The sequence below is a fragment of the Microtus pennsylvanicus genome, chromosome 1, assembly GCF_037038515.1.
Source record: "Microtus pennsylvanicus isolate mMicPen1 chromosome 1, mMicPen1.hap1, whole genome shotgun sequence".
NCBI classification, from domain to species: Eukaryota; Metazoa; Chordata; class Mammalia; order Rodentia; family Cricetidae; genus Microtus; species Microtus pennsylvanicus.
The window spans coordinates 209,049,777-209,193,955 of NC_134579.1; the positions used below are offsets into that span (position 1 = coordinate 209,049,777).

The 144,179-nt window shown below is 41.8% G+C and overlaps 2 protein-coding genes across 2 annotated transcripts; one reads left to right on the forward strand and one right to left on the reverse strand.

Annotated features, from left to right (window-relative positions):
* The first annotated feature begins 1,395 nt into the window (after positions 1-1,395).
* LOC142836187 (actin, cytoplasmic 2-like) lies at positions 1,396-3,271 on the forward strand. Its single transcript, XM_075950297.1, is given in 2 exon segments — positions 1,396-1,553; positions 1,556-3,271. Coding segments are annotated over 2 exon segments (1,122 nt in total). The 5' UTR covers positions 1,396-1,444; the 3' UTR covers positions 2,569-3,271.
* A 5,274-nt stretch (positions 3,272-8,545) lies between these two features.
* Nox3 (NADPH oxidase 3) lies at positions 8,546-74,963 on the reverse strand. The gene is made up of 13 exons (XM_075959293.1): positions 74,916-74,963; positions 74,227-74,322; positions 74,008-74,118; positions 72,686-72,770; positions 63,855-64,000; positions 54,813-54,994; positions 51,687-51,816; positions 46,051-46,143; positions 43,767-44,020; positions 36,999-37,161; positions 23,844-23,990; positions 19,887-20,011; positions 8,546-9,144 (listed from the first exon to the last, which is right to left on the reverse strand). Exons 1-13 carry the CDS (start codon positions 74,961-74,963, stop codon positions 9,018-9,020), a joined length of 1,707 nt encoding a protein of 568 aa, XP_075815408.1. The 3' UTR covers positions 8,546-9,017.
* Positions 74,964-144,179: the final 69,216 nt, after the last annotated feature.

A 144,179-nucleotide genomic window follows, 5' to 3' on the forward strand; every position in this document is an offset into this window, starting at 1 on the left:
ATTTTACATACCAACTGTAGTTCTCCTTTTCTCCTCCCACTCCCACCCTCAACCTTCCCCCCAACCTGCATCCACTCCTCAGGAAGGGTAAGTCAACAAAGTCTGGAATATCAAGTTGAGGCAGGACCAAGCCCCTCCCCCCTGTTTCTAGGCTGAGCAAGGTATCCCTCCAAAGGAAATGGGCTCCAAAAAGCCAGTTCATGCAGTAGGATAAATCCTGGTCCCACTGCCAGTGGACTCACAGACTGCCCAAGCCACACAACTGTCCCCCACATTCAGAAGGCTTAGTTTGGTCCTGTGCAGGTTCCCCAGCTGTCAGTTCAGAGTCAGTGAGCTCCCACTAGCTCAGGTCAGCTGTCTCTGTGGGTTTCCCCATCATGGTCTTGACCCCGTTTTGTACACATCTTTTAAGTGTAGGACAGAAGTTGTTGGCAGGGTGGAGGCGGAGTTTGGGACAATAACTGAGTGACACCTCCATTCAAAGTAGATTGCACAGACAAGGTGGAGGAACAGTTTCATCCTTTTGGTTGTAAAAGTTTGATTTATTCTGCTACGTGTATTGATTGTAAGAATTGCTCTTACACGTCTAAGCATTTTTTAAAAAGTAAATTTGACTTCTGAGGAAATTTGATTGGCGATTTGGAGAGGATGGCAGAAAATACTTATAAAATATGCAATGACCGACATCTCCATAGTTGGAGGTTGAGGCATTTTAATAACTAGACTGATCCTGTATCATTAATACACTGCTGCCTTTGAGAATAATGGGGAGATGTTTAACAGCTTTTTTTGAAAGTGTTTGAAACTTAATGAAAAAAAAAAGAGACCAACAAAACTAAACCAAATAAAGAACAACAAAAAAATACCCTCTTATAGCAACCTCTCTTCTGTCTGTTTGTGAAGAAAACGGGAAGGAAAAAACTTGGAGGGCTGTGGATTTTCTCATAAAAATTATTAGGAAAACAACAGAATTGGCAGGAAAGAATGGGAAGGAAAGGAGATACAATAGTAATGTATTACGTGGCTGAAGAGAGGGTTCAGCAGTTAAGAACCTGCTCTTCCAGAGGTCGTGAGTTCAATTCCCAGCAACTACGGGTGGGGTGGCTCACAGGCATCTGTAATGCGATCTGATGCCCTCTTCTGGTGAGCAGGTATACATGCTACTGGAGCACCATAGACAAAATAAATGACTCTTAAAAGAATTAAAAAATAGCAATGGGTTAATGGCGTTGCTTATGGTCGGATGAGACAGATTAATAGTATTAATGTAGAAGTTTTGATCCTACTTATTGCAAGCCAAGAACACACAACCTATGCTTTTCTGAAATAGTTATCAGAAATCAGAAATAAATAACACGTTAAGATGATGATCTTGGGGTCTCACACGAAGGTTTGCGCTGCGTGTCTTCCCGCTGCTCCGTCTCCCCGGTATTCGCTGATCGCCATGGAAGAAACTGTCTCGCTCGTCATTGACAATGGCTCCGGCATGTGCAAAGCTGGCTTTGCTGGCCACGACGCCCCCAGGGCCGTGTTCCCGTCCATCGTTGGCGCCCCTGACACCAGGGCGTCATGGTGGGCATGGGCCAGAAGGACTCGTACGTGGGTGACGAGGCCCAGAGCAAGAGAGGAATCCTGACCCTGAAGTACCCCATCGAGCACGGCATTGTCACCAACTGGGACAACATGGAGAAGATCTGGCATCACACCTTCTACAATGAGCTGTGTGTGGCCCGTGAGGAGCACCCGGTGCTTCTGACCGAGGTGCCCCTGAACCCCAAAGTGAAAAGAGAGAAGATGACGCAGATAATGTTTGAAACCTTCAACACCCCAGCCATGTACGTGGCCATTCAGGCGGTGCTGTCCCTGTATGCATCTGGGCGCACCACTGGCATTGTCATGGACTCTGGTGAAGGGGTCACACACACAGTGCCCATCTACGAGGGCTACGCCCTTCCCCATGCCATCTTGCGTCTGGACCTGGCTGGCCGGGACCTGACAGACTACCTCATGAAGATCCTGACTGAGCGGGGCTACAGCTTCACCACCACGGCTGAGCGGGAAATCGTGCGTGACATTAAGGAGAAGCTGTGCTACATTGCCCTGGATTTTGAGCAGGAAATGGCCACTGCTGCGTCATGCTCTTCCTTGGAGAAGAGCTATGAGCTGCCTGATGGGCAGGTGATCACCATTGGCAACGAGCGGTTCCGGTGTCCAGAGGCTCTCTTCCAGCCTTCCTTCCTGGGCATGGAGTCCCGTGGCATCCACGAGACCACCTTCAACTCCATCATGAAGTGCGACGTGGACATCCGCAAGGACCTGTATGCCAACACAGTGCTGTCGGGTGGTACCACCATGTACCCAGGCATTGCGGACAGGATGCAGAAGGAGATCCCAGCCTTAGCGCCCAGCACGATGAAGATCAAGATCATCGCTCCCCCTGAGCGCAAGTACTCTGTCTGGATCGGTGGCTTCATCCTGGCCTCACTGTTCACCTTCCAGCAGATGTGGATCAGCAAGCAGGAGTACGACAAGTTGGGCCCCTCCATCGTCCACCGCAAATGCTTCTAGATGGACTGAGCAGGTGCCAGGCATCTGCTGCATGAGCTGATTCTGAAGTATCAATTTGCCCTGGCAAATGTACACACCTCATGCTAGCCTCATGAAACTGGAATAAGCCTTTGAAAAGAAATTTGTCCTTGAAGCTTGTATCCAATATCAGCACTGGATTGTAGAACTTGTTGCTGATTTTTGACCTTGTATTCAAGTTAACTGTTTCCTTGGTATATGTTTAATGCCCTGTGCATATCTTGATTTAGTTCTTAGTCATGTGGTTCTGTCACTAGGTGGCTGGGGAGAGCGAGGGCATGCTGTAGACGAGAAATCCCCAGCCTGGTGGATGTGTGAGCACCGTGCATTGATCTGTGCAGGGTATTAGCTGACTGCTAACTTCCAGGATTTCTCGAGGTTGGCAAGGGTTCCTGAACCAGTTACCACTTCCGTCTTGCCGGTCTAACAGGGTGGGAAAGTCCGAGCCTTAGGACCCAGTTCTGGTGTTTTCCCTCCTGACCGCGTGGGTTGTTATTACTTGCCTTGAGTTGGGAACGTTTGCATTGACACCTGTAAATGTATTCATTCTTTTAATTTATGTAAGGTTTTTGTACTCAATTTAAGAGATGACAAATTTTGGTTTTCTACTGTTCAGTGAGAACATTAGGCCCCAGCAACATGTCATTGTGTAAAGAAAAATAAAAGTGCTGCAGAAAAAAAAAAAGATGATGACCTTGAACAAGGCTCAGAGTCACCATTGAGGGATCTAGGGGAGACAAAGAGGGCTTAGCAGTTCTTAATGTGTTTAGTTTATGCTTGTTGGCAGATGATGGTGGCCATAACTGAAATAATAGAGACTGGAGGAAGAACAGAATTGTAAGTTGAAAAAGAAAAGGGGTTTACTTCTTCTTGTAAGAACAAAAGATACTTATTCCTCTCAGTGCTGAAACCATAGCTGGGATGTCATGGAGAGTCGAGGGGGATGTCAACGTTGGAGCTTTATTTTTGGGCTTCATTCCCAGACAGATGGTGTCCGAGATCTTCAAGTTAAGAGATTAGACAGAGAAGGAGGAGAGGACCAAGTCTGGAGACACAGTGACACTTTGAACCTGGGCAGAGGTATGAGAGATGGTAGCGGAGAGATGACTATGTCACAGACGTCCATGAATTACGCCTGAAAGTAAACTGGCCACGATTTCAGCAGCTGGTTTTACTTCTGGGACGGAGCTGATTTCAGCAGCTGCATTTTACGTCTTGGATGAAGGCCATCGTGGGGCTTGAGAATAGCCACAGTTGTGGAGATACTAATCCACTTAGTGTGCGATAAAGAGAAGGCTGTGGGCATTCCCCCTCAGAGAGCTGCACGCGGTGGCCCATAAGGAAGATGAAGGACAATGTAATCTAATACAGCCCGACAACTTGAGCCAGGGAGAAGCGTGATGGTTTGACTCTGAAGTGTCACCTGTAGGCTCATGCTGTGAACCCTTGTTTCCCAGCCCGTGGGGCTATTTTGAGCGTGGTGGGGCATTCAGAAGGAAGGGCCTGGCTAGTGAAAGTAGCCCATGGTGGGGAGGGGAGCTTGAAGGTTCTGTCGGCTTCTGGGGTCATTATGCTCGCTCTGTCTTCTGCACTGCAATGTGGGAAGACTTGCTGCCAGAAGCTCCCACTGCCATGGAGAAGCAGGCTCTACCACCACGTAGCCAACACTCTGATGGATGGAGTCTCAGGATCCATGTGCCAAAGTAAGCCTTCACCCCTTGGGTTGGTTCTGTCAGGGATTTGGGGCAGGGTGTTGAGAAAAACTACTAATACAAGAAAGGCAAAGGGCCAAGGAGATGGCAAAGGACAATAAAAGATTAGTCATAAATAATTGTGTGGGGGTAGGGCAGGGGGAGAGGTATGTGGGATTCCCCTCTGTATGCTACGAATATGTTTTATTACCATTGGTTATTAAAGAAGCTGTTTTGGCTAATGGATTAGTAAAGTTAGGCAGAAAATCTGAACAGAGATATATAGAGAGTAGGTGGAATCAAATTGACGCCACATAGCTGCTGAAGGAGAAAGACGTGAGCAGACAGCCAGAACCTTACCAGGTAGGCCATAACCTCGTGGTCATTCACAGATTAATAGAAATGGGTTAATTTAAGATGTAAGAGTTTGCTAGAAATATGCATAAGCTATTGGCAAACAGTGTTGTAATTAATATAGTCTCTAAGTTATTATCTGAATCTGGGCATCTGAGAAACCAACGAGCAGTCTCCACCAAGGACCAAGTTATGAAAGAAGCAAAGTGAACAGACCAGGTTGAAAGCCAAAGGGACACTGAGGCCCAAGGTAACAAATCAAGGCTGAAGGTAACGTCTTTATGCAGCTGATTTTAACATTTGCAAACTGCAGAGACAATAGACAGCATTGCACATTGCAAGATTAATTACAAGCCCAAATTTGAACACCCAAAATGTAAAAAACGATGAAAACAGAAACTGTGTTTGTCATCTATTTTCTTTTCATGGCATAATGTGTCCTGAACAGAGAAGAGATTGTTTATAATTTTTGTTTATTCAACTGAATTTGAATACTAAGATTTATAGTTTTCATTGGGAAAAAAAAACACCTTTGAATAGTGCCCAGATTCTACTGGCAATATTATATACCACACCATCTATTTATTCGCTGTCTTCTAAAACAGGAACCAGTTTGAGATCCAACAGTAATAATTTGGGCCTGTTAAAGTTTGGGGGAAATTATGTAAATAAAAGATACAAAGAGATTATAATCATTAGAACAATTAACAGAATGGAAAAGAATCCATTATTAAAATAATTGACCATTCTAAAAGGAAGAAACAAAGGACATACAAACGTATTCACAGATCTAATATAAGAAAATTGCTTCAGGTGAAGGAAACCCCTCACACAACATAGTATAACAAAATAACTATATGAAATGTTCATCAAATGTTCTGAGTCTCTAAGATAAAAGAATCACTTAGCCACCCAGGCCAAAAATAAAAATGTAAGTTATAAAGTGGAGAGAAAGAGGGGCTGGAGAGATGGATCAGCGGGAGAAAGAGATAGCTCCATACTTCACCGCAGACATACAGATGAAAGAAAATGCCAGCGGTGTATGCAGAAGCCTGAGGGGGACTGAACGTGGTCCAAGAACAGCAGAGCCGGCGAAGATCAGTTGAGTGGAAATGGAACCTACCGGTAGTCTCAAGCGCAAGCTGAAGTAGAGACACTCACTCGAGAACAGTCTTCACACTTTCCTTGGTCACCCCAGAAATTATCGAAAAGCTTAGTCTCAACCAAAACTCATGGATCGCGTCGCTGTGGTGCGCGCAGTGGGCCATTTCAGGTCCCCTCATCATTTCCTTACAGAATATAGCAGAGGCTACACACAGTAGTTCTGCCTTCGCAAACAACGAAAGGACCACAGGATGCTGGATTCCAGTGTCCTCCTACCTTACAAGCGGAGGATATCCAGTATTTCACTTTTATATTTTAAAAGTATTCTTTCAGGGGCCAGGGAGATGGCTCAGCTAATAAAGAGCTTGCTGTGAGTTGGATTCTGGCACCCATGGGAAAAAGCTAAGTACTGGGGTGTGTGATTTTAACTTCTGTCTCAAAAGACATGGCGGGGAGCCCCCACATACCTCTACCCCTTCCCTACCTCCACACAATTATTTATGACTGATCTTTTATTGTTCTTTGCAGTCGCTATTTTGAGATTCTGAGGAAACATATTTTTCGTTTTTTACCTTGGCTTATCTTTGCACACTCAACTTTGTCCCTCCTGAAGTGAGTATCTCCTTTAGCAGTTGCTCTGGAGAGGGAGGGTTCTGTCCGGAAAGTCTGTCTTTTGCCTTCATTTTGGGAAGTGAATTTCCCAGGGCCCAAAGGTACGTTAGTACTTTTAAGACAGAATATTCTTTCTTTCTTTTCTCTCTTTCTTTTTTTTCGAGACAGGGTTTCTCTGTAGCTTTGGTTCCTGTCCTGGAACTAGCTCTTGTAGACCAGGCTGGCCTCGAACTCCCAGAGATCCGCCTGCCTCTGCCTCCCGAGTGCTGGGATTAAAGGCGTGCACCACCACTGCCCGGCAAGACAGAATATTCTTAACATGGGAAGCTGTTGAGGAGGCTGTGGCCACACTGATTGTTGTTCACAGGCAGGTAATAATACAGTTTTCCTCTTTGGTGGCTCTAGGGGATTCCCCCTTTGGGATGGTTTGCTCCATACACAGGAAGTTTCCTCCTTGCCCACCTTCCTTGTCTGTTCTTTCTCTCGCCGTCTTTCTCACCCCTCCTGTCTCTCCCACTCCTCTCCTCTCACTCCCTTCTCTTTCATCTTGTCCAGTTTTGTTTTCCTTTTCCTTCCCAGTTTCCAGCTTTCTTCCCCACGTAAGCTTTTTGCTTTTCTTTTTTTCCTATATACTGTCTCAAATAAACTTTAGAGTATATATCACTTAAAATCAAAATCAAGAAAATTTTAATTTAATTGGCCTTTCATTTGGCATAGAAATTAATTTGGAATAAATTGATGTTTTCAGAATGTTTAATATTCAAATTTAGTTAATACTACCTGTGCCCATTTGCACGTCTTTCCATTTATGTTTATTGATGTATCTAATTACCTTGAATAATTTTTGTGGAATGTTTTTATTTTGAATAAATTATTTCCCTTTTAATTTGGTTATTGCAACATTACAGAAATCAGATTTTTATATTTTTATGTTTGAATAGGCAAGAATCTCATTATATATATATATATGCACATATATATTTAAAAAGTTGAACAGTATTTCCAGAAATAACAAACAATTGGATTTTTTATATTCTGCCAGAAAGTTTTATTTTATTAGACAAAATTGGATGACCAAATAGTACAATTTATTTTTTAATAGGCAAAGAAAGAAAAGTACTGACTATGTTTAAGAGGAAAAAATAATAACGTACTTGATTTTCTGGCAAAAGGTTAGATTTGACTCTAGAAATTTCTAACAGTAATGGCTGAATCAAGCTTAAATGGGAAAACAATTGCATAGCATGCCTGAATGTGTTCAATTAGTGTTTAAGTAATTATCTATCTATCTATCATCTATCTATCTATCTATCTATCTATCTATCTATCATCTATCTATCTATCTATCTATCTATCATCTATCTATCTATCATCTATCTATATGATACTTCCAGATACTGAGAAATTACCAGAGGAAGTAGAAATTATATGTGAGATATTACTGAATATACCCAACTGTATAAGTACACCCTACTCAATATGACTGAATTTATAGTCAAAATTTTAAAACATTTGATTATAGAAAGTAAATAATCAATTTGTATTTTAGAAATACATGAAAAAACTTAAGTAGCTAAATGGTTTTGTAAAATCAAAGCATGTCAGGCCAATTCACTTCTTTTATGATGCCCCACGATGATAAGAAACATTCAAAAGCATAATCTGGTCTTAGTTGTAGCAAATGCTTTTGTTCCATTGCCTATGATGTATTACCTAGAAGCTAAGGGTGTGGTGTACAGTCCCCAATGCTGGCGGTTAAGCAGTTTTAGCTGGACACTGATATTAACAGGTGTAGGGATGTCAAAGGCATCTTCTGAAGTCAATAATTTCTATATAAAGCCAGAATAAAAGGCTTTATATGCCACTAATGCATCTACTTGTTGCTGTCTGGGGCTCAGTAATTTTCAGATCAGTAGATATATTTGATGAGATGATTATAAAACATTAACACTGGTGTGGAGAAACTCTAAGATGTGAGCTTTGCAACCAGCACCATGGCGTGGAAAGGCTAAATCGGTGAAAATAAAAAAAGTCTCAGCTGTTTTATGGGATGGAAGTTGAGTTGAGCTATAACTGTTTGTTAAAAGAGAGGGAGAAGGAAATCAGGAAGGAAGGAAGGAAGGAAGGAAGGAAGGAAGGAAGGAAGGAAGGAAGGAAAAAGAGAAAAGCAAACACGAAATTTAGTTTTAATGTGTCTGTCATACAAGGTAGAAAAACGTCAGAGGTTCTACCCAGTTATAACCATGGTTTTATTAACATTATGTCTACATTTCACAGGTCCAATCTGGCCCACGTTTTACATTTAAACACCCACGATGTCCACATTTTAGTTCAGTGCTTGGCCACTCACCTATATGCCCAACCCCAACTTTTACATTTTTAAATGATCAAAAGTACAAATTCCATGGGAGAAAATATTATATGACATTCACCTTCAGTGGCCTTAAGTAAATTCTGATGATAAATGAACTCAGCTAGCCTGTTGTGATGTGTTCTTATTTGTGGCTACGTTAGCATCTTGGAACCACAGTGTTGAGTAGATTAGGCTAAACCCATGCTATTCATAAAGCTAAAATGATTGCTGTCTGGCCCCTTGGGAATAAAATCTCCCGACTGGTGACCTCTTTGATTGCAGCCGCTTGGGCAGCACATTCAGTTTACCTCCAGCATCTAGAAGCTTTCCTTGTTGTAGTAGAAATGAACACCCCGAGGGTCCGCTGAGGAATACAAATGGCACATCTTTTGAAGAGTCTTCGACATGGCCTTGGGTCCACAGAAGAACACGCCAATGCTGCTGCTGCAGGTACAGTAAGAAAAGAAGAGTGTTACCCAGGCAATACCAGCAGGAAGCCACGACAGGCCTAGCAATTAGGAAGCAGACATGGTGGCAAGGTTATTTATTTATCTTCTTGTCTGTGTCCACTTCCTCTTTTCTTAGCATCCTTCCTGCTTCCAACACATTGCTCCCGCCAAGATTCCCAGAGCCTCATGATTCCCAGAATCACAGGAGCCAGGGACCCAAGAGGAGAGAGGCCGGAGGGAACTGTGCAAATAGCACAGGGGTTTATGATACAGTGGGTTTTGGTCAGATGAACTTAATCAGCATCTTCTTGGATCTGTGGATAGAGTGTAAATTCCCTCACAGAAGGATCAGGACTGTTGACTCCGTTTTCTCATCCTCAGTCCTGGTGTAAGTAGAAAAAGATTATACGTTTGCTGAAGGAATGAATAAATGGTCATGTTGATTATTGCCTACATGGTCTTGGACAGGGTGGAGGTCTGGCATATGTAAAAAAAGGCAACAATTACATTGTGTGTTTTAATGAAAGAAAAATAAGACAGTATATTCAAAGAAGTCTTTCAAAAGGGTCATTTATGACTAATGTCTTGTCCAACCTTGCCATTTTTATAGATAATAAAATTTATATTAAAGTCATAACAGCTTGATTTATTTCTCCTACTAGAATTCAATTTGCAAAGAAGGTTTAAATGAAGACAGGGAAGGGACAAAGCACTGTTGAAGACGAAGTTTCCCAAACATTGCAATCTCTGACCCTTGCCTTTCAGAAACTAGTGCGGAAGACACAGCAGTGCTTTGCATCACAAGAGTGCTCCTGTCCCTTGTGACCCTGCCCCTGTATAAACAGGCACTGGTTCAGGGGTTCATATTGTTTCTTGAATTCAGGACATGCCAACCCCTATTGGAAAGTACAAAGGCCACAGTTTTCCTCCCTTGTCTTCCAGATTCTTCTGCTCTGTAGCATCTTCTTTCCTTAGTCTCTAGCATACGCTGAAGTAGTTACTCAAGTTTAGATCGAAAGTACCCATATTACTGTGTATAAAATCATTAGGCAGATTGTTAAATTGCAGATTCTTTGGCTGGGATCCATGAAGAGTATGTTTGGTAAGAAGCCAGGTAATATTGAGGCAGATGGTTCTATGAGCCATACTGCCTCAGAGAAATTCTTCAGATTCAGGGCCAGCCCATTTCTTCTGCCTCTGTTCCTCCCACCTGGCTTTTGTTGGTGTCTGTATAGCTCTACTCCTCCTCGCTTATACAGTAGCACAATTCTCGGCCATGTATCAGAACCCTGTTTGAACAGCACGCTCCCGGACCATGCCGCCCATGTTAGAAAGTGATGGTTTAATCACCTTTCCAGCTAGCTTCAAAGAAATTTACCAAATGCTTTCATTTACAAAAGAAAATATATTTAAAATGTCCAAGTGCCACTTTCAAAGGTATCCTTCCCATGACTTAATTTGTGAAAATATTTTTTTCAAAAAATGTTTTGTACTGAATAATTTGACTTGAGACGATTTTCAGGTGTTTATGGAACTAGAAAGGGGATCATTTAAGGAGGTTGATGTTTTCATCATTTGACTGTCGCAAGTGTTGGATATTTTAATTATCTCCCCAAAGCCCTATTGCTTCATGTATGTAATCTGGAGCATTTGAGACCTTTTCCTCTCAGGGTCTCCTCTGCACTCCCAGATTCTCTCTGAGGATGAAATGACGCACGGCAGGCCCTGCCTTGGCCCTGTGCTTGGTCCAGGGTGGTCTCTGTAGCTGTTAGTCCTCAGATATCAGTAGTATGCATGTCTGCAGAGTTTCCCTCATTCCACAGAGATGAACAGAAGATGGGAAGTGGGGTGTGAACGCGGAGGCTCATAGAGAATGAAGTGGGTTGGTCTTTAGAACTGTGGACATAAACAGCTGAGTGAAAAAGGTCAGGCACGGTCCTTCCCAATGAGGAGTCCCAGCTCTGCTTTGGGCACGATGCCCAGAGGAACCCTTGCATTCCTTTTCAAAGGTGCTGTCATGGGTGGTGATATTTCTCCCGTTAACACGAATGTACCAGAGGTTGCCACTGGCTTATTCCCAACAGGTTGTGACTGCCCTTTCGTTTGTAGCCACAGCCGCTATTCAAGAAGCCTGTGGTGTTCTTTGACGCTCTGGCTTTAGGACCCCATTTCAAAGCGTTCTGATTGTGGCCTGCCAGGTGTACCACTGGTCTTCCCAGTGACTCCCAGCCCTCGCGCCTCTTTGAAGCGGTGGCAATTGCACAGCAGAGTCCAGAAGTTCCTGTACTCGGGGTCCATAGCTGTGGTGGTTATGCAAACACCAGAAAGTCTGACAAAGGCCATTCATTATCTACCCTGTGGCTGTGACCTAGAGGTCAGTCCTTCACCATCTCTTTTTTCTCATTGCTGTCCCCAAGCAAGGCATAGTCTTCACCTTGATTTTACCAACCTTGGCATTTATGACACCAAGTATGGGGTTTCCTGGTCATGAATGCATCCCATAAACCATGGAGCTGAGAAAATATGCACAGAATGGTTAAGGCACAGATGTGGCAGGGTTTTTTCCCCCCTTTTATGAGGCAATGGACAAATTCAGCAAAGCCCTAATGGGATTGCTAAAGAAAAAATTCTTCAATAAAAATTTAATTATCCACAATTGCTTAGCGTTAAAAAAGAAGAATCTGTGCAAAAGAAACATAAAAACACTAGACGCCGTTCTCCTCCAGTTTACAGCCTGCAAGCTGCAAAGCTTGCACACACGTGTGGGGCTGGATCAAGGATAACATTAGCAGCATCGACCAGGCTGAGTGGCTGTTTTTGATGGGAAAAGCACAGATTTCACAGAGGCTGAGAAAAATGGTTCACATTCCCATAATTATTCTGAGCTCTGGCAAATGGCAGAGAAGGCTCTTTCCCCTCTGCCCACCCCGTGTACTTGTTAAACAACCACCATGTTCTTCTCTGTGGGATTTATGTGTTTTTTTCCCTCTCTCAAAACAGTTGAGCAACGCCATGCATGAGAGGCATCCAAAATATCACCCACCAGGAGATTTCAGCCCAGCAGTGAGATGGGAGTGTGGGTGTGCCTGGGAGCTTTCCCACCACCTCTCCAGATTCGCAGATTCGGCTGGCACGAGCCCCTTTCTCTTTAAATTGTATGTTTGTTTTTATGCGTTGGCTTTTATGCTTAGTAAGTTATAACCCTGTTGGGGCAGACCCTAAACCCTGTTTTAAAAAAAAATCAAATTACTTTATACCCTGAGTGTGTTCTGCAAATAAAATCGATAAACAGAAGCTCCCTTCAAATTTATGAGGGCTTAGGACCAAGAGCTACAAACTGCTTCAGACGGTGGACACACAAGTTCTGGGTAATCTTTTCCAGTGAATGTTTTTCATTAGAAATGCCTCCAAATGATTTATCACATAATTATACTTTATACAACACCATCTTTCTCATAACTACAGATGATAGTTGTGCCGGCCAGCTCTCTCCCTTTGCGACCCAGGCAATGCCCTGTAGCCATCTGCACTGAATCTCTCAGAGTGTACAGTGGTCAATCTTGACTGTCAACTTGATTTAGAATCACCTAGAAGATACACCTCCGGGGGAGGTCTGAGAGAATTTTCAGAGAAAGTTAACTGAGCAGGAGGGATGACTCCCTGAATGGGCTGGGGTTTCAGTCTGAATGCAAAGGAGAAAGCTAGCGGAGACATTTATCATCTTCCGCTTCCTGACCGTGGGTGCAATGTGAGCAAGCACCTCCTGTTCCTACCGCCATGACGGACCGCATCCGCAAACTAGCAACGTGATTAAGCCCTTCCTCTCTGAGTTGCTTCTTGTTAGGTATTTGGTCATGGGATAACAAAAGCGATGAACGCAGCGTTCTCATTAATGAGTTGTTCATCTGGAGCTGTAGAAATCACTAACAAAACACCGTGTGCCCACTTTCCAGCAGCTGTCTCTTTTGACACGTAGGGCGTGTGCCTAGGAGAGTCTCGTCTCTGTTTCCTCTACCTCATCATCCTTTTGCTTGTTCATGCTTACCAGTAGATATGAGAGATTAAAGCTTAGTGGGGAGGAGGTAGGAAGGAGGTGGAAGAGAAGGAGGAAGAGGAGGAGGATAATTGACTCATAGTATTGGATTCCAGAGAACAATTTTTCTTCATCCTGTCTTTTTCTTTATACCTCTTCCACTAAGGCTTGTAAAGATAGAAATAACCAAAAAATGTTCCCATAACTGTTAGTTTGCTGGAATAAAGTCATCAAAGTAAGTTTGCAGAGTAATAAACCTAGACTATTTACTTATATACTTAGTCCTCCTACAACAAACAAGTCTAGTAATTTTCATTGAATTTTTACTAGGCTATAACCAGTGAGCTAGATGCCCTCTGGTGGAAAAGGAAACATTTAGGTATGGGGGTGATTTTCTATCATCCATGATGGTGGCTTTACTGTTCTTATAAAGCTATAATTTATTGTGTGCTAGATTTATATTTGAATTTATTTCTTTGAGTGTTCCGAGCATTTTCGCCATATAATGAATGTTTAGGATACCCTGTTAGATAAAGGACCTTGTATGCTATAATCAGAATGCTAATTTCCTAAAAATACCACGGAACAACATTTTTGCACATATGCATGTACAAATGAGAATTGAAGGGTGTGCATACAAGCAAATGTGATTCCAGATGGACACATTTACTCAATTTAGTAAAAAGGTATTTTTTACATTTCTGAAAAGAATGGGGGTCTAAAATATATTCATGTTATATGGCTTAGAAGTCCCCATCATTGATACCTTTGTCATGTCTGGGTTGGTTCCTCTGTTCTAACACAAGATGACAATCTTCTTTGTTCTTCTCCCGTCATTATTAAGGAATCATTCCTATTGAACTTTTGAAAACTGGGAAAAACTTGGAAGCTTGTGTGGTAATTAATTACATAAAGTTCACACCTATAAGGTATGGTGAAGATATTAGCAGATAAGTCAACAGCAACAAACTATAAATATATTCTGAAGCATAAGATCAAAGACTGAAGCCCCGTGGAAAAACCTCTTAAGTCAATTAACCAGCAACAGCTGAGCCACAGACCCACAAGGGTGAGTAGATGTACAATGTGTGTTTGTCAAAAAATAGCGAAATATGACAAAGCTATATTTATTTTCACTCTGCCTGTCTTCTGGAAAATGACTTCCTGATTTCTGAACACTTGTCTGGAGGTTGGCAGCTTATTGAGGTTGCTTACAGAAAATGAAACACAGCTTCCATTTCTGTACGAAACACATTTCTATAGGTGAATAAGTCCTAGATGTCAATGCAGGCATCATTAGCCCGCTGTACTTCAACGGGAGGGCGACTTGCTTTGTGTGCGTGGAATACTTTTCTGCACTTGTATAATTGAAGTAATTGGCAATTATCACATGCCGGAGAGTTTGGGCATAGCAAGAAATGACCTCTTTAAATACATACTCGTTTGCTATTTGTGATTGTCTTTTAGAACTATACTCATTTTTTTTTGTAAATCAACTGATATAATTACCAAAATTAATTACAGATAAAAACAGCAGAATATACTTTGCTGCTTTCTGCTTCTAGTCTTTGATCTATTTTAAAATGGCCTCTTCTGTTCCTCATTTGTATTCATTTTGATGCCATCAATTTGTTTCTCTATTACCGTTATTTTCACAATTTTCTGGCTCCTTTGGAACTCGCTCGATCCGCTTTGATCTGCTTCCCTTCGAGCTTTATTTTGGTGCTGTTTTTCATGTTCTGTAAAAATTTTTTTTTTGCCTCCTCTCCCCTCAGTTCTTTTGATTCAACTCTTTCTTAGGACAGGAGCAAACTCTAGCTTTGCGTGAACAGGTAAATGTGATTACAGAGGTTTGCGCTAAGAATGCCTACCTTTGTGCTGGTGAATAGCAATGGCTGAGAGCCTACTTCAAAGGCTCTTGAGAACAAAGAATCTTTTCTGAGGCCACTAACAAATCCAGCAATTCTTCCTGACCCATCTTGCCAAAAGATACCAGCTAATGGCAGGACAAGCCTGTCTTGTGAGGGTAGCCAAGTGGGCTTGGGAACAAACATCTCCATGACATAATCAGGGGAGAACATACTGTTTATCTCTCTAATAACCGTCTTGAAGAAAATTAATGCTACTTTGTCCTTTGTGCAGAGCAGTGATTGAATTGTGTATTCATTTCTATCTGGACAAAGGCCAGCGCATTGCAATACTCCTCAATATTAGATTTTCTTGTTTAAAAATTAGATTTTATTGGCATTCTCCTTCTGTGATTTCTTCATTAAAAGCTTCATTAAGCATAAATCTCCTTTTACAAAGAAGAAAAACAAAAAAATTATTTTCAGGAGGTCATTTTAAAAGTCTTCTAGAAGGGTGCTATTAAGCTTCACACTGGAGATTTGCCATGTCCCAGGGACCTGGTATTCCAGAGATGATACAATGATTGATTTTGCATGGATTTATCTAATATTAATTATATTGATGCTTGAAGCTATTTAATAAGCCAATGTGTTCCAGAGTCTCAAACTTTACAAATCTGATATTAAATCTTTTTTATTATTATTATTTTAAGGTAGGAGATAGGCAGTAATGTCTTGGTTCTGAAGTGACTTAACTCCTGGGGTCTTGTCTGCCCTGGAAGACACAACGTCATGCACCAGAGAAAGAGAGTTTGCACAGCTACCATGCTGAGAAATGCTGCTAGCCATTAAGGGGAACCGTGTGCTCTGATGGGGGGTAGGTGGGATCTGGCATAGGGGGAACATGTCCCTGACAACCGTGACAGGGACAATGAAAGTGGTCACAGTTTTCTCAGCTTAGATAGAACTGTCCTCAACTCCCCAGTCACTGCAAACATCGGACAAGGTCACTTCTTGGCTCTACAGAACAGCATTTTCTGAGCAGGGTTTGCGTAAGGCAGGTGTTGCCTTTGACTTCTTGACATTCTGTGTTTCTGGCTCACAGCTTCCAACTGAAGAGAGATAATTTAATGAACTGACTCGAAAGTCCTTCTCCATTGGGCTGCAAACTTTATAACGTAACAATGAGAAACACAATGCAATATTAATGCACGCCAATCATACTAAAGCCTGAGGTTACTATCTCCGTGAATTTAAAGGTATATGTTTCAAAAGCCTGCAATGTGAGGATAGTCCATGGAGATATCTCATACTTGCCAGAGTCCAAATGGAAAGAACCAGTGCTTGTTTATCCCAGCTGCTGAGAAGGTGAAGACAGATGAATCTTTGGGGCCCATTGGTCAGCCAGCCACCCTGATATACATGAAAAATGGGGCTCTAGGCTAGTAAGAAGAGACCCTGTCCAAAAAAAAAAAACGTAGGGGTGTGTGCCTAAGGCATGGCACCCATGGTTGTCCTCTGGGCTCTACACATCTGTGTGCAGGGCATTTCCCCTCATTTCTCTCACACACCTGGAGCCAGGGAGTGGAAAATTCATTTTGTGATCAATAAAAACTAAAGGGATGGATTTGTCCAAAATGTTATTTCCCCTCCCAAATGAAGAAATAGAAACAAAACCATCTAGGCTTTACATATGAGCATAGAACAAGATGGCTTCTACACATAAGCTTTTTAAGAGAATTGCAAATGAAATTATTCCATTTTCTCTGGACAAGAACTGGCTAGGTAGGTGTAAGGTAAGGTGCATTTCTCTCAGGGTTGAGAGAGGTTTGAGAGTTTGAGACCCAGCACCCATTGTTGGGTTGGGGCTGAGAGGACCTGAGTTCTGAGCCTCCTGAGCCAGAGTTGCTGGGATGCAGGCCCATGTTTGGAGACAGGTGGTGCTCCGGCACCAGATTTAAAGCTGGCTACCAACAAGAGCCAAGACAAGAAGCACAGTAAACAAGTGAGTGCCAGGATGAGATGACACGGAACAGTTCCCAGCGCCACTTGTCATGGGTTGGCAGCTCAAATGAGGCACCTGAAGCTGAGCCTGTGGAGGACAAGCTAGGTCGCCACATTGTGCAACGGATCCTCCTTCCCTTGACTTTGCTGTTAGAAGTGAAGCTGTCTCCTGACTTCCTTGTCAGAAATCTGCCCCTTTTAGACCGAGGCGGTTTTTCTGCTCATTTCTCCCCTCTGCCACATGCTCAGCAGTTTTGAGCCACTCACAGAACGTTCTTGTATTGGGTGTCTATAGCAGCATTTTGTTTGTATTTTAATAAATAAAGCTTGCCCTAATACTGAAGAGAAAAACAACCCTACTGGTCAATCTTACAGATTAGGCAGTGGTAACACACACCTTTAATGCCAGTACCACACTAGTTGCCATAGAAACCGGGCAGTGCAGGCCTTTAATCCCAGCCCTAGGAAAGATTATAAAACAGGAGGAGACAGCTCTCAGGCTCAGTATCATTCTGAGATTCCTTGAGGCAGGATCGCCATTTTTGGATTGAGGTTGAGGTAAGAGCCAGTGGCTGGCTGTTTTGCTTTTCGGGACTTCAGTTTGAATTCCGATTTCTAACCCTGAGTTTTTATTAATTGTGTCTCCCAAAGCTTCACTGGCAGACTGTCAGAGTACAAGCTGTACTCTCAGTTTGCAGGGGTCCATCTCACAGCAAATGGGGCAGCAGAAGCCAGAGTGACTTCACATGGACCAAAGCTACTGTGGTTGGATGCTCATGAGCCTTCAATGCGACCTGATCACTCCTTCCTCACTTCCTCTCCTCACCCAATGCCTGTCAAAATAGCAGGCTCGACAAAGTTAGGCAGACACAGAGGTGGCCAATAAAGATAGAATGGCGAGGTTCTGGTACAAAGAGAATATAAGAAAAAATATGAAAAGGAGATGAATTGACCAAAAGACAATTTGCATTTACCATAAAAGAATTCCACAGAGCAGAATAAGGCACTAGGAAACTACAGAGAGCTTAATGAAGCAGGGCTCCTATGAAGGAAGACCAGTGAGAAAATGATCAGGCAATCATGGAGGATAGAGAAGTGGTCAGAAACATGGTTTTAATGTACAGATAAAGGGAACAGATAAAAAGCCAGAAGCCCTAAGTGGCTTGATTGCTAAGGTAGATAAGAGCAATGTTCATCAACCTTTGTCATGCACACATAGAGATTATGGTTTCTCACCCCCTGGCTATAATGTATCTTGGGACACTCGCTATTCTCCTCTGGTCACCTCTTCTACTGTTGTGCCTCCACACACAGTTTACACGCTGATACCCTCAGCTAAAGTTCTTACCTGAAATCCTGCCTCATGCCCCGCCTTCTAGACATTTGCATGCTTAAGTATCTTAAGCAAGACATCAAAAATGAAACTTCCCATAGCCCTTGTCTGCTACACAGTAATTTTTGCAGTCATCTCCATGCTAATGAGCAGGGGTTCCTTCCACCTTGGGTCATGGCTCAGTCCATCAACAATTCACGCCTCCAGAAAATGTTCAGAATCAAACTGCTTTTCACGACTGCCTCCTGCGCTCTCTACCTCCATCCTAGGCTCACTACAGTCTGTTTTTTAAGCAACAAGGGTGATCCCATGTCAGTCTTGGGCTTATTCCTCTAAGTGGCTTTCCTCTGGGCATCATATTCAAAGTCTTATGCTGTCCCCTGACCTAAATGCCACCTTTTGGCATTCTTCCTCTTTTATCTTTTTGTCCCACTCACTGGCCCCTGACTCATGACAGGAACAATATCCCTTGACTCAGGGCCTTGACCCTTTCTTGTTTCTAGTTGCCCATATGGCACACTTCCTACTCCCCTGTAGTCTTTCCTCAAATAGGAAGACAGTATGAATGCATGGAGTAGGTGAGAAAGGTCAGGACAGAGAAAGACCTAGTGGCGAGGATAGATAACTCTCTGTCTCAGTGAATTGTACTTTACCAAGCTCTCCAACATTGCATGTGTTGACTTAAGAATACAATACTGAGCATGAATTTGTCTCCTGAGCTTAACATTTGCTCTAAAAACAAAGCTAAAATAAACTACCTTGTCCAAGGTCACAAAGATAGAAGCTTCTGTAATCAGGAGTCATAGGTTGTACTCCAGTCTTGGGGCCCCAATCCAAGGCCCTCCATGCATTAAAGTTTGCTATATAGCTATGATAATAGTAATAACAATTAAATAGCTGGAAACCATGCAATGGCAGCCATGAAAGGTTGCTGTTTCAGGCGCTTTAGATGCTCTGCTTGTTTTTCTGTTGCAGAAGCCTTGGGGGAAAGCACTGTCATTTCCATATTTTAGAGGAGACTGACCCAGTGCTGGGTATGTAGATGACCCAGGCACACCAGCGGGGATGGGAGAGCCAGGACAGCCACTCTAGACCTGGGTCCTTTAGCATCATGCCAAATCCCTGCTTTGTCTGAGAAAACCTTTTGCTTTTCTGTTAGACGTGCTAGACACTCTTTAGAGCTGGATAGAGTTGAATTCTCTAGTTGGGTAATTAGAGACTAACTGTGCTCAAAAGATTTTTTGAAGGCATATGCTGTTTAAGAAATACTATCTTTAAATTGAGGTTAAGTGTGAAGATCTTTCAGCATAATCGATAATTGTCTGAGTCTTTTCAGGCAGTTAAACAGAGGTTTGTGGTTCCTGAAATATGAGACAGCCATGGTCACATTTTCTAAGCTAGATATTTTAACTTGGACCAAGATTATCAGCTCTGATTGCAGATTAACTTTTCTTCCCAGGGACAACTTGTCTGAACTTTTGGGGGGATCCTGGCAGGCAAAGGAAAGGGGTTTTGCTCACCTGGGGTGATTGTAAGCAATCTTCTTGAACTCATCATTCCAGTTGGGTCTCCCATAAAAGGTCTTCTGCCTTAAGCCTGTAACCACATCCAGGCTTTCATCCCAGTGTAAAGCTATGTGAAAAGCCTAAATTTTTAAAAAAATAGTATCAGTTGACATTAAAAAACAACCATAAGAACCATCTATAAACAAATGATGAACTCACTATCATCATTTGTATGTTTAAAATATTTTAAACAGGGCTTGGAATGCTTTATTAGCAGATCCTCCAATGTTGTGCTTTAGGGCAAGCGTCATGTCTCGTCTGTCTTGTTGGGACAAGATGCTGCCCTGTGCAAAGACAGCCTGGGAAGGATGAGAGTCATACGGACAGTGTGGTTAAGGGAACAAACGCTGAACAAGTTAGCTGTATTTCTGCCAAATGCCTCAAGACTCAATATCCTCCCACTGTCCCCATTCATTTAATATTAAATCCAGGGGACTTGAGACAGGCATTTCCAGGCTAAAGTGCCATGAAATACCCAGAGGAGATTGGGTCTTATAATAGGATATGCCTACTGCGGTGATATGGTTGATAGCCATTCCAGATTTTTAAAACCGCCTCCCCCGTGCCCTAGATACCAAAGTCTGCAGAGGCTCAAACCTGCAGAGGTTATACTTGTGTAGAACCTACACACACCCTCTCATACATTTCAAATAATATTTTTGGCCTATAAAGTCATAACAACAACTTGGTAAATATTCTCTGTCCTGTATTGTTTAGGAAATAATGTAAAGAAATAAGGATATATATATATATATATATATATATATATATATATATATATTTTCAGTGCAGATATATTTATTTTCAAATATTTCCAGTCCTCAGTTGGTTGACTACATAGGTAGAGCTCAAAGATATGGAGAGCCAACTATATATTAGTAGGCCTCGAGTGCTGAGGTGATATACTTGATGATAGGATGCTTATGATGGAAGAGAAAGGGGTCCGGATGGAACTGTGTAAGTGACTGGCTTCAGATCCAGTGAATTCACCCAGTCATTGTATAGTTAGAGGCCTGTAAATAAGAGCCTGGGGCACACTAATCCTTATAGCCATGTACAAAAGTACGATCATGGGCTTCAGCCCTTGTGAATCCTAGACGTTACCTTGTTTTTCCCAATTCAGGTATGTGTGCTCTGCACCATTCCTGGGAACCATTGCCACCCCTGGAGCTCCATACCAATGCTTCTCTCACCTTCTAACTCTTGAGAGCCACGGCAGTTTGGATTACAGCCCTGCTGCACTCTAATCATGCCGCGGCTTCCCGCTTTGAAGATGACTTGCATGAAGGGTTCTTTTCCTAGTCTAAGAAGGCAGCCTGTGCCCCAGAGGTTCACATTCATGCCAGAGTGGCTGCCCTGACAGACCAGTGGACAGGGGCAGACTGGCCTTCGGAATGCCAGACTATAGGGATGTGCAGCCAGCAAGTCTGACCTTAGGGAACAGTGCTCATGTTGCAAAAGGGTTTGGGAATAGGACTTCATGCGGCGTGAAGATGGGGAAATGGAAGAGGGATCTGGACTGATGTGTCATAGAGGAACCACCAGGAGCAAAGGCCTTGAACACAGCAGGATGCATGAGCATCCATCAGTCAACAGCTCTGGGGCAATAGGAAAAGAATGAGGCTTGCCTAGAAACAGGTCAGGCTAAGGAGGTCCCTAAAGTACTTGTTAAGACATTACAGCTTTCTCTCATGGGGAGAGAAAGGCCTTCCTTCCTTACTTCTGTGGGAACGCCCAATCTCTGGTGTTCAAACATTTGGAATTATAACTGTTCCATATTTCTCAACCCACTGTTCAATTAATCTCAAACTCTTTGGAGTTGCCCTTCATAATACCGCTCCCATCTGTCCCTTCTGTTCTTGTCAATTTGCCACTTTGAGGTTGTTGGATTCAGTGTAAGAATTGGCTCTTCCTAAGACAGCCTCTGGGTGCCTGAGTCGCTGACAGAATACACCAACGGTTTCTTTTCCTATGTGGAGATCACTGATTTCCTGCTCGAAATCTGAAAGTGTGAAGGATTTCTGACATGCCATGGGAAAATTTAAGAAACTGTCAATTTTACTTTCATTTAGGACAAAAAAAGTATATTTTATATCTTAGTCCCGAAAGGGGTAAAGATATGGCAGGGCAGGGTTGGGCTGTCCCAAAATCCACTTAGGAGTTCTGTTTAGAGAACCCGAGTCTCATAAATCCCTAGAGACAGGGATTGGCTAAGTGGACACTTTGGATCAATTTGCCTTACAAGTGGAAGAGCAAGCAAGGGTCTGGGAAGTTAGAGACAAAAGCCATGTCTGTGCTTTACCAAATGGGTCATCAGTCAAGACTCCCACTTGAGTAGCAAAAATGTTTCTTTGGAAGACATAATTAACACTATTTAATCCATTAAGATCTGTCAAGCCTGGTTCCCAAGAAACGTACAATTCAAATTATCTCAGAGGGTTGAATATTTAAGGAAAACTGGAATTAAGACCATAAAAATTCATAACACTTTTTGAATTTAAACCAGAGTCTTGCTCACTTATAGAAGCATAGAGCCAAGTTACAGTGAAGTTGAGTGAGAGAAAGAAAAAGAGAGAGAGAGAGCATTCACAAAACACAGAACAACCATTTGTAAATTTGGGACTGGTACATAGCCCCTTCGTTTAAACATATTTTCCTTAAAGATATCTATATCTATATCTCTCTCTATATAGATCTATCTATCTATCTATCTATCTATCTATCTATCTATCTATCTATCTATCTATCTATCTAATCTACCATCTACATATCATCTAGAGAAAGCACCATTTAAAGTATGTATTTCATAACCTAGAATAACGGCTTTGTTAGCCCCAATGTTTGGGGAGTCTGTTGCTGGAGAGAGGGCCTGATTGTTCGTACCGGCCGCCCGGCTAGCTTAAGCCCCGAAATAACCACACAGGAACTGTATTAATTAAAGCGCTGCTTGGCCCATTATCTCTAGCCTCTTATTGGATAACTGTCACATCTTGATTTAACCCATTTCTATTAATCTGTATATCACCACGTAACAGTGGCTTACCGGGAAAGATGCGGCACGTCTGTCTCTGGTGGCTCCATGGTGTCTCTCTCCTACTCCGCCTTTCTTCCTTCCAGTGTTTAGTTCTGTCTTCCCTGCCTACCTAAGTTCTGCCCTATCAACTAGGCCAAGGCAATTTCTCTATTCATTAACCGATGAAAGCAACCACACAAACAGAAGGAGCTCCTACATCAGGAGTCCAACTGAATTCTGGTGCAGTCGTCATTTAAACACTGACTGTGATAGTTTTTTTTTTTTTAATCAGTATTGGAATTGTTAGGGGGTTGACACACCATCTTGGCCAAGCTCAATCTTTATACTATATTACCATAACGACTTTCAGAACTCTGCCCAAGCAGAAGGTCATTTCAACTTCAGGTACCTGCTTCCTGAGAATCCCTTAACAGAGAGAATTCTCTATGCAAATCATGAGTCCATAGTAATTTTCCGGCTCACATGCTTTTCAGTATGAAAGGCCAGATAGAAGCAACAGGGAATCTTTTCTGTTTTACTCTGAGCAGCATAGAATCAGAACCAATTAGGAATTCAACAGATGATATAGCCAATTAGTGACAGTCACCGATGCCACTCTTAAAATGATAAATTCGAACTTTAAGATTCCTAATATCTGGGTTGTTGTTTATTGCCCACAGTGTTTATCTTTTCTGTTCCACAGTAAGATAGCTAGAGGTCTTTTTATTGCTACATCTTAACTAGTTTTTTCCAGTCTCGTTTGATTCCGTTCTTCTCTCCCTTTTGAGGAACTTTAGAAGAGTTTTTTTGGTTCTGCCTGATAAGCCAGCAGTTCATTGTCGAAATGGGTTCTTTTTGAGAAGGGCGGCAGTATTGGAGAGCCTGGATTTTACTGATACCTGGTTTTCGTCCCAGCTAGTAAGGAATATATGGTAACTCAGCAAGTGAGCCTTCCCTCGCTCACTCATCCGTGTTTCCAGTGAAAGTAACAGATCTGCAAACCACTCAAATGCCCCGGCATCCCGGCAGATCCAATAGAAGTACACCTGTCGGGAGAGAAGGCGGGTGTGCTGAGAATCACAGGCTACTTTGTAGCTGTTAAATGACTTGAGCCCAAATGGGCCATTCTGCTAAATCACACATTTTTCTTTACCAGTGAACAAACCATCATACCATGATTTCTTTTGGGGGGAAAAAGAAAGAAAAGAACAAAAGAAAAAGGAAAGAAAACTCCCATTGTGTCTGAAAAGGCCCAGACTGAATTCAAGGAGTCAGGGTTTCCGTGGGCTGTGCCAGCCTCTTTGGATGAGGATCAACTTTCCACACTTCTGGCTGGGCTTCTTCTGAACAAGATTAATAATCATAACTCACAGTGCCTTTCATTGCTCCCCAAAGGGGATAAGCTGCTAGACCAGCCCCCTTCATCTTTACTTATGACCTAAGCTCAAGATTTCAACTCTCCTCTCTGGAGACCCCCCAAAGGCTCGGGCACTAATCCACTTCACCAGCCACAGCCTCTGGAGAATGGAGATTATGGTAATTGCAGAATGAAGTCTCATAAGACAGAAATTTTCTCTCAGTGAGACATATCAATGCCCTCGAAAGCTGGTGGGTAGAGGCTGTGCCTGCCCACGTGTCAACTGATGCAGTAACAATTGTTTCTGGGAAGGTTTTATTTTTGTTTACTTATTTTTAAAACATTCTCTCAGTGTTGAGCAAATGGCAGGTGACAAGAAGCAGTTTGGGTTTGCTAAAAGAAAGGCTTAGCTCTGTGCTTTGAGTCTCAGATAATTGTATCTAGAAGAAACCACATGAGACGAATCTCTTTGTCCTCTGGGTTCCACTCCAGCACTTCTACCCCTGCTGTCCACCCAAAGGTACATCTCTGGGCCTCAGCAGTGTCTGCAGGGCCTGCTCCCCACTCCAGGTACGGTCTGATGTGTTAGCACTTGAAACATGCCCTCCAATGGCCAGGGTTTGTTTCCCTCCCTCCTCTCTCAGTCAGCTTGCAAGCTCACCATCATATCATCAGATTTATAAATGAGATTTAACTAGTATCACAAGGAAAAGAAAATGGCAGAATGTATTTCATGGCTGAATATCTTGCCTATTCTCTTCAGATTTCTGCAGATATTTGTGGTTGGCAGTCAGGAAGAGTAGGAGGTGAGACTCTAAAGACCTTCCTCTCAGAAGCAGAGGTTGCATATTTTCTGGATGGCTCCTGCTCAAATGAAAATTTATAATATTAACCCAAGGAGAAATGATCCCTTAGGCCAGTAGTTTTCAACCTGTGGGTCACAATCTTTTTGTGTGTGCAGGTTGTATATCAGATATTCTGCATATGAAACATTTACATTATGATTCATAATAGTAGCACAATTACAGCTAAGAAGTACCAATGAATTTTTTTTTTTGAGACAGGGATTCTCTGTGTAGCTTTGGAGCCTGTCCTGGACAGAGATTCATCTGCCTCTGCCTCCTGAGTGCTGAGATTAAAAGTGTGTGCCACTATCACCCAGCTGCAATGACATAATTTTAGCCACTATGTGAGGAACTGTGTCAAAGGGTTGCAGCATTAGGAAGGTTGAGAACCACTGTCTTAGACCTTAGAGGCACAATTACTACCTCTAAAAGACTGTTCTCGTCTTCCTGGCTGTCATCCCTCCCTGGAGTGTGTAATCCATAGACCCACCAGGTAGCTTCAAAACATAACAAAACTGAGAGCTAGCTCTTCCTGTTGAATATCCCAAGAGTCCTCATGAGCAGAGGGTGGTGCCCATCTACTCATTCACTGGGTCACAAATGCTTACACAATGATTACCATAGGTAGAAACCAGTTTACACGCCGGAACAATGATAGTGAAGAAGCCAGGCAGACAGACATACAAAGAAAATGCCCATCTTCATGGAATTTGTATCTTGGAGAACGAGGGTGGTGTATAAATGCATGAAGTAGAGAATATGTCAGATGGTAATTAGGCAGTGCAGAAACAAGGCAGTCTGGGAAAGGTTACAATATTGACTCCAATGGCAAAGGGAGACCCTACAGAGGAGAGACTTGAACACAGCCGTGGAGGGAAGAAGGCATCAAATGATGTTCTAGTTTCATTCTGCTGCTGTGATAAAGCACTCGAATCAAAAGAAACTGGTCCCAGTCCATCACTGATGTAAGTCAAGGCAAGAAGCCAAGCCGGACCATGGAGAAGAAACCATGGAGGAATACTACTTGTTGGCTTGCTCTCTGACTCTCTCATGGACTCATGCTTACCTAGATTTTTCTTTCTTTTTTTCAATAAAGTCCAGGACCATCTGCCCATGGTGGGCTGGCCCATCTTGCATCAATCAACAATCAAGACAATTCTGTAGGGGAATATTATCTTTAGGTGTGTGACTTTTGTTTACACTGCCTTTGTTTAACTCTGTGAAGCTGTGTTACTGTGCCTGTCTAAAACACCTGATGGTCCTAATAAAGAGATAAATGGCCAATAGCAAGGCAGGAGCAAGGGCAGGTGGAGCTGGCAGGCAGAGAGAATAAATAGAAGGAGAAATCTGGGAGAAAAGAACTAGCAGCAAGAGAACAGGGAGGGGAGGATATCGAGCCAGCCACCCAATAAGTCACAGAGTAAGAAGGAAAGAAAGATATACAGAAATAGAGAAAGATGAGCATCCGGGAATGAGCAAGCAGCCTCCTACTACACAGAGGCAAAAGCTGGTCAGGTTAAGTTAAGAAAAGCTGGGAAGAAACAAGCCAAGCTAGGGTTGGGCATTCATAACTAATAATAAGCCTCTATGTGTGATTTATTTGGATGCTAGGTGGTGGACCCCTCAAAAAGTCAAAAGAGTAAAACATCACACAATACAATTTCTCACAGATATGGTCACAGCCTGATCTAGGCAGTTCCTCAATTGAGGCTTCTCCTTTCATATGATTTAGGCTGTGTCAAGTTGACAATTAAGCCTAACCAAACCAAGACACTTCATCCCTTGTCAACACCAACACATCACTGTTAAACCATAACCTTTTCTTTCTTATCCCTTATGTTAATATCATACTATAAACACAGTCTGCAGTTAAAAGTTCCATAGCATTTAAAAATTCCAATGCTTTAAAAGTTTAACGTCTCTTTAAAAGTCTAAAACCTTTTATAAAAATAAAAACAAGTTATATATCCTGCAATTGCAAAAAGGAAGACCTGGGCATAAAAATAACCAGACCAGGATATGGAATAAGGGGAATACTTACCCACTGCTGGTGGGAGTGCAAACTTGCACAGTCAGTGTGGAGGTTCCCAAGGAGGACGGGAACCATCTACCTCAAAATTCACTTATACCACTTTTGGGCATGTACCCAAAGGACATTTCATCCTACTACAAGACACTTGCTCATACGTATTCATTGCTATTTTATTCATAATATCCAGAAATTGTAAACAACCTAGATGTCCCTCAACAGAAGGATGGCTAAAGAAAATATGGTGTGTTTATACAGTGGAGTATAACTTAGCCATTTAAAAAAATAAAGTCATGGAATTTTCAGGCAAATAGGTGGAACTAGAAAAAAATCATCCTGAGTAAGATATCTCAGATCCAGAAAGACAAATATGGTATGTATTAACTTATATGTGCATATTAGCCTTTCGGTTACTGATAACAAAGCTAAAATCCACAGAACCTAAAAAGGCAGGCATAGAGTAAGGGACTGGAGAGTACAGACAGATCTCATTAGAAAAGAGAGATAGAATAGATAATTATGGATGGATGGGTGGGCGGGAGTTGGATGATCAAGTGGAAAAGGAGATGGGGTAGGAGATTGTTGAGGAGAATACAAGGAGACAGCTAAAATTAAGGGCCATTTGAGGGATACTATAGAAACACATATTACAGTAGAAACTTCCTAAAATATACACAAAGACTCACAGCCAGACATCACACACACACACACACACACACACACACACACACACACACACACACACACCTCCTCCATCGTGCAACTCTGACACCTTCCAAATCAGTGCTGGGTGGGTGACCTTTGTACACTGCCGTGTTCAGCTACCAGCTTGAGACGCAGCCCCGCCCCTCTGGACCACAGCTCTGTGGGCTGACCCTGAGGAAACACTTCCCAGAAGACTTCAGAAATGATGCTGACCTCCTATTAATTGTGACTGATTGTTTAGCCCCCGATGACCAGCATCCACTAGTGAAGCCCAGTGTTCCTCTCAGAGGAATTACACCTTTTTGACAATCACAGCTGCTTCTTCAACTCCACATCACCAGCGACCACAATTCTTAGCCAAAATATAACACAAATGGTCCATAGCCCAATTATTAATTACATCCTTGCTACTTTCTGAAACCTCATGAGTAACGCCTCCACAGTCCACATCTCCCTCAGCGTTATCTTCCCAGCTCCCATAAGAGTTCATTAAGCTCTAAGCACTCAATGGCTTTTCTAGCCCAGTGTTCCAAAAATAATAATTAAAAAAAAAACAACAAAGCGAACAATAAAAAACTGGTTTCTGAGCCCGTTCTGACCTTTCTTACCTGAAAAACGCCCACATCTTAGCATTCTCCCCACTGTAACCTTTGTCTTTTCAAATAGCAAGTGTTCCCGGCCTTGCTTTCTGGCATAGCAGCGTGTCAGTGTTCTTAGAGTTTGCGGGGCCTTTCATGCTTTTGCTTCCCTGTCTTTGCCTTGCGAGCTTTTCCCCCTCCATAATCGACTTATGGGACATCGGCCTCTTTGGTGAGAGAGACAATGGAGGGAAAGTGCACTGGCCCCTGTAGACGTGCTTCAGACGGACAAAGGGAAGGGGAGACTTTGAACAGAAGAGAGGGTATTTACTTTGACTTCTCTTTCATGTCTCTAATGGCGGGGACACTTACTGTGAAGGGACATCAGAGTCCCACCCCTGCGTTTGGCCCAGGAGAAAGGATGTGGTCAACAGGAGAACAAGTACCCCAAACAATGAGCTGTGGCTCTCTGATCTGTGCCTTCCCCACCTCAGTCTCCAAAAATAAAACAAACCCGAAATCAGCTCCCCGTGCAAAGTGCGGCTTTGAGAATTCCGCAGTGGATACAGGAGTCTAAAATACCCAAGGTTAAAAGATTGTATCAAACAGAAAGTCAGTAAAACAACATTCTGGGCTTCCAAGGTGACAGAAGCTACCCCACATTCTTGTGGAGACAGTGTAGGCTTAGGGGCTTTAGGAATCCATTCTGGGATCATAAGATTCTCTGTGTCCTTCGGGTGGACATAGCTCGGCTATGTCCATCATGGAAGTCTGATCTGAGCTAATTCCTCACAGTGCACTCCTCCTGTCTCAGCTCATTTCCATGTTCCAAGACCCGAGCCCTTCTATAAAGATCAGTAGCCCATGTGTAACAGGTCAGAATGATCTAGAGTCAGTAGGAGACAGATCTTTGCAAATTTTTTTTGTGCGAACAATTCCAGAAAATATAAAAGATAGAGCTGCTAATTAATTTTTCTACTTGGTCTCGTGGATTCTCCAAGGAGAGTGTCCTGTTTTCAGGCTAGACCATCTCAGAAGCCTATGCAGTGGCTCAGTTACATTATACAACACGCAGTTCCTGAAGCCCCAGATTGGTTTCCCAAGAATGATTTTCAAAAGTATTTATAATCCATGGCAAAGAAGGGAAGTGTCCAGGCAGGCACAGATGTAGAAATGAGGAGAACACAGCCACTAAATACCCGGGTTCTGTGACCCGTCCTGAATCCTGGCTTCACTATGGAGGCACTGTGGAACTTGGGTAGGTTGTTTAGTTCAAGCTTCTCTTACTATATGGATAAACCATCCATACACACAGCACCGCTCAGGAGCTTTCTGTGAGAATAAAGAACAAGGCCCGTGTCGGAAGGATACTGTAGTGCTAGGATGTTCGCTGCTATGGGTAAGTTGCTTCATGTCATTTGGAGACATGAACAGAATGGGTACCATGTATTTCTACCCTAGAGCAAACAGGAACACTGGCCTTCCTTGGTCTTTTTCTCATTGGCCACTAAAGAATTTTAGAGATGGCCATTGAGAGGAGGTGAAACCTTAATTTTGAAGACCAATCTTAGAATTGAAATGTCAGTACGAATCAAATGACCTAGTTTCTCAAGTGAATTTCTTCACTATGGAAAGTACACCCTAGACTCCATGTGTACTAAATTCGTGTGGCAGCATTTGATGGGTGTGTGTGTTTGTGTATGTCTGTGTATGCACGCACGCATGCGTGCATGTGTGTGTGTGTGTCTGTGTGTGTGTGTGTGTGTGTGTGGCTCGATCTTGCTACCGTGACACTGCCTCTTCCCAAGGAGCAGGAAAGTGGGTAGCAGTGGGCTCTGCTGCCTCCATCCAGGCAACACACCTCTGTCTCCACACTGTGCACAGGACAGAACAAAGAACAGCTCCATGCCACTTCGGGAGGGAGACCCTGCATAGTGGACAATTGCGAAAATAAGAACGTTTATCCCTGGAAAGATAGAGACTGCAAATGCCATTTAGAGAATGTACCATCTCCCCAATAAATAGCTGCTATTATTTTGCAGGTTCTATTTTGCCGTTGTTATTTTCAAAATAATCCTGAATGAATGTAACAGTGTAAAAGAGACCAAAAAAAATAGAAGAATGAATTTCTTCTTCTATATGAGACTCTCCAGTATGTAAAATGTGCAGCTTTAAAGCAATACAATCATACAATTATTTTTCTGGAACCCCATTAAGACTAGATCAGCTATTGTAAAACGCTTTTCATCCATACGATTCTTTTTCTTTAAGCCATTATTCTGCACGTTAACCATCTCAGAACTTTATTGCTATCCTGCCATCTGGCCCATGACTAGATGTCTTTGTGATTGCTCTAATTATAGTTAGTAATCCTTATTGAAACATTCGCCAGCGGTGGAACGATTCTCTAGATGGTATTCTATGGAATACTCTCAGGTACCAAAATAACCATAAAGCTGGCTATGCTGGCACTTGACAGGCAGAGGCAGGTTGATCTCTGTGAGCGTGAGGCCAGCCTGGTCTACATAGTGAGACCCTGTCTCAAAGCAAAAATAGAAACAAAAAATAAAATGAAATAGATTATTAGATAGTGACACAGAGCTTCAAACCATGTTACAACGGAGGCCCAAACCAAACCAAATGCTGATGGCATCAATAACGGGAAGTTTTTTTATTATATGTTTTATTTAGATCTTTTCTTGTATCAGAATTATTGCCAAAGCTAGTAGAGTTAATAAATCCAGGCGCTGTACATGCTAGGACTGTCCCCTTCCCATAGGACAAGGATAATTCCTAATGGGGTACCAGAGTTTTCTGAGGCCACCTAATGAAAGTGGGGAGCCTATGCGTGCTTGGGAGAGGCAAATGTGGTTTGAGCCACCCTGCTCAACTGATTGCTGATTTCTGTGACTTGCAGAGATGATCAATTCCAGGAGTGGCCAGAGCTCCATTGTGAGGGAAAGCGCAAGTAAATAATTTCTCAAAGTAAACGGATTAAATTAAATGCATTTTTCATTCATTAGGAAAGGGAGCAGGCCCCTCTTTGTTTTATTAATATCTTTAAGTAGAGTATGGATTTTTCTGTCTTTCTTGGCCTCTTCCCCTTGTTCCCACTGGCCTGTACTGTCTTTTTATTTGAATTATCTGTTTATTATATTAGGTTAGGAACCCAAAGGCCATTTTTCCGGGACACACTATAAATACCCATTATCACCGTTACCTATTATTGAATTGATGAAGAGAGACAATTATGAAGGAATTAGATTATCTCAGCTTTTCTATAATCTGTTTTATTGTATTCTGAAGATTACCTATGCAGTTAAGAAAATGAACCGAATCTCCCAGCTGGCACTTCCCTCGGCGTCGTCTACGCGGCTGTGATATTAAGGAGAGCTAAAATGTGTAAGCCAATACATTTATGTCAGCAGTCCTCCCCCCTTCCCCCGTTCACACACACCTATTTCATTCATCATGCTGACAGTTTGCACAAGCAAACTGTCCCAACTTTTTTCAAGAGCTCTTTCCACAAATTGAGTGTGATGCAGAATTAATCATAGCCGTTAGGCGGGGCGTGGAGGACTTTTATCACCACAGGGCGTTTACACGCTCAGCACACGGCTTCCTCCATGTTGCACCAGAGACTTCTCACCCACCTTCCTCTCCTCCCTCACCCACAGGGCCACCCCCACTCTTGTCTCCATCTTAGCAACGCTTATGCTACTTCTGTGCGGGAAATACCTCTTTAATGCAACGTGACTTGTATTTTCACTTCCTTCAATCGACTCATCCTTACGTTTGTGGTTAATTTTCCTCCCCGGGTAATTGGTTCCTTCCTCTTTGCCCTCCATCTATTTTATATTAAATTATTATTACTTGAATGATGTGCACGTGCACATGTGTATGTATGTGCTTGGGTGTTTGTGTACAGGAGCGCAGATGCATGGGTGTGTGTGGAGTTGAGAGAACGACCTTCAGTCTGTGTCTTCATCTTTCACTTTGTTTGACATGGGGGTCTCTTGTATGTCGCTACATATATCAGGCTAGCTGGCCCTTGAAGTTCCAAGGATTGTCCTGTCTCTGCCTCCCATCTCACAGTAGGAACAATGGGTTTACAGACACAACTTTCAGGCTTGGATTTCTGGAGCTTCTGGGGACTCAGACTCAAGTCCTCACGTTTGTGTGGCAAGTATTTTATCCAGAGAATCATCTCCCCAACCTGCTTTATATCTAAATATAGAGACAGAAACAAAGACACTCTAAAGTGTTTGCTTCAAACAGACAGTGCTACTTTATCCTCCCAAGAATAAACCTGTACCTTACTGGTTATGAGCCTGCCTTTACCTAAGAGGATTTTAGAATTACATGGCAAAGGAGAAGGGGGAAGAAGGTACCATGTAGTTAGACATAGCGACCTAACTCTGTCATCTTAGCATGTAAGAGGCAGAAGCAGGATGATTCTAAGTATTTGAGGGCAGCCTGAGTCATAGGGTTCCAGGCCAACTTGGGCTACAGTGAAAGTCCTTTCTCAAAAAGCCAAGGGAAGAAGGAAGAAAAGGAAGTGGAGGAAGAGAATGAGGAAGAAGAGGAAGAACAGGAGCAGCAGGAGGAGAGATTGTATACAATGGTCACAATGGAGAAAGGTTCAGCAATTTCTTTTTATGTGGAGTTACAACTTGAGGCTTAAACATTAAAATGCATACTTTTATGCCAAGGGGTAGTTTGCATTGAGACGAGAAAAAAAAATCCTATCCAATTGCAGTTAACAATGTACACCAAAAATTTCAGCTCTCCATTTCTATGCTCCTGTTCCTCTCCTCTTGTTACAAAAGAGAACGATTTGGAAGTTATAGCCTAGACCTAGAATTGTGAAGATGCTGTTAGCTAGACACACACCACTTTGCTCTGCTCCACTTTCGAAATTATAGAGACACTGACAGTTTAGTGGAGGAAGTCGTATTTATATCTCACAAGCGTGTAGGCGGCACTGACGAATATTAGTTACATAAGACTGGTGAGAGCTGTACACATGCGCGCGCGCGCGCGCGCGCGCACACACACACACACACACACACACACACACACTCACCTACCTGCTTCATGGGACAGAAACTTCCTAACCCTGTGACTAGGCATGCCAATTCCTAACTGTCAGGACTTAGGCACAGTTTTCAGCCTAAACTCGGAATATCCTGGAGATGCCACTTCTTCTAACAGGGAGCGTGGAGGTGAACATGAGAATATCACACTCTGGGTTGCTTGAGTCCGTATTGAGTACCAGAAGGACCTAAATTCAAGTTCTAGTTCGTTTGTTCATTTGTCCTCTCTGCTTTGTGTCCCTCATTGGTAAACTGAGGGTATTAAATTGTTTTAATGAAGGCAATCTAATATGATAATTGTATCATTCTTTTTAGCTTTGGGATTGGCATGTGTTTTCTTTTTTTGTAGAACAGAAATAAATAGCAATTATTTACAAGAGATTGTATAATATCAGATATGTAAAATGCGCAGTTCTATACTGGCTGGATAGAAAATTCTTGATAAATCTTTGTTGGTTCTGGCAGTACTAGCAATCTGTTTATATCTTTGTGGATGTGATTCATATTTATATTGTTTTATGAACATGTGCACTGTGGTTCTGTATTTCACATTATTTGCCTTTAAAAAGTACTCCCTGTTTGATATGGATTCTTACTTCTCCATTGGATGGACTAGGACCATACACGTTCAGAGACGTGTATGGAAGCTCAGAAGGTTATGCTTCTTCATGATAGCTGAATCAGGCAGAGCCTCCTGGAGAACAAGATTTGGATACAGAGATGCTTGGATCAGAAATGGTGGAGATGAGGAGGTGGCTTCATTAGTCAAGTGCTTGTCTTTCAGGTCTGAGGATCTGAGGTCAGATCCCCAGAACTCAAATAAAAAGTCAGTCATGATAGTGTGCACCTGTGATCCCAGTAAAGACAAACAGGCCCATAGAAGCTCACAGGACAGATAACCCTTTCAGAAGAAATCCTGTCCCTAACAAAAGGTAGAGGTGCTCGAGGGCTGATATTTGGGTCTTTACTTTGATCCTGATACACATGTTGTGTTCACAGGTATCTGTGCTTGGAACTTGAATCTATGGGTGCACTTACATGAGTGTGCACATGCACGCGCGCACACACACACACACACACACACAGAGACAGAGAGAGGAAGTGAGGGAGAGATCCTGTGCACTTGGTTGCAGGTACATGCTGTATCATGTCTACTACGTCTTGACTGTGTCATAGAAAGAACTGGGTGACCTGGATATGGAGTCTGTCTTTGATGGTCTATGCATCATTTAATCAGGTCACCTTACTCTTTCTAAGCATCAGTGTCCGTATCCAGGAAAAGGAATGTAAATTGTTATACTGTGTCGTGGTCTTGGGTGTGACATGTTACTCACAGGCTCATGTGTTCGAACACTTGAGCCCCAGCTGTAAGATCAGTTAGCTTCAAGAGCAAATGAAAAATGTATGCCAAGCACCTGTCACTCAAGCAGCTGATTCTACTCTTCTTGCTTAGTGGCAAAGATAGCAGGTTTTGAGCCCCTGGCTCACACTTTGTCACTGTGTCGTAGAACATAGTTCCCGAGCAGAAGAAAGAAGGAACAGCAAACGGTCCACAGAACACAAACTGTGCTTCAGCGTAGCTGTAAAATGCTCCCGCAGGCTTGTGTGCTTCAACACTTGGACCTTAGCTGTTGGAGGAGGTTGCAGCCTTGGGAGGTTGGCCCTACCTACAAGCATTGGCTTGGGGGAGGAGCTAAAGATTTATAGCTGTGTCCTGTTTCCTGTACAGCCTCTGCTTATTGGCCTGTTAAGATATGAGAAAACAGCTCTTGCATGCTCCTACTGCCACAGGGCCATCCTTACCAGGAGGGCTAAATCCTCAAATCATAATCCAAAATAAATCCCCTTTCCCTTGTTTCTTGCCAGGTATTTGGTTAGAGCAATAAGAAAATGTAATGGTTCTACACCAGGATCCATTTACTGATTATAGTGTCTTCCTTTGGTCCAGGAGGAAACTGTAACCAAAGGCCATGCTGATCAGACATGTGCAGGAAAGGATCAGAGATAACCTTGCCAAGTGTCCTCCTCCGTCATGGCCTTCAGTGCTCCATAGTCAACACGGTGTGCTGACTAGTTTCATGTCAACTTGATACAAAGCCAGGGTTAATTTGGAAGAAGACATCACAATTGAGAAAGTGTTCCCACTAGACTGGTCCATGGGCAAGATTGTTGTGTATTTTCTTAATTAGTGGTAGACCCGGGAGAGTCCAGTGCAGATGCTCCCGGGCGTACAAAAAAACAGGCTGAGCAAGCCAGTAAGCAGAACTAGGTGGCTTCTGCTTTGGTTCCCGACTCCGGGTTCCCTTGAGTTCCTGCCCTGACTTCCTCACCTTATGGATTATGATGTGGAAGTGTAAGATGAAACAAACCTTTTCCCCAGGTTGTTGTCAGGTGCCGTGTTTTATCACAGCTGTTGTGGTACCTGATGCTGATCCTAATTGGGGTTGGGCTTAGAGAAGGAAAGTCTAGAGCATGACACCTTAGGATGATGAGTTCTCTGAGCTGAGGAACCAAGTCCTTCCTGACCTTCATCAACTGCCCCGCTTTTTCCTTCAAAGGTTTGTTTCTGTAACTCCCCTGTTGACCTAGAGGCTGTGTTCTCCACAGTACAGTCTCATGAAGAACACTAAGATGACGCTACAGGCAGAGCACGGGTGTGTTTTGTTCCATGTATTTCTTGTTCAGGCTCATTCATTTCCCCTAAAAATAATTCAGTGTAAAATTGCCTGTATCTTGCAATGGAAGCTTCAACCATTTGGCCTCTGAGCTTTGTTCTCTGTGTGACTCCCATCACCAATAAATTTCAGTATCTCTTCTCCTGTTAATCTGTCTTCTGTTGTTTGGCTTATAGACTTAATGATGAAAGCTTCAGGGGGTATAAAGGAAGGCTCCTTTTGCCTTGACTGGGCCAAAGCTTGAGACAATGTCTTGTACCAGATAGTATAAGGGAATGGAGACACCTAGTCTAAGAACATACAAGGAATCAGAAAGGGGGATTTGGTGCTGGGTGGCAAGACCATTGCAAGAGAAATAGCAAGCCCTGTTAGTACAGGCCCTGGTAGGAAGATGGCACTGGGCATTTGCAAGCACAGAATGGATCTAAAGAGATGATGGGGAAGGCTGCCTGTTAATATGACTAACAGCCACCCAGTCACATAGCCATTTGCAGCCTGTCCACATTTTATTGAAATGAGCAATTACATGTCCTGTAATGGCAATGAAGCAATAAAATTTATGTCTTGTCATTTTTTAACAAGATTAGACATAACCCTGCTCATAAATGTAATCCTGAATGGAGATTTTTAAGAACATAAGTATGGTTAAGGATCCTTAAGTTTATCCCTCATAGTTAATTAAAATCCTCCCCAGGAATCGGCAGAAGATAGATAAAAGGGGGTTGAATCCTTCCCTCCATGGAAGGGTGAACTAATGATTTTTCCATACCTTGCTCAGCTCAGGCAGGCTCTGTGGCTCACAACACTGATACCACATGGACTTGAGAAGAGAGGCGAAGGGTGTAACTCCAATTCCTGTCGCAATGCACACACTTACAGGGTAGTGAAACACATCTGCCAGAGAGCCTCCAAAGGGCCCATCCACTGCCAGCCTGGAATCAGAGAAAGCCACATGTTAGAGTGTCTTACTCTTGAACACAAAGACATCTGAAGCCCATGGTTTTTATAGGATGGGTTGGCAAACACCAGCAGAAAGGTTGGTTGGGTATATAAAGATTCTCTGTCTGGGGAGGGGAGATGAACTAATTGGTTGGATCAGTGCTTACTACGTGAGCTTGAGAACCTCAGTTCATTCGATTCCTGGGACGTACATAAAAAGCTGAGGGTGGTAACAAGCTTGAAATCCCAGTGCTGGGAAAGCAGAGACAGACAGGTCTTTGGGGCTCTCTGGCCAGCCAGTCAATCCTAACCACAAGTTTCAGGCAAATGAAGGACTCAATCTCTCTTTTTCTCTCGCTCTCTCTCTCATAAGAAAAAAAGAAAGAAAAAGAAAAAAGAAAAATAATGTGGAGAAGCAAAAATCAGAGAAGCAGCCTATAACATCAACTCCTGGTCTTCTCATGAGCATGTGCACTTAAGCACACATGCATACTCACATGTGAGTGACACACTCATCCCCCCCACATGAGTACACACACAAGAGTATACATACAAGGACACATATATTTACACACATACTCACACGTGAGTATACATAAACACACACACACGAGTATACCCACAGACACACACACACACAAGCTCTATCTGTAGAGCTTGGAGTAAGCACTAGAACTCAAGGGTCCACCCACTGGAGAAACACTACCTGGACACCCTGCCTAGGTGTTGGTCAAGGAAGGCAAAGCCTGCCTTTTCCTGCTTGCGGCTTATCTCATCAACATGGCTTGCTCTTTTCAGAGCTCTGGGGTCTTCGCTAGCTGCCCGTCTGACTTTCTTCCCTCTGCTGTCAGCCAAAAGCAAAGGAGACACTCCACGGTGACTTAGAAGATTGGCATTTCCTTTTTAGGGTGAAATCCCCCATTTATATTTGTTTTCATACATAGCTCTCATTTTAGTCTAATAGAAGTGATTTATTTGGAATAAATATAATTTTGAAATAACTTGTCAGTTTTATACAACTTATAAAACTCACTATTTCAGATTATATTTTTTTTAAAAAAAATACTTTGTGATCAGCAGTCCAGGGGCAGGAAAAATGTTTTGTCTTTGCTCAGCAACTTTTCCTTATAATGGTAAAACACATTCTTTGAATAAATAAGCCGTTTGACATGAACTGGCCACTGAATTCTTCCCCATCTCTTCTCCCCAGTTCTCCAAGTTGGCTTTTCGTTTGTTTTCTAAATGCACCGCAGTGCTGTCTTCTGCCACACAGCACCCTTTCACGTGGACTGCTTCGATGCAATTTATCCTCTCCCTTTACTTGCTTAGATGATACCCTTCCTCTGGGGTCTGCCCAAGCCCCATTTCTCCAGGGAAATCCTCCTGGACCCCTTTGACCAGGTGAAATTCCCTCACCCATCCTTCCTCACTGTTGCTGTAATATTAGCATTTTTTTATTTATGTGAATTTTTTATTGATTTTTATTGAACTCTACAGTTTTCACTGCTCCCCTTCCTAGCTTTCCCCTCCCCTTCAACCCTCCCCAAAGGTCCCCATGCTCCCAATTTACTCAGGAGATCTTGTCTTTTTCTACTTCCCACGCAGATTAGATCTATGTATGTCTCTCTTACTGTCCTCATTGTTGTCTAAATTCTCTGGATTATGATTTGTAGGCTGGTTTTCTTTGCTTTATATTTAAAAACCACTTATAAGTGAGTACATGTGATAATTGCTTTTCTGTGTCTGGGTTACCTCACTCAAAATGATGTTTTCTAGCTCTGTCCATTTTCCTGAAAATTCAAGGTTGTTATTTTTCCCTGCTGTGTAGTACTCCATTGTGTAAATGTACCACATTTTCCTTATTCATTCTTCGGCAGAAGGGCATCTAGGTTGTTTCCAGGTTCTGGCTATGACAAACAATGCTGCTATGAACAAAGTTGAGCACATGTCCTTATGACATGATTGAGCATCCTTTGGATATATACCCCAAAGTGGTTTTACTGGGTCTTGAGGAAGGTTATTTCCTAATTTTCTGAGAAATCGCCACACTGACATCCAAAGGGGCTGTACCAGCTTGCACTCCCACCAGCAATGCAGAAGTGTTCCCTTTTCCCCACAACCTCTCCAGCATAAGTTGACATCAGTGTTTTTGATCTTGGCCATTTTTACAGGTGTAAGATAGACTCTCAGAGTTGTTTTGATTTGCATTTCTCTGACGACTAAGGATGTTGAACATTTCCTTAAGTGTCTTTCAGCCATTTTAGATTCCTCTGTTGAGAGTTCTCTGTTTAGGTCTGTGCTCCATTTTCTTTTATTGGATTATGTGTTCTTTTGATGACCAATTTATTGAGCTCTTTGTATATTTTGGAGATCAGACCTCTGTCTGATGTGGGGTTAGTGAAGATCTTTTCCCATTCTGTAGGCTGTCATTTTGTCTTGTTGGCCATGTCCTTTGCTTTACAAAAGCTTTTCAGTTTCAAAAGGTCCCATTTATTAATTGTTTCTCTTAGTGTCTGTGCTGCTGGGATTGTATTTAGGAAGTGGTCTCCTGTGCCAATGCGTTCAAGTGTACTTCCCACTTTCTCTTTTATAGGGTTCAGTGTGGCTGGCTCTATGTTGAGGTCTTTGATCCATTTGGACTTGAGTTTTGAGCATGGTGATAGTAATGCCACCACCATTTGTTAAATACTGTGTGTGTACTCTTGATTTAGTTATGTCCATCTTGACCTCTAAGTTTCTAAGTCTCTGGATGTGGGGAGCTGGTTTGTCTTTACTCATAGCTTATCTGGTACCTGACTGGCTACCCAGCCTGGAGCTGCTCAGTAACAATTTGTTGAATCAATTGTAAAGGGAATATTTAGAGCATTTCAGTAGGCAGAATATATTAAATAACTCCAACTATGCCAAAGTACACATTTACATATGAACAAAGATATGCTAATTAAAAGGTTTCTAAGTCATTCCTAACCACCACCCCTCAGGAGAGCCTGTCACCTGAATGGTGAGGGTGGGGGTTAGCCCATTTGGGCCTTAAATATGTGTTCATGAAAGTCCAAATGGATTTATTTAAATATATTCTATATCCCAGACTTCCTAATAATTCAAATGAACTCTCCTTGAGTTAATCTTAATTAATAAGGCTTAATTACATATTGATATATGGAAATAAAAGAATGAAGCTAAAAGGGATTAACCAGAAGGTGCTGGTTATCTTAGTCCACCGTAGATTATTTTTAAATAATTAGATAGATGATAGATAGAAAGGTAGATAGAAAGAGACCTTACCCATGAATTAAGATTGTTAGTTATTTTTATAATTAGTAATCAGTAATTTATTTGACACCAATTTAAAAAAAGATATCAATTAAATTCAGAGGACACTTGTGTCCCAGAGTCCACAGAAATATACATTACTTTCTAATTGTTTATAATTGAGAGCCCTTCCTTGCCCTGTGTGAGAACTGACCATTCTCTTCCATCAACCTGAAAGGCACTATGATGTCTAAGTTTGAGACAGTTCTTTTTCATGTCTTACTGAAATCTGTAAGGCTCTCACCTTTGACTCCTTTAGAGTATATATAAGCTTTCTCATTTCCTATATATCAAGTCTTGATGTTTTAAAATTTGCCTTTTGGGGGGTAGTAGGGTGGGTGGGCTACATTTCTCTATCCCTTACAGTTGGAATAGATAGCCTTTGGACACAGGACACATTTCTACCCTCTCTCCCTCCCTCCCTCCCTCCCTCCCTCCCTCCCTCCCTTCCTTCCTTCCTTCTTCCTTTTTTTCTGTGTGCTGTGACTGTGTGTGCTTCTGTAACTATGTGTGAATATGTGCTGATGTGTTGATATGTGTACCTGTGTCTGCTCACATATGTGTTTGTATATGCATGTAAAGGATACACTTGACATCAAGTGTCTTCCTTGATCACTCCATTTTATATATTGATGTAGGAAGGATCTTTTATTTGAACCAGAAGCTCACTGATTTGACTAGTCTGGTTAGCAAGCTGACTGCAGGATCACCTGTCTTTATCCCCCGAGCACTGGGATTACAAGCAGGCTGCCATGCTAACCCAGGGTTTCAGTGGATCCTGGAGAAGTAAACTTGGACATCACAGTGAATTCCCCATCTGCAGAGCCATCTCCTGAGCGCTGGATGAATTCTGCTTTTGTGTTTATTCACCTCTCATCCCTTTGGTCTGGATTCAAGGTTTAATGTAAAGCAGGAAGTTACTGTCTCACAGCAGCTGAGTCTTCCTGGCTCCTTGATGCTCACGCCATCAGCCTCCTGCCTCATTTTTCTGAGCTCAGAGCCATTAGGAGCTAACACTACTATTGGTATATCAAGGGTACTTGGCTTTTCTTACTTTGCAGCCAAATGTAGTAAGTCTTTCTGGGCACTAATACATTATACCAATATATATGGAATATGATAGCTAACCCTACATCAAATATTAAGCATTACTGTGATCTCACACTAAGTGTAATCTAAAAATGTAGTTCTCACAGAATTAGACAGTAGAGTGATGGTTAGCTGGGTAGCGCTGGGAGTGGGGACAGGGGGGAGGGAGGTGTCAGTGAAAGGAGAGCTAAGCACAGTGTACAGGAAGGACACTGCAGGGACCACAGTGTATAGCAAGGTGATTGTATTCAGTGACAATCTAAGAATCGTCAAAAATGCAAAGAGAGCACACATTAATGTTCTCATTGTGGAAGTGCTAACTAGGAACTGTCCACTAGATAAAATAATGTACACATATAAACATAATGTGTATAAACAGGGCAGATATACAAATGCGATGCACATGTACTTCAAAGCGAGTATATATTAATGTTCTCATTGTGGAAGTGCTAACTGTGCTAACTAGAACTGTTCACTAGACAACATAATGTACACATATAACCACAATGTGCATATGTAAACATAATGCAGATACCTAAATGCAAGGCACATGTACTTCCAAATACATGCTCTACATAGTAAGCACATGTAATTTTATCTATCAGTTACCAAAGACTAAGAAGGCTGGGAGGGTTCTATCCACGAAGGACAAAGGGTGGAGCAGATGTACCCAGAGCAGCCCCGGAGATCAGATCACATGAGACCTCAGAGTGTCACTCCGTGGACAAGAAGCTGCCCGCAGCGCTTCTGTTGGGTTGATGGAAAGCTTGTTGGTTGGCGAAGGGAAGGATGTTTGACAGACTGAGTAGCTGGATCCACACAGAGCAGGAGCAAGGATGGAAAAAAAGTAAAGGTTTGAAACTTAGCAGTGGAGAGGATGGGCAGGCATGAGGGAAGCTTGCGGACACCGTAACTGTGTTGCACTGTGTGTTGTGTGTGTGGGTGTCACTTCCTTCTACACTTGCCCCTGATTTTCACTTCATTTTAACATTAGAATTCTGTTTCATTCTCATCCTATATGACTCATCTTTCACAGGAAGGCCTGCATCCCTTCCATCCACTAGACACAACCAGTGTGGCGTGCTAACGGTTCCACCACCTTACGGGGAGAGTGGGGAGGAGGGTGACAAGCTCATTTCATTTTGTGCCTTAGCCTTGTAAGGGTGCCTACCTAGTCATCAATAAATAGTTGTCAAATTAAATGAGCTAAAGGATATATGCTGGACTGAAGGTGTTAGGTTATGTTATCTTTAGGAGTCTGACATCGTTCTTGGTCCTGGAGATACTGGAGAAGGGTGACATCACCCCTGCAGGGACTTCAACATAAGTATGCGCCACTGTGTTTTTAAACTAAAGCCAACATGCAGTGGCCGCTGTCCCCCAAGAATGGTACCAGTAGACTTATTTTTTTTAATGCTTCATTGAAATATTTAGTTTTGGGATTGTTTTGTCTCATATTTTTCTGTTTCCTTGATTTTCTGGGGCCCTATCCATGGACTTCATGTATTGTTTGTTGGATGATCCTATAGGGATGGGAATCGACCTTCTTGTTCACTCACAGGAGCCAAGGTAAGATCATGCACACAGGGTTTTGGGTCAAACACTTGGGCTTTTCTGAATAGGGTGTGTTGGGGGTAGAATCATGACCGACATGAGAAGAAGCCCCAGCTCCAGTGCCTTGTGCTGTGTTTTTGAAAACAGGGCTGCAGAGATGAGTAGTCTCTATGTCAATCTCCTATATGTTACCGTGTAGTTGCGTAGGAACAGTACAGGTTAAGTCCCATGGACCAGAATAGAGCATCCTTCTTCAGGAGACCAAGCTTTGCAAAGACAGCCCGAAAGCCCCGTCTGTGATGGGAGAGCGCTCACAGGGTTGTCTGACTCATGGCAAGCCGTGCATAATTAGACAAGAGCTACTTTTGGGTCTGGAAAGGAAACCGTTCTTTCTTCCTGGATCATCGCCTACTTTTGTTGAACATTTATTTATTTTTACAGAAATGTACTTGCTTCTCTTAAATTATACATTTTATGGAGGCTTTCTGTTTTTTCTTTTTTCGTTTTTCTTTTTTTTTAACAAACTCAAGCTTGCAGCCTGGTCTAAAGCCATCTCCAAGTCTGACAATTTGTTGCTACATTTAGATATTTTCCTGTCTGAAGTACTGAGACTCGAATAAAACAGTGACTCACGGGGTCTCACCTTGGCATGCTGCAGAGCTCACTGGGGGCCTGCCCCTCTGCCCCAAAGGCTTTCAATAATGCCTCTGTCCAGTCTCCAGACGCGCGGATGTGCACACTGAAGATGTCCTCCTGGGGAGCAGAGGTCAGAGTGAAGGGGTGCCATTCCAGCGGGGAAATGGATGGGCATTGGATGAAGATGTACTGTCCAGGCGCCATCTTGAAATCACGCTTCTTCATGTGAAGTTCCAGGACTGCAGACGGGTGATTCACCACCTACGACAGAGCAGAGAGCTGTGGGGATTCTCACTCAGGTCAAACAAGGGCACAGTCGTCATTCCGCCAAAGGCTTGAAAATCGTTAGGTGGTTTCTATTTCCTTAGAGCATTTATATTTGTCACTGCTTTCATGCCTGGACTTGCAACTTAAGCGATAATAGAGTTCCTTGGGCAGGGCTCTGTGCTTGACTCTTAGTAACGGCACAAGGAGGCAACAGAGCAGGCATGTGACTCCATGCCCCCACGTGACCAAACTTCCCTGAGCCCAGTAAATCATTTCTAACTGAGAATAAGTGGGGATGAATGGATAGCCCATAATTTTACTGGAGCGTATTAAAAATAGTTACCACATCATCTTCAACTCAAAAACAAAACAAACAAACAAACAACAAAAAACCTAGCAGTAATGTGTTACCTTTGGAAATTACTTGTGTGTTTTCTCAATCTCTTGAGAATTAACCCTGCAATTTTCTTCATGATAAAGGGAAAAATACCAATCTTCCACTTCTTTCTAAAATGTTTTATTTGTTGAGTTTTTTTTTTAAACTAAGCATTGTCTTGTTTCTGAGTTTTTGATATCGGGAATCCCTGTGAAGCTTGTACGAGGACTTTACACTAATGGCTTGTCCGAGGACAGAAGGAGTTGCCCTCCCTAGACAGCCATTCTTTCATGAAAAAAATCTCTGCACACTTCCACGTCCTGTATAGCAAACAGACACAAGAACACAAGCCAGCATGGGAATACTGGGATGGCACGTTTCCATGTAAGGAGCTCCTGACAGCGTTTCATCTTTAGTTCCAGGATTCTGCTCTCCCTTCTGACACTGCCTCAGATGAAGCATTCTCCTGTTCATCTTCTTTCAGTGAGACAGCAGAAGGACTGTGGAGCTCTCTTCAAATTGTACTAATACTGGGGAGTGGGTAGATGTGTTGGCTGATTTTGTGTCAACTTGACGGGAGCTAGTGTCAACTTGACGGGAGCTAGCGTCATCAGAGAGGAAGGAGCCTCAGTTGAGGAAATGCCCCCATGAGATCCAGCGGTAATGATTTTCTCAATTAGTGACCAATGAGGAAGGGCCCAACCCATGGCAGGTGGTGCCACCCCTGGGCCGATGGCCCTGGTTTCTATAAAAAAGCAGGCTGAGCAAGCCATGGAGAGCAAGCCAGTAAATAGCACCCCTCTTTGACCTCTGCATCAACTCCTGCTTCCAGGTTCCTTCCAGCCCTGCTTGAGTTCCTGTGTTGATTTCCTGCAATGAAGCACTATGACCCGGAAGTGTAAGCCAAAAGAACCCTTTTCTCCCCCAACTTGCTTTTTGGTCATGGTGTTTCGTCACAGCGATAGAAACCCCAACTAGAACAGTAGAGTAATTTTTACTTCTGTCAACCCACGGGTAATTCTTTTTCTGCCTATCCGTTCCTATCTTCCTCCAGCATGATGTAAAACTTAATGAGCCATGAAGACCAATAGCAAGACGGGGAAGCCCCACCAGAAGCACACCACTACACAGAGTAGAGTACAGAGTAGAGTATGATGTCTGCCCTCTCCATCATAAACCTCCAGCACCTTTTCATATCCTGAAGCCGTGGCTTCATTCTAAGCCTGTGCTCAGTACCCCCAGGTAAGCATGTGCCTGCCTGAAGCTGTGTGGATGATTCTGGCATGTTTGCAAAATTCCACCTTGATACGGTACCTGAAGTTACTATGGTCAGTGTAAAGCATTCTTTGTGGTTCCCCGTCTCTTCCTCACTAGAGAAAAGCCATAATAAAGAGAAATATAGCTAACTCCAGTGCTACGCCATAAGCCTTTATCAGAATTCTATGTGCCAGCATGGAGCCTTGATCCCTGGCTCCAGTAAAAATGGTCACACTGAAAGATGCTCCGATACAAGCAATTATTAGAACAGAAGATGAGCCTCTAAATTACAGGCAGTTCTGTAATAAAAATGGCAAATTAAAAACTTGGGCTAATAAAAAATTTTCATCTACACTCAGGCTTTTATTCAGACATAAAGCTACACGCATACCTTGGTAATGACAACTTCTTGTTGGAATCTCCAGAACCTAATTATTCTTTCCCATGCGTACAAGACCACGGGGCCCAAAGCCCATTTCCAGGCCTGGGGGGAGGGAGGAAGGGAGGAAGAGAGAGAGAGATGAAAATCCAAAAATTTCTGATTTGAGCCATATCCATTTATAGTACAATGAGACTAAGATATTTCCCTTAATATTGGCCCAGCTATCAACAACAAGATGTCTCTGTGTACTAAATATGATAACATTTAATTATTTCTTAAAGTCTACAATCTTATTTAAGAGATTAAATTCTCCTCTATGGGTTTTTATGCTTGCTTGATCAATGGTGCCTTTATGTAATTAGAAATAATTGAATTTTCAAAGAAATAAGAAAGGCAGATTGGTGTTTACATTATGTATGATAGGGTCGTAAATGCTCCCAAACCCACTCAAAGTCAAAGGCTACAAAAAGCATTTTTCAGCTGATGTAAGAAGTTTCAAATAGTAATTTTGGGAGCAAATAGAGCCTCACAACTAGGGGATTTGTCTGAATACAGACACCCACAGCCTCACGTACACACACACGCGTGTGTGAACACACACATAGTGTTATCTAGAATGAAAAAAAATCAAGCTAGATTCTTTAACACCTCGAGTCTCAGAGGATCAGAACAAAGGCATCCACAATTGTCTGGAGACCTATGATAAGGAAAATTTCCATATTGAAAAAATTACTATTACTAAATAGTTGCTTATGATGTATACTTTTTTGAGTATAATCTTCATTATAGATGACCCATTTTTTGGCAGCCTATTGTCACAGGTATTGTGTATAGCATAAGAGATCTTTCTCTAGTAGATGGAAAGGAATGGAAACATAATTTTTTTTGTGGTTCAATGTTAAACATTCCTGATATCGTATATTTAAGGTATCGATATATGATAACCACTTTATTTCATGGAAGAAACCAAGGCTCAGTCTCATCAAGCCACTCCTTCAGTATGATATCTGGTGAAGATACAGGCTTGGGTGGAGCCGGCACCCAGTCTGTTCTTGTAGGATCTCAGCTGCCTCGCTCAAGTACTAACTAGACAGCAGGAACAGAGTTCCATTACTTCCTGTCTGACACCAGAATAGATCCCGAGGCTTGCTTTATAAAACAGCAAGAGATTCCTGAGCTTATTGAATTTTTAGCATGTCAAGGGTTTTTGTTTTTGTTTTGTTTTTGAAATCTTGCCTTAATTTTATAGAGAAAAAGAAAACATAAACAAACTCCGATTTTCTAGGAATGTGTTTGAGTTGCCTAGGAATGTTTGGCTGGATCTCAGAGAGCCTCATTGGACCTCAAGGTTGGAAAATGTTCTTAAATCTCATTATTCTAAGTCTACAATGACCTAAGCTCTCCAATAACCTTGGGAGCAGGGAAGGACCATCCTTCTTTTGAGTCTGTGTGTTCTTTTTACACTCACTACTCATTTCCTTACTGGCTGTCCGGCTCCACCTCCAAGACCACAAGCTTTTTGATATGATTTTTATTTCTTTTAATTACCTTTCTTATTTTTAATTTCTCCCCCCTTCCTTCCTTCCTTCCTTCCTTCCTTCCTTCCTTCCTTCCTTCTTTCTTTCTTTCTTTCTTTCTTTCTTTCTTTCTTTCTTTCTTTCTTTCTTTTCCTCCCTTTCTCTTTTTCCCTCTCCCCTCCCTCCCTCCCTTCCTCCCTCCCTCCTTCCCTTCCTTCTTTCCTTCCTTCCTTCCTTCCTTCCTTCCTTCCTTCCTTCCTTCCTTCCTCCCTCCCTCCCTCCCTCCCTCCCTTCCTTATTTGTTAGTCCTGTATTCTTTTTTTTTTTTTTTTGGCATGGTACTTGTCTTCATCTATCAGCCCCCTCTGCTTCTTTCCTGGGGGCCTCTTGCTTGCTTGACAAACGCCTGAATTTATTCAGGCAACACAAAGCAATTTGACCCATTTACTCTTTTCTGCCTCAGTGGGATTCAGCAACGTGTTCAGAATAGCAGGGAGGATAAAACCTTTTGTCCACTCGTGCTAGGGTGAGGCAGTGAAGTTGATTAGAGAAAGAGTAAGGGAAATGGCAGGAGGATGGAGCTGGACCAAGTAAACGAAGCCACGCTTTCTTATGCTTGAATAGACCAGAAAGTATTTTAAGAAGTTGTTTAGATATTTAGAGAAATGACAGCAACAATTTCTACATGAGAGAAAGATTTGCAAAGACATTCACATAGTCTTTGTGTATTTTCACAAATAATCTTCCATATCCATTCGAAACCCACGTTTTAGACATCACACAGTTCATTTTAGTGGTGTCAAATCAGCCATGGCCTCTGATTTTTCCACATTGATGAAATGGAATGGGTTATTTTTCTTTTCGTGGTTAGTCGGGAAGGAGAATGTAAGCCATTAATCCTTGGCTCTATCTCTTTTCTACTATATAAATTGCTCCAGGAGGAGATAGGGAGGCTTATTTATACTGTGATACTCCCAGAATTCCTTTGGGAGTTCAGGAGTGAGGGTGAGATACAGCTAGTAAGTGATGTTAGGAAAGTGGCCCGACTGTGGGTATCAGCATAGACAGGAGTCAAAAGATGGAGAGATCACGCTCCCATCTCTTAGCCTGTATTTTCAGATATACCATGAAGTGTATGTGTGTGTGTGTGCGTGTCCACGCATATGTGCATGTATGCTTTCGTGCCTGTCTGCCTGCCTGCCTCCAAGGTCAACTTTGGGTATGGTTCCTCAGGAGTCTTCCACATTGGTTTTTGAAATAGGATCCCTGACTGAGAACTGAAGCTCACTGATTAGGCTGAGGTGGTTGGCCAGTGAGCCCAACAGAGCTGCCTGTCTCCACCTGCCAGGGTTCAGATTAGAAGCCCACTCTAATGTGCCAGGCTTTATGTAGGTGCCAGGGATTGAACCTAAGTTCTCACACCTTCATGCAAAGCTCTTGACTGACTGAGTTCTCTCCTCAACTCATATCTTTGGCTTTTGTATATTTTAATTTTGCATTTTTCAAACTGCAAAATGATTGGAGAAAATTCTTAAGTTCCTGCCAAGCTTTTGAATGTTTTGGGTTTATTCACAGAGATAAAAATGATTCTGGGAACACATAAAGGAAGTCTTGAAAGAAGGTCAGAGATTTGGAAGGAATATCATAGGCTGCAGGGAAGAAATGGCACAGCCAGGCGCAAGGTCAACAGGTTTTTTTTTTTTTGTTGTTGTTGTTTTTGTTTTTTTTCAAGGGGTGGCTTTGCTTGGATTGCAAGCCCTTTGTAGCAGAGGCAACACTTTGAAATACTTTCAACCTCACTTTCTCAATTTCTTAAAAGGCCAGAACTGTTTAGTATGTTAGCTTCTCTAGTACTGAAAACCAATAGGGACGCTTAGCTTTCCTGTTTCCTACCCCAAAAATGTTCAGAAAATCACAGTATAACGAATGCATTACAACAGAAGCGAGAACGTCGATTTGACAGCAGCAACAACAAAACCTGATACCTCCACTTTTATTCCGGCCAGAAAATAGGGGCAGATTGGCTTCGATTTTATTTTATGTGTGTGGCTATGAATACACTATTTTTATAGGCAATAATCTCTCCTTGTGTAAGTTTCCCTTGAGTAAGTCCTGTGCAAGCGTGGTGACATACGACTTGATGGTTGTTTACTGATTGGCTCTTCCCTGGTCCAAATGTTCCCTCTTACCCTTAACCTTGTTCCTAGAAAGTGGGAAAAATCAGAGCCGTATGATTCTGATGCACGGGAAAATGAGCTAATTCCTTGGTGAAGGAGGACCAAGGTAGACTTATTGCATGAACAGCTCTCAAATCTGCAGGCTTGGGTGCCTGTGAGATTGGGAGAGAAAAGAGGAAAAGGGATTTCTCTGGACAGTTTCTACAAGGTGATGGAGAAAAGGTTCTCTGATTCCACATTGTGTCACTGATGGCTATTTCTACAGACAAAAATCTTCATTAAAAATGCCCCAGGAAAGAGAGGCAAAGAGGACTAAATTGAGTCTTGTTAAGCAGTGTTAGGTCTGGGGCAGTGAAGCAGGGGACCCCTCAGTGTCCTTGGAATGCCTTTCTGGTTCAGTGTCTATAAAACATCAGAGGGGATATTGTCCAGCCCAGCCAAGTGGTAATTGCACAGCGTACAGACGCTTTGGATCAGGATCCATTAAAAATAATGGGAAAGGGTGACGCTGTGCGTTTGGGTGCACAGAGGTGTAGCTGGGGAGTTAGCAGGAGATGGGGAAGTTTCCCCTCTTCATCATAACTAATGCCAGAATTCACGGTTGGGAGCAGCCCCTGGTCTGTATTCATGAAGTGTGGGAGAGTATTGATTTTTTAATGGAGATGCTGGGGCTGAAGATTTTAGAGAGGTACTCACGCTCTTCATTAATATGCAGGCCAGATAGTGGCTGCCAAGAGCCGAGTTTAAGACAGAGACAATCTATCCACGGAGAGTTGAATCTAAGACAGAGACAATCTATAGCAGCCATTAAAAGAACCACAGTCCAATGGGCACGTATCTCCCATCTCTGGGTTTTAAACATTTCTCCCAGCAGTTTCATCCCAAAAATATGGCACTGGATTTAGTGTATTTGAGAATTTTTTAAAAAGCAATTATTTGTACTTTTCTGATGTCATTGTTTAACTAAATCCTAAATATGTTATATGCGATTATATTCTATTAGCTCATTTTAAATGATACATATTTTGCGCACTCATTGCCTGCTAGTTTTCATTTTCCATCTTTGTTTTGAGACAAGGTTTTATGTCTTCCAGGATGGTTAGTTTTTTGAGCACCTCCTATGATGACTCTCTTGCTCCCATGGTCTGAGTGCTGCAGTTACAGACTATACTACTATGCCGGGTTTATGTGGTTCTGAACTTCAAACTCAGTGCTTTGTGCGTGCTAGGCAAGTACTTTACCAACTTGCTGCAGTCTCGGCCTCCTCTCCTTTTTAATGTAGTCTTTTCATTTATTTTCTGCCACATGTCAATCGCCCAGTTAAACCAACAGTGTGTGCTTTCCGAATACACTGGTGATCAAACGGGAGGATTATTCCTGTTTGCTGATGTCTCCAACTGCAGTGGCTGCCGCATACCCAGAAAACACCACTCTCAAAAATCTGTGGACACTATCATTAAATTAATACTCAAATGAATTAAATCTATTCTTGGCTAGCATTGAGTTTAAGTAGAACAAAAGTAATTGGACACTCCTAATTCTTTGGACCACAAAAAGTTGTAGAAAGGAAGAAGAGTAGGCTTGTGAAGAGGCTGGGTCCTCTCAGATCCTCAGGAGGCAGGCAGAGGGAGAGTGGGGGTGGAGAGGATGGTGGGCAAGCCACCAGGCTAACTCCCTCAGAGCCATTACTCCGCTGTTATGAAGTCCTGCAATATCAGACATCCATATTTAAGCCGGAGTAGAACACATTTCAAAGCTGAATAAAGTGCCTTTGGCAGTAAATCGCTTTTAAAATTATCCATAACTCGATTTCTCCATTAGCCCTCTTAATAAAGAGTTGGCTTCATCTAGTGGTGACATGGGCGGTTCTTTTTTCAAGCCTATAAAAGCTCTCGTTATTTTAACTGTGGGGACAGTTATTTTTAAAATCAGCTCCTGGGTTCGCTCTTACCGAAGGTTCTTTGCCAGAAAACTGAGGCACAGGGCACAAGGCAGCTGCCTGCCATTCGGCGTAGCGGTCTCTGCAGAAGGTGACATTGTGCAGCCGGAGACTTTCTGGAGTTTGGCCTCGAACAATCCGACTTAGACACACACACACACACACACACACACACACACACACACCACCAAAACAAAACAAAAAAAGCATGAAAATGTCAGGCTGATTTTGTGCGGTGTCTTTACACAGATTTATACTCTGCAGTGGCTTCCAGAAAAACACTCCCAGCTCTTGAAACTTGGGCTGTCATTCACTTCCCTCGGCGTCTTTAAAAATAGGCATTTAAAAAGCTTTGGGTAACTTTGAAGATCCCAGAAAAGAAGTACCCTCTCTGTGGTACCCTGTGTCACATTGAAAGTGTCTATATTAGAGAATTCATAATGAAGGAAATTGTTTGAACACATCCTTTTGTAGACTGTTGAATTTAATTAGGTTTCATCTCGCTCTGATTGCTGATTTGGGCTAATTGGCTAACTTCGTACGATTGGTTCCTTTTGCAGATTGATTTAACTTCTACCCTTCTTAGCTTGTATCTGAGCGCTTAGAAGTTTCAAGAGAATAAGTCCAAAGAAGTGCCCGGAATAATGGTATTTGTTTCCCCCAGTGACCTCTAGTGGGCTTAGCATTTGACAAGGTCAAAACGGGTCACTTTGAAATGTGTCTTTGAGGCTGTATTGATAAATTTAAAAGTAGAGAGAGAACCCTGAATGAATGGAGCGCTGGATAAAGAGTCCTGTAATCCTACTATATTGCACTTGTTACAGATGCATGACTAACTGACCTTTGCAAATTGCTTTGGCATCAACTCTCAGGATGACTTTCCTGACTTGTAAAGGGCCAGACATTGAGGTAATAGAATCTGGGAGCTGCCCAATTAATAGGTGCTTATGAAGAAGATGCATTGGTTTATTTTTGAGAAACTAGTTTCTCATAGACCAATAAACATCAGCATCCCAGAGATACATGTCCTGGTTTGGCTGTGGCGTGGTCGTCTCCTTTGGCATTGTAGGGCATGGGGGAAAGCAACTATAATGCTCCTGAAACTAGTCGGGTGTCAGTTAGAAACAACACGCTAGCCTCTGACTTTGCTTCTTGTATACTGCTTCTTGAAGCTTGATAGCACTTGTTTGAGTCAGGTGAATCTCCAGGGCACAAATAATGATCACCTGAGGTGGGTGTATGGTAAGTGGGGACCAGATTGTGGACATTATGCATTTTGGTACATTCATTCTTAGATGTTAGGCAATTTCCCCCATGGTATCTATAGGAGGTTCTAGATCATTCCATATGTATGTTAATCAAAAAAGTAAAAAGTTTAAAATTTCTCCATTTATACCATTGCATAACAGGTGGACAGACTAAGGAGCTTTAACACCTTCAGCAATCCTCCATTTACTCAGCATTTTGTATAGAATTTGCAAATCACTTTTGATGTAAACAGTAGCTGCAGACTATGTCAAGAGGAGATTAAATAAGATCCTTATCCCCAAATAAGCCTTTCAGCAAGATTGCAATAACTCCAGCATTCTCCTTATGAAATATTATTTATGTACAGAAACATCTTCAGCAAGTGACTGACCATTGGGATCCACTCGTATTTCAATACAGGGGATGTAGGTTTCAAGGGTTGCAGGAAGATTTTCTATGTTAAGAGTTTTCTTCCTAAAGTTAATACAAAAATCAATATCCTTTCTATGGACTAACAACAAACACGTTGAAAAGGAGACTATAAAATCATTCCTATTAATGGTAGCATCAAAAATACCTAGGAATAAACTTTCCAAGAGATAAAAGACCTCTACTGTGAAAAATGTAAATGTCTAAAGAAAGAAAAGGAAGAAGACAGTAGAAAATGGCAAGACTGCTCATGGATTGAGAGAACCGATGCTATGAAAAATAGCCATTTTTACATTACAGACTCAGTACAACCCTAATCAGAATTCCCATGACATCATTCACATAAATAGGAAAAAAAATCCTAAAATTAATATGGAACCACCAAAGACCCCAGCTAGCCAAAGCAATCCTGAGCAAAAAGAACAATGTTGGGAGATTACCATGCCATATATCAAGATACATTGAGAGCCATAGTAACAAAAACAGCATGGTACTGGCACAAATACAGACATGTAGATCCATGACACAAAACAACTACACATAAGTACAGCCATCTTGTACTGGATAAAGTTGACAAAAATGAACATGGGAGGAAAAACAGCATCTTCAATCACAGATGCTAGGAGAACTGGGTGTCTATATGTAGAAGAATGAAATTAGACCCATATGTCTTACACAAATATCAACTTCAAATTGATCAAAGACCTCAGTGTGAAACCTGAAAACACCAAAACTGTTAGAAAAACCAGGCAGAATCCTACAGGATTTGGATGCAGGACAGGACTTTCTAAACTCTCCTTTCACTCAAGAATTAAGGCCAATAGTTGACAAAGGTGACTTCAAGCAACTAAGACAGCTAAGTACAGCAAAGGAAACAGTAAAGCCAGGAGGAAGCTACTGAGTAGGAGCAAATGTCTGTTATCTAAACATCTGATAGGGGATTAATGTCCACAGCACACAAAGAAGTCAAAAACCAGAGTTAAAACAACCCAGTTTTTAAAAAATGAGATATGGATCTGAACAGAGCGACCTCAAAAGAAGAAATAAAAACAGATAAGAAATATCTCAAAGCATTGAACATCCTTAGCAATTATAGAGATGCAAATTAAAGCTAGTCTGTGATTTGATTTCCTCTTCAGCCTGTCAGAATGGATGGGACTGAGAAAACAACTGAGGAGAAAAGCTGGTGAGGCTGCAGGGGAAAGGGAACCTTCATTCACTGTTGGTGGGGTTGAAAACTGGGGCAGCCATTATGGAAACAAGTGTGGAACATTCTCGAAAAACTCAAAATAGACCAGTCATCCCACCCAGATATACCACTCCTTGGCATGTACTCAAAGGACTTGGCAAATACTTGCCCAACCGTGTTCACTGATGCTCTGGTCACAATTTCACCATACTCAGGGAATATGTGTACACAGACACCCAGATCTGAGCATCTGGAGTACAGCATGGACTTACCCTCCTCCATGGATGGCCAGACTGATGAAGAAGATGATGAAAACATGGTGTGTATACCAGAATAGCTCATAAGAGGACTGTCTGATGCACTCGGTTGAAGAGGTCATGATCAAGATCAAAGCCAGAGAGATCACCAGGCCAGTGATCCCCGAGACTGTCATTAGGAGCTCAGTGGTTGTGCTCTAGGAGATGCAAAGGCCACCAAATTAATCTTTTGGACTTTTGCACTTGGATCAAGATCAGTACTAGAGGAACCAAGCAAAGAGCAGTTTAGAGTGTTGGCTCCAGTGCCCTGGTCCTCAACAAGGTGCAGGTCCACTTGGAGAAACCAGCTGGGCAAATTCTTCCCTCAAGTGTTTTTTTAAAAAAAAACACTCTGCCATTAAGTACATATTTTCCATTTCCACGAATTAATTTTCTTGTCAAAACTACTATCTTGAATCGGTACTAAAAAAGCATTTGGAGGACAATGCTGCAGAATGAGCTTGAATTCCAAGTTTTCAATTTTTAAGATTAAAAATATGGCTCACCACGCTTAATTGCATCTTAACATTAATAAACACTTTTTGGGGGGAGAGGCTCCTTAGGGACGCTCCTAATAAAGCAGTTGCATGCTCTGCTCCCCTGGTGGCTCTGCCTTGCTCTAGCTTTTTAATTGGAAGGACCATGACTTGCATTTCCTTCATATTCTCTCAGGGGGCCTTGGAATGGGGCTGGGTAAATCCTCTGTGATCAATAAGGGTACAGCTATTCTTATCTGGTGAGGACTCCCCAAAGGGCAGGATTCTGACCCGTGTGTGTGAGGGACAGCGAAATAGCCGTTGAGGATATTAATCACAAGGTGTTCTGTTTCTATTGTGCGTTCCCATATTCTTGCTTAGTCATTAGCATTCATGCCCCGTGTTCCCATCACTGAACCAAATACAGCTCAGTAAACTCACACTGTATCTTTTGTCAGTAAAACCTCATTAATTTAGGCTGCTTTGAGATCTGGAAGTAATTTGGACAGGGATTTCTCCATAGTTTACTTTCTCCTCGTCACAGAGTAGGAGAGTAGAATAAACTGAAAGAGGGTATACGTAAAACATTTTAAATATTTTTTGTAAGTGTACTCAGAACTTCAGAAGTCAATTTACAACACTTAATGTGCTAATTTCAAATCATTCATTATTATTATTATTAAAACAGATTTCTCCTTGTTTCCCTGTGATACATTTCTGGACTGGTCTGAGTTGCCATGAATAGTCTAAAATAATCCCGCTGCATCACCTATGAGTTGCTTCAATGTATGTTTTGAGTTATTGATAATCATCTCTCCAAATACCCAAATTAAGGGGCTTCTGAGCTTAATTAGTACTTACCTGTAGGGATAAGTCCCACCCCTAAGGGGGCGTGTTCACCTCGGGCTAATGTTTGCCTATAAATTTGGCGAGCATGCTAAGAAAAAAGTTCATAGCGCTAAATTCACAAATTAAAAAAAGATGGAGAAAACTCACATTAGAGACTTAACAGCACAGGTAAAAGCTCTAAAAATAAAAAAAAAAGCTGACTCACCAAGGAGGAGAAGAAGACTGGAAAAATCAAATTGAGGGTTGAAATCAACAAAATAGAAACACGGAAAACAATCCAAAGAATCAATGAAGGAAACAGTGCTAGTTCTTTGAGTAAAATCAACAAAATTGACAAACCCCTATACAAACTAGTTAAAAGGAAGAGAGAGAACACGCAAAATAACAAGATCAGAAATGAAAACGGAGCCATAACAACAGACACTGAGGAAATTCAGAGAATCATTGGGTCTTGTTAAAAAGCCTATATGTGACAAAGTTGGAAAATGTAAAAGAGATGGACTTGTTTTTAGATAAAATCCAAATACCCAAATTAAATCAAGACCAGGTGAGCAGCACACAATGCCTGTCTGCACTCTATGTGCTACCATACAGTTTGTGAGCTAGGAGCAAGGGGCTAGAGGTTAAAATACACAAACACACAGACAGAGAGACAGAGACATGGACCTCTAGTCACTGGTAAGAAGCACTCTATACAATAGCACTCTGGAGGCTTAGCACCCAACAGTCAAGTGGGCCAACAGGTGAAAACCTTATCCTCTGATCCTCAAGGCCAAGGCAACCTCTTTTGGCTACAAAGAAAGAAGAGCTGGAGAGATAGCTCAGTGGTTAAGACCATTGGCTGCCCTTCTGAAGGTCAGAAGTTCGATTCCTGGCAACCACGTAATGGTTTTAATGGAGAATTTTACCAGAAATTCCAAGAACAGCTGATACCTATACTCCTTAATGTGTTTCACATTATAGAAACATAAGAGTCTTGCGAAACTCTTTTTTTGAAGCTGCAGTTATCCTGATAACTAAACCACACAAAGACTTAAGCAAGAATGACAAATACAGACCTATCTCACTCATGAACATCGATGCAAAAATTCGCAATAAAATACTGGCAAACCATCTTCAATGAGGACTACTGCCGTTTTTGGCCACAGAAAGAAGAGCTGGAGAGATAGCTCAGTGGTTAAGAGCATTGGCTGCCCTTCCAAAGGTCAGAAGTTCGATTCCTGGCAACCACATAATGGCTCACAGCCATCTGCAATGAGGTCTGGTGCCCTCTACTGACAACAGAAGGGAAAGGCAGGAGAGGTCCCTGGGTCCCTGGGTCCCTGGGTCCCTGGGTCCCTGGGTCCCTGGGTCCCTGGGTCCCTGGGTCCCTGGGTCCCTGGGTCCCTGGGTCCCGCCTTTTCCTTCTGTTGTCAGTAGAGGGCACCAGACCTCATTGCAGGTCAGAAGATAGAGAAAAATTTGCATTCACGGTCCCTACTTATAACAATTCTCTCGAGACCAGCCTGGAATACAGAGCGAGTTCCAGGACAGGAACCAAAGCCACAGAGAAACCCCTGTCTCGAAAAACCAAAAAAAAAAAAAAAAACAAAACAAAACAAAAAAAAACTATTCTCAACCTTCGAGGAGGTACCCCTGGGCCCCAGGGTATGTTAAATAGTCCCTCCCTGTGCCAATATTTTGTGAACCAACCATTGCAAATAATAAGCAAGAAATTTCCCAAATTTATAGTATACCATTACATGGATGACATTTTGTTATCCGATTCAAACATGGATACCTTGAACAGACTGTTTGAAGAAATAAAGATACTTTTACCTAAATGGGGATTGCAAATCGCTCCTGAAAAAATTCAGAAGGGAGATTCTGTTAATTATTTAGGTTATAAAATAGGTTTGCAAAAAATTAAGACACAAAAAGCACAAATTAGGAGAGATCGCCTACGGACCCTTAATGACTTTCAAAGACTGTTAGGAGACATTTCCAGTCTACGACCAGCTATTGGAATAACACCTGATCTAATAATTCATTTGAACAAAACCTTGGATGGTGATAAAGATTTAAACAGTCCCAGAGAATTAACAGCTGAAGCAGAAAAGGAACTGACAATGATTGAGGAAAAATTATAACAGGCACATGTGGACACGGTGAATCCAAAGCTTGATTGTATTCTCGTCATACTACCATCAAAAATTTCTCCTACAGGAATTTTAATGCAGAGAGATGATATTATTTTGGAATGGATCTTTTTACCACATAAACCAAGTAAGAAACTGAAAACTTATGTGGAAAAAATCTCTGAGTTAATTATAAAAGGCAAGCTGAGACTTCGTCAAGTAGCAGGCATAGACCCAGCAGAAATTGTAGTGCCTTTCGCTGCTGATGAACTAAAGAAATTATGGGAAGATAATGAACCATGGCAAAGAACTTGTGCTAATTTTTTGGGGGACATTAATAACAACTATCCAAAAAGCAAGAGGCTTAACTTCATAAAGAGAACTTCTTGGATTCTTCCTCGAATCGTCCATGATGCTCCAATAACTGGAGCCCATACATTCTATACTGATGCCAATAAATCAGGGAAGGCAGGTTACAAATCAGAAGACTTGGGTAAAGTGGAACAAAATCCTTATAATTCTGTCCAGAAGGCGGAATTATATGCCGTTCTTATGGTGCTAAGGGATTTTAAAGAACCTATTAATATAGTTACAGATTCACAATACGCAGAAAGAGTTATTTTACATATTGAAACTGCTGAATTTAAACCTGATGATACAGAACTAACCTCATTATTTATCCAGGTTCAAGATTTGATCAGGAACAGGCTTTGCCCTATGTACATAACACACATCCGATCCCATACGGGTCTGCCAGGTCCTCTAGCACAAGGTAATACAGAAATTGATCAATTATTGATTGGAAGTGTGCTACAAGCCTCTGAATTTCATAAAAAACATCATGTTAATAGCAAAGGTTTGAAGAAAGAGTTTTCAATTACATGGCAACAAGCTAAGGAGATTGTAAAGAAATGCCCTACTTGCTCTTTCTATAACCAAACGCCACTGCCTGCAGGGGCTAATCCAAAGGGCACCCAAAGGAATGAAATCTGGCAGATGGATGTGTTCCACTTTGCAGAATTTGGCAAATTAAAATGTGTTCATCACACCATTGACACTTATTCAGGCTTTCAGTGGGCAACTGCTTTAAGTTCAGAAAAAGCTGATTCAGTAATCACTCATTTATTAGAAGTCATGGCTATCATGGGTATACCTACACAAATAAAGACGGATAATGGTCCCTGGGTCCCTGTGTCCAGCAGGCCAGTAATAAAAATGCCATTTACACACACTCTCAGTTTAGGTCTTTGATCATTTATAGAAGTTTGCCAAAACACACATAACTTATCTTTCTGATCATTATTGCTTGTAACAGTAGGCATGGGGCTTCCTAATTGTCCTGACGAGGCACGTTCTCTGCAGAAACTGGAAATGACTGAACCATGTTTGCCATGGGGGCCTGTGAGGCCCCCCCCTCTCAAGTTTCCCATCTGTATCAGGTTGCCTTGTCTAGCTCTTGCAGACCTGCATTCATTTGTCCAATGTCTGTCTTTTCCACATCTTCTACATAAACCTGAAGGCTGAGTCCTCCTATTTCTGTTATTTCTAGAAGATGCATTATTATTATTTCTGAAAGATGCATTATTATTATTATTATTTCTGAAAATCCGTTGTCTACAATTCCTTTTCATATGACCCATTTTGCCACAATTAAAACATTTGGTATTCTGGTGTCTCCTTTTACCATTGGAAATTGCTTCTTCTACCCATGCTTCAGTGCCATAATCAAATGTATCAACATTTAGTGTATGCAAGACCCATTCTTCCAAGGGTGCTGATCTGAGCCTTAAAGACCCCAAAATCCTTTTGCATTCCACATTTGCATTTTCATAAGCCAAAGACTCAATCATTATACGTCTTGCTTCTGGGTCAGATATCCCTATTTGTACAGCCTTAGTCTTTGTAAAAAGTCACTAAAGGGTTCTCTCTGACCCTGTTTAACTCTGACAAATGATTCCATTCTCTGTCCTGGGTCTTGTACCCTGTCCCAAGCCCTTAAGTCTGCTGTAGTACACATGGAGAGTGTGTTTTCATCCAAATTAGCTTGTTCCTGAGGGTCGGAAAAGAGCCCTTCACCTAGAATTTTATCTAGGGAAATGTCAATTCCCTTTGCTTTTTCCTGCTGTTCTAAAAGTCTAGCCTCTTGCCTGAATAAGCATTTCCATTTCAATTGTGGTCCACTCTCAAGTACCGCAGAGCTCAGCTGGAGCCAGTCCGAGGGGGTTGCTCTGCTTGTCGTGGCCCAAGATCTTAGCATCTTTTTAACAAAAGAGGATTGCATCCCAAAAGTCATGACAGCCTGTTTTATTTCCTTGAGATCATTCATACGGACAGGCTCCCATGTATCCTCCTTGATGACCCTAGGGTTTCTGGAACTAATCACCTTCTCTGTTGTTATTACTGGAAAGACAGGTAGAGCTGTAGGTAGAGCTTTGTGGAAATTGTCCCGGAGAGATTTACCCACAGATGTAGTTAAAGTTTGCCTTTCTATCCTTTGCTCTTCTTCATCAGAATTTAGAAATTCCTCAATCTTTTCAATTCTATTCACCATTGCCTTCTGCGATGTCTGAATCTCCTGTCCAGAATTATGTTCCAAAGCCTTCATTGAGGATTCTAAAGTATGAAGTTTGTCTGTTAGAGATAACATCTCATCTTTGGACATAATTTTTATGGCATAAACTGTGCCTTCTTGTATTGACAATCTTTCCTTCAATTTGTCATAAGCTTTAGACAAAATCAGATTGTCACATTCAGCAGTTTTGATTCTCTCAGTTAATGTTTCATTTCCTACAGAAAGGGACTGAAGCTTACAATCAAAATCCGCTGTTCCCTCTTCCATAGTAATGAATTTCTCCTTAATATCAGCCACTAATGTTTCAGTTCCTACAGAAAGGAACTGAAGCCTATGATCCAAATCAGCTGTTCCCTCTTCCATAGTAATGAATTTCTCCTTAATATCAGCCCCTAATGTTTCAGTTCCTACAGAAAGGGACTGAAGATTATGATCCAAATCAGCTGTTCCCTCTTCCATAGTAATGAATTTCTCCCTAACATCAGCCTGGAGAACTTCAAACTGATTTTTGAGAAGATTGTTGTCATTCTCAATTGTTTTTAAGCATTCAGTCTCTGCCTTGAGAATCCTGGATTTGTCTGGTAAAGACTTTATCATATTTCTATTATCAAACCATTTAGTGCCAATGAAAACTACGAATCCCAGAAGGATCCATAGATGTGGGGTGATAGACACCTCTTGTAAAATCTCCCACATGGTACAATTAAAAAAAACTGTTAAATTCTTGAATAGTAACATGTTCAGACATTTTATTTATAAAAGAAAATTTTTTTACCTGCAATGATTGGTTCCTACCAGTGGTGGTCTCTGTGTTTTTGGAGCCTGTCCTGGAACTAGCTCTTGTAGACCAGGCTGGCCTCAAACTCACAGAGATATGCCTGTCTCTGCCTCCCAAGTGCTGGGATTAAAGGCGTGCACCACCACCACCTGGCTGGCCTCGAACTCACAGAGATCTGCCTGCCTCTGCCTCCCAAGTTCTGGGATTAAAGGCATGCGCCACCACCACCCGGCTAAGTCACTTTGTATCAGAGCAAATCTGCCGCTGTGGCGGCTTTTGTTGCAAAACCGCAGGTACTTGAGTTTCTGCTAATTCAGGCAGTGGGGTTCGGCTGCAAACTTAGCCAAGGGAGGTGGGGGGGTGTAATTGCTCTGGCGAGCAGGCGGGGCAGAATGGGCCTGTGTGGCCGAGTGTGTCTCGGACTCGGCACTGGGGCCCCGAGTCACGAACTAAAAAACAGCACCAGGGAGCATGCTGTGTTAGCTAGCGGGCTAGGCACTTGAGTCAGGGGCAAAATAGCCTGACGTTGGACGCCAAAATGTAACAGCGTAAATGAATGCAGACAGATTGTAATATATATATATATATATATATATATATATATATATATATATATATATATATATATATATATAACTTTAATGTAGAAATAGACTTACAGGCCGGGCGATGGTGGCGCACGCCTTTAATCCCAGCACTCGGGAGGCAGAGGCAGGCGGATCTCTGTGAGTTCGCTACAGAGAAACCCTGTCTCGAAAAACCAAAAAAAAGAAATAGACTTACAGAACCACCGTTCCCGCGGAGACCAGGAAAGCAGAAGCAGCGGCTGGGATCATGCTCGCCAAATTTATAGGCAAACATTAGCCCGAGGTGAACACGCCCCCTTAGGGGTGGGACTTATTCCTACACTTACCTAGTATGTTGCTTCTAAAATTTTGAAACAACTGTGTTTGAAGTAGCTTAATTAGCTTGTTAAATTGCTTTAAAGGTTATTTATAATAAACACTATTTATTGCATAGTCTCTTCAAGATGTTGAGTTTTTTTTCTTGAGTCTCTCGTGAACAGTGAATTTTGTAAAGCCTTAGCAGGGGGAAAATGTAGACCCAAACAGGTGGCCAGATAAATTCTGAGATCCAACAAAATGGCATTAAAGACATTTCTGCATGCTTAGGGCATCTGCAGCTCTGATTTGTAGCTAGGAAATTTGTGCTTCTAATTGCTGTCAGTTAAGAAAAGGGAATTTGGTTTATTAATGGCCTGATGTTGGAAGGCTTCATGAGAGAATCAAGTATTTGACTTGGAAGAATCTCCTCCTAACTCGAATCTGAATTTTCCTTCTCAAATAAAAGAACCTGAGCAAAAGCACGGCTTTTAGAGAGGGCCCAGACAGAGAGATTCCTATCAATGGGGTGTATGGCCTTAAGACTTTTCTTAGAAAACAGATTATATTTTTTTAGACAAAAAAAACCTGGTCTTTGTTCCAATATGGTAGTCCCTGGAAAAATGTTTGGATGAACCATTAAGAGCAGATGTAAGGGTGGGGTAAGGGAGAGGAAAGTCTTTACCCATAGGATGCTGTGACTGATTCTATTACCTTTACCATAGGATGTTGTGACTTTACCATTACCATAGGACTCTGTGGCTGATTTTATTTTTTTCTTCCCAGAAGCACTGCTACTCTGTACCTTTAGATATTACCATGAATGGAGTCACTAACCATTCAGTTATCATTCTGAAATGACCTTCTTTGGTCAATGTTTGGTTTTGCAAACTAGCTGTTCACACATGTGCCAGAATAGGAGGTGCAGAGAACAGACCCAGAAAACAATCTGCAGGTTAAAAATGGAACATCCAATCCATCACTTCTGGATTTGGAGGATGAATGCTTTATGAATCTAACATCAGTGAAGGAAATCTAATCAGGAGCCACTTTCAAAATTCATAATATTAGGGCTTTATCAGGTTTTTGCATTCCTAAGATATCACGTATGTACTTTCACTGTAATTTAATTAAGCAGCGTGTGTTTTCTCCTTGCCCATATCATTCCAGCCATGCTAATGGTTGCAAAACTAGCTTTTAAAAAAGAAAGGTGAAATTGATATTAACATTTGGCAGAAACCTCTTTTATCCAGCTCTTTTATGTAAAGCTTTCAAAATCTATTGTTCTCGGTATCGGGATGGGAGGAGAAGGATTCTGCAGAAGCAAGACCATGCAAGAGCTCACCGTATTCAAGGTGCGGACAGGATTGATGTAGCTCTCATTTGGAGCATTGCCAAGTCTGGAAAGTGCAGCCAGCAGCCCCTCAGCATCCTTGGCCTGACTCAGGTGGTAGCGCTCCATGTTGAACAAGTGTGCCACAATGTGGATCGCTGAGGATGAAGAGACATCAAGCATAGGCTGTATCAAACTCGCTCCTTCTAGCTCTTTCAAAATGCCATGCTGCTACCTTAAGTTTCTCTGTTCTGGTTTTGGCAACCGACAAGAATAAGTGATTTATCTGCGCAGCTTTCCCAGTGTCTCGAGTGGAGTGGGACATATGGTGAATAGTTTATCACATGCATTTTAATTATATTAAAAAATAAAGCCATCTCAATTTACTATGATTTAATTTTAAATATATAATCATTTTGGAAGTGATGTAAGTCCTGATATCAGAACATGGTTATTGTGCTGGCTAGTTTTATGTCAGCTTGACACAAACCACAGTCATCGGAGAGGTGGAGTCTCAAGTGAGAAAATGCCTCCACCAGACTGGGCTGTGAGCCAGTCCGTAGAACATTTTCTTAATTATTGATTGATGTGAGTGGAGCCACCTCTGTGTTGGTGGTCCTGGGATCTGTAAGAAAGCAGGCTGAGCAAGCCATAGGGAGCATGGCAGTAAGCAGCTCCCCCTCCAAGGCCTCTGCATCAGCTCCTGCCTCAAGATTCCTACCCTGTTTGAGTTCCTGCCCTGACTTCTTTCAGTGGTTGAGACAAATAAGTCCTTTTCTCCCCAACTTGCTTTTTTGTCCTTGGTGTTTCATCATAGCACAACAGTAGACCTAGCAAGGCAGTTATGTAGACAAGATAATTCATAAGGAAAGATGATATAGTGATAGGGATGGAAATACAAAGCTTCCTGAAGAAATAAGAAAGAATTATTCCAGGATATGATGCATCATTCACTGCAATGTATGTTTATTTGGCATATAGGTTAATGCTAGGGAGAGAGTGTCTTTACATTTTTTTCAGACATATTTTCTGTACTTCTCATATATTATAACATGTATGTGTGTATAGGTACATACATATATATGTATATATATATGCTTAAACACACACACATTCACACACACACACACACACACACACGATTCTTATAGAATTGAAATGAGCCAGTTCCAGTATTTGTGGAACCAAACATATTCTCTCTGTACTGTTAAGTGAATTGTGCTATTTAATTCTGAGAGTTGATGTTTAAGTGCTAGGTAAAGAGGATAAATTCAAGGATACAGCATAATTTGGTCTGAAGATTCTGCATCCATGCTGCTTTCTCCTAGCTCGGGAAGTCTGTCGGGAAGTCAGCTGTCACCTTATCTCCATGGAGACCAAGGTGAGTGGCCAGTTGACACACACCATTGTGATCAGACTCCAGTGTGAATGCAGGATTCATTATTCAGGACATAGTTATTTTCCCACTTTCATAGCTTCTTCTGCATCCTCAACAGGAAGTAGCTGTGCCAGCTACTGTTATAGTCTGTACACATTGTGGGTGTGTTACAGTATTCTCCATGGTTGTACGCTGTGATTGGAGGTGGGGCAGAATGAAGGGGAAAAAAAACCCAAGCAGCTTCTGGTCTGTCCCTAGCACCTATATAAGAACTGGGCACAGCAGTTCAGGTTTATGACCTCAATACTGGGTGGGGCAGAGATTGGGAGAGAGGTTGAAGCCTGGAATTGCTGGACAGCCAGTCTATCCAAGAAATATGGTGAGCTCCCACCTCATGGAGAGACCCTGTCTCAAAAAATATGGTCAAAAACAAGAGAGGAAGACACCTAATGCCAACTTCTGGTCCCCATACATACATGTGCACAGGCATGAACGCATGCACACAAGACACATGTATGCAGTTCTGAATGCACACACAAGACACATGTGCGCAGGTATGAATACACACACAAGACACATGTGCACAGGTATGAATGCACACACAAGACACATGTGCACAGGTATGAATACACACACAAGACACATGTGCACAGGTATGAATGCACACACAAGACACATGTGCACAGGTATGAATACACACACAAGACACATGTGCACAGGTATGAATACACACACAAGACACATGTGCACAGGTATGAATACACACACAAGACACATGTGCACAGGTATGAATACACACACAAGACACATGTGCACAGGTATGAATACACACACAAGACACATGTGCAAGGCATGAACACACACACAAGACACATGTGCACAGGTGTGAATACACACACAAGACACATGTGCACAGGTATGAATACACACACAAGACACATGTGCACAGGTATGAATACACACACAAGACACATGTGCACAGGTATGAATACACACACAAGACACATGTGCACAGGTATGAATACACACACAAGACACATGTGCACAGGTATGAACACACACACAAGACACATGTGCACAGGTATGAACACACACACAAGACACATATGTGCAAGTATGATTGCACACACAAGACACATGTGTAGGTACGAATGCACACACTAAACTTCTCAGAATATTGCTGCTATTTTGGTGCCTGTGTCATAGCTGCGCTGTTACTAAGAAATTCCATCTTCTATTTAGCAGAATTTTCTTTTCTGTAAACTGAGCTCCTTATGTCAAATTCAGCTCCTCTTCTGAATGGCAAAGCTCTGCTCCTGCTCATGCTTTAAGACTCAGTTCAAAAGCTGTTTCGTACACACATTCTTCAAGTGCACACACACACACACATGTGCACACACACCATATTTTGATTACAGCTTCTCAGAAAGTACCGTTCTGAACATTTATCTATGCTCACGTGTCTCCAAAGGACTTTGGCTCATCAAGACTTGTCCGTTTGAAACCTCAGCTTAGCATCAGTATATATTTCACGATTATTTGCTAAATGACATTGAGTTACAGAAAGACAGGGATTAAAAAGGAAGGGTCAAGAAAGCAATTGATTGTTTTCTGATTGGAGATGTGTATCTACTGATGTATATTTCTGGCATTTCTTTCTTTCTTTCTTTCTTTCTTTCTTTCTTTCTTTCTTTCTTTCTTTCTTTTTTTTTTGGATTTTTCGAGACAGGGTTTCTTTGTAGCTTTTGGTTCCTGTCCTGGAACTAGCTCTCGTAGACCAGGCTGGCCTCGAACTCACAGAGATCTGCCTGCCTCTGCCTCCCTGGTGTCTGAGATCATCACCGCAGTTATCCTAAGTGTTTGCTTCCATTTGACCCTTCCCCCACTCACTTCTTTGCTCATTGCTTTCTTTCATTCTCCCTCCAGGGAGACAGGTACTGGGGCATTCCCATTTCCTGGGAATGGAAACTGATTTTCATATCATATTAAGAGACTTGTTTACCAATGGACTGTCTATCACCAACTGTCAGGAAGAAATGGTTTTTCTGACACTCCTCTCCCTTGTAATGAGCAGATCACAACCTGCTTTCGATTAGTTGATGTCCACAAGAGAATCTAACAGTGTTAAACTAAAATGTGTGGGATGGATGACTTAGGACATGGAGCTACTGATTCTCTTCTGTTGCCAGGTCTCTTCTCTTTGAGCTGAAGACGCTAACCAAGTGGAGAAGGAAGCCCAAGACACCTCAAGAGGTGACCTCTAAGGACTTTGCAAAACTATGGTACCCATATTTTTCAAGTACTTTAAAGCTTATATATTAAATGTTTCTTTGCTTCTGCCTTCTCCACCTTGGTCTGGTTTAACAAAGTAGATTAAATACGTACTATTTTAGTTATCTCAGGGACCCCCAGGATAAAAAAAACCCGAGCCCATTTTGATCGTGTAAATGCTTTATTTTCCTCTTAGAGTTGACCTAAGTTGAAAACTAAAAATAGATCTGTGAGCTGTTAAACTCAGGATTTCTGGGACCTGGAGGTCACAGGATATGTATTACTCTTTTCCCTTTCAGACATTGAATTTTCTTCCTTTTTCTAAAAAACATGTCTTATTCTTTTTAATATGAACAATCAAAACATTGTGGTGTGGCAGTAGTTATTTCTGAAGTGGGTGTAAGATGCTGATGCATTAGTTTATAGCCCTCATCATCTTTGAGATTAGATTAGATTGGGTGTTAGTGTCTAGCAGAAATAACACCGAAGTGGATGCTTTTCAGTTACCTAGTTTATTTCCGCCTCTATTTTCTTATCTGTCAAATGGGTAGATTGAGCAAAAAAATGCCCATGCCACCCCCACATGGCATCTTAGATCCCTCCCATCACGTGATGCCACGTGATGCTTTCTCTGAAGCTCACTGAAAATGCTTATCATTCAAAGAGAATCTACAGATGTGAAATTCGTATGTTAATTTGTTTAAATGGGAGAGTTTCCTCTTGCACTGAATCCAATGCCCCAACTGAAAATGAGTTCCTTTTTGTGCCCTTGCTGACTTTCCATGGTACACTCCGCTGTGCCTGGCAAGCGCTCAAGATACCTCTTTCCGTAACCCACCCCGACGTACCGGGCTACCAGCGGGTCTTCCTACAATTTTATTTTCTCACCCAAATACTTTTCGAGAGACCAGCTATCTTGGCAATGCTGTGCATGCGCATTTAATTGGTCTGTGAACTTCTGAATTCAAATAAGGAAGTTTTATTGAAGAGCAGACAAAAAAAAATCATAAAGGCTACAATTAGAGCTAGTCGCCCCAAGAAAGTGCCGTTTATGTCTTTCTTTTCCTTCTTGGTTTTCCCCCTGGAGATCAAAGGGGGGATAATTGAGAGGATCTTGGAAAGGGGTCAATTCTGGTACCCTTCTGCCTGCCTGTCAGATACGGCAGAGGGTCTGGAGTTAGGCACTCCTTAATTAAGGTGGCATGGAAGCGAGGACCTAGGAGAGAATCTCCCCAGTGCTTCTGAAGTCAGAATCTGGCTGCCTTTCCAATGTGGGGCCTGGTAGAGAACCGATGTGTTCTGGCACGCTGTGAGCCATGTGTTTGTAAGTCACATTAAAACCTACGAGGCAGGACTCCGGGTGGAGCCTTGTTGACTCTCTGCGTACCTCCAGTGGAAGTGGTGAACCAGTTGGTAGCAATTTGTTAGAGGTCAGATCTGGAGGAGTTTGTGCCTTTGGGGCCGTCTCTACCTTGGGAGCTCCAAATCATTATTTTCTCAGTACCTTTATTCGGTAGCCTCTCATCTCAACCTGCCCCTGCTCTGTTTATTGATGCTTGCGAACTAATTTTAGCAACTCATCAGGAGTTGCACTCAGGGTAATTTTACACCCCTGAAACCTGGCAGACACAAGCTGCAGAATTTGCAGAAAGAGCTGTGTGGGTCACAATTTACAACTTTCGTTGATGGAAACCCAGGCTCCAAGTACTGCTTTTCAATGGGAGGGGTCCTCAAGGTCTGCCATGGACCAGGGAATCCAGAAAGATCCACGTTAATAAGAACGTAAAGGCCGTGAAACTACGATTTTTATACCAGTGGGCTTCCAGGTCCCTGAACACGATTTATTCGCTGTCGGAGGAGGTTTGTGCTTATCGTAGGCAGGCAAGCAGGAAGGCAGGAAGAAATGGCTCCTGCCACTGCCTTTTCCGTGATGCCCTTGATTAGAGAGCATTGTTTTACCTCTTCCCTCCCCTCCGGAGCCTACAGCCACCAGTCTCTAATTACATCCTTTAGTGATCCCACCAATTAGAGCCTGTGGTTCAACTTCTAGGGGAACGGATGAGAAATCAGAGGTTGGCATGCAAACTTCTCCGCGGATGCATTTCTTCCAAGGTTACACACCTCTATTAAGCCAGTTGGCCGTTTGAGAAGCAGCATAATGGGCGAGGCTAATAAAATAAGCTCAGGGACACTGCAGCTGCTCCCCCGTGAATACGGCAGAAGGACGAACGAGGAAAGCAAGGTGTAGCTATGAAACTGGGGCTTTGCTCCCCCCCACGCCCCCCACAAAGCACAGTTGCTAGCCACATTTCTTAGTTAATGTGAAATGCAGTAATTGCTTTGTCAAGGATTGGACAAGGGAGAGCATTTCCCTTCCACCACCCCGCCTGCTGTGGTTGGGCTGGAAACCACAGCAGCGGGGCTGGTTGCCATGGAAGACCGGATGAGGGTACATTGCTGGGAGATACAGTTCAGACCCTGGCAGGGTGAGCCCCAGGAGATGTCCAGGAGCAGAGACGAGCAGCAGGAGTTCAAGAAGAGGGGGCTGGAAAGAATACTAATGCCCTTTCGGAGATTTTTGAGGCGAAGAGGGAGAAAAGAACATCTTGCTTTTTCTCCTTGCAGCAGAATGTGAATTTATGATCTTGAATGATTAGCATGGTTTTGAATCCATTCATCCTCCAACCCTGCTCCATCCACCCAGAGCTCGGGCATTTGTGTCTTGTACCCTTTCCTATCAATCTCTCCAGCCTCTCTCCAATGTGAGTAGATGCCACCCGCCCAGCTTTGATCAAATCTGTTGCAGTCTTCTTATGTTAGTGACCAGGGCTGCTAAGATTTGAGAGATACCCCATGCCTCCAGGGCTCTCATAGACAGGACTGTCACGCTTGTTTAGGGAGTGTGGCATGTAGAGAAAGCAGGGATCTAGGACAATTGGTCAGACAGTGGGTCCTTGATATGGTAGTGCCTTACTCAAGGAGGACCATGAAGGAGAGGGAATTTTGGCAGAGGGAACATCTAAGCCAAGGCATCCAGGACTCTGGAGAGTACCCAAGGGGAAAAGGCAATGAGGGTGTGGCAAGTTAGCTGAAAATCCATCTGCCATGCCCTGGGGTTTGATTGACCTTATTTGCAATTACACAAGTGAATGAACAACCCCATATTCTTAAGATTCCCTAAGTAGATTTAATCCATATATCTCACTGAGGCAGAGCAATTATATTGTTATTGATGCTCTTTTAATTCCACAGAATGCTGAAGAGACCCACTCTGAGCTCACATAGCCAAACCCAGAGGGACAATAAAAGAATCTTGACACGTGATCCTGGGCAAATACTGCTCACACTAAATTTCACATCATCCGGAAACAATGCGGATCACAGGGGCCTCGGTCTTATCAGGGCCCTCTGCTCATAGGAGACATTCAACGTATATTACCTATGCATTTATACTATTGATTTACGAATACATACAAAGAATATAAACCCAGAGGTTTAAGAAGAAAGCCTTTCCACAGCTCACATTTTTATGTAGCATTTATGTCTCTTTCTGATAGATTTTAATGACTCTCCCCCCTTATATATTTATAACTTTCTACCTTTAAGCTATGTATAGTGATAAGATCCCTTTTGCCCCTTTACTGTGTTCAATCTCGATTCCTAATGCAAAAATAAGGAATTTTGATTTTGTTTTTGCTTTTTTAAAAAAAAAAATAAAAAAAAAACAAGGTTTCTCTGTAACTTTGGTGCCTGTCCTGGAACTAGTTCTTGAAGACCAGGCTGGCCTCAAACTCACAGAGATCTGCCTGCCTCTGCCTCCCAAGTACTGGGAGTAAAGGCATGTGCCACCACTACCCAGCTAAAAATAAGGAATTTTGAAAATTTTTAAAGCAAGCCAGAGATTCCTAGAATTCCTTCTGGCTTCCTGGTCTGTGCCTGGAACCTGCCCACTGCAGGGAGCTCAGTGTCCTCAGGGCAAATTAATTCTGAGTTTTGATAGTTTCAGAGTGTGGCAATGACTTCCATTTCCAAGCTGATGTCTGTATATACAGGCATTGCTACTTACTTCCAAGGGCTCTAAGCACACAGGTGTATTCTGCGGCATTCCTTCCTGGCCCTGAGAGGTGCAGCTAGACCACTCTTGTCTCTAACCCTCCATCCGCCAACTGTTTCCTCTAGGGCTTGGCTTTGTTTACATCAAATTCCTCAAAACCACAAAGCCCTTCTGTAAAGCGGACCTTGAGTTGGTTTGATCTGGCGTTTAAGACAATCGATGGGGAGACTCTTCTCCCCACGTTTCGCTGCACACCCAAACTTGTGTTAATTGGCACTCGGGCACCGTCTGTCATGTCTTGTTGCTTAATTAAATTCACATTTGTTTTGAGTGTTCCTTTTACTCTGCTATTTTTTATGCATGAGAGAATAAAAACAAATGAGGAAAACATTTTATAGTTAAATTAGTTTGAGAGGAAGAGTCCTGAATCATAACTCTTTATGGTTCCGGTGGCCTTTACTTCAACGTCTTTGTTTCCCAGCAAAACCACAAGTCAGCCTCCCCTCTCTTCCTTTTCTTCCTCCTGGGTGTCTATCTTTGAACACAGATTCTAATTTCTTCTTAAATGACAGTGTAACAGGGAGAGTAGCAGCTCCTATGGCTGTACAATGTGTATTTTTCATGCTTCCTTTACGTTCACTAACTCAATACTCTTCAGAATCCAGTTCACATGACCACTCTTCTGTCCTTGTTCTGCCTCTGATTGCAGAGCTAAGGGTAAGGTATCCTTACCACACTAAGACAAACACTATTCTATCTGTGTCTAACATTCCCTAAACGGCAGGAACTATTTTTGATTATATGAGTGAGATTTTGGATATAAGTTGATTTTAGTTTTGGATTCTGTGAATAGCAAAATGCTCATTTAAGTAGGCATCTATCATTGTATTACGAATGAGCCTCTTATTCACAAACAAAAGGAAATTTCAATAACTTTCCTTTGATAATTGAGGCATGATTATGGAAAAACTCGTTTGAGTATAGATTAGAAACTGAAAAATAAGGTAAAGGCAAGGTTTCATGTGGTCGGATAAAAGGTCAAAGTTTCTTTTCTCTAGAGGCGACACTTGGAGAGATGGGAACAAACTATGAAGTTAGATAGTACCGAACAAGCCCATTAGACCACTAGCAAGCTCTTACCCGCATTAACAGCTATCCCGTAGGCAACAAGTTTGTGGAACTTGAGGTTTTTGTCCAGTTGCCTTCCCCATGGTCCTCTGCAGCACTGAAGCATCAGAACAAAAGAACAGATGAGTAAGGGGTGGATGCAGAGCTAACATCCCCCTGAGACCTCAGAGGTCCAGACTTGGGCTCCACTGACCTCTGTGTTGCTTCAGGTCAGGACACAGGACATACAAGCCAGTGGCAACTGATCATAGCAAAACTAAATTTTTTTTACCCGTTTTGCTGGGATTTCAGCTCAATCCAAGTGTGGGAATTCTTAGATCTCTGGCTATAACTCAAAGCTCTTAAATAAACCTTATAGCCATGCCTCCGTCAGCATAAAGAACACAGAAGCGATAACTGCCACCCCCCCATGTGTTTTTAGTGACTCAGACACTATTTCTTATTATGTAAAGAAAGCCACTCTGCATCTATGACTAATATTCATTAAGCTGGGCTGATTCCACAGGAAGTATTTCTTCTGATAAAGGTGCCTGGCAATCTTATTTTCCTGCATGTTGTTTTCATGCAGAGAGGAAAGCAGGTATTAGCATGGTGAAATAAATATGGCTACCACGCCCTGATCAGTCAGAATCACCAGATTCCATCCAGGCCCTGGGATGGTGGTTATGGTAGGAACTCGGATGCTCCCTAAGTGGAGCCTATCTCAACATCTTATTTATCTCCCTTCAGTCAGAAATATCTGCAGTTCAAATCGCCATAATCCTTTCATCTCCACAAGGGAAACAGTGGAGTGACAAGTCCAATGTCCATAACAAACACCAAAGTCAAATCAGAGGTACTGACCTTCGGTTTTAACTGGTGTAAACACAAATTACTGGGAGTTTTACAGGAAATTACATGTTTTTCAATCACACTTGTAGAAACTCTGTGTGTGTGTGTGTGTGTGTGTGTGTGTGTGTATGCACACAGTCCAAAGTCAGAGAATATCAGGTTGCCTACTCTTTCAGACTTTTCTTTATTCCCTTGAGATTAGAGCCCTTTTTGAGCCCGGAGTTAGTCAGTTGCTGGCCAGTTAGTCTCTGGTGAGTGTCCTGCCTCTGACTTACAGCAGTGCTGGTGTTACACACACACACACACACACACACACACACACACACACACAGACAGACAGACAAATACACTCTGCTTTTTACACGAACTCTGGGGATTTGAACTCATATCCTAAGATTTGCATAGAAAGCACTCGTACCTGCTGGGCCATCTCTCCAGCCTTCAGTTGCAGTATGTTAGGAATAAACAACAACTGAGCTTGCTTAAAATATCTTTGTACTTACCACACTCGTTCCTCTCACCAGCGCAATGAAGTTCCGGCTGACAGGTAACAGAATTAGCATGCAGTTAAAATTGAGGCACGCCGCAGATGCTCGGGCCCATGCTAGGGTAGACTGTCCACAAGTTAGAGACAGGAAAAGGAGGGAGAGTGAAAACATGGAAGCTTGGAAAAATAGAAGGCTTTTCTGAAACAATAACAGATTGTCATTAAAGCTACTTACACCCAGAATAACTCGTGTGTAAAAGAAAGCCTCCTCTTCGGCATACCAACAGAACGTGTCAATAAACAGATAGAAATTTACTGCCAGCCATGAGAGCTAGGATAGAGCAAAAGGAGACATGGTTAATGCCATTGTCCACCCCTAATCCCCCCACTCAGGATCACTTGGGCTTCTTTGTCTTTTCAGATGCTATGGAGAGCTTGTCAGTATTCATCGGAATTGTTCCATCCGTTTATTTCTTCCAGATTAGATTTTAGCAGTGATTACAAATAAGAAGAAATGACTAATTTTGCTAATGTTGTTTTAAATGCGTGGGGTCAACTTCAAAGTATTTCCTGACAAGCTTAGACTCTCCTTAGTCAACAGGGATTGGCCGTGGTGAGAAGAGGTGGAAAAGAACTCTAGAAAAATGACAAATCCACAGTCTAACTAAAAGCTTTATTTGTTAGAGAGATGTACTTCTACATCATGCAAAACAAACTACTTGACTTGAATACTTAAGAATGAACTGAGCAGAAAAACAACTTAGCACGATTCTACAAGGGTAAATTAAATAGATTCAATGAATGTTTGCTAAGAAGTTTTCAGACTTACACTTCACTTTGTATTTCCAGACTTTAATTGTCTGGAAATGTCGTCACCCTGAGAATGAGTGACTCTTAGAGACAACTAAGGGGAGTGGTACTCACCACCACCACAACGGACACACTCTCGTTCAAAATCCAGCACACCGTCATGACGCTTCTCGTACAACCGACACGTTATTCCCTCCCGTTCGTCCGAGCCTGTGTGCTGTGTGCTTAGCAAGGGGCTCCCTTCTAGCTCATTTCATCATTTTGTCTTGGGGCACCTGTTGGGAGCAGCTCTCATGGAATTTCTAATTAAGGACTTAGTGCCAAGAGCATATCATCAAGCTGAAGCGCTTCATAACCTGGTTAAATACAAGTCTCTGTCCTCCAGTGATTGTCCTCTTCAAAGAATTCCAAGGGGAAGAAACTCATTTCGTTAAATTGTCTTCTTGCCCATGTGCCATTCATCCTCTCCATGATTGCAGTCATGATGCTAATACGTCTGTGTGCAAATCTGAGAGAGAATCTTATTTATGAAGACTGCTGGGAATAGTCAAGGATTTCCACCCAACGTTCCCCACATTACTGAGTCTTTTCTCCTCTCCAAAAGTCTCAATAGAAGGCAGAGAGAGAGAGAGAGAGAGAGAGAGAGAGAGAGAGAGAGAGAGAGAGAGAGAGAGAGAGAGAGAGCGCTGAGAAAATAGGGACTGAACCAATTTCCAGAATATTGTGCAAAAGATTCTAAAATTCCCAGATAGGAAAACTCTTGTAAACTTAATAAATATGAAGATAGCTAGGGAATGATGGTGAGCTCCTTTAATCCCAGCACTTAGAAGGCAGAGGCAGGTGAGGTGGATTTGTGAGTTTGAGGTCAGCCTGGTCTACAGAGTGAGTTCCAGGACAGCCAGGGATACACAGAGAAACCCTGTCCCAAAAACAAAAAGTTTGTTGATAAAAACATAAAGTATGCTTCTTTGTGTGTGTGTGTGTGTGTGTATACTTGTGGTGTGTGTGGGTGTGAGTGAGTGTGTATGAGTGTGCGTACGTGTGCCCACTCCCACCAGGAGCACACACACTTTGGTGTTTCCAGTAAGGGCTGGTCATTCTCTAATATTTTGATTTTTGTTTTTTTGAGACAGGGTTTCTCTGTAGCTTTGGAGCCTGCTCTGGAACTTGCTCTGTAGATCAGGCTGGCCTCGAACTCACAGAGATCCGCCTACCTCAGCCTACTGCATGCTGGGTTTAGAGGTGTGTGCCACCACCGCCCGGCTCATTCTCTGATTTTAATGTTAGTCTTAGTTATTAAATATAGTGACTGTGATTCTAAGACAAAGCTTTCTCAAGTGACACAATTTTCTGGCTTGTTCTGGCCCAGACATTTTCATTAAATTTTTTTTTTTTTTTAAGATAGAGTGCTGGAGAGATGGCCTAGCAATTAAGAGCAGTTGCTGCTCTTCCAGAGGACCCAGGCTCAATTCCCAGAACCCATATGGTGGCTCACAACAGTCTATAACTCCATTTACAGGGAGTCAGATACCCTCTTCCGGTTTCTGAGGACACCAGACACACAACTGGTACACAGACATATACTCAGGTTAAATACCCATACAGATAAATTAAGATTAAATCAAAAAACCTTTTAAATAATTAAATAGGTGAGCTTCGAATCTTTTGGAGAATTGCCCATGTGTATTTTCATAGGGTTGATTTGTTTAGCTGTGCTGAAAGAACTTTTAAAAATTAAAAACCCAATTAGAGTAATAGCTGTGGACTTCTGTAGGCTTGCATTTACCTGGGCCCTTAGTTAAGAAGTTTTGAGTATTTTTTTAATTCGTTTTATTGAGCTATACATTTTTCTCTGCTCCCCTCCCCACTTCAACCCTCTCCCATGGTCCTCATGCTCCCAATTTACTCAGCAGATCTTGTCTTTTTCTACTTCCCATGTAGATTAGATCCATGTATGTCTCTCTTAGGGTCCTCATTGTTGTCTAGGTTTTCTGGGATTGTGATTTGTAGGTTGTTTTTTTTTTTTTGCTTTATGTTTAAAAAACACTTATGAGTGAGTATATATGTTAATTGTCTTTCTGTGTCTGGGTTACCTCACTCAGTATGATGTTTTCTAGCTCCATCCATTTGCCTGCAAATTATAAGATGTCACTATTTATTTCTGCTATGTAGTACTCCATTGTGTAAATGTAACACTTTTTTATCCATTCTTTGGTCAAGGGGCATTTAGGTTGTTTCCTGGTACTGGCTATGACAGACAATGCTGCTATGAACATAGTTGAGCACATGTCCTTGTGGTATGCTTGAGAATCCTTTCGGTATATACCCCAAAGTGGTATTACTGGGTCTTGAGGAAGGTTGTTTCCTAATTTTCTGAGAAATTGCCATACTGATATCTATTATTCAATTAACTTACACATTGACTCGAAGGGGATATCATAAACATTGCTACACAACTGTGGGATGAAGGTCAAATGAAGGAAGTTGGTGAATAAATGATTGAGACTCAACTCTAGATTTGATTTTAGCATTTTTTTTTACTTTTAATCACCATATGAAATGTTAATATATGGATTTGTATATCAAAACACTACTATAGAGATACAAACAGCATTCCTATAAATTGGACCTGTTTAAGTTGCAGGAATCCACTTATTTCAACTTATCTGTTACAAGCAAATAAACTGTTATGTTGCAAGGAGGCTGCTAGTTTCGTTCTTGGCTTCTTAGCTCTGAAATATCACACAGAAACTGTATTAAGTCACTGCCAGGCCCATTAGCTCTAGCTTCTTATTGGCTAACTCTTACATATTAATTTAACCCATTTCTATTAATCTGTGTATGGCCATGTGACTGTGACTTACCAGCTAAAGTTCTGGCATCTGTCTCTGGCAGGGCTACATGACTTCTCTTTGACTCTGCCTTCTTCCTCCCAGCTTTCAGTTTAGTTTTTCCTGCCTAGCTCTGTTCCCCTATAGCTCTGATATAGGCCCCAAACAGTTCCTTTATTAACCAATAATATTCACAGCATACAGAGGGGAATCCCACATCACTGTTACATGTTATTAGGTATATTGTTTCTTCAATATGCTAGTGAGTAACTGAAAACCAAGCAAATACTTCTGCTGTGTTATTCATTATCATTTTATTTTTATAAACTTTGTGATGCCTTGATATACTGAGGCGTGCTGTGATTTTAATGAGTCCCCCATACTCTTTGGAGATTTGATTTTCAGTGACCCAGAGTTGAAAGGCGAGGCAAACATGACCGTAAGGACCAAGTCAGTAATCAAGGACTGAATGAATGCTGCAAGCCAGTGTCATGTTTTCACTCTCTCGACTTCGCTACTATGGACTGATGAGGCAAGATCCTAGCCTCTAAAATTGTGAGGGAATCGATTTCCGCAGCATGAACAGAGGTCTTACAGGCTTTGGTGAGGGGAGAGACTTCTCAGGATAGGGTAGTAAGCTAATTCCTAACAGGTAGAGCTAACAGCTTCGTTAACAGCTTGCCCGTTGGGACTTCTTCATGCATAAACCCAGCCATCTATGCCATTAATCTTTCATATGCCAAAACAACTTCTCTGTACTAAGTCAGCCCAGGGCCAGGTATCCAGCCAGAACTATCCATGGCCCAGGGCCTGATGAAGCTCTCTAAACCATCAGATCTTAGGCTGGCTTGGCTGCTCATGGGGCCTTGCCTGTGTGAAATCTGCCGTAAAGGCCCTGGTCTACATTTTGTTCCTTGCTCCTTTTTCCTTCTGAGCATGCTCTTTTGTCACTTGTTTCTCCAAGTGACCCCAAGTGGCAAGGTGTACCTCCCTATATTGGGGGACGGTACAGAAAAATCTATCTCTTTCTCTCTCTTTTTTGGATGTGGCAGTAAAAAATTATCAATTTTACTTCTTAAAAAAAGACATACTTTTTCTGTGTAGAGATACATAGAGGCACTGGTGTTTTGGAGCAACATTGCTTAAGATCAGCATGTAAGTTAGGATCTTCAGTTGTTCAATGATGAACAATATAAAGATGTAACATTTTGGGCATGGAGAGATGGCTCAGTGGTTAAGGGTACTTGCTGTTCTTGTAAAGGACTCAGGTTCAGGTCCCAGTACCTACAAAGAGATTCATAGCCACCTGCAACTCCAGTTTCAGGGTATCTGAAATATCTTCTGGTCTCTTTTGGTTCCTGCTTGGACATGGTGCATAAAATGTCACACAGAAAAACACACACATACAAACAGCAACACCATCAGCAACAACAACATTTAAAAAACATTTTTAAAAACTTAAAAACCTATACAATCTTCATATTCATTTTAAGTCAATAATCTTCCATGATTAAATGATTTGTTATTTTTGAAATGTTTAGGATTTCCATATTTTAGAGACCTTATTCAGTTAGACTATGAATGCTAATTCAGAAGGAACACATACAGGATTTTATATTATCTTCAGTTCATATTCAGTGAGTACAAGAGTTGGAGCTTTTCAGCTTCCTGGGCTCTTTATACAATGTTACAATTAAGATACATAATAACATGGATGGTAGGAACACAGTTACCTTTGAAAATTATATATATGTATATAATATATATACATGAAAAATATATATGTATATGTGTGTGTGTTTGTATGTATATATGTTTGTATGTACATATGTGTGCATGTATGTATATATGTGTGTATGTATATACGTGTTTGTATGTATATATATGTGTGTGTGTATGTATATGTGTGTGTGTGTATCATTTGTTATATATGCTTTGGATCTCAAATGAAAAGTTTGTGTGTCTGTTGCACTACTAGGGGCTGAGACAATCTTCAGGATCTGGGTCTTAGAAGTTCAGTCACTGAAGGGATCCCTTGAAATGGGAATGGTGACCCTAGCCACTTGCATTTGTCCTAAAGGCAAAGGCTGTGAGGCAGACTGACCACTTCTGTCGTGTGCTCCCCCCATTGTCATCTGTCTTGGCTCAGGCTTGAGGCATAAATGACCACTGACCGAATCAGCTGAAACTGTGATCGCAGACAAATATTTCCTTGTATGGAATGGACATTGTCTTAAAATACAGCTATTATCCCAAAGGCATAGAAAAATGGTTAGTGTTCATATTATGAAGGCGTTAATTCATGGTTTAACTTAAGGATTATCTTCACAATCATTTTTTTTGTTAGAATTTATGATGATTTTAGTTCACTTATTTCAAAGACTGAATTATAGTCTATTTAATTCTAAATTATATTCAAATTCATTCAGAACTCAACAATTTTATGGAATTGATGGAAACACATTTTCCAATTTTTTTTTTATATTTAAGAACAAGCTGATTACACCAATGACTTAGAATTAAACCTTATAGAATATCAGACATCATTCCTTACATCACACTTCAAGTCCAAGTTGGTGTGATATGTGAAAACTTCCACAGAAACAGTTTTTATGATTGACACTTGGGGGTAAAACCATTGTTTCCCAGTTAACCCGCTGAAAACATGAGGATGCATACGCACCCCTAAATGTGCCTTTAGATACTACTTCAGAGAAGACATCTGTACAATTCAGATTTTCAAGACTGACTCATTTTCAAAGAACTTGGAAGAAAATTAAGAGGAAGCAGCTTGCACAGAATCTAGAGATACAGTGTATATGCTCAGAACTGGATCTACTTAGAGAACTGTTTCCATTGCCAATAGTTAATACCGGCTTGTTTCTCAAAGCAGAGAAGGTAGACTCCGATTTCGATTAGTTAGTTCTAAGGTCTTCCCTCATGCTGACTGGCCCTTCTAGTCCACCACAAAAGATGACTTGGAGTGTTGGAGTATAGCTCTTTTGAAAAACCCACCAATAACAGCTCTTCCTTGACGTATACATATGTTGCACAAGCTGGCCTCGAACTTCTAGTCATCCCGCCTCCAACTCCTATGAGCTGAGATGAGGAGTATGTGATATTCATTATGCACACTTTATGCTGTGCTAGGCTTTGAACCCAGGGCCTTGTGTATACTAGGCAAGTGTTCTGTTGCCTGAGCTGTATCTTCAGTTCCAACAAGTCTTTGAAAATGGAAAAGGCAGGTAAAAGAACATTATTTGCAAAGGTAGATCAACTGCTTTTATATATGAATGCAAACTGTGTGTTATCTGTGCTCTGCTCTCAGGATTAATCTAATCCATTATATTTTAGTTCTTTTCAGTCATTTAGCTGGTCAGTTAACACAGCAAAGAAACACTTTGATCCTCAAGGGCAGGATTGATCACCTAGTAGTTTTCAATTGCTTGCTAAAATCCAGGTTCCCTGCAGATACAGCCTAAAAATAACATTGCCAGATTATCTTCTAAGAGTTAAACGTCTTCTAGCCTTTTTCTAAATGCTCATGTCAACATCTAAATATTGAGGTGGAAAGAGATGGGAAACTAAAACAAACAAAAGCAAACACATCCACTCCCCAGTACTTACACAATTATTTCAAGGAGAATTTATTGTGATAATTATGTAATTCTTTTGCATAAATCATGTTTTGGATAAATTCTACTTTTAAAGGAAAAGTAGAATAGAAGGAAACGCTTAAAAAGGAAATGTATTAACATAAAACTGTTTTTAAAATGAGAGGTAATTGACTCACAATAACCCAACTTTGGCTGAATTGAGCACATTGCGTTTTAACTTCAGGAAACATAAAATTCTCTTGCTATAATTTTTAAGTGGCATATATCACCAGTTTAGTTCATGATTCCAAGTTCAAGGTTCCTTCCCTCATCTGTGTCAAAATTCTTTCCTTCCTCTCATGGTCACAATTCCCAATGGAAAGGTGCATACGTATAGAATGTGGGTGTATGGTCTGGCTTTCTTGCAATATAGATGGGGAGGTGGCAGGCGCCTGTGCAAGAACTAAAGATTCAAGTTGAGGCATCCTGGGTAGTCAAAGATCACACCCGGGGCCTACAGGCAAAGTCTCTAGGCTTCACTGTCTGGGTTTCTGGGCTCAGAGCATCTCCGCTTTACTGGAATCCCCCTCTCTCATCGTCATCGTCTACCCACACTTGTAACCAGTTTCATCTCCAAAGCTGTTCCTGAAGTTGCTTGGGAGAGCCTTAATGTTAGGTTTCCTGAAGCTCCCAGTGTATAGGACTGCAGAGTGACTAATTTATCGTTTCTTGCTCTAAACTAAGTGTCCCCGTTTGAGCCTCTTGGCTTAGAAATCTGGTAAAAGATAGGACTCACCTCTTTAATCTTACCATGCCCGGCACACATCAGACACCACTTAATGCTAAATAATACATACATAGCCACATTTGTTTCTCTGCTTCTTAGCACATGAGAGGGTTCTGCATAAATCCCCACACAGGCACAGTGACAGGGAGTTTCTGGCAGCCAGTGGCTTTCATTAAAGCCTCAAAATGAAAGGGAAGTCTCCCTCTCTAGGCAGCGAATTATTTGACTTCTGAGCTCAGGAAAATGCAAAGTTAGAAGGCTAGTCTAGAAATCCCTCCTTTGCACACCCAAGCTGTTAATCTTTCAAAAGTCAAAGTGGATGCCAGAATTCCATAGATTTCATTTGTCAAGATGAACATTCATATTTGAACATATTTCAAGCCAGATGGTTTACAGTTCATGTATTTGTTGGCGTTTTCTGCCACAACAACTAAATATTGAAGACACATATTTGTGATGAGGAAGGCACTTCCAACCATCCCTTCCTGCTGCTCTTTCCTGCCGCGTGCTCATTCATCCCCCAGCCTCCCTCCACAGCGTGCTGCCATCGGGGAAACTCCTTTGGGCCCAACAATGAATTACATCCTGTTGATTTAATAGATGGAGAAGAGAGAGGTAACACAAAGCAGTACCCCTCCCGAAGACATATTTCTTATAACAGCCATGAATTTTCTGGTGGCAAATAAAGAAAGCAAATGAACATCTATTGAAATATTCTGTTTTCACCATTCGTTTAGACAAGCCAGAAAGTTTACTTCTGATCCTAGTGTTTCGTAAGTGAGTGTGCCAAACTGTTTGATCAGGGGCTTAGAAAAGAACACGGGATTCGAACAAAGGCTATTTTTTTTTTTAAAACATCATCAAGTATGAAAATTCCAGCTGCAGCAAACATTGTGCATTTGTACTGCAGGATGCCGGCCGGTGTCACTCACCAGGCTGGCTGGGACATGTCTTCCAGGATGAATGTGTTCATTTCTCCTTTGTCATCACACGTACACTTTGTTATTATTCCACCTGACTCTCTGTATTTGCACTATTAGAATTTAAAGGCTCCTCCTGTTGACAAAGCTCCCCTAGCAGGCTGGGTGAAAGTCATCCACTTTTTAAGAATAGGAGAAAAGCAGACAGTTATCATCAGAGCTGGCATCCCACGACACAGGACATGCATACAGGAAATACACATTACTATGATTTTTTAATAGAACACATATTTTGAATGAAAAATGCTCAGAATCATCATTCAGAAGAACTAAGGGAAGCCTCCTGGATTATATAGTGCCAGGGAAGTCAAAGCCCTAAGCTAAGTTGTCTTGCTGATTGGCGAAGAAGCAGGACTAGAGCCCGGTATTCTATTCTGCATTTTCTGTTTTCTTTTTTTCTGTTGTATTATTCCCAACACTTGCATTCATGTCTTTGCAATCTAGAGTGTACAGGGATGAGACAATGGGCAAAAAAATGTGATCCGTGTCCTAGGCAATGGAGCCCGACTAGTAATCATAGGAAAGATGGTATTATTTTTCCAAAATCCTGGAGAAGAGATATTTTGGAAGGTCTTTTAGGTGTTGAGTATTCCAGATCTGCAACTGTAAAAATAGGTCACAGCTGAGTGGTGTGCCCATTGTGCCTGACCCCTAGCCCCAGGTGTGCTGCCTGGCACTGCTGTTTTAAAAACAGATGCACAGGAGCCTGGTGACAACCACCTGATGACACCTCACGTCCTTTCTGCTTTGACTGGCATTCCGTGGCTTTTATGATGGCCGGGCTGATTAATGTAAGCCAATAAAGAACAGCTGTATTCAGAATGACAGGGTTATTAGCTTCGTTTCAGTCTCCTAGAAAGACAGGATCAGTCATCGGCTACTCTGTTCCCCTTCCATGACAGCATAGCGCTTCAGAGAGAGTGGAAGTTTAAGGTCAAATTTTGAAAGGTTCTATCTAAAATGTGAATTTTCCCAAGGGAGGAATATGATGTTGTAGGTCAACTGACCCAAAGAAACGTTGCCTCCCTGATAAACAATTTAAAACTAGATTTTATTTTTTTACACGTCTATATTTTTAACAATTCATTTATCAACACTGTGCAAGACCAAAGTGCAGTATATTCTAGGATGAATCTTCAATAGGGCAATGGACTCCCATAAGTCTGTTGACACCTGGGTGTGGTAGTGTCACTTCTGATATCTGGTCCTATCTCTGCCTCTTTTCCCAGGTGTCTCAGCTGCCACAGGCAATTTAAGCACTGGATCACAGCAGCTGCAGCCCATGCATTGTTCACTGCAGAGACCCTCGCAGACAATGAGACATAGGTAGAGCTTTGTGCACATGATGTAATTCATTCATGCTTACCATAATCCCCCAAACTTTAGAAGCCATTGGACAGTCTGGAAAGTCCGAGAATTAGCTTCTCCATGGGATGAGCCTCCTTACTGTTTGTCCAATACAGAGTGGATTGGTCAGTCCTAAAACCATATATGTACTACCAACAAAAATAGTTTCGATAGATTGTATTTATATATTTGCATTTACACACATACACATATGCACACACACACAGGTAACAATAATATTCAAAGAAAAAGAGGCTATCAACTTGAGAGCAAGAGATCATGGGAGGAATTTGACAAAGAGTAAATGGGGAGGGACAGGATGCAGGAAAGGGAGGAGAGAAACTGATAAAACTTTATTTCAATTAAAAACATTTAAAAAATAAACTCAGAAAAAAGTGGGAATGAAAGCAAGAACAGCAAAGTACAGCCTGCAAATTCTGCTGGGAAGCATACTGGAACCTCAGTCAGGGTTGCTAGGCTGCAGAATCCAGAAGGTCTCCTTCTACATGGAAGACCTCAGTTTTGTACATGAGGCTTTCCACTGGAAGACCAACCACACTATAGAGAGCAATCTGATCTGCCAAAGTTTATGGGTTTAGAGGGCAGCCATCTTAAAATACTACTGTTTGGGTTAGGGAGCAACAGGAGCTAGGGAAATTCCCAGGAATCCACAAGGATGACTCCAGCTAAGACTCCTAGCAATAATGGAGAGGTTGCCTGAACTGGCCTTCCCCTATAATCAGATTAGTGACTGCCCTAATTGTCATCATAGAACCTTCATCCAGTAACTGATGGAAGCAGAGGTAGTGGTCACAGCCAAGCACTGGGCTGAGCTCCTGGAGCTTAGCTGAAGAGACGGAGCAGGGATCAATCATATGAGCAAGGGGGTCAAGATCATGACTGGGAAAACCATGGACAGCTGACCCGAGCTAGTGGGAGCTCACGGACTCTGGACTGACAGCTGGGGATCCTGCATGGGGCCAAACTAAGCCCTCTGAATGTGGGTGACAGTTATGTGGCTTGATTTGTTGGGGTGGGGGTGTCTGGCAGTAGCACCAGGACTTATCCTGAATGCATGAACTGGCATTTTGGAGCCCGTTTCCTATGATGGGATACGTTGTTCAGCCTTGATATGGGGGAAGGGGCTTAGTCCTTGCCTCAACTTGGTATACCAGACTTTGTACACTTCCCAAGTGAGGCCTTACCTCCTCTGAGGAGTGGATGTCAGGTGTGTGTGTGGGGGGGGGATAAGAGTGAAAGACCCTCAGAGAGGACCTTTCCTCTCTGATGAAGACCCCAGAACCAGGACACTCCGAGACCAGGCCACAGGATGCAATTAGCAAGAGGTTTATTGAGTAAACACAGGTACCTGCGGGCAGCAAGTCTTTCGGAGGACTTGCGCACCTGCCAACTGGAGGACGGGCTTTTTATAGGGAAGAGCAAAAAGCAAGTTTACAGAAGCAAAAGCGTGGTTATCGATCGACCGGAATGAGGCGGGGGCATGAATGGTTTCCTCTCTCAGCATGGATGCCTGGCAACAGTCATCCTGTTCCTATCTTATAACTAACCTGCTTTGTTGACATCCTATCTTATTGACATCTTGCCTTGCAGTCTTCCTATCTCTATCTCCTGTTCTCTCAGGCACCTGGGATGTTCTTACGGGAGCAGGCTGGCTGCTGATCCGGAGATTTGTTTAAAACAAACAGGACGTTCCCCCGGGAGCATGCTAGCTGCGGATTTTGAGGAGGGGGTCTGTAGGGTCTTTCATTTCCCCCTTTTTCTTTTGTTAATGAGTTAAATCTTTTACTCAAAGCAATTACAGAACCTCGGTATCTTGTTGTGGTAACATGTGATACTGATGGGTCAGTACTAGGGCCTGAATGACTGACAGCCTATCTTTTATAAACTGGACCAGGCGGTTTAAGATGCAAGGCCCAAACAGGAGAATCAGAAGGAGGATAATCAAGGGACCCATCAAAGAAGACAATAGAGTTGTAAACCAGGGAGACTTATTAACCCATCCGTCGAACCATCCTTGTTGTGATTCGAACAGCTTTGTCTCTGTCTTAACCTCTCTCTAAGCTTGGTCATGGATCTTCTAACCAATCCAGTATGGTCAGCATAAAAGTAACATTTTCCCCTGAGTGTAGCACAAAGACTCCCTTTCTTTAAAAGCAACAGGTCCAGGCCCCTCCTGTTATGGAGCACCACCTCTGAAAGATTTGCTCAGACAATAGCCATATGAAAACTAGTACAACTGATGGGACAAAATAACTTATACTTTACAGAGCAGTATTGGGAGAAGATAGTAGAACATCTCTAGGGTGTACATAGCTCTTAACAAAATTATCTGAATGAGGCTTGAAAGTAACTACATGGTAGACATTGTGAACCACTGTAGACCCGAGAATAGCACCCAACACTGTGGCAATAATAGTCTATTGACTACAAAGAGCTTAACTCAGCCCTAAGAAACACATGGATGCCTTCTCATAAGAGGCAAGTTCAGTATTATGAATACAAATCTCTTTTGCTGTAGACACCGGGAGTGTTGTTCCTCAACTCCAGAGAATGTGCCGGAGAAGTCAGTTTCGGTCCAGCTGGCACCACATGGCATCTACAGGTTTCCATTGCATCCTGTAGCATCAGCTTTATCCAAATGTACAGGGTTGTGTCCATTGTGAGAACTTTAACAAACAATGAGAGAAAATACAATACAGGATGACAAATGTTTAAAACAAAACAAAAAGCCCTAAAACCAGAGGACAGCGAATGAGGACATAAATATCTTTTTGAGACTGACTTACTCAGGCTTTACATTTGTAAGTACAGCATTAAAAAAAGTTTTAACATCCCATTGATATCTATTTTATCATATATTAAACCATATCTGTTTATCTTTTGAAAGCCATATCATTTCATAACCCCACAGATTAAAACAAGATTTTCCTGTAGAAAAACAAAACCTATCAAGAGGTAAGGAAGCTTTAGGTGTGTTTGCTTTTTCTCTGAAGTTATCTGCACAAAACGGTCTGATCCGGAAAAATCTCAAACTGTAAAAAAATAATTCCTGTCAATAGGTCCCAGACACACAGTGGAGGAACAGAACAGAATTGCCTTTTGCTTCTGCTGTCTGATATTGTGCTTCAAAAGACCCTAAAAAAATGAGCAGAGCCCTGTGGGTTTCTGACTCTAGGAAAGAAGAGCCTTAAAGGTGATATAAGCCCACCTTATAGCGGATGTGCCTGCCCTGTGTAAGCCTTGAGCTCAGGATTTCATCACCAGGGTCAGCCACTGTCAGCGGATACATGAGCAGCAGCTAACTAGCCAGGCAACAGAACTAGTGGCAGCGATTGCCGGGGTGTTTTGAACCCAGGACAGGACAGGAGGGAGGGAGGTCTGTCCAGTCATTTGCTGGTCTCCAGGGCCAATTATGTCAATTTGTTCTTTTAGAATCTTATTTATCCTATCTATCTGCCCTGAGCTTTGGGGTTGGTAAGCTTAAGTTCCAATTGATCCCCAATGTCTTGGCCACACCCTAACTTACCTGGGCAACAAAGGCAGGTCTATTATGGGACATGATTATCTTGGGCATCCCAAACCTTAGGATGATTTTTTTTTATGATCTTCTTAGCCATTACATTGGATGTCTCAATCTTGGTCAATGTATGATGGCTGTCTTCTTTGGCAAATGTGTGGCCTCCTGGAGGCTCAAAATTTCAGCAGATGTCAACAGTCCTTTTTGTCTGTATATTGCTTTGAAGCATACCTGCTGTTAGTATAGACGTTCCCTCTGCCATCTGTAGAGCTTGTATCAAAGCCACAAGTTCAGCGTTCCAGTCGGGCCGCCATCCCTGAAGGGAGGTTACTGGCCCAGATCATTTGCTTCCTGTCCACCAATGTTGCCCCCGCCTTCCGCTTACCTTCAGTCTTGTGTACCTGCTTAGCTCGGACCGCCAGCCTTGTGCCCCTGGCAAGCTTCGCCCTCATTTTCGGCTCTGCCTGGCACAGCTTAGCCTGCCATTTTGCCATTCGCCTGTCCTTTATGCAGATGCTGGCAGGATCCATAGTCCATCGACGTCAGCCCAGCACAGGAGCAGTAGTCTGGCACAGGAGGGCACCTGTGGTAGCATGGTGACTGCTGTATCATAGTCTGACATGGGTGAGGGGAGCAAGACTGTAGAGTGAGCAGTCAGAGCTCATGCAGGCTTTAGAGCAAGCACAGCACCAAGGCAGTTGCTAGGAGGTAAGGATTTCTTCAGCGGTGATGGCAGGGAGAGGTGGTCATCCTGGTGAGGAGGGCATGGTAGAGGCAGAGGCAGACAAGCAGCCTGCGTCTCCTGCAGAACTGAAAACAGCAGCGAAAGCAAAAGTCCCTCGTTTGGTCAACAAAAGGCTTTGGTCATACATTCAGAAGTGACCAGGGAGGAACGAGTCATTTATTTGTCTTTTTCCCAAATTTCTAGTTCGTACGGTGTCCAGTTTGTATTCTTTACTCAGTTCCAGTGTTCCTCTTCATTTGTCTTTGATCTTCTGTTGCCCAGGCTCCTAATCTGTCTGAGTCCTATCTTTCTTTTGCTTCCCGCCTCTCTCTCTTTCGCTTCCCTTTCTCTGTCCCTCGTTTAACATTTTTTTTTTGGTCTCTCCAAATTTTACTAGGTATAATCTTGTGACCTATCTACTTGCTGTAACTTTTTCTTATATCTGATGTTGCCTGTCCTATGTAGGCCATGGCTACTGCTGTCTGCTGACCTTCAGAGGTTGGGTAAAATGCCTGTAAACTTTTATTAATCATTTAAGGAGCATAGATTGTAACTGGTTCCTGGAGAACCTCTCTTACCTTGGCCGAATTAGTGGGGTGCCTTGCAGCCCCCCCCCCCTGAGATTTGCCATGAGCCCAGCATTTTGACTGTCAGTTTCTCCCTTTAAGAATTAATTAGACATTATCATGTAGAAGAATGAAGATAGATCCATATTTATCTCTATGCACAAAACTGAAATCCAAACAAATTAAAGACTTTAACATAAAACCAACAATATTGAACTTTTTATAGAAGGAAAAAAAGTTTAAAATTCATTTTCAAACACAGCCTCAGTGGCATAGACATTGAGAGAAACAATCAATAAATAAGATTTTTAAAACTGAGACGCTTTTTGTATAGCAAAGGATATAATCAACGGAATGTAATATCAACCTGTAGAATGGGGAGGTATCATGAGGCATATAAGGAACTTAGGAACTTAATCCTCATAAAAACAAATATTTCAGTACAATTATGTCACAGACCAAAACTGTAAATTCTCAACAAATGAACTTGAAATGACTGAAAGATATTTAAAATTTGCAAATTAAACAATTCTGAGATTTTATCTTATTCCTGTAAAACTGACCAAGATTAAAAATATCATTTGACAATTTATGCTTACAGCTACTTTGAACATTAGCATGGTGGATTTTCAGAATTAGATAACATATTACCTTAAAAACTTAGCGACATCCTTTATATTATCATTGACAGAATCTGAAAACAACCCAAAATGCACCTTTTTTATATTAATAATAAATGAGAATCTTTGCCATTTTTTTTTTAAATAGCCATAAACATTATAAAGAGTCAAAAGGGCCATTTTAACTCAACCTCATCATTCAGTAACACCCCCTTTGCCATCGTAGTGGGGTGAGAGGCTTTAGCAGATCTTTGCCTTGTGGGGCAACTCGGGGCCCCCACCTTATCACAAGCATTGTGAGCAAACAAGTGTTAAATTCAGATCTAAACATGGGCTGGCTTAGAAGCTCAGCTGGGCTGTTCATATGGCCCTGGCCCTGTGCCAGGCCTTTTACAGCAATAGTTCTTGAAGACAGTGTAGTCCTGCATCCATCTAAACAGAGCTGGGAATTTACTTCCTCTGGACACACTGCATAGTAAGAAATATAGAAACCAACAATCTGTAGTTTTTTTTTTTATAAGCATATTATTTTAAAGTGACTTAATTTAATTTTCCCAATTTTTAAACCAGAGGCTTTTACCTGGATGCAGCACATGATGACTGGAACAGAGCATCCCCGGAAGACAGATGTTATCAGGGCTGGTAGGCCCTTTTAATGTCAGCTTACTCCATTACCTGCCACTCCTGAATCCACATTTACCATTTACCAACAGCCACAGGGATATTTACTTGCAATCTCTTGCCCTACTGCCAAAATGGAAAGGTCCAGGTTCTTTAGGGGACCTTTGCTTTTTAATAGGGTATCCGACCCCAGAGAAATAACCTACTGTAGGTTCCCAGGCTTACTGGGTCCTGTGGGGAGGAATTAGCACCAGCTTGGACCCAACTGGCTGGCATGTGTCTCCACAGGAGGCCTTAGTTCTGTGACCCTGGCGTTAGCACCAGCTACTTCCCCTGGGCAAGGGCCACAGATCTTTGGCACAAGGTTTTACATGGCATTTGCAGATGGGGGCTGCCATTCAATCTCTAGCACCTTATTTTCCAGGGAAAACAAGCCTTCTCCACAGGGAACCCCACTGGGGATCCTCCCAGGACCTGGCTTCAGTCTCAGCTCTGTCCATAGTGAGCTCCTAGTTGTATAGCACAAGCTTCCCATACCCCACCTCAGTACTCACAGCAATCTAGCAGCTTTTCTCTGAATGGGATTCCAGAGGCCCCAGGAGGAATTCCCTCCAGGGAACTTGTGAGGTCAGGATTGGTCCACCGTCTGGAAGCCTCAACTCAGTTCCTCTTTAGCCCTCACACTGCCAGTAGCAGCTGTGAAGACCTTTGCACTGGCTGTAGGGGGAGGGAACACCTTGGACTGTCTAAAGCAGCCCTCCTCCCCCAGTCCTCCCCTGCGGTGCTGGTGGACTTCAGGTCAGCAAGAGAGGACGTCACTCTCAGCACAAGGATTTCAGGGGGTGCTCACAGCTGCCCCCTTCTCTGACTTGGGCCAGGGTTGCTGCCATGCCCTGCCCTGCGTCCTGCTGAGAAGTTTGCTCAGAGGCTGGTTGCCCGCCTAGGCCTGGCTCCAGGCTGCGCCGCAGGAGATCACAGCCCTGCTCCCTCCCCCCTTGCAATAGCAAGCAGGGCAGTTCAGCAGCACAGCCTCAGCAAGGCACAGCCTAGAGAAGTAAAGGAGGGGCAGACTGTCAGCATTCCTTTTGGATTTTCATAGAGTTGGGGTCAAAGAGGTGGTTATTTACTGCCCCATGGTACCAGATTTAGACTCGAGTACAAACAGATATACAAAACAAAGAACATATTAAGCACAAAAATACACAGACAATACAGATGCGCCGGCTCGGATTCGGCGTAATGCCGAAAGCAAAATTTCAGACGGAGACAATGGGAGTCCAGACCTCCCTTCTCCAACCAGATCCACGTATCTTTCCGACACGGGTTGAGCCCCGAAGGCTCCAGACGCCCCTGGAACGTCTTCCAAAAGGCTGCGAGGGAAAGTCCGAACTCGTCAGTTCCTTTCTACCTCGCCAGATTCAGAGCACTCAGATCTGAGCGTACAGAGCTTAACAAAGAACACAAATGACACAGACACAGACTAACGAATGGGTGCTGGCCAGCTTACCTCCCGGTGGTGGGTCGGTAGCTCCTGGGTGAAGGTCTTCAATTCCCGGCCAATGCACCAAATGAAAGACCCTCAGAGAGGACCTTTCCTCTCTGATGAAGACCCCAGAACCAGGACACTCCGAGACCAGGCCACAGGATGCAATTAGCAAGAGGTTTATTGAGTAAACACAGGTACCTGCGGGCAGCAAGTCTTTCGGAGGACTTGCGCACCTGCCAACTGGAGGATGGGCTTTTTATAGGGAAGAGCAAAAAGCAAGTTTACAGAAGCAAAAGCGTGGTTATCGATCGACCGGAATGAGGCGGGGGCATGAATGGTTTCCTCTCTCAGCATGGATGCCTGGCAACAGTCATCCTGTTCCTATCTTATAACTAACCTGCTTTGTTGACATCCTATCTTATTGACATCTTGCCTTGCAGTCTTCCTATCTCTATCTCCTGTTCTCTCAGGCACCTGGGATGTTCTTACGGGAGCAGGCTGGCTGCTGATCCGGAGATTTGTTTAAAACAAACAGGACGTTCCCCCGGGAGCATGCTAGCTGCGGATTTTGAGGAGGGGGTCTGTAGGGTCTTTCAAGAGGTTAAAAGAAAGGGAGGGAGGGGGTAATTGTGTGAAATTAAAATTTTTTAAATAAAAAAATTACAGTGGTATTTTCAAAAGCATTTATAAAAATGTCAATACGACTCTCTCCCCATCTCCCCTTACCCCCGTCCCACGCCCACTCCCAAGCTCTCAATTTTTGCCTGGAAATCTTGTCTACTTCCAATATCCAGGAGGATAACTACATGTTTTTTTTGGGGGGGGTACACCTTCCTTTTTAGCTTCTCTAGGATCATGTATTATAGGCTCAATGTCCTTTATTTATGGCTAGAATCCACTAATGAGTGAGTACATACCATATTCATCTTTTTGGGTCTGGTTTACTTCACTCAGGATAGTGTTATCTATTTCCATCTATTTGCATGCAAAATTCAAAATGTCACTGTTTTTTACCGCTGAGTAGTACTCTAATATGTATATATTCCACACTTTCTTTATCCATTCTTCCATTGAGGGGCATCTAGGTTGTTTCTAGGTTCTGGCTATTACAAATAATGCTGCTATGAACAGAATTGAACAAATGCTTTTGTAGTATGATAGAGCATCTCTTGGGTATATTCCCAGGAGTGGTATTGCTGAAGAAGAGAACATGAGCAAGAAAGTCAGGGCTGCGAGGGATGTGCCCATCCACTGTGAAGGTGGGGCCGATCTAATGGGAACTCATCAAGTCCAGCTGGACGGGGACTGATGGAACATGTGATCAAATTGGACTCTCTGAATGCCGCTGACATGGAGGGCTGACTGAGAAGCCAAGGACAAAGGCACTGGGTTTTGATTCTACTCCATCTACTGGCTTTGTGGGAACCTGGTGTGTTTGGATCCTCAACTTCCTAGACCTGGATAGAGCGGGGAGGACCTTGGACTTCCTACAGGGCAGGGAACCCTGACTGCTCTTTGGACTGGAGAGGGAGGGGGAAGGAGAATGGGGGGAGGGGGAGGGAAATGGGAGGAGGTGAGGAGGTGAACATTTGTAATAATAATAATAATAATAAAAAGAAAAAATATATATTTCACCAAAATAAAAAAAATGTCAATACGAAAATTGGTACATTTCTAGGATAAATGGAAATAAAATAGAAAATAAAAGCTGCACATACTTATTTATATATAAAAAAAATACTGTCAGGGCAACACATGATGCCGGTGGCCAAACAACAGGGCACCGTGGCTTAGTCAAGCTGGCAGGTGTTACTAATGCTCCCGGAACCTTAATCCCCTCCACGGATCTGTCTGAACATAAGCTCCTCTGTGAGATTCCAGCCCTGGACTCATTTTAGCCCACACTGAAAGGTGCTAAAGGAACTCCCACAGTAGCTCAAGGGATGGCAGGCGCCACAGAGGGCAGCAGTGAATGGGCTCCCACATTAAACACTCCCTTGAATTAAGTCAGAAAGAAGCACTGTGAAAGGGTCTCCCAGGCCTGGGAGAAACAGGAGGGGGGGGGGGATGAGGAGGACGACCTGTCACAAACACAGGCAAGGTGCTGACAGGGAGTGTGGGAGACCTGGAGAGGTAGCTGGGGCCTGGCTCTTCAGGGCGTTTAGGAGTTTTCTTGGGATTGCCTAGCAAATTACCACAAAGGTGAGAGCTTCAAACTAAAGGTGTTTCTTCTCTCTTTCTCTCCCTCCCTCCCCCTCCCTCTCTCTTTTCCCCTCCCTCCCTCCCCTCTCACTCTGTGTGTGTGTGTGTGTGTGTGTGTGTGTGTGTGTGTGTGTGTGTTTAAACCTGTTTTGGATATTTAAAGTCCAACACAAAGGCTTCAGCAGGATTAGTTCTGTCTCGGTCTCTGGGCTGTAATGGGGAATCTCTTCCCTGTGTCTCTGGGAGCTTTCATTGGTTGCCGACAGTCTTTGGTGTTTCTTGTGTGTTAGCTAACTTTGTGTTGCTGTGACAAACCACTTACACGGGGCAAAAGTTTTTTTCAGCAAACGGTCATTTGGCCATGCCACTCAGGGCTTTTGGTGGCATTTTACAAAGTCGTGGCTGTGAGGTCGTGGCAGTGAGGATGTGGGGAGGAGAGGCCTTTTTGCTTCATTGCTGCTGAGAGAGACAAAGTAAGAAAGGCTCACAGACAGGCACACAGACACATACAGACACACAGACGCATACACAGAGAAGAAATACCAGACTTTTGTTCTCCCTTCCAAGAGCACATGCTCATCGAACTAACTTGCTTCTATTAAGGCTCCGCCTTCCAAAGCATCTGCCATCTCCACTTGTGCCACAGGCCTGTGACTAAGCTCTTAGTATCTGGGCCTTTGCAGGACTTTTGCAACCCAAACCAGCTCAAGGGATGTGAAACAACTTTATGATCAATTTTCAGTTTTGAAAGTCAGAGATCTAGAATTTGATACCTAATCACCTTACTGTTTATTTGGGGGGGGGGATTAAATGAAAACATGTACAAGATTGATATCACAATGTGACCCCAAGAAATATATCTCTTAGAACTAGAAATGACCCATAGACCTCCAGTTTTGGACAACCACCATAGTAAACCCTGTAAGAACAGGCAACATTGGCTGTAGAGCGCTATAGTTAAGGACTGTGGGGCCCAGGGAGGAGGTTGCGTTGAAATGAATGAGCTTTGAAGTTAGAGACAAAGTAGGAAGCTATTGTAAGGGACCAGGGAAGAATCTATGAAAGTTAACTCCAAGAGTGTCAGTCTTTAAGTCATTGCTGAGCCCATGGGAATGCTTACTTAATGAAAATATGAATTATGGGACATGTAACATACTATAGGATGAGATAATAAAATTTACGTGTGCAAGATTTTTTCTTATGGAACAATTTGAAACATCAAAGACTTATTTTTTTCTTTCAAGAAGCAGATCTAACAGCTACTATTCTGCATCCATTTTCAAATAAAAAATGTAACCCTATACATAACTAATTAAATTAATATAGCTTATTATGACAAAAATAATTTCTTTTAACTTTGCAGACAGAACCACATTTCATATTAAGCTGTTAATACTCATAACTATATGATTTCAAAATCAGCCAAGCTTGAAAAATTATTGTCTCTGACATTCCCAGTGATCAAAGCAACCTCAATTATAATATTATATTAACTAAGCTAAAAAATAGTATTAAAATTTCTAACCTTTCCGAACTGTAATTAGTCATCTAACTATGTATCCAAATTTATTTGATATATTTGCATAGTTAATTAATTATAATTTATTTAAAACTTCCATTTATAAAACTTTGCTCTACTCAGCCTATGAATATCATTGCCAAGGTATGAACTTAATTTTCAAATATCTTCTTTAAATTGTGGCAAGATTTATATATAAGACAAAAATTGTTTTAAAAAATATATTTTCTTTTTCTTTAAAAATTTGTATCTTTAAAAGAAGCTGAGGGTTCAGTTTGGGGAACCACACAGCTTAAACACAAAGGCAAGTAAGAAGCTCTGAAGTCACCTTCAGAACAAACCACCAGAGAGTAAACTGATGGGGTCACAGCTGATTCAGAGTTGTTAAATGCTGGGCAAAAAAGATAGTCTGTTCGTGGTCCGAACACTTACTCACCCCTCCATACCCACTTACACACCCACCCACCCATCACATCCGCTTACACACTTACTCACCCCTCCTTACCCACTTACACACCCACCCACCCATTCATAGCCACCTACCCACACATTCCCCTAATTAAAATAAAACATCTAGACTTCTGAACCCCAGACAAACCTTTTCAAACCTATGGGATAAATACTTGGAAGGTTCCATTCCACACCACACAAAACCACCTATCTGGCCTTCAATAGCCATTGGGCTGGTGAAAGCTTAATTATCATACTCAAGGTAAAAACATGATGAAACAGAAATTATGCATCCTTTGAATTTGTTAACGGCAATCGAATTGGGTGAGCCCAAGTGGTTCAGGAAAGCTGTGTGAGTTCAGGCTTCTAGGAAACAAATGCGGTCAGCTGCTCAGATGTGTGTAACCACTGTCGTTTCTCTCTGAGGGCATCTTCCAGATTGGTTTTGTTCTGGATGGTGTGAACATAACTGTGGAAGTTTACCTTTTGAGGCTTGTAGCCATGGTGGTGGCCTTAATAGACTTAGGGAACCTCACTACAACTTAAAATGTATAGCAATGCAAAACTAGACTTAGATTCAAATACTGAGAAAGATATAGCCAAATTCAAGAAAGAATTCCTGTTGCCCAAAGGGAGAGGGAACAGAAAATAGCAGTAGTGGGTGTGGCATTGAAAATAGAACTCTTTAGGACCTGCAGCCTGCATGGAATGCCCATCTTCCCCGGGCACACTCAAGAGAGAGCAGCAGATTTCCTGCTACAGCTGTCTGTTTCCTGCGGCCGCAACCATGGCATCACAGACTGAAAAGTTTGATGGAATTGAATTTTCTTTAACTCACCAAGGTCAAGGGGGTTGTATATGAAATCTTGAAGTGGTATATGGTACCACCTGTTGAGAGATAAGGAGTGTGTGCATGCATGCATGCATGTGTATGTGTGTGCGTGTATGTGTTTGTGTGTGTGTGTTTCTTCTGGTCTCTCTGTTGTTCTATATGAGCTTCAAGGATTGAGAGATTCAGTCCCAGGGCCTTCACCACAGTGACTTTATGTAATTTCATATTCCAAAGACTTAACTTCTACACAGTATACTTAGGTTAAGTCTCCATCCTTTTTTCCCTTCTATTGAAAATAGATTTTTTCTCACAATGTATTCTAATTTCCCATCCCAGTTCCTTTCCACCTTCTCTCCCATCCAGAGTCACCCCCCTTGTGTCTCATTAGGAAAAAAAAAAGTCTTCTAAAGAATAATAATAAGATACAACAAAAACTAACACATGGGAATAGGACAAAGCAAAAAATCACAAGGGAAAGAACCCAAGAAAGGAACAAGAAACAGATTTAGATACAGAGACCTACTCATTTGTACACTCAAGAATCCCATAAAATTCCATATATTATGGAAGCCATAATATATGAGCAAAAAGCCTTTAGGCTAAAACAAGGGAAAATATGTAAGTAAAATAAAATTTAAAAAAAGAAGATAAAATTTTGAAAAAGAAAGTAAAGAAAAAAGGCCTGACAGGACACTGTGAGACAAGAATCCTCCAAAGATGCTATATAGCCATTGTTTTTTGTTGATCATCCACTGCTGGGTGTGCAGCTTGCCCTTAAGAGAAGTTTGTTTCCCAGGGAGACTCCCTTGGAGGAAAGTAAATTTTCATTTGAAAGTGGTTATCACTTGGAGACTGCTTCAGGATTAGGGATTGGGTATGGTGGATTGCCCACTTCTCTTCCCAGCTCTAGGGCCCATCTGGTGCAGACGTGTGCAGGCCCCGTGCGTGTTGCCTTGGTCTCTCTGAGTCATACATGTGAGGACACAGTGGATTTAGACAGCCTTGTTTCCTTGATGTCCCCCGTTTTCCTCTGACTCTTACACTCTTTCTGCCTCCTCTTCTACAGGGTTCCCTGAACCCTGAGGGGACAGATTTGATGGAGACATCCCATTTAGGGCCCGGTGTTCCAAGGCCTCTCATCTCTGCATAATGTCTGATTGTGGGTGTCTGTTCCCACCTGCTACAGGAGGAAGCTTCTCTTGATGATGGCTGAGCAAGGCATTGATCTATGAGTAGGTATGGCATGAGGAATCATTTTACTGCTACTTTAAAAAACAATCGTAGTATTTGGTTTTCCCCTAGGTCCCTGGGCTTTCTCGTTTCAGGTTCTTGGTTACACAAGCAGTGTTGGGTATGGGTTCCATCTTGAGTGGGGACTTAAGTCACATTAGATATGGATAGGCCACTCCCAAAAGCTTTGTGCCACCATTCTACTGTAATTCTATTTTTTTTTGTCCTACAGGCAAAACACCAATGTAGATCAAAATGGTTGTGCCTGGGTGGATATTTATGTTTGCTGAAAATGTTTATCACCTGTTAGAGTTTCCCTGGGGAGTTTTTAGGGTCACTTATATATACTATCATATCATCTATAAATAAAGATATTTTGATATCTTCTTTTCCAATTTTATCCCCTTGATCTCCTTCAGTTGTTTATTGCTCCTGTTGACTTCAAGCACTATACTGAATAGGTAGATGGAGAGTGGACAACTTTTGTGTTCTTCCTGATTTCAGTGGAATTGCTTTGAGTTTCTCTCCATTTAAGCTAAGGTACAGGATTGTTGTAAACTGCCTTTGTTATGAGGTATGTTCCTTGTATCTCTAATCTCTCCAGGACATTTATGATGAAGGGTGTTAGATTTTGTCAAAGGCCGCTTCTGCATCTATGAGATGATCTTGCAGTCTGTGTCTTGCAATTCGTTTTTATGGTGGGTTTTGTTTATTGATTTATGTATGTTGAAATATCCCTGCATCTCTAGGATGACGCCAGCTTGATCATGGTGGATGATCTTTTTGCTGTGTTCTTTGATTCATTTTTCCAAGAATTTTATTGAACACTTTTGCAACTCTGTTTATAAGGAAATTGGTCTGTAATTCTCTTTCTTTGTCTTTGGTAACACTTGCTGGAGCTGTGGTTGAGGTAACAGGATGATCAGGAAGAAATGCTGGTTGATAAAATCTGCATGATGTCTCTGCTCTCTTCTACCTCACAATTGGGGCTACATTTCACAGGCCTTGGTGGATAAACTGAAGCCACATCTAAAACATGACACTGACTAATGAAAGAAGCTCTGAAATCCATGTTCTTTTTCTTTGTTTATATTTATTTTGTGTGGTGTGTTCAGGAGTGTATGCCTATTCTCATGTATGTGGGCATATGTGTGTGGAGTTTAATGCGTATGTATGTGTGTCCGCATTTGGACGCTAGTGGTTGGCCTTGAGTATCTGCCAAAATCTCTCTCCAACTTACATACTGAGGCAGAGTCCTCACTTGAACCACGAGCTTGCTGATTCGGCTAACCAGCCTTCTCTAGGGCTCCCAGTTACTGTGTTCTGAATGAGTACTGAGCTAACAGGTGGGCTACCAGGATCATTTATGTGAGTCCTGGGGATACAAACCTTGATCCTTATGCTTATATGGCAAGGTTTTATCCCCTGAGCCATCTCTCAAGTTCTCCCTCCCCACTCACGGGCTCTGTATCTTAACAGGAATAGAAAAATCTCCACTGGTTGTTTTGGGGTTCCTGTAGGTATCACTGCTGACAGGAAAAAGGACTGAGAAGACGTGAGAATGAAAACTCACTCCAACTGGACTTGGTCAGCCAGACTGTACCAAAACTTCTAGCAACTCTGATACCATAGTTCAATTCTCTTACACATTTAAACACAGCCAAACTTTGGGGAGAAGGGGAGTCTCCAAGTGACAATTCTCATAACAAAAATTCAAGGATGGTGACATTGAGATTCCCATGCAAAATAACCAAGCCCTTGTGACCTTTACAATAAGAATGAGTTTTATTGGCTGATACACTACTCAGGGCTAGGACCACAAGGAAGAGTTTGTAATAAGCATAAGGATATATTCTGTTGATGGAGGATCCAAAGCATGTGGGGTTCCTAAGGAAGAGTTCTCTTCACTGAGACACAAATCCCAGGATTAGATGCTAAACAATTCTCAGGATTTGGGGGAAATTCATGTGGACGCTGGCTCCTCAGAGAATATCAAAGGGTCACCAGGTGGCCTGACCACTTTCTTGCCACCATTCAGGTGACCATGTATCATTCATTTTCTTCTGTTGAAGAAAATAGGCCTGCATGATTGGCAATTCTGGTTTCTCTAATGCTTACTCTAAGCTAAACCGTGCTTCCAACTGCTTGTAAATCTGGGAAGAATGGCTCGCTGCTTCTTGAGGAGAGAAATAGAGCCTTTTGTGAGTTGGGACTATGAATTTATACTGGAAACTGATGAAACATGGAGCTTCAAATTAATGCAAAAATGACTTAGAAATTGTGAAACTTCCTAGGTAGAGGCACTAGGAAATGCCCCAAATTAGGAAAGTCTCCACTTTTGGTTTTCCGTGAAGACTGTAGGATGAGCTTAATATATTATTTTGACAACTAGACTTTGGATAAATCAAGGTAGTCTGTAGACAATGAAATGTCATGTTTAGAGTGCTTAGAAATGGTAGAGCAATAAACTACGCAGACAGAAGTTACTAATTCCAAATTATTTTAACCTTTTTACTAGTGTGTGTTTGTGTGTGTACTTGCATGTACATCTGCATCATAGCATACTTGCAGAGGTCAGGTGACAGCTTGCTGGGGTCAGTCTCACCACGTGGTTCTGGGGGTCAGAGTCAATCACATTAGTCCCTTTCCTGCTGTGCCATTTTGCTGGTCCCAAGAAGTTTTTTTTTAAGTAATTTATTTACATTAGATATATTTTTATAGGGCAAAATGGGGTAAAACAATTTTAATGGTAATTGTATTTTAAGTGTTGCATGTTGAAGGATAAAGAAAATGAGTATTTGTATTACTGTCATTGAACACAAAGGTTTTCAGTGTTGGGAGAAAGGATAAAAGTGTGAGATTAATGAGGCTTAGCAGAAACTCTGTAATTATGGATTTAATTAGAATTATCAGTAAAATGCTGGCGTATTTTATCTAAGAGGTTATTTTTTAGTTATGTTCATGGAAAAGTTCTAAAAAATATGACATCCAAGTGTATATGGGTCATGAACCTCCCTTGGCTCGGTCTGTGTTTCTAAATGTCATTTATCTACAAACACCATGAGTCCATGGAGGAGGGGTTGAGTCTAGCTTTGGAGTAGGTGATTTATAACTAATCTAAATGGTTATAAATAGGTTTATAATTTAAAATTAAAGTAATGAATACTTTCTGATCACACCAGAAATTAAGATAGCTGTTATTGACTCCCAGTCCCATGGGAAGGGCCCTTAGGACCAATATGGGAAGGTTGTCACTCGTCAGAGGTTACAATGTGAGGCTTAACTACAATCATAGCAGCTATGGGGAAGTCACTGACCCATGAAGATACTAAAAAGGAACACTTGGTGAGGACATTTCAAAACTGTGGTGGCACCAACTCATCCTTTTACAAGTGAATAAATAAGAGAAAAAAGCATGCATTCGGACTTTCAGCTCCCTCTGTTCAGCTGTCTTTATCAGTTCAGTATTACGCTTGCATTTAGATGTGAGAAAACATTTTAGCTTTCATTGTTGCTTTGAAGCTCAAACTTGGACACACTGCTCCAACAAGAGACTGTGACTGTATGATCAATTATACGGTCACCTTTGGAACAGCCGAATATGGGAAAGAAAGCTTTAAACCCTATTTACTGAGAAAATGCCATGTCTAAAAATATTGTTAGCTCTAGATTACCTGTTTAAAAAAAAGAAAAGGTAGAACACATAAAAAATGTTTTCTTTCTTATATTTTCTGATTTATATAGATTATTTAAATTTTTTGATGATTAGGTATTTTTCTTCAGTGAAGCACCAGTTCCTTTTCGTGGTCCCTGATCAGATTGAAACAGATGGAACATTAGTGACTGCTAATTGCTTTCTGGGCAGCTCTTCAGCTTGGTGAGCTTGCAATTTTGTTGTCCTCTATAGCTGCAGGTTTATAGGCTAAGCATCTTCTATATCAGGTGAACAACAAAAAGCTCTATAACTCCACAAGACACATACAAAAGTACTTTAGAAAACTAGACCAACTAGCAACTGTGAAAAAAAGCAGCCACATTGCCCAGGGATGAAAGATTAACGAAATCCAGAAGGAGAAAAATCCAAGTTGAAGGGAGAGCAGCGTACCCTCCTCTTTATTTTATTTTCAGACTCAATGGTGACTAGAGCAGGAACTCATAACTTTCTAGGGGACGTCATTTGTCACTTTGGAAGTCCACTCAGTATTGTGTAGTTTATTACAATTACAAGTACACTCTAAAGACTAGCAATTCTGATGGGTACCTACCATATAGAAACTGCCATACGTGCATCCAAAGAGCTATGCATCAGGGTATTGCGGTTCATAAGAAAGTAATAGATTTTAAACCACTTCACATTCAATGATCAGAATCATGCCTAAAAGTCTTTCACTTGGCGCTCTGATAACTGTTTCCATTCTTTGTGGTTATGTTCTGACTTCTTACCAAATTCCTCTCTTGACCTTTATCTTTCTATTGATGTGGTAGATCAAATGACATGATGGCCCAAATGTTGTGGTGGACCAAATGATGTGGTGGACCAAATGATGTGGTGGACCAAGGGATGTGGTGGATGTAGTGGACCAAATGACACATCCTCTCAGAAGCTCAGTGGATGTGGCAACAGTATTTTGATTTTGTGTTAGTCAGTCTTCTGTTATAATGATTGGATATTTAAGAAAATCAACTTGAAGGAGACAACACTTATTTTCAATCATGATTTCAGAGGTTTGGGACACAATCATATTTTGTTCCATTATTTCTGGGCCAGTGGAAAGGAAAGCACATCATGGAAGGTGGGAGAGAGATAAAGATAGAGATCTGGAGAGATATGAGATTTGGAGAGATAGAAGTATAAAATAAATAAATATATTTCTATCTCTATCATTGGATCACATCCCTTGTGACCTCCTTTCTTTGAACTAGCCCTAATTGCTGAAGTGTCCATCACCTCCCAACAGCCCATTAAGCCAGGAATTTGTAAGTGGATTTATGAGATTATAATATCAGATCCCTCATGATCAAGTTATTTCTTGAAATCCACACTCAATTCTGCTCTTCCAGGGACCAATCTTTGAAAACACGAGCCTTTTTGGTAGATTAGTGATCTAAACTGTGACAGACATGTTCTTATGATTGCTTGAATAGCAGAAAACAAAAGATCCAAGGGATAGAGCTTATTGTTTTAACAATAACTTCCCTACTAATCCCAAGCTCCATAGAAAGGAGAGATCTGTGGGTAGGTGAAGGATGTGAAGGGAGCCTTTGTCATGGAGACGTGTGAGGAGTGTCTTTGCCTCTCCATCTCAACTTCAGTGTGGCTGAACTGGCTTGGCAACAATAGGCAATAGTCTTACAATACCCAATTCTTTGCCAGGTTTTTAGTTTTTCTATTTACAATAGAAGAATGATCAGGGAAATGATTTTTAAAAGTGCTGTAACCATTAAGGTATTTATAAAGCTTATATCTCTTTTTAGATAGAGTCCCATTGTTGACTTTGGGTGCAAATGCTATGAGACTGTTTTCTTCTTTTATGATTGCATGTTAATTAAGTATTCTGATTACATTACATTGTGATTACATCTTCCCTCGCTTGCTTCAGTCTTTCCAAAGCGACATTTTAGATGATCATGAAGTAGTCTTTCATAAATGATCACTTAATGAAAGAAAAGAAGCGTAGCCAATTATAATTAAGTGTTCAAGAGCTAACTGCTATTTTTTTCCTTTACAAAAATAAATTCTGGGAAATTTGTGCAGCCTTGTATTCTGAGAGTCAAAAAAAAAAAACCTTCAGCAACTGAAAAACGACATTGTTAAATAAATGAGGTGCAAAATTTGATTTACCTTAATATTGTTACAGTCTGGTGGGGAAAATCTACAATATTCTTCATCTTGTCACTTACAAATTAAAAAAGTATCCATTTGTTTATTTTCATCGTCTCCCGCTGTGACCATCAGTGCACCCTCCGATGCTGTGATGGATCTCAGCTCTTCAACGCTATGGTATGTGCAAGCATTTGTTGTATACGTGCACACCATGGTGGCATATGTGTGTCTACTCCTTAAAGGCAATTAGTGTATGTGTGTGTGTGTGTGTATACACATGTGCATGTATGCTTGGGAGTGTGTCGTGTGTGCAAGCACCTACATAACTGAATTTGAGTGGCAATGAGTCACAGTTCACTGCATTGGGTGATGTTCTATGACTCACCTATCTTGAACAATTAGTAAACTTTCATTTATCAGCAAATTTAAAACTCTTTATTGTGTATCCAGTTTAGGAGAAAAATGTAAACTTCTGGTAATTGCCCTACTAAATCATTATTTGGGTTTATGTCATTGTCTCTATTCGGTTTGGGGTCATTTAGGAAGGTAGGACAGAAGTGTCACTCAGGTTCAGGGTTAGCTTAAGCAAAATGAATTATCTGTCAAATGCTTTACCTGGATGATGCTGAATATTGGAGTTAAAGCTTTTCACTGTTCAGTTAACCAAATCAATGATGTACAAGCAATTTTGGAAGTTCACAGCATGGTACCCGTGGTTGGTCTCTACTGTACCCATGGAAGTAGAGTCTAGTTTCTTATTTACTTTTTGTGACAGAGTCTTGGGGTCTCAGTATGTAACCCTGGCTTTCTTTGAACACATGATCTCACACGACTTTGGCCTCTCTAGTGTTGGGCTTGCATGTCCATGCACACTTATTATTTACTCATAAATTTTATTTATGTTTTTTTCCCTTTTGTTTTAGAACCATGGGGATTCAGCATTTCCCGTCATGGTACTTCTATGGGGTATGTGGGTGGCAGACAACTGATCATTTGCAAGTGGATGGCAACAGAGTTAGGTACACAGTCAATGGAGCCAATAACATAATGTCTTGTGAAGGTGGGCACTACCCTTACCTCTTGGCTCATACTAGCTAACGTGAATTTTACCTTAACTAAAGCATTCACCTTATAAAGGTACCCAGTAACCTATAGGAGGTTGTCTAATACTTACCTTATTAGGCTCATCGTATTTATTAAGATCATTTGCATCAATCGAGGGCAAAGTGAAGCTCATGTACCAAAAGCATATATCATGATTTATAAAAATTCCTGTGTTGTTACTCTTCCCCCTTGTCTTTCCCAGGAGTATCAACTGTTAGTCAAGGAGACAACTTTAACTTTGAAAATATTCTTCTTTCATATATTACATCTTCCCTCCTCACCTCCCAATCTCTTCCCTTCATCTCCCTTCCCCCACAGATCCACTCCTCCAATTCCCTTCAGAACAGGACAGGCCTCCCAGGGATATCAACCCAACATGGCATATCAAATTACAATTAAACTAGGCACATCGCTTCATTTTATACTGGACAAGACAACCTTGTAGGAGGAAAAGGGTCCCAAAAGCAGGCAAAAGAGTCAGAGACAGCCCCTGCTCCCACTGTTAGGAGTCCCACAAAAACATCAAACAACACAACTGTGGCATATACAAAGAACCTAGGTCAGACCCATGCAGGTTCCCTGATTGTCGGCTCAGGCTCTGTGAGCCCCTATGAGCCCAGGTTAGTTGATTCTGTGGCTTTTCTTGTGGTCTGCTCAACCCCTCTGGTTCCTACAATCCTTCCTTTCCCAAAGAACAGATGCAGAGATCCACAGTAAAACCGCTTTAACTTCTAACTTGAAGACGGCACCCAGGGAATCTGCATAAAAAACTCCAGTATCTTGCTTTATCAACTGATTTTTTTCCTATTTATGTTCTTTCCCACAATTTGCTATTCTTGGAATCTCAAACCACTTCCCTCTGTCCTACCATTCTTCTGCAATTGTATTCCCTTTTATAAACTGTGTGAGTGAGTTCAGGAGCCTAAGGGCACACACAGGCACACATGTGAAGGTCAGAGCACAACCTTGGGCATCAACATCGTCTACCTTGTTTTGGGCACGGTCTCTGCTGTTTTCCTGGCGCATGTTTTATGTTAACTGGCTCATGAGCTTCAGGAGCCTCTCCTGTCTCCACCACCTGGCTTCTCATGGAAGCCTTAGGATTACAGACATGAGCTACTGTGCTAGGGTTTTAGTGGGGTCTGGGGATTTGAACTCAGGTCCTTCCACTTTCATGGCAAGCAGTTTACCTACTTGCATCATCTTGCTCACCCGTGCATTGTTCTTTGTCAAAAGTGCGCCATAAACAGGAGTTTAAAGCCGAGCTTTTGAATTGTTTATTCTCCGAGCTTCCCTCAGGTACATATGAAATTTACAGGCTATTAAAAGTTGTTTGTTTTTCTCTTGTTAATCTCTTTGTCAGAGGACAACAGCTGAGAACTGAGAGGGAAAAATGGCTGTTTTTGTTTTCTTCCTCTGGGTGTTGCTTGTGAGGGAGCCCGTGTTTCTTCTACAAGATAGCCAGAAGGTCTCTTTAATCTCCTGTCCGCAGCAGCGGAGAGGTCCTTAAGCATGGCTGCAAGCCTGAATTGTGCAAAATTAAAACAACAACAGCAAAAGTTAACTGAATCTTAAAATCATTTAGATCAGAGTTTTTTCCTTTCTGATCTAATTGTCATTTTCTCTGGCCATTATTACTTCTTCAAACATGTTAAAATAACTCTAAAAGTGGTCATAGTTGAAAATCTCTCACGAAGAGTTTTACATAAAAGAAATCTCATCTCTTGAGTGCACGGGAACTTCCACCTGCTGAAAATATCTCAAGTGCAGCCTGTAGCCTGTGTTTTCGCCTGCCATGGTCTTTAAAGCCACAGCCATTGGGGTTCTACCCACGCCGTAGCTCACCCCACTGTTGGCACTGAGGCACACAACTCCTGCTCCATGTTAACCACTCATGTGCTTCTTGGCTCATGACTAAGTTACAGCTTCCTTTGGAGTCCAAACATTTCATTTCTGTTGAATGTTCTCCCCGGGTTCCGTCATGTATTCTTTTGTTTATTCTGTAAGTGCTGGGGCCATGAACACCTGGGATCCTTTTTCTTCTCAGGCTTTATGTTCTCTGCAGGTGTTCCCAGTCACATCTATGGGTTCCTGAACATGCTGGGGACCCCAGTGCTTTCTATGAGATCCATGATGTCACCATGAGCTCTAGATTTTGAGACATTAATTTTGATGTTGCCCTCATTATGCATGTAAATTAATTCCTGACACACAGAGGGGGCTTTACCTATTTTGCAAATATAATGAATCTACTAATGGTAAACAAAAGCATTCAGACAAAGTTGTTTGGCTTCTGTTCTGCAGGCAAAGAGACCATTGTGAAAATTTGACTCAGCAGACCTAAATGGTCAGGGTGTATTTTGTAAATGGGCATTGATCTTAGCTCAGCATATGGATAATAGAAGAGACAGATCATAAAGAGATAGGTAAGACCAAGGCAAACAAGCACTCAGTTTGGAGGGGACTAGATGCAGTTTCCAAATTTGCTTAAGGTATATAGCTTATTTTGAACTGAAGGAAATGGAGAATGTAGACAGAGAAAAGTTCTGAAAGTATAGATATATATATGGCATTGTCTGTTTTCTCTATCAGTTAATCTATGAGGTGTCAGTTTAATTCCCAGGACCCAGACACTTAACTTAAGAAGATAGAAGAGAAATATTCCCCTCTCCTGCAAGTCCATCTTGTTTCCCAGGCACCCAGGCCACCATTTCGCATGCATTGCATCATTTGTGCCCACAGTAGCCTATTAAAACTGTCTTATTATAATGCTTACTTTGTTGTTCAGGAAAACTGATGTCAAGACAGAGAGGAGAGAGTGAGAGATGAATTTGCCGTGAGGTTATAGCAAGTGGGTCCTCAGGTATAAATCCCAGGAAGAAATTGTAAGTCCTTAATTTGAGGTTTGAATAGTAGAGGGGTGTGTGTGTGTGCGTGTGTGTGTGTGGTGTATGGTGTGTTGGCAGGGGGAGTGAAAACCAATTCAAATGCCAAAGTAATGGAATTTAATATCATAAAGTAAGTGGAGGTGGAAGAGGAAGGAGCTGGCATGGGAGGTTATGAGCTACAGGTTGCTATTCTGCTTCTATCCATTAGCCCTCTCAGATTTATTGACCATTCTATTAAATTATCCGATCCCAGACAGAACTTGTCATTTTGTGGACTGTTTCATGGCTATTTTAAGAAATATCTGGTTCCATTTTGATATTGCTGCATTCATCTTTTCAAACCATGAAAATCAGGTCAATATTCTAAGGTCTAGATCATTCTCTCTTCCATGAAATTTCTCTTGTAGGTTTAGGAGATATGGAGCCCTTATTTTCAAGAATGTCCTGTCTATCTCTAAAAACACAGGTAAGTAACCAGAAACATTGGAACACAGGTTGATGTGCATGGACTTCAGGGCCATGAAGGTCATTGGCGAGAGTCATTCACTGACGACCTGGGCCTCCAGAACAGAAAGAAATATTCTGCTATTGCCTATAAACTCTTGAGCCACAATCTTTTGTTACAGCAGCGTGATTGGATGGAGACAGTTTGCTAATGAACTCTTTTGAGCTAAGCTATTTTTTTCAGCTGTAATGTGGGGAACTCAGTAAGTACAGAGTGGTGAACATTAAATAACAGCACAAGTACAATGCTTATACCTTGTCCGACCTCTAGGAAGCACCGATCAGATGGTAGGTAGCATTACCATCATTCCAGAGTGTCTCTCTTCCTCTCCTGTTCTCATCGTGTTTTTCAGACGTGCATGTTTTGGCTTTGCAGAGGCCACGCCATTATCTCAAGGGCAGAGAACGTGTCCAGCACATCTGGCAAATTACTAAATCCTCAGTAAACGCTAAGCTTCTTTTGCGTTTCTTTCAGTGGGTAGCATATTCTCAGATCCGCATCAGGCACTTCATAAATATTACTTTGGTGTTCTGAAATTATTAAAAAATGATGTGTATGGTTTCCTGCTTGATTAACTTCATCGAATGGAACTCCAAATATACCGTAGCTACAGGGAGCTTCTCTAAATTTCATTGCAGCAGGATACAGTGCCAGCATCTTTTCTTGACGCCATTATGTTAGGAGAGAACACAGGCATCTAGATGATGGCATTTCCTTCATATGTGCTCCTCTGCTCCCTCTTCTGGACCTCTTCAGACACTGCACTCACATACACATGCCCATACACCAGTGGTTCTCAACCCTTATGATGTGGGAGTCCCCTCTGTGTGCTGTGATTACCATTAATGAATAAAGAAACTGCCTTAGCCTGTTGATAGGGCAGAACTTAGGTAGGTGAGGATGATTGGAAAGAATGCTGGGAGAAAGAAGGGCAGAGTCAGAGATGCCATGGACCCACAGCCGGAAAAGAGGACAGACGTGGGCTTTACATCGGTATAAATAGTATAAGAGGCCACGTCCCAGTGGGTGGGTAACTAAAGGGCTTTAAGATTTCCTACAGCACCCTTGGGTTGAGGCCCTTTGGGGGATCGAACAACTCTCTCACAGGGGTCACCTAAGAATATCAGAAAACGCAGATATTTATAATACAATTTAGAACAGTAGCAAAATTACACTGATGAAGTAGCAACAAAATTATTTTTGTGGTTGGGGTCACCACAAAATGAGGAACTGCACCAGGATGGTAGAGAACCACATACACAAATAGATACATATACACATAATTAGAGGGTTAGAAAAATAAATGCTTAAAAATGAAATAAGGGTGACAGGAAGAATTCGTCTTCTTTTCCTTCTTCGTTTCTTCCTTCCCACTCTGGATCTGTCCTCCTAACCCAAACCTTAATCTGCAGATGCATATCGCATGCCCACTATATGCAAAGTACTGTGTCTGATTGGAGATCTAAATAGGCAGTTGAAGGAATCTTAAGGCATAAGTCACCGTCAAGGTCTCAAGCCGCTCGTTATAGAGGAGACTCAGGCCAGGAAATAGGCATTTGCAGAGCTGTTTAATATGAGAAAACACATTGTGTTATATATAGGGCCACCACGAAGACCACTAGCCAGAGTTATGACAGTTTCCTGCCACTCACCATGTATCAAGACGTAATTCTTTGAGTGTACTGCTAATGTGGACAGTGCATGGTGGTGACCTTCAGTCTTGAAGACGTAGGGTGTCAAGAAGATGTTTGGCTGGGGCATCTTTTCTTCTTCTGACCTTACACATCTGATTTCGCTGAAATATATTATACAATTACTTCAAATGAGTGCCTATAAAAGTCCATAAAGCCAAGTGACCTTTGAAGAGATAGCAAAGGTAAAAGGTTACGGCCATCACTCTCTACAGATCACCTCATTATCAACACTTCAGGCTCTGACGTCAAGCGTTGGAAGCTCTAAGCGATGGCATTGCAAAATTAAGCCACTTTTGGTATGTCGTCCTGTTCCTAGATAGAAGTCTACAGCATTTCTAGGTGCACACATTCGGGTCAATTTTGGATTTGCCGGTCTTACTTTTATAATAGGAGATTTCTTCTATATGAATAGGAGTGAGTCTCCTCACAGTGCAGATGGTGGTGTCATTTGTCATCCCGACAAAACCAGGGCACAGTGCATGATGATCGAGGTGGCAGGGCAAGAACGACAAACTGTCTAAGAGCATTCTTTTTGTTTACTAGACGCAGTACTTCATTGTCTACCATATTTACTTCTTATTTAATGTTTTAATGTGTGCCATTATAAGCAAACATTCCCGCGCATTCATAAATACAGGCTGTATTGTTATTACCGGAGAACACCCATTACTGTGTTTGACTTATTAAAAGCGAACAGCTATAGATGGACTTGTGCTGCTGCTCTCTGATGGACTGCGAGCCTGGTGTCGTTACAGTAGCTGCTTATGGGAACTGGGTAATTATAAAGCAGCTTTAAATTACAAGAGGAGTTCTCATTGGGACCATAGACTGTTAATAAGGGTTGCGTTCATTAAGGATTTATCAGGTTTCCCTCTCTGCGGTGAGTTGGCATTTAGATAACGGTAGATTCATTTACATAAGACATAGAACAATACCCTTCGAGTCTCAGAGTTGTCTTATGCATAGTTGAAGACAGAGCGGTTCTCACGCAACGTCAGCGAAGCATTCACATTTTTTCCTTCAGTGAAAACAACAGATAAGCACCCCAAAACAGAACTTTCAAAAAGATGATTTTGAGAAAGGAGAAGCTGTAGAAGTAAGTTTCATGAGTGATAAAAAAAGAAAGAAAGAAAAAATAAGCCAGGCAATGGTGGCGCACACCATTAATCCCAGCACTTGGGGGACAGAGGCAGGCGGATCTCTGTGAGTTTGAGGCCAGCTTGGTCTACAAGAGCTAGTTCCAGGACAGGCTCCAAAGCTACAGAGAAACCCTGTCTTGAAAAACAACAACAAAAGAAATAAAAAGAAAGAAAGAAAGAAAGAAAGAAAGAGACAGATAAACAAGGAAAAGAAAGTGGCTAATGTTTTATCCAATGTAGTCTGAATCTCGGTTGGTTTCATTGAAAAAAATATTCAGGATGTATTATCTTATGATGATCATGGAATCATTAAAGTTATCACTGAAGAATATAAAATAGTTCTATGTGAAACTGTCTACTCCCCATGGCTTTGCTTTTTGAGGTCTCAATTACCTGTAGTCAATGGTAGTTCAAAAATACTAAATAGAAATTTTAAAAGATATATAGCTTATAAGTATCAAACTATATATGCTGTTCTGTATATCATAATTAAAACACTGCCCTACTTTGTCCTACCCGGTGAGTAAATAAGCCCTTTGGCCAGATATTTATATTGTATATGCTATCTGTCTGCCCAACACTTACCATTTTGAGTATCTAGCAATCACTATACCTGTGTTCAAATAACCCATGCTTTTTGCACATGGTCCCAATATACAAAAACTAATGCAAAGTGGGTACCAGATCATAAGATATTAAATCTCTTACCACACAGCAAAGCTATAGAGTACAGAGGAAAATGAATACATTGCATATATGGGATTTGGTACTATCTGTGATTGCAAACTCAACAGAGCTTCTTGGAATATAGCTACAGAAGTAAGTTCCTGCTGTGTGCACTATTTCCTTGGTTTCCTTGGTCGTGGGAGGAAAGAGAATCATAACAAAAGCAAACATTTTGCTTTCTCTCCTCGTCATTTCCTCTCTTACCTATTCAGGTTGTCCCTTGTAAAATACATGTGCTGTACTATATTACTTCTCAGGTCTCCTCTATCTCCCATGTTCTATAAGCAGGGAAATTGCTAGAATATCAACACAGAGATTAAAACATGTAAAACTCCAAACCTCTTGTGTGTTGGATCATTTGTCTATCGTGTCATGGTGTCTGCCATGGACTAGTTTTTCTTCATACACCAGCAGCATGGTTTTTTGTTTATTTTGTTTTGTTTGCAGCGGGGTTAGAAAAAAAACTGTCTCAGTAGAAATATTCAAAACTATAGTATTTTTAAAACAATTAAATGATAGGTCTGTGTTGTGCTCTTGTGTCTGCATTTAGAATAAAATAGCTATTTAATCTGCGTAACAATTGGAAGCTAATGATGGTTAAATCACCTAATACTGATTGATACCCATGCATATTAATCTGAAATTTAACTCCATTTATAGGAAGCTTAGTGTCTCTAGGCACTTGCATGAGACCTCTTCTAGAAAATGATTTAAAACATTCTGACATCAAATTCTTCTTGACTTTGGAGGCTGAGTTTCAAAGTGCAAGAAAATTTCATATTGGGTCATAAATCTTCTCCATAGGAACTTCTGTTTCTTAGATTCTAGAGCTTGGTTTATGCGTCCAAAAAACAATTAACCTAATAAAAATGTCTAAGCAGAAGATAAGCGGAAGGAGCTAGTACATTATAAGCCAAAACGGGATTTTCTTTCCAGAGAGGAATAGATGCTTCTTTGGCATTCACCATTGTAAAACACAAGATTAATGCAGTCCTCAATGAGAAGGCTAAGTGCATAAAATAAAAGCACACAACTATTATCCATCTCAATGGATATGCCTCCAACCTGCAAATTCCAACAATCCATAAAAAATACATGATGTTATTAGGTGGTGGAAGCTCGCAATATATTGTCCATAACTTATTTATATAAACTGCCCTGAGAAGCAGTGTTTAACTGCTGGCTCGGCAGACAGGAGATGGAGCTTGAGTGGTTGTTTACCAGGTCTGAGGGTAGTCCACGGACAAGTGCTTCCCCCAAAGACAAGAAACTAGGGACATTTTAACCTCTCTGTCATTAACTGACAGACCCGCTCTCAGTCCCCCCCCCCCCCAGGTTCTCAGTTTCCCTCCAAGTTTATGCTAATCTTACCAGACAAGGGCTGTTGATATCTTTTGGTCTAACCTCTGAATTTGGTTGTTTACTCCATTGGTGGACTTTGAGGTTTCCCAAACCCTCCCACCCTCAGTGCTCTCTGCCTTGTGGGTGTGTCTTAAGATGTAAATTCCCAGCTACTGCACTAGTGCCATGACTGTGGGCTTGTGGCCTTGCTCTTGGCCCTGATGGTAATGAATGCCAACCCTCTGGAAAAGCAAGTCACAAATTAAATGCTTTCTTTTATAAGTTGCCTTGGTAACTAAGACAATTAGTAAATGTCACCAAAATTGGAAACTGTTAGTGAGGGCCAACAAGTGATTTAAGAGAGCTACTGCTGTTTTGTTAACTGACATGTCCTGGAGACACAGGTGCATGATGTCCTGGAGTCACAGGTACATGGTGTACTGGAGGAGGCACAGGTACATGATGTACTGGACTCACAGGTACATGATGTACTGGATTCACAGGTACATGATGTCCTGTACTCACAGGTATGTGATGTACTTCCTTTGAGGATGAGTTCTACTTGGGATGCAGTCTTGAAAGCAGAGAGCTGCAGGTTATCTGGACATGTCTATTAGAATTGATAAGAAATAAGGAAGCCAAGTTCAGCCACTGGCCCTTGAATCTTGCTGTTCAGGGTCTGTGGGTTGCTAGTAGAGATAGCCCTTGAGTTCTGAAAGTCCGATTCATTGATCAGTTGTGACAATCTCCATGTATACCGTAGGATTCTTCATAAGAAAATTTAAAGTTTTGTTTATGTATAAACTACTTTTGCCTTTACAGGAAAGTAAGTGTGCTGCTTTAAAAAATATGAGTATTGCAATTTAACAATTACTGCAATTTTTATTCAAGTAGTCAAAACAAAGAATAAGCTGCAAAGAAAGCTTATAAAAATGACTGTATGTTGTGCAGAGACCTGGTTCTCAATGTTCATCTCTTCAGCTGCATTTCACAGTAGAGATTCCGAGTTCCCCATTAGGATATCACAGGCCACCACTGAACTTTGAACAGCGAAGTACTCTTCAGTGTGCTTGATAGGGGTAACGCACATTTTTTTCAAATCATCAATTTATAGGGAAGTTAGATCATCTTTTACCCTGATATACCAAGCAATTGATTTCTCAAAGGTCACCAATGAACTCCTTCAAGTGAATTGAATTTAAAATCTACTTTAGCCTGAAAGGGCACTGGGGTTCACTGGTCTAAATCAGGGATTAACAATTATAGTTCTCAACTCTGTTTTTACTCCTAGTAGATGTTGAAATGAGGGAGTGTCTGGACACCCAGTGTTGGCAAGGCCTCCAAACTCCTGCTGTTTCTGAGAGTCAGGTGTATTTTTTTCCTTGCATTTGGTACAAAATGTTTCTGTTCCTTTTTAAATCATCTAAATATGCCTTGGGGATTTAAAAATTATCACTTTATAACTGTAGGCTCTGATCTTGTAAGCTATTGAGGACATGTTTCTTGCCAAATCTAGTTACATAAGGAGAGTCAATAATTTTTAATTTTAAATGTTAGTATTGCATTATTTTTACAATTTCACATATGGATGCCTTGCATGCGGAACAGTGTCAGCTACCACCTTCCTATTGTTCCTGTCCCACTTCCCCTCCCCCACAGATCTCTCACGTTTACATTCATCTCTGTTAGTTTTGGTTTGTGATCTACCAAGATTAACCAAGGCCATCTGGATGATGATGGGTTTGGAGCTATTTGTGGGAGCCCGGTGGGCTCAGAAGTAAGAACACAGCTAAAGGCAATGATTTTCCCCTCTATCCCAGAATTTATCAGTAGAAGACAAGCAACCTTAGCTGACAGTACCATACCCATCAGAATGATCTATTCATGAATAAAGAGGGACAGATGCTGATCAGGAGTAGTCTGACTTGATAGGTCAGGGCTAAGACCCTGCATGTTGTGTCTTATAAAAGAAAGCAAACAAAAACAACAGGCACATATGCACACATATGTGTTCTTATTTTCATACACGTCTGAAAGTATGATTTTTACACCATGGAAATTTCAAAGCATCAAAGCATATGAGCTGATTTCCCTGATGGTTGCCCTGACTCCTTAACTCGAAGAACATTTTATTTAAGACCTATCTTTGTCCTCTTCTCTAGGCCTTACTTTTTTTTTTTAATCTTCTAAGTGTGGATAATAACTCTGGGTTGTTGTGAGGATTAAGTGTGCTAATATATGCAAAGAGCTCAGTAATGTGTCTGGAAGGTAACTGGCTTTATAAAGGAGGCTGAATGATTATCATTGGTAGTATTTTGAAAAACATCCAATGGCCCTCCTGAGGGATAATAAAGAATGCGTTCAGACTGTCTGGTATTTGCGGGTCCTGATGACTGGGTGAGGATCAGATAATTATTGAGACCTTTAGCATTTTACAACTGAAGTGGATAGGGGACTGGGTGAGGTTGAGTGTGGAAAAGTCTCCTAGAAAGCGGAGAAGCTCTGACTATATAAGGTCACCGGGGAATGTGACTTTGAATAGGTCATATACATATTCTGAGAACAAGGCTCTCCACATCTACAGGGAAGGTGCTGGGAAACGTCACCTCCAATAGCCTCATCGCTGATCTGGTAGCAAGGTCACTAGGGAAAGTGCACAGGATACTGTTTCCTCAGAGGGCAAGCGCTGTGTGGGAAGGGTCTCAATGCCTCCCTCAGAGTTAAGTCGCACTCCCAGGCTGACGCAAAGGGAAGACTGGATGGCAGGCTCCTCACAGGTCTGTAGCTGATCATCTGGCTTCTGTACTGAAAGCCTCTTTAGGAATCTGACCGAGATGCCAGTTGCCTTTGAACCTCAAAAACAACTTTAGATAGGTTTTTAAACTTACTGTTTCGCATGTCAGCATGTATCTATTTTTGTTGCAATATGATAATACTCTTACTAAATCTGATAACAGTTTTCAAACGTTTTATTTAGGATGTTTTTAAAACTAAAAGGATGGCGAGGTGGTGGTGGTTCACACCTTTAATCCCAGCCCTCAGGAGGCAGAGGCAGGTGGATGTCTGTGAGTTTGAGGCCAGCCTAGTCTACAAAGCGAGTTCCAGGACAGGCACCAAAGCTACTCAAAAAAAACAAAACAAAAAACACCCCAAACCTCCAAAACCACCAAAACAACAACAACAAAAAGAAATCAAACCCAAAAGGACCAGCCAGGCATGCACACCTGCACTGCCAGCACCCAGAAGTCAGAGCTCAGATTTGGGGTTCAGAGTTAACCTGAGTTACATTGTGAAATCCTGATTCAAAACAAAACAAAACCCTCTGCCCATCCATCAGTCCTTCTTCCCCGGAGCCCAACAGCAACAATTACAGCATTGTTGTAAAAACGACATGAGTGGAAGGTACATGGCAAGATTCCCCGTGCTCGGTGTGTACTAAGGCAATATTTGTGGACAGGTAGCTCTTCTTAGGCAGACGTAGTTAAACACAGTGTGAGGTGAAGGGACTGAGTGTGTATTACCGGGGAGATCCTTTTCCTGTTGATGGGTGAAGTGGACTTCTGCAGAGTGGTGTGGTTAGATGCACTTAGCTTACGCTTTTGATAACATTAGCATGCTCTGTTGGAAAAGACTTGGAGATGCTGGAAGACAGAAGGATGGACCTTTTGAATCTGTCCTGCTTTCCCATTGGAGGCTTGTACTTCCAGAGGTTCTGAGGGATATGTTTTTGTCCTGGATCTCAGAGGCTTCTATCACAGAGTATGGATTTTTAAAATGCCAAGCTCCATCTAATTACACAAGGAAACTAAGCCACATTTCTTAATCGGAAATATTGTGTTGTGGGGGGGTTAGAGAATTATAATAAGTAGTAGCGAGTGAGTTTTGGTCTGAGACTCATGGAGAGATGCAACAGGCTGAGCAATCTGTGAACCTCTGGAGGGGAACAAGACAGTAAACTTGACATTGCCCAGGATCTGACATCCTGTGGTATTTGACATCCGGTGAATCATTATTTACATTTTATCCAAAAACATTTACCTGGGAAAAGGTCATGACGTTAAATTTGGAGACATTTACAGCAATTGCCAAATGTTTACTATCTACATGAATGTCATGCTTCTCAGTCAAAAGCAGCTTGGTGCGCTAAATGTCAATTACTTCAACTTGTTTGATGGTAGCGCAGATTGCCAAGCAGCATAAAAGGAAGTTTAATAAATATTATATACACTGCTAACCATTAATCTCGGCTAGTGGAGGCTCAAGTTTTACATAGAGAGGATTTATGGCAAGCAACAGCTCAGGACATTAAAACTCAATTATTGCTATCCTGGATCACAGCTCTGTCATTAGCCCCTGGAAACTCACTTCCCTCTTCTGCCGTGACCGTCACTGTTGTGAGGGCACCGGGGAGGGGTGGAATTGTTTCAGGAAATAGCACATTGGTGGTTCTTTGCAGTTTTTTTCCAGGTTCTTTTATAGAATTAGCGAGCAAAGTTGCCCAGTGTTATCCTTGTTGGAAATTGAATTGCTCCGTTTTTCTCTCCAGCTGTAAAGCATAATGATATTTTTGCAGCAATCCCCAAACTGTTAAGAGGACAGGATAGAAATATAAGAGGGACGGAATGCCACCAACAGAGGTGTCCCTGACCAATGTAAAGCAATGTCGGGCATGGCTTTTCAGCTCGAAAGCACAATGGCAGCAAGTTATGAGTTCTTTTCTTTTCCTCCCCATAGCAAAATGACTATGTAATGGCAGACTCAGTCACATCACCACAGAAATCTTTGGATCAAGCATCTAGAACCAAAATCCTAAAACGCTTATATATATAAAATATATACAGATGTATATGTAGTTTATATGCATGCATATATATGTATGTGTATATGTATATATTATGCATGTGAATATACTATATGTGTGTGCATGAACAAATACATAAATATGAAATTTCACTTCTCTATATATTATATACATATATAGAGATATACATATATTTGCCTTTCTCTTGGTACTTAAATTCCTGCATAACCTCCCATTACTGGCTGTGTTTAATGTTACTTGATAAACATTTATTGAGCATTGCATGATTCAGGGTCTAGAGCTAGTCTCTTGTGTAGGAGATCAGTATTACGGGGAAGGTTATAGGACAGTGCAAACTGAGCCATGGAAATACTTCAAGAAATGCGGTAAAAACAAAACCCAGTTCCTTGAGGGTTTTGGAGTCTTTGTGAGCAGTAGCAGACAGCCTTGAGAGGAGCCTGCTCAGACTTCGGAGAACAGGCAGAGCTAACTCATTTGGGAGCAAGTGGTGAAGGGCAGTCCCCGCAGCGAGTACATCAGCGACTGTGTGAGTGTCTGTCCATGTGGGACCAGGTGCCATGGTCCTCTTTATGTTAGAGATCTACTAGGAGACTACAGGAGGCCAATGGAAAGAGGCGGGCTTAAGGCGGCTCAGATGGCTCATAAATAATTTTGGCTCATGTATAATTTGACTTACTAGGTAAGAGTCTAACTTTTATTCTGGACGAGAATGTAGCTGTTGGAATTTGTTTGTGGTGAGAGCTAGTATGCCAAGGATCCATCTGGCAAGAGGGCAAATATGCCATTCGGTAGGGTTTATGTGTGAAATGTCCCCTACAACCTCATGTATTTGAACACTTGGTTCCCAGAGGGTTACTGGTGTTTGAGAAGTTGCAGAAACTTCAGTTGATGTGTGATGGCTAAAGGAAATAGGGTGTGGACTGGCTGTGGCCCAGGCTGTTCTGTTTCCTGGTTGGTACCCGGAAACCAGTAACTGGCACATGTTCCTGTCACCTCAGGTTGAGACCTCTGTCACACTTTCCCTATCATGGTAGATTCTAGTGCAGGAAGCACTCACTAGCCAAAATAGACCCCTCCCTCCCTCCCTTGAATTGTCATGGCGACAAAAGTAACTTAATACATTATTATTGGGAGAACAGGAAAATGTAGGGATATTTGGAGTGATTGGAATCATCGCGAGAGGGGCAGGGGACACGAACATTAATTTAGGGTTTTTTTTTTTTTTTAATGCTTGGAGTGAATCCAACCCGTGGCTTTGCACCTGCCAGGCAAATGTTCCACCGTGGAACTACGTTCCTAATCTACTGGCTATGTCTTAAAGGTTGTGCTGACAGAGGTAAACACAGGGAGCAACGTTATTTCCTTTCTGGGAGAACTTTAGTTTCCACCAGTTAAGAAGCAGGAAGGGTCCTTCTCCATCCACATGATAAAAGGTTTTCTAAAAACAAGTACGAAGAATTGGCCAAAAGTTTCCTGTCCTTGAGCATGCGAGGACTTGACAGAGCAGGCTTTTACTTCCCAGAAACCAATGCGGTTTCGTGGAGCTGATTGCAGAGCCAGCCAAACACGCTGAGTCATCTTCCGAGAACAAACAGCAGAAGTGATTCTTGAAATGTAGGTTTATTTTAGAATCTTAGACTTATTGCTGCTATTCTCAATGTTAGACGCAGTGCATGCTCTATCTATAGACTTACCATTTCAACTGGTAATAATTATGTGTATTTACGGAGTACAATGTGACATTTCAACACAGGTGGACAGGTATAACAACTAGGTCAGGTTAATTGATATATCCATCACCTCAAGAATTTTTTGGTTCTTTATATTGGGAACATTCAAAATCCTCTCCACTAGCCATTTTGAAATGTATAATTAATTGTGGTCAACAATAATTATCCCACTGTACTATAAAATACTGAAAGTTATTCATCGTATCCCACTAGACTCCTGGATCTTTTAACACCCTCATTTCTTTGTCTCCCCTCCCCAATACCTGATCCAGACACTTAAGCTAGTTTCTCACTCCATTAATAAATGCTTTTACTTCCTGAGATTAGTTGGGTCCTAGAGATCCTCAGTGACTTTATAAGTTGTTCTCAATATTTGATTGGAAGTATATGCAATAAGCAGAGTTTCCATTTGACCTTCAAAGTGTAGGAAAAGAGTTGCAAGTCACATTTTTTCTCTACAGAAACACAAACAGACAAAACCCCTCAAATAATAAGAAAATAGTTTTGCTCATCAAATTAAAAGAGCTAACTTACAAGGTGTTGAATCTCTTGAAGGCCGAGGGACCATTTGGAGCTCTGTCTGCGGGTCTCCTGGGTAGACACAATTTGGTACTTGTGTGGCTGGATTAAAGTGACTTTTTAAAAACGCCTCCTAACTTTGAGATCTTTACCCAGAAGAATGCTGGCGACAATAAAGAGATCACATTAAGGACTTGAGCCTGAAGAAAGAGGCTGAAATAATTTAATACGCTGTATATGTCTTAGCTAAGTGATGAATTGGAGAGCTACAATAACTCTTGACTGTTTTCCGAAGGGTAAGAAGAAGGGTAGGGATGTACAGATTTTGCCAAGAGGAAATATAATGAGAAGTAATGCCATGGAATTTAGTCAAGGAAACGGTGGGATCTGAATTAGAAACATTTTTTCAGTTCGGGGCTTCAGAACCTAATGTGTTTTGGCATTCTCTCCCAAGGGCAGCTGGAGGAGGCCTTTGAAGAGATTTGCACAGCCCTGGTTGGAATGATTTAAGCAACATGCCCTATAGGATATTAAAGGCCTTTCTAGAGGACAGCAGAAGAAGGATTAGACAATATTTTTTTCAGCACAAAATATTTTGATGGGAGGATTTTTTCCTAAGCTTTATCCCCTGCAGACCACTGTGTCTACAAACAGGTTGCAGGCAGATCCAACTTAACCTGTGCCTGTCACACATAGGCAGTATATTAAGAAAAGTCTACTGGGTAGGTCTGGAATGGCTCTCAAAGCCTGCTTCCTGTGGGAATGACTCCAGCCATGTCTTGGCATCATCTCCAGTCTGTCTTCCTTTTGGAAACTGATTTTGGGAAAGTGTGGGTACCTCTATATTATTTCCATCACCTCTTTCTGTAAGTAGGTACTTTGAACTTTTGTCTGGTGTTCATCAAACCAGTGGAAGCAAGAATAGGGAGGGTGTCTTAGTTACGATTGCTATTGCTATGAAGAGACACCATGACCTCAGCAACTCTTATAAATTTATAAAGCAAAACATTTAATGGAGTGATTCATTTACAGTTTCAAGGTTTAATCCACTATCATCATGGTGGCACATGGCAGTGTGCAGGCAGATGTGGTACTAGAGCTGAGAGTCCTACATCTTGATTGGTAGGCAATAGGAAGTGGTCTGAGACACTGGGCATGACCTGAGCATATATGAGACCTCAAAGCCCACTTTTGCAGTGACACACTTCCTCCAACAAGGCCACACCTACTCCAATAAAGCCACACCTCCTAGTAGTGCCACTCCCTATGAGCTATTGGGGGGGAGCAACTACCACATACCAGTCCCTGGCCTCATAAGCTTGCAACAATATCATAATGCAAAATGTACTTAGTCCTACTTCAAAAGTCCTCATAGTCTACCACAGTCTCAACAATGTTTAAAAGTCCAAAGTTCAAAGTCTCTTCTGAGTTTCATACAATCTATTAACTGTAATCCCATATAAAATCCAAATCAGATTACATGCTTCCAACATACAATGGTACCATTCCGAAATGTAGGGAGGGGAGCATAGTGAGGAAATACTGGAGCAAAGAAGGATAAAAAAACCAGCTGGGCCAACTCCAAACTCTGCATCTCCATGTCTGATGTCAAAACACTCTTCAGATCTCCAACTCAATTCAGCTTTGATGATTGCAACACACTTCTTTCTCTTGGGCTGGTTCCATTCCTTTCCTGTGCAGTTATCCCATGCCTTTGGCATCTCCAAGGAGGTCCAGGCTTCAACTTCACAGCGTCACATAATGTCCTCTCTAGTCTCCATCCAAGGACACCCCTGTCACATGTCTAGCCCCAGCAGATTTCTTTAGGCACAGAGGCAAATTTGAGAACCCCTTTATTCTGTCTGACCTTAATTCTAAAGCCAGAACAATATGGCCAAAGCTGTCAAATGTTGCTGCTTGCTGGGGTTGGGAACCTGCCCCCCTTGTTCAATTACATCATCATAGCTTTCTGTTTTTGATGGTTACCTTCACTGCCTAAGTTTGGCTGTACTTAAATATACCCTGTAGACCAGGCTAGCCTCAAACTCTGAGATCTGCCAATCTCTGCCTTGAGTGCGAGGGGTGGGTGGTTAAAGGTTGGTGCCACCACATCCAACTCTAAACTTTTCTTTAATTCCTTTTCACAAGTTGGAAATTTAAGCAGGTGAGATCTTTTCCTGAGGTCACCACTCCCTTTTATCCATTTTTCAATCTGTTCATGTCTTTGAACACAAACCTTAGCTCCATTCTACTTCCTGGTGCTTCTTTTCATCTTAGCTTGCTCTTTTTCATTATAAATCTTTATAAGAATAAGCTCTAGTAACCACATGACAGAGTCTATACTAGGTTGTTTTGACATTTCCTCTGCCAATGGAATTAATCCAATTCTCTTCACATTTGCCTCAGGCAGACTCTTTGGACAGGGCAAAAGGCAGCTACTTTCTTGACCAAAATATTGTAAGAATGATCTCTAGGCAACATTCTAAAATTCTTTGTCTCTGAAACATCTTGAACTAGACCCTCACAGTTCAAATTATTCTCAGCACCATGGTCTTCCATGTTCCTACTAGCATGACCCATTAAGTAGTGCTTAAAGCATCCCACTGCTTTCCTAATCCAAGGCACTGAAGTTCAACATCCTCAGGTCTATCACAGTAATACCTTAGCCCTGGGCACCAACTTCTGTCTTAGTTAGGGTTTCTATTGCTGTGAAGAGACACCATGACCATGACAACTCTTATAAAGGAAAAGATTTAATGGGATGGCTCCAGTTCAAAGGCTTAATTCATTGTCATTTTGGTGAGTACCTGGCAGCATTCCAGCTGAAATGGTGCAGGAGCTGAGAGTCCTACATTTTGATTGATGGGCCATAGGAAGTATTCTGAGATACTAGGCATGGCATGAGCATATATGAGACCTCAAAGACTGCCTACACAATGACACATTTGCTCCAACAAGGCTATGCCTACTCCAACAAAGCCACACCTAATGCCACTCACTTCAAGCTTTATGGGGGCCAATTACATTCACACTACCACTCAGGAAAAACAGGCCTTTCTCAACTTGATTGGAGTTTAGGTCTTCCTATGTATTTATCCCATTGACCTTATCTTCTTTCCCTTATCCTTGGCTCAGATCTGCTTTTCATACCTTGGGGAAGTTAAATTTTCGATATAAAATGGTCTTGCTCCAGGTTCTTGGTTTCTAGATAGTAGATTATTTTGAGAGGTTGGGGAAACCTTTGGAGGTAGTTCCTGAACGAAGGAGAATCAGTTTGGTTGTCTCTGAAGGTGGTCCTGGGCCTTAGTCTCTCCCTCACCCCCTGCTTCTCAGTCCAGGAGGCAGCCATATTCTTCTTCCTCCAGTCCTATGATATTCAGCTTTGCACCAGGCTCAAGGTCATGTGAGACAATGCCCTCCTACTGAGATGTTTGAAACCGTGAGCCAAGATGATATTGCATAGCATCTTTTATTCAAAACAAGGAGGCAGCAGCTAGAATTTTCTGAGTAATAAATACCTGAGATCAATCATGCCTTAGTTAATGAGAATGCTGGCTATTTGAGTTGAGAAGCCCAGCTGAAGGTAGATCCATGAAACTTTCTAAAGCTCAGATTCTGTGTTCAATTTAAAGAATTCCTGTTTACCTCACCTAAATCATAGTGGCAAAGCAATGGTATATTATAGGTGTATGTATTTCTGTATATGTGTTTCTTGGTAGTAAAGTTTCATGCAAATGTTAGCACCCGTTGTTAAGAAAATAGACAAATCTTTCTTTGGTCAATCATCTATGGCTTCTCTGAGAGTAACTATGTCTTTCTGGATAAGGTCTAGGTTCTGAAAGAGGGAAGGACTATTTCCTTTTACCTTTTAAATCTGTAAATCCACTGCTTTCTGTGACAGAAGAATAAGGGAAAAGATGGGAGGTTTACCAGTTTTGGGTGAACTTTGATGGGGAAGGAAGAGGAGAATAAAGCTTAGGGGGACTGATGATATAAAGGAAGGGAGGTTTTAGGGGTCGGTTTTCGAGTGGTTGGTTTTGCTGGGTTTCTTCCGCGAGAAGCTATTGGGATCTATAGTGTGTCTGTTCTCCCAAATGCATACATTGAAGTTCTAGCATGTGAGATTTCATTTGTAAACCATCTTTAAAGATATAGTTAAAGTCAGGTGACCTGTGACTCCTTACTTAGAAGAACTGCAAACAGGCTCAGAGAAGTACAGAGGAAATCCCTTTTGAATATGCAGGAGACGAGATCACTCACAAGCCAAGAAGAGATGTATTGGTAACAGTTATATTATCCCTGTAGACCACATAACTACAAGAAAATAAATTTTTGTTGTTTAAGCCACTTGATCAAAGATGATTTGTTACAGCAATTGGAGAAGACTAGCACAAAAGTCTTGCATTGTTATGGCTGCTAACTCTGACTGCAAAATCCCACTCTTCTCCTGTGATTCTCCAACTTCAAAATGGTTGCTGTCAAGTAATTGGAAGGCCCCATCGTCTTTCAGATTGGCTTAATGTCTAGAGATGGACCTGAGACTCTAGATTATAGTAGGAGGGATATTAGTATTGGAAACATCCTGCCCACAGTGTCTACATTACATCTACTTGTCAATGAGGGCAGCACTGTGCTCTAGATACAGTATAGAAGAACAGAAGTCATTAACTACTCTGTAGTGGTCAAATCTATGTGCTTACCTGATTCATGAGCAAAGTCTTTAAAGACATAAACATCTTGTGTTTTCCTAGTGACCAGAGAGCACGGAATTTACAGGTTTAAGAGATAGAAGAAACCCAAGAGGTTATGTCTTTAGAGACTTTAAAGACTAGAACACAGTCATTACAGGTTCATGTTAGGCAATGGTTGCTTCCATGCTACAGTGGCAGAGTTCAGTGGATGTAACAGAAGCCAGATAAATGGTAAAGAGTGTGATACAGCGTGTCAGCTCTTCTCCATAGGATAAGCTTACTTGTCCCTATTTCAAGTAATATGGATTCTTTGGCCTAAGTTTTTGACCATCATGGGTGAATGTTTTCAGAAAGGGATAAAGAAATTCATAAACTATAGCATCAGCTATCTAGCCAAAGGCTATTTGTAAGTCATAGACTATGTATTTTGTCTTCACCAAGTAACCCTGGAATTAACCATCTAACAACACGACAATAAACAAGCTATCAGCAAAAAAACCCAGTCATTCAAAATTAATCAGATTATTTTCTACCGAGTACCTTACAATTTATCTATACATAGTTGGGGAACAAGGTTCATAAAAAAAATCAAGATGTTTGTCTTTAAATAGTTTTCCTAGCTACAAATTCACAATCGTTGGTCAAGTAGGGAACTTGGTACAGGCCACTTTTTTAGGTGATTATTAAATGAAGTGATAATTGTCTATGTATTTATTTTTGATAGAAACTTACAAGGTAATCTTAAGATTTATATCAAATATTAAGGAATTGGAAAGTGTCAAAACTTTCTTCATAACAAAAAGCAGTGTTTGAGGACACACACTTTCAAAGTGTTTGTGGTCATAATCTCAAAATGTGCTGCAAGGTTGAAATAGTCACAATAGCATGGCACTGGTGGAAAGGCGAATGTATGGCCATAGCAACAGAATCTCAGATATCAGCTTATACATTGTAGGAAGTTGCAGATATCATTCAATATGAAAAGAATAGTCTTCAATAAATTGTGCTGAGAAAAGTAGAAATCCATATTGAAATGAAGTAAGATAATTTTCTTATACACAAATATACACTCAAAATACATTTGGGATTTAAATATAAATAGCAAAGCTCTTAGAAAAGACTTAGGATTGAATATGTATGACCTGGGTTAGGCTGTTTCTTAGTAAATACATCAAAAACTTAAATAGAAAAAAAAAAGATAAACTACACTTCACCAAAACTAGAAATTTATATTACTATAAATAATATTATTAAGAAAATAAAAATATAATACATGGAATGGGGAAATATTTTATAATTATGTATATGATACGGTATTTGTATCTAGCACATAGAACCGTGGCAACTTAAAAAGTAAACTAATTAAAAATGGACAAAACATTCAAATGTAAACTGAAACTTCTCTAACAAAGATAAATAGATGGCTACAAAGCTCACATTCAGTGATAAACATGACTAGTCACTGAGAAAACTGAATTTATAATTCAATGAGATATTGATCCAACTAGGATGACTATGGAGAGAAAGGGGGGTAGAAGAAGAGACAGAAAAGGCAGACAATTCAGACCTAGTGGATAGGCTTCCTATAATCCCAAGATATTTGGGAAGCTGAGGCAGGAGAATTACAAGTCCAGTTCAAGGCTTACCTGAGCTACAGAGTGAGTTCAAGGCCATCCTGAGCAATTTAGTAAGACACTTCTCAAAATAAAATGAATGAAGACCTGGGAGTGTAGTTCAGTGGCAGAATGCTGCCAAGCATTCACAAGGCCTTAGGATCCATCTCCAGTACTGAACCCCAAAAGAAATAGAAAAGAAAAATAATATTTAATTGTTGGTACAAATATGTATTCTAGGATACTGCTAGTGAGAGTGTGTACTTGTACAGCCACTTAAGAACATATTTGGGAGCCCCTCAAAACATTAAAAAACTGTACAGTTTATCATTACACTGGCAAGTATGATATGTATTCAAGAGAAATAAAATCCTGCATCTATACATAAATGATTGCAAAAATATTATTAGTAAAAAGCAGAAAGTGTAAACAACCCAAATGCTTGTAAGTTGACGAATGGACAAATAAAACGTGGTGTGCCCATAGACTGTGAAATGAATGAAATTCTGGTGCATACTGCAGCATGAGTGGGTCTCAAGAACGTGTTGCTGAGAAAATAATTCAATAACAAAAGATAGTATACATATATATATTCACACATAACTAAGAATTAACTGATAGAGACAGAGAATTATGGGTCCCCAGGATCTGAAGCTGGGGAGGATGGAGAAGTGACTGATAATTGACCAACTGACTATGTGCTGATGATCATACCAACCAGACTGGGGACCATTGCTGCACAACTCATGAATGGATCAAAGTCATTTAACTGTGTATTATAAACAAGCTTGTTTTGCCTTTCTTGATATTTGTACAATATGTTTTAATCCTTATGAGAGGATTAAATTATTCCTCCCATCCCCTAAAAGTGTCATAAGCTTTTCTGGAGCAACCTAGAACATGCCCACAGTTTCCAATGGAGAGGAACATCAGGTGGAGAGGATGCAAAGGCTTGGAACTTCTTGGATTTCTTATCTCCTATTCTTAACAAATGGTAGCTTCCCCAACTATTCTTCTTCTCATTCACTCAACCCCTATTTTAATAATACAGCAAGCAAACAAAAAAAAACTTACTTAGAGTGTGGGGCAGAATGGATGTACAGCTATGGGTCATCAATGGAAAAGGGACGTACTGTGGGACAGTGGTCTTGTACCCTGTAAAGATTTGTCACTTCTATTGGTTTAATAAAACGTTGATGAGCCAGTAGCCAGGCAGGAAGTTTAGGCAGGGTGACCAGACTAGGAGAATTCTGGGAAGAGGAAAACTTCAGTCTGCAGTCCTCACCCAGATACAGAGGAAGCAAGATGAGAATGTCTCACTGATAAAATGTATCAAGTCATGCGGCTAACACAGACAAGAATTAAGGATTAATTTAAGATGTAAGAGTTAGTTAATAAGAAGCCTGAGCTAACAGGCCAACCATAATCATAAAACTTTTATAATTAATGCAGGCCTCTGTGTATTTCTTTGGGACTGAATAGCTGCGGGACTGGGTGGGACAGAAACCTATCAACAGGGAGGGAAAAAGGTACAGGGTTCGTACATATGGTGTCTTTCCTGTGGCAACTATGTTCAACTTGACTGTGGACAATTACACATAGCAACCCCTGGGCTCCAGGCTTGGCAGTTCTTCACTGACAACACATGAATGTGCTTCTCAGGGTCTGTGATATTGGTGTCATCAGAGACTTTGACACTGAGCTGTTAGTCTACCAGATGGGAGGCTCTGTAGATGCCCGGGTCCTTCCTGAATTGACCAACTACGTCCTTGCCCACAGATGACTTGAAGATGGAGGAGGAGAGCATGAAGCTTGGTGTTGCTCACAAAAGGCTCCACCTGGAGGGAAAAGGCATGACTAGGTTGGAGCTGGGCATATGCAGTGGGGGTTCTTAGCTTTCAGGGAGCAGCTCTGATAGAGCCTAGAGAACTGGGAGGCCCACATGTGTAGATTTGATGTGTGATTCTGGAGCAGATGTTTGTGATTCTATGTGTCTTTCATCTGGAAGCTGGGCTCAGTGTCACACTTGACACAGATCCTGGTCCATACTCCTCCCTCGCTCATCCTCCATGTGGTCCTTGTGGATAGCTGCTTATTTACCTGCTCCCAGGTGCCACTTTCGTCAAGGGAAGCTAGATGCACCCTGTATGACTAGACTCACTGGTCTTTACAGACCACAGAACTGTTTGTGCACACATATTACAGTAATAACTTTGTAGTAACTCAGTGACCTCCTGGAACTTGTGACTGCTCAGTTCAAGTCACTAATTAAAACTCTCTCCAACTTGCTAGATGCAATGACACCATTGGCCTAAGGGTCCCTCTTCCTCTCTACCCATTTGTCCCTGGCTGCTGTGTTTGATTCTCAAGCATGCTGTGTACCCAAGAACCTGTAAGTAATTCAATCTTTGTTTTTTTTATCTTGTGTTTCTTCTAATTATTAAAGGGATGTTTCTCATCTTAAGGATTCTACTAAAAAAATAGAGTCATATCATAATCAAGCTATTAAAAAAGAAGTAGGCGGAGGTGGCACATACATTTAATTCCAGCACTCGGAAAGGCAGAGGCAGGTGGATCTTTGAGTTTGAGGCCAGCCTGATCTACAGAGTGAGTTTCAGAGCAGCCAGGGATACACAGAGAAACCTTGTCTCAAAAAAAAAGGAGCCCATAGTAGGTACTAAATGAATATCTATTGAGTTTTCAAAGAGTTATTTTCAGAAGAAAAATTATGTGTAAAAAGAAATATTTTGAAAAGAGACATTGCTCTGAGTTGCATAGGACATGTGCAGTTCCCATTTTCTGGGTCTTTTTCAAGCAAGAATTTTTTTTTCTATCTGTTTGAGGGGCATTTGCTGTTGTCCACCTTGCAAATAGGAAGAAAGACGACATGACATTTAGCCTCAAAGCTCCACTCTGAGTTTGCCCTTTACTGATCGCTGGGTGCAATTTAAAAAAAAAAAACACTACTCTCAGTAAGAAAACATCTTTTTTTCATCCCTGATATTTCCTTGGTGCCCCTTCATTGGTGTCCATTGGTTGTACGTCAGGTACAAATTATTTATTTATTTTTAGACCTTGTTTTTTATTCATTATGATTGTGTGTGCCACAGTGTGCATACCGGGCCAGAGGGAAATGGTATAGTATTTGTCCTCTGCTTCACCTCCGCGTGGGTTCTCAGGATCCAATTCAGGTCGTCAGTTTGACAGGCAAGCATTTTTTTTTTATCGAGTCATCTTGCCAGCCCCAGACAAATTTTCAGAGAATTTCCAGCACATTTTGCTACCCTGGTTTTGCTGTTGTTGCTGATGATGACCAGGCTGTAAAAATGTTGAATCTAGAGAATCCTTGGCACCTGAGATAGAAACATTTGGGATAGGGTGATTTGTAATTTATAGCCAGCCACTGTACAGTTACATTTAGCGAGAAAGGCCATAAGAAGCTGTATGAAGAGCTCTTCTCCGATAATGACTTTGGCATTATTAGCCTGTTGACTCAGAGCTATCATGTAGACACGGTCATCCTATTGTGCCCATAGGATCCCATCCCCTCTGTTCCTGTTTCTTTATTAACATTCTTAGAGTTTGTTCAAATTTGTACTGCGAGTTATCAAATGGTCATTTTTACCACTTCTCCAAAGCATGAATTACAATACTTAAATCTGAAGTTTAGACTAGTCAAGGGGGTATTATTCTCGAAGAGAAGTTAACTTCAATCACTCTAAGTAAGAAGAAAGCGCCTTTCAGAGGGATTAGGTCATTTGCTGGGCAGGATGCAAATATTTAACCTATCCGCTCCACTAACCCACAGTGGCCTCCTGTTCTGCGACTGAAGATTAATCCGGAAGAAGTCTTCTCATCCTTGCCAGTTGTCACAGCCTTGACATCGTGGTCACGGTATATGGGTTAAGTAAATTCATAAGAGAATATTTATTTAAACTCTGTGGCAATGAGGCTCCTATTATCTTTTGTCGATGAATAATTGAAAAGGTATCCAATAGCAAAGTTTCAATTATTCATCAGGTTATTTTGTTTACTTGACTAATGTCTGTAGGCAAACAACTGACACCTGAATTAAGAACTGGCAACAACCCCATAGTTTGATTGTTAGGTTGTCTGGGCGGACACCCTCAAATAGAAAAAGCGTCATACAAATTACCTCTCTGCGCTTATAGAGGGGATATGGAACCTGTGTTGATTTCTATTTCTTCTATCACAAATAGGCATGTGGTTAGTACTTAGAACAATGCCAGTATTTAGAGTCTTGTAGTTCTGTGGGTCACAACTGCAGAGAGACTTGAAGACAAGCTGGATGCACTGTCTAGAGTTTCCTGAGCTGAGCCTTTCTGTAGATCCTGGAGATGAATTTACTGCCTTAGCTCACACATACTGTTCCATGTAGTTGTCAGACTGGGTTCTCCCTTTCCCTGCTGACTGTCATCTGGGAGCTAGTCTTTGCTCTTATAGGGTGTGTGTCATAGAATGCACGAGAGCCTCCAGTAAGGGTGGGTTATGTCCTCTTGCTGCCAGTTGGTGGGGGGCTCCCTCTTCTGCTACTAATCTTTCCACCCTTCCCTCCTGATGCATCTCCTTCTTGTTTTAAGAGTTCCCATATTTAGACGTGTTTCACCCAGATAATCCAGGGTAATCGTGCCTATTTTAAGGACTGTAACCTTGGTTAAATCTACAAGGTCTCATTTTTATTTTGTTAGAGTGTTTCCATCACATTTCAGCTACTGAAAATTAAAACACGGTCATTTTATGGGACTATTATTCTGCCTCTGAAAATATGAAATAACAAGGTAGAGCTTGTTTGTTTTGTTTTTTTCTCTTTTAAAGAATAAATGACATTGTGCATGTATTTCTCTAATTTTATTAAAATTTATTTTTTCATAATTTTGTGCTTTGCAATTTGTTCCTATAAAGTACCTTTCTAATCCTCCCTTCAATTCTAGAATTGCAGGTATGTTACAAATAATTTGATTATTTCAGGGTATCCAAATAAAGATACAATACAATTTACACATAGAGCTACTTAACTTCTGAGCACTGTTCTTTCCTCCTTCCTATCCCTTCCATCCCTCCTCCCCTCACTCCTTCTCTCCTCTTCTTTTTAGTTTTTTTGTTCTTTGTTTGCCCAGGTCTGGAGAATGTACTCATACTGATTCTGCCAGTTACTTCCTGCCAACTTCTTTTAAGACCCCGAGTCATTAGTATAAGAGGGTACAACATGGCCATGAAGTCAAAATACTATGTTCTGAAATTCTACTTCTCTCATATTCTTTTGACATTTCTGTCGTACCTTACATGGGCAGCCCCTGGGAACCCATACTAAGTGTTTGGTTATGTGGGCAAGGGCCAAGTCTACTTACAATCTCCATTTTGTGTCATTCAATCCTCCGCTGACATCTTCAAGCCTTTCTTGCTACATGGGAAGATATTTACCTGAAAATGTCATCTCAGTGTAAATGTTATAGCTGTCAAGGAAATATGAGGGGCCTGAGATTTTATCCTGTTCTCAAGCTAATAAGAATGTGTGTTGGAGTTTCATGAATGCCTTCAGAAAGATACGAGACTCCTGGGTCATAGACAAAGGACATAATTCCTCATATTCCAGTAGGAAGCATAAACTCCATGTATGCAATGCTCCGTCATCACCCTGAGAACCAGGAGTTCCTTCGTCACCAGTATCACATGCTGAATGCAGTGAGGTTAAGATTAGAATTGGAAATGAGCCATACTAGCTCATGCTTTTGTGTGTGTTCCCAAGCTGGTGACATTGTTCTGGGACACTGGATCCTTTCAGAGGTGAAATATAGTGGTCCAGCAAGGTCACTGAGAGTGGGCCTTGGAAGGAGATATCTGGCCGCTGGTTTTCCTTGACTCTCTGACTCTGGTGTCTTCCATGATGTGAACAAACTCCTCCATATGCTGTGACATGATCTACTCCACCAGACCTTCCCCAGTGTGGTGGACAGAAACCAGGAGCCAAATAAATGTTTCTTACTTTAATTTTTTTTCTTATTAAATAATAGCTAAACAATAACAGCAATACCAAATTAATCAATACAAGTGGGTTTAGGTCAAGGTGAAATAGCTTTGGCATTTTAAGATTACTCTATGATAATTATGTCTGTATGTGTGTGGGTATGTGCATGTGTGTAGGCGCTCACAGAGGTCAGAGAGATCAGTTCTCCTTGGAGCTGAGTTATGGGTGGTCGTGAGTTGCCTGATGTGGGCACTGGAAACTGAACTCAGGGCCTCTCATGAGCGGTGTGTTCTCTTAACCTTTCCATCTCTCCAGTTCAACCTTGATGCTTTAAAGTGTTCAGGAATCATTCCTTTAAGTGGGCTGCTAACAAACTGGCCCTGCCTTTATCTTAAAAAAGGCAGTATCCTTATATTTTGGACTACAAGAAAATAAGCCCTGTTCCAGAGAAGAAAAATGTGTTTTCTAAGGCTGTTACTGTACAAACCTCTTTCAAAACGTGTACCAAATGAAGTTGTTCTTACTTTTTATTCTAAGACATAGAGAAATGTCAGAGAGCCATGAACAATCCTCTTCTACATCTTGATTTAAAAAAATAGATCTTTTCCATATTAACTCCCACCTTCCCATCCTTGCATCCTCCCTGCCCATCTTTGCATCCTCCCTCCAATCCTCTCATCCTTCTGTCCTCCCTCCCATCCTCCCATCTTCCCTTCCATCTTCCCATACTCCCTCCAACCCTATCATTCTCTCATCCTCCCATTCTGCCATTCTCCCATCTTCCTGTCCTCCCTTCCATTCTCCCATCTTCCCTTCCAGTCTTCCCATCCTCCCTAACTCTCTCATTCTCCCATCCTCCCTAACTCTCTCATTCTCCCATCCTCCCTCCCATCTTCCCATCTTCCCTCCCATCTTCCCATCATCCCTCCCATCTTCCCATCATTCCTCCACCCTCCTGTACTCCCATCCTCCCTCCAGTCTTCTCATCCTCTCATTCTCTCTCCAATCTCCCATCCTCCCTCAGATCTTGTATCCTCCTTCTCATCCTCCCATTCTCCCATCTTTCTGTCTTCCCATTCTCCTGTCCTCCATGGTGGCTTAGCTAACATTGTGGAGTAGGGGGTGGAAAGAATGTAAGAGCCAGAGCAAGGGGAGGAGAGCCCTGAAGCGCAGTCTGCCAAACACGGCCATTGCCCTCGTGAACTCATTGCAGCCATGTCTGCCTGCACAAGATCAATTGTGAGGCAAGTCTGCATTCTAGCTAAGAAGGGAGCATGTGACAAGATAGGCAATGAAGAGAGGCCTGTGCTGGACAGATGTCTGGGGATCTGGGGATATGCGTGATAAGATGTACTGTTTATTGTTTAACATTTTTAATTCTTTATTCATTTTAATTTTATATATGATTTGCCCTGGATGTATATTTGTTTGCAATGTGCACGGTCCCTGTGAAGGTCAGAAGAGGTTATCAATCCCCTGGGGCAGGAGTTATAGGCGACTAGGAGCCATTGTGTAGGTACCAGGAATTGAACCCAGATCCTCTACAATAGCAGCTAGTGCTCTTAACCACTGGGCCATCTCTCCAGCCTCTAGGATACATTGTTTATATGTGTGCCATGTTAAATAATAGATAAAAGGTATTTTATAAGATTTACCAAATAAATGGGGATGCCTGTCTGATATAAACTGGACCAACTTTCTAGGTTTAAAGAGTAAATTTTAATCATTTAAGAGAAGGTGAATTACATGTGCATACTTTGTGATTACTCACAGAAAATAAATCACATGTATATGCAACTGGAGCAACGTGAGGTACTGGAGCAGGTCCTTTCGGCAGGGTCTGTTTTCCATGCCCACTTTCCTCTCCCACTCAGTGCACCAGCGTTTTTTTTTTTTTTAAAAACTATTAGAAAACAAACAAGAAAAACAAGAAAATAATTTCTTTTAACATTTACTAAGCAGAACAATTGAGTGGAGGTACCCATTCGAAGACTGTGACATGGCTTGGAGAGCTGTGCTCACATACTTAAGAAAAGGATTCTGAGGGACAAAAAATTATGCTTCAAGCCATATAATCCAGGGCTTGTTTTTCAAATACAACTGCTGGTTGCTGGTCTGTGATAAAATGTCTCATTGCCTAATAATTTAGGGACACTGTATTTAACATGTACCTCTCTCTGATGAGAATCACAATGTAGATCTGCTTATGAAAGATTCTGAGAAGTCTTGAAAGGGGAAAGCAACTTTATTTGGTTTAATTCAATACTGCCCTAATTGATTTGACAATGAAATTATATGTGTGTGTGTGTACACGCACAAGCGCATGTGTCTTTGTGTGTTTTTATGTCCAATATTTAAACCTGCAGAACACACACACACACACACGTGAAGCACACACACACGTATGCACACACAGAGGCCACTTCAAGGTGATTGAGATCTGGACTTTCCAGGGTACCATTCTTATTCAGCATAGCTCCTTTACAGCCTCTGAATGGACCTTTCATGTTGATTCATTCTGAACATCACACATTTAAATAGTACATTTTTACTGGGCTTGATTACCTGAAAGTGCCGTTAATGTGTTCTCTGCATCCTTCTGCTCCTCTGGTCTATTTATAAGGTCATTCCCTGAAGTTTAATTTTCATATTGATGAGGAAATGTGCTCGGTGTGACAAGGTAGATCACAACACGTTTGGAAGCAAAGCTGGGAAGATCTTTTTCAGTCAATAAATCTGTTTTTCAAATTTTGACACAACAGTTTAGAAGTGAAACTTCAAAAGGGTCAACATCATATTATCCCAATGTTACTTTCATTATAATTTATAGAAAATGAATGTTACTGATTAAAAAATTAGAACACTACGGATGAAATTATAATTCAGAACGAGGTACTAAAGTAATAAACCCTGCTATCTCTGTGTGCATACCAAACTACTAATTCCACAATGGAGCTACAGTTACGTGTATTCTTTGCATTCTAAAATATAACCATTGGTTAAAAACTTACTCTTTACTTCATAGCCATGCATGATGGTATGTGCATACTGGAAATCCTAACACCAGGGAGCAGATACTGGAGAATCTGGGGTTCTAGGACATCCTCAGCTACACTGGCAAAATTGCAAAAATTATGACATGAGGCATTGTGATAGGAAGTGAGAGACACTCCTTTTAATACTCATGTTTTAATAAATAATGATAATTTTATTTAATTATATTTATTTGACTTTCTATTTTAAGAAGTATGTTTCAGGGGACTTGAGAGATGGCTCAGCAGTTAAGAGCACATTCTGTTCCTGCAGAGGAGTTAAGTTGGTTCCCAGCATGCGCACACTGAACGACTCACAACTGCCTATAACTCCAGCTCCTGGGGACTCCAATGCCCTCTTCTGGTCTCTGTGGGTACCTCCTCTTCCCTCATCCCCTGCAAATATACAGGGGATACCACATACTGATGGAGGAAGGTCATTGGTTAACTATAATAAAGAAACTGCTTGGCCCTCATAGGTTAAAACATAGGTGGGAGGAGTAAACAGAACAAAATGCTGGGAGGAAGAGGAAGTGAGCTCAGAGGCCATGCTCCCCTCTCCTGGGCAGATGCGATCGATGAAGCTCCGGCCCAGGATGGACGTAGGCTAGAATCTTCCCAGTAAGCACACCTACTGGTGCTACACACATTATTAGAAATGGGTTAAGAGGCTGAAACTAATGGACCAAGCAGTGTTTAAATGAATACAGTTTGTGTGTTGTTATTTCTGGTGTAAAGCTAGCCACGTGGGAGCCAGGTGGGACAAAAAGCAGGCCCGCAGCTCCCACAACAACATACACAGACTTTTTAAAAAAGTTATCTTTAAATGAATAAGTAATAAACTTCACTGAGGTTTATTATGCATAGAGAGGGCATTTAAAGTCACTGGGACTAGAAACTTTCAGTGGGGGGGGGGAGGTCTGTTGTCTATCCAATGGATGGATGATGACTTTTCTAAATACAATAAAATGAATTCATTTGAATCATTATCTGGTTGGTTTTGACAAAATCTTAAAGTTATGCAAGCACCATCACAAACTAAACACAAAATGATTTATTATCAACCCCATAGTCCTTTGCGTGAGAAGGACTGTACCTCTGCCCTAGATTCTTGTAGTTACCGATATATTTGTTGTGTTTTGTCTTTATTACCTCTTCCTATGTAGCGCCACGTGTCTGCTTCTTTTCCTGTGTGATATTCACTTGAATTCACTTACACTCTTGGGTCTGTTATTGGGCATATTTCCTCGTACGTCTGAGTCACATCCCTTGCAATCAGGACACATAGTCTTGGCATTCTCATTGTTGAGAAAGTTCTGAGGAAACGAGGAGGAAAGATTTGTCTGGGCTCGTGATTTCAATAGAGTGGCTGATCATGCTGAGGAAGGCAAGGCTGAAGGAGCATATGGCATCTGGGGCCCTGTGAGCACTGGGAGGCGAGGGATATAGTGTCAGCAGCCAGGAGGCAGAGGGGCTTGGCCCAAACTGACGCTGGGCTCTTTTATTTTTTAAATTGTGATTTTTGTTTTCTAGAAAATCTCTGCCTAGCCTGAGACCACAAAAATTTCTCTTGTGAGTTCTTCCAAAAATAATGTGTAGGTATATCCTTTATTTTTGAGTAAAGCCAGAGGGTTTATTAAAAGCTTTTTACATTTACATATGGATCTTTGGCTATTCTAACAGCATTTTTTGAGGGGCAAATAATTTTCCTGTTAAATTATCTTGTTGCTTATGCAGAAAGTTAGTCAATTATACTTCGGCTATATTTTTGGATTTAATTTTTTCCCTGGTTATATATGTCTGACATTCAAGACTCATTTAATGATTACTATAATTTTCTACAAAGTTTTAAAAGTAGTGAGGTTTGTTTTTGTTGTTGTTGTTTGTTTTCCCTTTCTCAGTGCTAGAGACTGAACTGAGGGCCTAATGTCATTCAGGCATATATGTAGTCTATCGTGGGGCTATGTCTCTGTCCTGAAATTAATTAGTGAGTTCTTTGTTAGTTTCTAGTACTTTCTAAAAATACATTTGAGTAGTCTGACTTTTTCAGTTCCATGGAGTCAATTTGTCATCAGTACCCAAACGCCTGTTGAGATTTTAGTGGTTTGTTTTGTTTTGTGCTTTTAGTCAAAGAAAACAATTTTATTAGAGTTTAAAAGAAAAATCCCAGGGCAGGCAAGCTGTAAATCTCAGTAGCTGCCCAGTAAAGGAGAATGGAGGAAAAAAGGGAAAGGGTGAGAAAGAGAAGGAGGGAGGGAAGGAGAAAGGGAGGGAGAGGAAGGGGGAGAGAGAGGTAAAGGAAGAGAGAGAGGGATAAAGAGAGGGATGGAGGCAGGAGGAGGGAGGGAGGGAGGGAGGGAGGAAGGGAGGGAGGGAGGGAGGGAGGGAGGGAGAGAATACTATGGAATTTAAGTGAAGCTTGCATAGGGTAAGCCATGGGCAGATAGGCTGTCACAGGGCACAAGGGGAAGCTCCGTGGAAAGAGTAAGGATGCCTGAGACACCAGAGAAAGCACATCAGGCTTCAGTCCATGTTGGAAAGAAGAGACAGAAGATGAAATAAATAGTCATCTCTTTCTGAGTCAAGGCTGGAGAACCTGTAGTCTTGGCAACAACCTAGGTCATCTGTTTCAAAAATGTCAAAAGATAAAGACCCAGCTCAACCTCAAGGAGTGTCCTAAGTTTTGATGATGAAACTGTTACTTTGATGAAACTCCATGACCAAAGCAACTTGCAGAGGAAAGGGTTTATATAGCTAATACTTTCCAAACACTGTTTATCATGGAAGGAAGTCAGGACATGAACTCAAGCAAGGCAGGAACCTGGAGACAGGAGCTGATGCAGAGACCGTAAATAAGAGCTGCTAACTGGCTTGCTCTCCATGGTTTGCTCAGCCTGCTTTCTTGTAGAACCCATGACCACCAGTCCAGGGATGGCCCCAACCAGAAGGGGCTGTGTCCTCCCCCATAAATTACTAATTAAGAAAATGCCCTACAGGCCCTTGCCCAACACTGCTTGGATGGCCAGGAAACAGAGACTGAAGACCCCAGAGACCTAAGGTGTGAACCCAACAGAACTGGTCTAAAAAAAAAAATCAATGAAAAGATACTCTGTTATACTCATAGATCAGTGTCTGGTAAGGAGCTACAGGCCACTTCCTGCCGCCCCAGCTTTCGGCTGCCTGGCTAGCTTATGCCCCGAAATAATTACACGGAAACTATATTCTTTTAAACACTGCTTGGCCCATTAGTTCTAGCCTCTTGTTGGCTAACTCTTACATATTGATCTAACCCATTTCTAATATCCTGTGTAACACCACGAGCTGAGCTGGTGGCTTACCAAGGAGGATCTTAACCTGTGTCTGTGTCCGGTGGGAGAATCATGGCGACTGTCTGACTCAGCTTCTTTCTCCCAGCATTCTGTTCTGTCTACTCCGCCTACCTAATTTTCTGTCCTATCAGGCCAAGCAGTTTTCTTTATTAGTTAACCAATGAAAGCAACAGATAAGATACAAGACCCACCTCCATCAAGTGTCTTGTCCAGTTATCAGCAGAGAGTCTTCCTCTGGCAGCAGATGAGAGGAGGTGCAGAGACCCACAGACACTATGTATGCAGAGAAAGAGTATAAGTTGGAGGTCTTCATGGGTCCTTCCCCTTGGCGTTCCATGAATTAGGAGGCAGAAAGATTGTAAGAGTCAGAGGGGATGGTTGACACCAGGAGAACACCCCCACTGAATCAATTAAGTAGGGTGTATATGGGCTCACAGACACTGACGTGACAGGCATGGGGCCTGCATGAGTCTGCACCAGGTCCTCGGAGTGTAAGTTACGGCTGTGAGCTTGGTGTTTTTGTGGGATTTCTAACAGGGTGTCTCTCTGACTCTTTTGCCTTCTCTCGGGACTCTTTGTCTCTTGTTGGGTTGCCCCGTCACATTTGCTATTGTCTCTTGGAGATATGCTCTCTTCTGATGGGAGACAGAAGAGGAGTGGATCGGAGCTGGAGGAGAGGTCAGGGGGAGCTGGGAGGAGTGGAAGGAGGAGCAACTATGGGTGGTATGTATCGTATGAGAGAAGAATCTATTTTCAATTAAAAAAGAAGCATGCTTTGAGAGAAGAGGCAATAATTCGCGTGGAATGTTCAGTTTGGAAAATGGTGCTGCATGAGGGTGATTTAGTGCTGTACAAGCGAGCAGACTCCAACGCTAACGAAAGCAAAGTGATGACCTTGGGAAAGTAATTAGGCTTTGTGTGTCTTCATTCACTCATCCGTACAAGGGAGCCCTTGCTCTACTTAAGCTCTATATAAAATAGAATATGCCTTTTAAGTACTGGGAATAAAATATCCACATATATGTATGATACATACCATAGATATGTTTTGTAAATGGCAAAACATTGAATAAAAACCATTTTTTTAAAATTACTTTTTATACTTGGTATTTTACAAAAAAAATATTTTTTGTAAAAACAGCAAGACATCTAGTTTTTTTCTCTGAAGAATTTTGGATTATTAAAGGTACAGAAGGCAGATAAGAATTATGACTATGTCTAAGAATTTTTTAAATTATTCACTCTCCAGACAAGCTGACAATGGCACATTTTAAAAATACCCAGAGCTTATTTTAAAAACACATCAGAATGCATAATCCCTGTGGGCAGTTTTTGTTTACCGTGAGGCAATATAAATTGTAGGTATCCTGTTACTCTTAGTACCAGAAAATTCCACATATGCCAGCATTACATTCTTACATTTACTACCTAAAATCCTCTATTTCTAGTGTAAACAAAACAAAAATGTTCAATTCAAACAGGTTTCTCGGATGAACAATTCATGTGGCTGCTCCTACTATGCTTTCGGAACATCTGGTAGGAGCAGATTATTGTATAAGATCCATCTTCCCCTCCCCTGTGCACAGTACCCGTTTCTGATTTTAACTGAAGAAGCTGTCTATTGTCACTCATGGAGCTCTGGATGAATGGGTTTTAATTTGACCCTCAAGAGTCAGTCTAGCCAAATAATAACAATGAAAATGCATGAGAACAGCAATTTCAACCTGGCTATTTCACAGACAAGCTTATTTTATGCATCAATAGCAAATAAATCAAGAAATTGGATGGACTTGCTGAATGTCTTTCACCGCTGTAAGTGAATCCATCTAGCTAGCGTAACAAGCAGTTCCGAAGATTGGAGTGTAAGCAGAGAAGAAATATTGATTGATTGCTTTATTTAGAGTGGAACCACAATACCACCTATGCAAGGGATTTAGCATATTTCGCCAGGCAGTGCCATCTTGCTGCTAGTACCTTAACTGCAAGGTAGGGTAGACTGGCGTGTGGATCCCATCCCGTAACTTAGGCCCATCTCTAACAGTACGACAGCTCCTCCCGAAGCTATTGGCTTTGGGCAGATGTAGGTGACTGCGCCTACACTAGATGTCTAAAATGCGACATTGCAAAGTAGCTTTGGGTCCATAGGAATGTCAAAATCCGCCAGTAGGAGCCAGTTGTCTTGGGTCAACCTTGCAAGCGCTTAAGCAGGGAGAGAATTGTACATGAAAGTTCCACATCTGTGCTCCACATGGGAGACACCTACTCAAACAACCATCCCCCACTTGGCTGGCCAAGCATCATCTTCTTATTGTAAATCATTATTTTCCAAATAGACATGATACAAAGAAGCCCTGTTCCATAGTCTGAGAACCAATAGATGTCTTACTAAGACAATAAAAACAGAAACGTCATGGGGTTTTACTCTTCTCTCTTTTGTGGGGCCTATCACATAGCTCCCAAATAAATCACACCAAGTCTTACTATTACTTATGAATGCCTGTCCTTAGCTTGGCTTGTTTCTAGCCAGCTTTTAATAAACTATCCCATGTAGCTTATGCCTTTGGACTTTTGCATTTTTCTATTGCTGTATATCCTTTCTTTCTTGCTTACAACCATCGCTGGCTGTGTAGCTGGGTGACTGGCCCTCCTTTCCTCCTTTTCTCCATCCTCAATTTTCTCTTCCCAGATTTCTCCTTCTGTTTATTTTCTCTGCCTGCCAGCTCCATCTATTCTTTCTCCTGTCTAGCGATAGACTGTTCAGCTCTTTATTAGAGCTATCAGGTGCTTTAGACAGGCAAAGTAACACAACTTCACAGAGTTAAACAAATGCAACATAAAAGAATCTAACACATCTTTGCATCATTAGACAATCGTTCCACCACATAAACAAATGTATCACATCTTACAATAACAGTCCACAACAGAAAGGATTTAAAAAGAAACACGTGGGCTCACAGGTTATTTGCCCCTGTGGAAAGCTGCTTGAAACTGTTGTTTCATGATCTGACTATTCTGAGAGTCACTTCTCATAGGTGTTTTGTTCTATAGATGCTCTCCAGAAGTTCTTCAAACGTGAAGAGCCAAACTCTAAATAAAAATAACACTCTATGTCACTACTGCTAAGAAATTTAAATGTCCTAAGCTTATCGATATTCTGAAAGGGAAAAAAATCCCCAAAGTTTTGGGTATCCACAAAGAAACACATGGCGCTGGTGCCTATGAGTTAGTTCTATAACATGAAACAAACCCCAATGACTTCTCTGATCCTTCCAGAGAAAGGTAATTATTATAGCAAACTATTACAGCCAGCAGAGGAGAGCAAAGCACATGGGGGGAGGTGCTGTTCTAGTTTCATCCTGCATGTAAAAACAGTGTGACCAAGAGCAATTTATGAGAGGAAGTGGTTTATTTCTGCCTACAAGTCACAAGTCCATCCTGTCAGGAACTGGAAGCAGAAATCAGGGAGGAACCCTGCTTGCCGACTAGCCCACAAGCTCAAGTCTAGCTAGTTTTCTTGCGCAGACCACCAACCCAGGGAATGGTTTTACCCACAGTGAGCTGGACCCTCCTGCATAAATCAGCCATTAAGACAATCCCCTACAGACACACCCACAGGCTAATCATCGCTGGGAAATCCTTCAGCTGAGACTGTTTTTCACAGACGATCTTAAGCAATGCCAAGTTGACAGATGAATCTAACAACACATGGCCAACTGGACTTGCTTCCCACGAGCTGGTTTTCACTGCAAGGTGGTCTTACAATGTACAAGATACAAAATGCCCTTTAGATAATGATAATTGCTGCAGGCCCCACATCTAAAGTGGGGGTCACTCGAAAATGCATGTATCCAAGTTTACCATTGTGCAAAGCCGTATGTGCACTTTTATCAGAAGAAAGTTGTCCGTCCCAGTAAGTTGGCGCAGTGAGTTGCAGTGGAATTCACAAGAGCAGAATTATTGAAAACCCTTAATACAAAAATCAAGGGGGAAGTTTCAGTATGTCATACTTCAATCAAATGAAAGTCTCAGAACTTCCAGAGATGAAGATGAATGATCAGAATAGAACTATTCCTAAAGACTTGGTTTTTATGTACCTGGATATGCCTCCGTGAAGCTGAACGTTACCTGCTCCTTGGCAGTGACACCGTGACAGCGACACTGGGGCTGCCTACCTTCTCTCTCCACCCCAGTCCCTACACTGGATGGTTGCAGAAACAAGCTCCATGTCCCAGTCCTGATTTGTTATAGCTTCCAGTGATATCAAGGAAAATTGTTTCCATGTGTCTGCTGCCTGCACCATGGGATGGTCACAAGTCAGGCAAGGGGCTGGAGATTGAAACCCACACAGAGACACAGGTCATCCTTGAAACAAGAATGCACCCTTTATTGTGTTCCAGGGCAGCTTATATAAGGCTCTCCTTGACTAATGGCCACGCCCTAGCTCTCGGGATTTTTCAGCTGCAAGCCCACCAGAAACCACGTCCCCGCTATCAGGAACTCATGAGGGTCTCGTGTCCAGAGCAGCTGCAAGCATAGGAAAACAAGCTGTTTACTCCAGCCGGGGTCACAGAAAATCCACTGTCTGAGGGTCTACAGTCCTCAACACGTGTGCTTTGCAGCTGCCAGGGGTGTCAACTTGCTCCGACAGGTCCTTCAACCCCTGGTATGGCATGTCCCCCACGAATCTCACCTGGGCCGCCTGTGACCAGATGACAAACCCCTCAAGAGCAGACATATATAGTAGTCCTCATTTCCTCATTCCCACAACCGTGTGTCTCACGTGGGGACCACATGGCATGTGCTCACTAGGTAGACAGAATAATGATGCTACCAGGCATTTGACTAAACCGCTGTTTTTAGCAGTTCATATTTTCCCCCATGTTTTCTCATTTGAGGCCCCAGGAAGCATAACCAGTGTTTGGTGGGAGCTCATAAGATTGCCTCGGTACAAAATAAAAATGGATCCGAGATGGGAGGCTGGAGTAGGACGGAGTGCAGTTCCACCCAGCCATGCCCACAGGCAATCAAAGTGCATCGCTGTGAGATGTGGAAATGGGACCGTTTATCACCTAGTAAAACAGGGGGAAAATGAGCGTCAATGCTTTC

What these genes read in the sequence shown, in the direction of transcription:
- Nox3 (XM_075959293.1), bottom strand. Translation starts at nt 74,963, where the DNA reads ATGACGGTGTGCTGGATTTTGAACGAGAGTGTGTCCGTTGTGGTGGTG. An exon ending in GCCTGCCTGAGCTGAGCAAG is followed by an intron (nt 23,991 to 36,998) that starts GTATGGAAAAAT and finishes CTCTCCCGACAG; the next exon opens with GTGTACTTCTATTGGATCTG. An exon ending in CTAGCTGGGACGAAAACCAG is followed by an intron (nt 20,012 to 23,843) that starts GTATCAGTAAAA and finishes TTAAAAATTTAG; the next exon opens with GCTTTTCACATAGCTTTACA.